Source organism: Ceratotherium simum, chromosome 3 (genome assembly GCF_057802395.1).
Source record: "Ceratotherium simum simum isolate JZ-2026a chromosome 3, ASM5780239v1, whole genome shotgun sequence".
Lineage (NCBI taxonomy): Eukaryota > Metazoa > Chordata > Mammalia > Perissodactyla > Rhinocerotidae > Ceratotherium > Ceratotherium simum.
The window spans coordinates 63816048-63960226 of record NC_141902.1 but is presented as its reverse complement, the minus strand read 5'-3'; the positions used below and the strand labels follow the sequence as shown (position 1 = coordinate 63960226).

The 144179-nt window shown below is 38.6% G+C and overlaps 1 protein-coding gene across 6 annotated transcripts; it reads left to right on the top strand.

The window, feature by feature from the left end:
• The first annotated feature begins 35323 nt into the window (after positions 1–35323).
• On the top strand, positions 35324–125483 carry UACA (uveal autoantigen with coiled-coil domains and ankyrin repeats). 6 transcript variants are annotated; one of them, XM_087428619.1, is made up of 19 exons: positions 35324–35514; positions 82871–83004; positions 87803–87891; positions 91352–91416; positions 92205–92262; positions 98747–98817; positions 98921–99027; positions 101473–101654; positions 103172–103209; positions 106454–106522; positions 107544–107675; positions 108219–108251; positions 108773–108871; positions 112265–112301; positions 113184–113236; positions 114389–117127; positions 119128–119253; positions 121311–121376; positions 123791–125483. In XM_087428619.1, exons 1-19 carry the CDS (start codon positions 35431–35433, stop codon positions 123860–123862), a joined length of 4254 nt encoding a protein of 1417 aa, XP_087284745.1. In that variant the 5' UTR covers positions 35324–35430; the 3' UTR covers positions 123863–125483. The 6 variants fall into 6 exon arrangements, with proteins under 6 accessions (XP_087284745.1, XP_087284747.1, XP_087284744.1 ...); XM_087428621.1 differs by having other exon boundaries at positions 119128–119312; positions 123791–123987; XM_087428618.1 differs by having other exon boundaries at positions 35325–35514; positions 119128–119280.
• The last annotated feature ends 18696 nt before the right edge of the window (positions 125484–144179 follow it).

The following is a 144179-nucleotide window of genomic DNA, read 5'->3' as shown; positions in this document are numbered from 1 at the left end:
TGCTTTTCAGGCCTCATTTGTGTGCTCTCTTTGGTGGTATGTGACCCGCTTGAACGTTGCCTCCTTTATGAAACTCTTCAGTCTCTCACCCTTTATGATACTCCCGTATCATAACTCTTTAATCATTTGTTACCATGCTCCCTGCTGGCTCCTCTTCCTCCAAATTCCCCTTCACTCCTGGGCCTTCTCCCAGGTCCTGACCTCAGCCCCATCCCTGACATTCCACACCAGACCTATGGCTTCCACCACCATATGTAGGTGCTGTTGGTGCCTAAGTTGATGTTTCTAGCACAGATGCTCTCCTTGGCCTTCATCCTATACATACAACTCCCTACTGGAGATCTCCACTGGGATGGTCCCGGGCACCCCAAATTGCACGTTTCTAAAACTATTCTGTGTATCTTCCTTCTATATTTCCTATCTTTGTGGGAGGCACCCACTTAGATACTGAACTGGACACCTGAGGGTCTTCCCACCCCTTGCCACTTACTAGCTGTGTCACCTTGGACAAGTTACTTATCTCTTTGTGCCTCCACTTCCTCACCTGAAATATGGACATAATGACAGTATCTACCTCGCTGGGCTGTGAGGATTAAATGAATTCATGCATATAAAGGGCATAGAATAGTACCTGGCATGGTGGAAGTGCTCAATAAATGCCAGCTATTAACAATAATGATGATGACACTAACAAATACTTAGTAGTTAACAATCATTTTTATTATCCTTGTCTCCTCCTTCTCCCTCACTGCCCGCCTGCAAGGCAGTCACAGTCCATTTTCTCTTTAACACTCTCTTTCTCTACTATCTGCCTCTTCTTCCCTATCACCTCTGCTCAGTCTTAGTCAGAGTATCCTCATGTCTTCCCTTTTCTTATCTAGGACTGGTCTCCCACCTAGACTCCTGTCTCCTTTCTCACCTTTGGGGCTACTGGAAGGCTTGGCCCATGCCTTATTCCTCTGTATATCCCCCAGCACCAACCGAGTGCATATTAGGTATTTAAAGAATCAATAAATGAAATAATAGTTGGATGGATGAACGGATAAATGGATGGATGGGTGAATAGACAAAATCAATGCATTATGTAGAAATCTTCAACGTTATAAGATGCCTTATCAATCAGGGTGGTAATGGGCAGTCAGGAACTTGGGAAAGCAAATTCTAATTAAGGTGGAATTCCTAGAAGGTGTTTCTGAACAGAAATAGTTTAGAAAGTTCAATGGCCTAATCAATTATATTAATGTGTCTGAGGAAGCATGTCTCCCAGAAGGAATGAGGTCTGCAGAGATGTTAGAAGAGGAATCACTGTCTACAAGTGGTCAGTGTGCCTCCAGTTATTCTCAAGGGAGAGAGGCACTGGACCTGAGGTCAGGGGTTTTCCCACTGCTGGAGAGAGGGCACTATTGTCAGACAGAGATATTTTATCTGGGCCTTTCCTGACTCCTGTGAGATATTCCCTCTGAACCTTCCTGCTTCCTTTCTTCTCATTCCGTCATCTTCGTAGGACTGAGCCTTTTTGATGACTATTTAGTTTGGGGAGCAGATAAGAATTGTTGTATTTTTGGAAAGTCCTCACATTTTATTTTGCTATCGGTATCTCGTGAATGTGGTTCTTGTAGGTCTGTTCCCAAGAGCCCAATCAGCTCTGGATGCACCAACAACACTGAGTTTCTGGACCTATGAAGCTGATGACCAGATCTGTGACTAAGTAAACCCACTTGTGCACTGCCCTAAGCAAGCCCTGGGTAGCCAACTGAAGTCCCAAATTGTGGGTCTCCTCCGTCACAGACCTGTGTTCTCCAGTGACATAAACAGTGTCTGGTTGAGTTCACTCAAGAAGTTCTGCCTTCACCATCACTGTTCCTGAGAAATGTTACTTAACTCATTGGAAAATCCCCTTACCAATTGGCCCACCTAACATTTAACTTTGATGCTTCTCCTTTCCTTATTCATTGATCTCTGATTGACAACACGGAACAAGAGTGGCAAGTATAAGGCATACATTTTGCCCTATTTCCTCCCATGTTCTTTGCACACATTATTGATGAATCATGGCTTTCTTTTCCATTAACTTGGCCTTCAAATTCTTCTCAACACAACCTTTCAGGAAGACATTACCAATCAATTAAAGTTGATAGACAGAATGTAACATATCTATCATTCCTGGTCTAAAGGTATCTATACATTTTGTTAAAAAGAAGTATCATAATTATTACTGTATAGCACACCAACCCAGAATTCAGTGCCTCAAAATTACAATTATATTTTCTCGTGATTTCATGGGTCAGCAACTTGGCTGATCTCAGCCGGGCAATTCTTCTACTGATTTTGTCTGGCTGCAGACATCTGGTGGCTTGATGGGGACTGGAGGGTCTAAAATGGCCTCACTCACATGACTGGTAGTTGGAGCTGGCTGTTGACTGGGCCACGTGTCTCCAGCAGGCTGGCCCAGGCTTCTTTATATGGTGTGCGTGTTCCATTGTCCTTTTCAAGTCCCCATGTGTATCACGTTTGCTAAGGTCCCACCAGCAATAGCAAATCACGTGGCCAAGCCCAGAGTCAGTGTGGAAGGCGCCACATAAGGACATGGATTCAGAGAGGTATGATTCATTGGGGGTCATTTCTGTAACAATATAACTCAGATCAGGTGCTATTTCATTGATCAGAAACTTACTGAGTGTCTACTATGAGCCAGATGTGTGCTTGGTACTGAGAAAGGAATTGGGAAGAACTTTGAAGACTGGAAAGGCTCTGACTAGGTGCAAAGAGGGAAGAATTGAAACCACTATTTGAATCACTGTGGATGTAATAAGGCATGTGTGTGTGTCTGTGTGTCTGTGCGCGCGTGTACAAGCTAGAAAAAAGAGGGGTGTTGAATTATTTAGATAATTTCGTCTATCCTCATTTCTTGTGGATTTGTGCAGCCTAGGTTGAATGAGTAACTCTATTGTTGTCCATTGTGATGTGTCCCTTAAAGGTTTTCTTCAGACTCTAAAACATTCAAAACAATCACATAAGTGTATTCTTCATGACCACAAAGAGCTACTTGAGATTTTTTTTTTTTTTTGCCTAGAAACCTGGCCAACTCTGAGACTGTGGCCCGTGCTTGCTAACTCTGATATTTCCTCCCTCCCCGCATTCCTGCCACCCACAGCTCTCCAGTCCAGAGCGAAAGTTCAAAGGCCAAATACTTATGGGCCAAACAGCCTCTCCACTGGTGATGGCAAAGAGACAACTCCACTTATGAAAACAAACAATCATCCCTTCCATTTATATAGCTCTTGAGCCTTCTTTTCTAAGCATGTTCACATCCATTCTCTCATCAGATCATCCCAAAACCCTTTGAGGTGGGCAGGGCAGGTAACAGATGGGGAAACTGAGGCCCAGAGAGGGGACATCACTTTCTCAGTGAGTGACAAGGCTGAAAGTAGAGCTCCAGCCTCCTGATTCCAGATCTTAGCTTGTCCAATAGATCACACTGCTGTGAACAGAGCCGCATGCTCTCCCTGGTTCTAGGAAGTCTGCTTTTAAAACCCTTCCGGGGTTTTCCATTCCATACCTTACTGTTCCACTAATAACCATTTAAAACTTGCTTTACTTTGCATTTGCATGGAAAGATTGAGGGGAAAACATCAAACATTTCCCCAGGCGCTGGCTTCTAAATCTTTTGTTGCCAGGAGAAGATAGTGATTCTCTTTGGAGTTCCAAATTCCGGCCCATAAATGATCCAGCCAGCACCCTCCTGGTGGAAAACAGAGGCCCAGAGCCAATGTGAGTGCCCACCCTACCTCCTCAAAAAAAATGTGATACGGGAGAAAGTTTAAAATTAACATCAAGAGAAGGCTTGGAGGATAAGCCACCACCTGAGAGGAGAATGTAATTTGAGGAAGCCCAGCGTACAGTGACAGGAGACACCTTGCCTCCATGCTGCTGGAAGATGTGGGTGAGATGTAGGCTTGCTTTTACAGCACCAGCCACCTCCTTCTCTGCACGCTCATGTTCCTTGAGAGAGTTGATTGTCTGTATCACCACTCTGGAGCATAGGAACCCATTGGAGAGCTGGGACTGGAGCAAATATCCTGATTTGCATAGAGTAGGTAAGGGAGAATGAGACGCCACTGCTTCCCCACGTACCTTTCTCATGGCAGACGTGGCAATCTTTCTGGATGAGAATGGAAGTGGCTTAGAGTCCTTTTCTGTACAACCCTTGAGGCAGCCACTGTCACTTGATCAGGCTGGCATGCTGGATGAAATCTCTGCCAACTCTATAGTCCCTTGCAACCCAAAGGCCTTGCAGAAAGAAGGCAGAGGTGGGGAATTATCCAGGTATGCATGAGGTGGACATTCCTAGCTCCTGGAGGCCCATGTTGTAGCCTTGAAATAGAAGAGTTGTGGTCAACTATAAACAAGAGTTGTTGCTATAAGAGAGGTGACTGAAGGACTTTGACATTGGCATCAGAGTGTCAAAGCTTGTCTTGGAGTTTTTCCATGACATTAACATAGGACCAGTTACTGGTAACTCGTCTGTAAGATTCAGAAAACCCAAAAGACTGTCAACAGTCACAAAGGAAATGCTCTGAACCATGGTACTAAACAAATTTATCAAATGAGTGAGGAAAACAGCAGATCAGCTAACTTAGAAAGCAACGGTAGAGCTCATCTGGTCTGGTGCCCTGGGTAACCGATGAAGAAACAGAGTAGGAAAGCAACTTCCTCAAAGCCACACAGCACATTGGCAGAGGTGGACCCCAGTCTCCTCACTCCCAGGCCAATACTCTTTCGACTTCACTGCACACTCTCCCCTTTCTTCTACACTCCCACCTGTATTCCTCTATAAATCTGTTGCCTGTCCTAGCACCTCTTCCCCATCCAGCCACCTCCCTCCTTGGAGGAAGATTATTAGTTTACATATTTAGCCACTAGGAGACTCAATTTAAATTGTACTACTAAGGTGGGGTGGGGGATGGTGAGTGGCAGGAATCTCACTCTGCTTTCTAATAAATATGACAATTTGTGTTTCTGTTCTGAGGCCTTTGGACTGTTCTCCAAATACCCTCAGGGCAGAGATGTTAAGTGAGAAGAAGACATTGTGTAATAATGGGCCAGGAAATTCCTACAGAACATCAAAAAACACGTATATCCCAATTCACCTGTGGCCAGCAGGAGAGAAAGATGGCATAGAGATGCAATTTCCAAGCATGCTAAAGGTAGGCAAATACTGACCGGTCTGATGTATGTAGCACACGTTCCAAGAGTATCCCAGACTTGCGGCTCTAGAGGATGAGTAACTCCCATAGGTGACTTTGAATTAAGAGCCCTTGCTTTTACAAGGAGCTGTATTATAATTGTGGCCCCCATTCTCACAGCTGGTGTTGCCAAATGTCAGAGGAATCTGGCGAGTCCCTTCCTCGTCTTGCACAGTGCAAACACCACTGCACCTGGAGCTGACAGTCCTGGGCTCTGGATCTGGGTTGTCCACTCCCCCGCCCCAACACCTTTTCTTGTTTTTGTAGTACTTTAGGCCAATCTCTGAGTTTCATTTTCCTAACATGAAAATCAAGAAGCTGCAAGCAATTTGACTTCTGGGAATGTACCCAGAAAAAGCAGAAAGAATTTATGCAAATATTTAGCCGCATGAATCTTCATTACAACACCGTTATTAACAGAGAAAAAGTTGGAATAACCTAAGTGTCCAGCAACAGGGGACTGGTTAAATAAACTTAGTACTTCAGGTAATAGGATAGTGTGCAGGCATTAAAATGATGTTGAGAAATGTATCTACAGCCACAGAAAATGTTAAGTAAAAGAGGTAAAAAAAAAAATCACAAAAACAGTATATACGAGATGAACCCATTTTTGTTTGAAAAAGGTAAATTTGTGTGTGTATAATATATATACAATATATTAACATAATATATTATATGATTATATTTTATATTACATTATGTATAATATGTATTATATAATAACAAATATATATATATATATATATATATTTACCTAGGAGGGTATTCTAATTATCTAATATGGTATTAACAGTGTAAAATATTATACAAATTGTAAAAAAATAAATATATTTATCTAGGAGGATATTTTAATTATCTAACGTGATGTTACTAGCAATTGTTTAAAGTAGGTGAGATTATGGGTATTTTACCATTTCTTCTTTTTACTTGTCTATGTTTTCTAATTTTTCTATAATGAGAGTGGTGCTTTTTGAAGGAAAAAGGAACTGTATTTTGACAAAAAGGGGCACTTGAGTATGATTAGTGAAATTCAGTTAAAATACTCCCTCCAGAACAGTGGCAGATGGGGAGAGAGCAGAAGGCCACGCCCTGGGATGCGAGCCCGGGAAGCCATCCCCTCCCTTCCACTTGGGCCTGTGTGCTCTGCGTAAATACCCTCTCCACCCAGCTCCTGCTCACCCTGGAGTTACTCATCCCTAGCTTTCTGGCCTTATTTTGACTCACTCTTCAGACACCATTTAGGAGGAATTTCTGTTTAACCACAGCGCCCTCAAGAAGAATCCTACTAAAACTTCACTTTAGCTACGTTCCAGCAGACAGATGACTATTAGCTGCACTGGCCTTGGAGGAAACCCCCAAATCCCCAACTGCCGGAGCAGTTGTTGCTGGTGGGCCCGATCCGCTGGTGGGCAAACTCCGTTTCACACACACACACACACACTCGCCCCTACATCCACAAAGCCCAGGCGTCAATTGTGCCCTGCTCTACTGGAATTCCAGTGTGGCCGTGTCGCTGGGGCTAGCTCCTGATGTGCCCGTCTCGACTCCGGTGGTTGAAGGAAGCCGCTGCAGGATCAGGGTCACTGGTAGATCTGGAGGCCACAGAGCAGTTTAGTATGACTGAGAGCTCTGGAGGAACTGTTCTATCTCACAGGGTGCCCTGACATTCTGGCTGCATTTGGGGTGGCCTCCCCTCTCTCCTCCTCTCCTCTGAATGCTGATTTTCCTGTTTATCTTTCCCCTCAGGCCCACCCAAGAGAAGCGCTCCCACCCCTCTCCACCTTTAGAGCCGTTTGCGTTGGCTTCAGCGGTCACTTGGCTGGCCCCTTGGGAACGCCTGGATGTGCTGTTATTTTTCCTTTTAAGTTTCAATTCCCCTGGGGCCTCTTGACCCTGGGCTGACTACACTTGGCTCAAGCCTAGACTCCACTGTATGTGACCAGAGGCAGTGTAGCAGGGTAGGGGTGGTGGGAAACGGGGGTGGGGGGCTTTTCCATATTCTTAAAGATAATATAATAACATCGTGGTTAAGACTAGGATGGAAATATGTTAGAGGAAGCAAGATTGTGAGACAGATGGAAAAAAGTGGCTCCCACTACCCCACCAACCAATGGTGAAACTCTGCTGTCCTCAACTCTGCCACTAGGCAGGCTCCCCCAGCTTAGCTCTTGACCACCCCTCTACCTGTGACAACAAAGCTCTCCCTGTGACTCTTAAGAGTCCAGGGACTTCTTTCCCGGAGATTCCCTCTGCTCCCTGCATCTCCAGTCTTGCTTGCAGTGTGTCTCTATTTAACCCCCTGACAACTCAGAGGCTAACCTCAGCCCTCCATTGGTTCTAAACAGCATCTCTGTACAATGAGCTCTGTAACTCCTGTGCAGGCCTCTTGGGCAAATGCTTGAGCCCCTCTTCCCCGCACCACATTTAGGGACTCGGCTCCCTGCCCCCACATCTCGTCACTCTATCCCCAGAACAGGCAAATTCTCCCTTTCTCGGGCACAGCAGACTCCTCCCTTCCTCTCCAGCCGGGGCACCTGTTCCCCTCCCTTTAGCTCTCATTCAACTGTGAACACCCACTGTTTGTCAGGCAAATTGCTTCTCCTCCAGCATCAGTTCAAAGGTGAAGTCTTGCCTCACCCTTCCCATCCCCCTCCCTCACCCCCCAATGGGAGGCCCCAGGGAGCAGTGATCCAGGCTTCTGCTTTACACCTGGCACTTTGAATCATAGTTAGTTCTCACTCCTCTGGCTGAACGATGAGCTTGGTAAGGTCAAGTACTGGGTCTTTGATGTCTATGTTTCCAGCTCCATTTGTGACCTATTTCCTTAACATCCATTTGAACAGATATTGAATGAAGTTGTACTGGTGACACTGGAGACAAGACTGAGTAATGCCTAACTGTGGACTGGATTGTCGATTTGTGCCTGTCCACCAAGAGAGCCAGGAAAATGCCTGCATGGGCAGAAGGGGATTCGTCTGAGATAAGTGGAGTATAGGTGTGGTAGGGCAGGGAACACCATACCATATCTCTTCTCAAAAGGGAGAAGCCCCTGTGAGCCTTCCCCAGGGGCCTGCTTGATGAGGCCCACCCCATCTTACCCCAAGCCATTCATTCAACACCGCTTATCAAGCATCGACTATGTTTCAGGTCCTAGGTTGAGGCAAAATGGGGAAACTGAGGCACAGATCAAGCAGCTTGTCCAAGGTCCCCCAGCTAGTTAGTGGAAGAGCTGGAAGACAAATGTGACTGTCACTCTGGAGGCCTCACTCTTCATCTCAGTGCCAGATGTTTGAGATGAAAGGGAAGAACTCCTAGGTGTTTCCCGGGTTTTGTCCAGACTGCCTGCAACATCAGCCCGTGGGATCAACTTCCCCACAGCTGGAGTCTGCCAGCCTTTGGAGCAGCAGAAGGAAGCGGCAGAGCACACCCCAAAGTCTCTAGTGGGGTCACTTGCCCTTTTTGCTCCTGTTCTCAATGGATTCCTGCTGGTGGAGCATGGGCTGGGCATTTGAGGGGAAACGTGAGTCTATTTCCAGTTCTCAAGACAAACAATGCGGATGGGCGGCCCCGTGGCTTAGCGGTTAAGTGCGCACGCTCCGCTGCTGGCAGCCCGGGTTCAGATCCCGGGCGCGCACCGACGCACTGCTTCTCCGGCCATGCTGAGGCTGCGTCCCACATACAGCAACTAGAAGGATGTGCAGCTATGACATACAACTATCTACTGGGGCTTTGGGGGGAAAAAGATAAATAAATAAAATCTTTAAAAAAAAAAAAAACAATGCGGCAATGGCTGGCAGAGATGTTTGGAAGTGGTGTTTCCACTCAAAAGCACAACCCAGATTTAGGTTCCTGAGACTTCCTAAGCAGCCGCCCCCTTGGATCTTTGTCCTTCCTCCTGTGTCCTTCCTGCCACCTGTGGTCTAAATTTAGTGACAAGCACAGTAGAGCACCTTCCGCCTGGGCTGCTTTGGCAGCCACTGAGCTGCTAATGATCGTGTACATGCACCATCTCATCAGGGCCACTGTGGAGGTGGGCGCTTGGGGTGGGAGCCCCACAGTAATCATCCGGGTAGAGTCTCCTGCACTGTGGGCTTTCTTAAATTTTTTCCTTTGATTATATAAATAATAAACAGTTTGGAAAATGCAGAAAAACCTAAAGATGAAAATAAACAACATTTGTATTCCCTTCACTAAGAGGTTTCATTGTTAGTATTTTCTCCAGACATGTGTCTTTATATTTGAATCATATTTTTATTCTGATAATAAAAGCTTATCAATAAAAAAATAGACAAATATGAGCAAGAAAGAATTCTAGCATCCAGAAATGCCACTGTTAAGATGTTGGTGTATTTCTTTTCGGTATTTTTCTATTCATTTGTTATTTATAGAATTGCAATCACCCCTCCAATCACTTTTGCATCTCCCTTTCTCCACTTACCATTTTGCAAAGTAAGCAATCGCCACCTTTTTATTTCAAACTCTTTAAGACCATTTATTAACACAATATTTCTTTGTTTCAATAAACGATGACTTAACCATTCTCCTATTCTGGACATTTAGGTTGCTTCCAATTTTTTGAAATTTAAATTATGCAACTTGATGGTGAACATCATTTTGCCTGAATTTTTAATGACATTTAGAATTACTTCCTTAAGATAGATTTCTGGAGGTAGGATTATAAGGTAAAAGGCTATGAATATTTTTAAGCATTGTGATCCTTCATGCCCAAATGTTTTCCAAAAGAGCTGGGTCATCTTACATGATCTCCTCCCAGCAGGGCAGGGGAGTGAATAGGCAGCATTTATGATGTTAGTGAAACCAAGTTCAAAGAAAGAAAGACAGAAATTAGATTCACTGGCAAATTTTAGCCTAAAGGGATAGGTCAGAAGGGGAGAGAGTGGTGTCACCTCTTGCAGAGAGAACAACTTTTACAAAAGGGTTATAGGGATGAGAGCCTATCCTGACATTCTCCAGATCAATTGGAGAAGTCATCTGCTTTTCCTCTGCTCACCTCCCTGGGCAACTCCCTTGTCGACTTCTCCTAGGACTGAGGACTATATCAGTGACAGCAGCCAGCTCCTCTGGAGACAGATGGTTCTTCCCACCACAGTCACCACCCAAAAGGCAGAAACATGCCAGTTGGAAGAGACCTTAAAGATTCTTTGGTCCAACCCCTCACTTTATCAGATCAAAGCCTGGAAAAATGAAGTGACATGCCCAAGAAGTGATTCACAGCTAGTTTGTTGGCAAATCTTGGACTAATACTTGTATCTCCGTCTGCCTTTGATGACAAATAAAAGCCACTGTACTTTATCAGAATCCTTGTATATGTGATTCCTTGTACACATTTCCCTTATTAAGTTTGGATAGTGTGGCTGATGTTGCATAGTTGTCTACAGTGCTTTGAAGGTGCACTTTAAAAAATCTGATAAAATAAATTTCAGAGTTTCCAGACTGATTGGTATGCATTACTAGAGTGAATTGTTCCTCATGTCTTTGCTAATTTTCTGGATGCTCTTAAAGTAAGTTAATTAACCTGAGGTCTACATCTACCTGTGCTCCAATTCACCCATGTACCTTCTGTTCTCGAAGTATCACGACCTGCCGTGGAGAGAATTGTAGAACGTAGTATGAGTCTTGTGGCCTTTCTCCTTTCGTATACATTGGGACACCTGAAATGGGTTGAACCTCAGATATGACCTTGCTGTTAAAAACTTAGTCATTATTCAAGGCTGAATTCAAATCCCATTCCTTTCAGGAAAAAAAAAAATCCTTTGACCCACCTAGGCTAAAGTGTTCACTTTCTTTTCCAAATTTCAGCTGTCTATGCCAGTGGTTTGAACAACCCTATTTGGTTATGATAATCCTTCCTTTTTAATTTCAAAAAATGTTCACATAACCTGCATGACAATAACTGTTCTTTTCTTGCCTATTGTAAAAGTTCCTGATGACCAAAGGACAGCATGAAATCCTAGCTTTTTAAGTGGCTATATATTTTGGCAATCACAATATGCATTTGAAAAATGAGCATATGCACCTTCTGAGATGTGTCTGATTTATGAAGCTCAGTACAACCCGTACACTACAAGGGATCCAATGTCCAAAATTTGGGAACTGTTGGCCTATTGCATTTATTTAAACTGAATCACAGGCCAAGAGATGTTGCTTGCATTGTCGCATTGTCACTTAACTCTTCAGTCTGGACTGTATTTGTCATTTAGGCTGAATCCTTCCTGAGGACAAGAACTTCCTCTTTCACGCCTTTGTACATCCACAATGCTAACAGACCAATCAATTAGGGATCACTAATTGAGCACTAACCATGTGCAGGACACTGAACTTCACTGTGGGAGATACAAAGTGTAAGATCCAATCCCTACCCTAGAGATCTCACAGTCTAGTTACAGAGACATGGCAAACATCTCTATAAATGGATTGATGAATTAATGAATTAAGGATCTCAGAGCAAGACTTGAGAAATAAAGTAACAATTTAATGGATTAAACGTTACAGGTTATAGGATTCGTTATGAAATGAGTTGAGCAGACACTAAATGCTCTGAGTACAGAAAAGGAGTTAGAGCGTGCCAGGGAGCAGAAAGCTCACCCCAGCTTTGAGGGTGATCCTGAAGGATGGTTAGGACTTTGCTACTTCCTTCAGCCTTGGAAGGTGCTCAGAGAATAACTGAATGAAGAATGCATCAGAAAAGCACTCTGGGTCATTTGCTCCTAGATAGGTACAAAGGGAAACCCTCATTCTTTTAAAGAATATCATTTACTCTGAAACAGGAGTCAATTTCTTTTCTTTTCTTTTTTTTTTTTGTGAGGAAGATCAGCCCTGAGCTAACATCTGCCAGTCCTCCTCTTTTTGCTAAGGAAGATTGGCCCTGGGCTAACATCCGTGCCCATCTTCCTCCACTTTATATGGGATACTGCCACAGCATGGTTTGACAAGCAGTGCGTCAGTGAGTGCCCAAGATCCGAAACCTGGGCCTCCGCAACGGAGCCTGCGCACTTAACCGCTATGCCACCAGGCCGGCCCAGGAGTCAATTTCTTGAAGGGAGCAGTGGATGAAGAGGAGAGGTGCTTTCCTATTTTCTTCCAGGAGCCCCTGAATCCCATAATCCCTTAGAATGTTATTGCTGGGGTCCAGAAATCGTTTAGGTCAACCTTTCATAGGTGAGAGTATTGAGGCTCCAATGGCAAAGTGGCTTGCCCAAGATCATACAACCGGTTAGTAGCATAGCTGGGACTTGACCTCTGGGAGCTAGACTTCAAGGCTAGTGTTCTTCCCAGTCTGTCTGGCTACCCCTAGAATCCCCTCCCTTTTATTGAACTTGTCAAAACAACTTCTCTAACATAAATTTGCCTGAGGCTAACCCTTCCCACCACCTCCTTATTCTAATCACAATGCTAGACTGGCCTTTCTTCTCTTGCCATCTAAACATGCCCTAATTAGAAATTAGAATCAACTCCTGGGCCCAGGCCAATGCTTCAAAGAGACTGTGTATTGGTACCCACTATGCCAAAACCATCCTTGTAAAAGACAAACTGTTAATTATAAAATCCAAACCATTGCTTTGTGGATTGTGGGGAATCTCATGAGTGTGGGTGGCAGATGGGGGTAGTTCTGGAGGGGCCCTCCCCACTGCCATTAGTTTTCACCCACAACAGAGAGCTGCCTCTTCTAGGATACCACACACCAATTAAGTTGGGAAGCTGCCTCCAGGGAAGCTGCCACCATTTGGTGAATATTTGGGCAGCCTGAGTGATCTGAAAAGTTAGTGGGTGGGCACTGGGATACACAGATATGCCTTCTGGCCAAGCATGCTCTAGGGCCAGGAACCTGGAGGGAAAATGCTCTCAAGAAATTACCCCTAAATCCCCGGGTCATCTGTGGGCTGAAGTCAAGCTATTGGTTTAGCCTGTTCCATTGGAAAGTAACTGGCAAATTCTTTGCTAAGAGGTCGTGGCCTCTCCTAGCTGTCCTTATCTCAGTGATAACTTTCTTCATCATCCTCAAAGACTCCTGGGCTGTCATGTTTTCTCTTTCTTGACCTTTCCCAACAGAGCCTTGCTCTCAGGGCCTTAATTCATTAATCCATTCACTCAACGTGTATCTATGGTGCGGGGTTAGTACAGTGCAGTCACTACTTAAATTGACTATTGGAGATGAGACTTCCACCTCTGATTCTACTGCTCACTAGCTGCGTGACTTGGGCAAGGCATTTACTTTTCCGGTCCTTCTAGTGCAATCCCCTCACCTGAGTGAGGGAGCTGTGTGAAATAATCCCCCTTCATTCTATCTGTATCATTAAGGGTCCAGTTAGGAGACAGAAGCCACACGGTACATGGAACAGGGGAAGTTTAATATAAGGAATTATTAACTAATAACAGAGAACTAGCTACTCAGGAGTAAAGCAGATTCTGAAGAATACTGGAATAGCAGATAGAAGGAGCAGCCAAGGGCCTACCCTAGGGCTGAGGCAGAGTACCCAAGGAAGGCACAAATTTGGAGAGTCCCCAGCCCCAAGGCTGAGATAAAGACCTTATAACTGTAACCCAATGAATGGCACAGAAATTCATCCAAGTGTTACAGGCTGGGGCCGGCAGGCAAGGAATCACGCACTGGGGCACTAGAAAACTTGTTGAGTGAGAGTGCTGCTGGTCTCACTGGGAAGCCAGCTAGGGTGCTTGTGGAACTCCACAGAAGCTGCCGGTGGGGGTACCACTGAGACTTGCTTACGGTCAGTGCCTCCCCCTTGTCCCCTGCCACAGGAAAGCCACAGGAGTTAGAAGAAAAGAAAGCATACCAGAACCAGGAAGAGAAGTCCCTTTCTCCTGCTGTCCTGCGGTATCCCTCCAGAACCCTCTACTGACAAAGCCTAACATCATGCCATCAGGTAAAGAGAAATGTTTACAGGGTCCAGCTCTAGTACCACACACTGGGCAGTGAAGGGTAGATTTGGAGATGAGAGGCAATAAATCAATAACTGGCACATTATCATTCTATAATATATGATTCTTTGATTCATTCAATTTTACATTAAAATGTATAAAATAAGTGATTCAGTTATATTGTACCTAGCCTAGATATGATCTTAGCTTATTTTGCTATGCCTTCCTCATCTCTACTCCTCAATAATTAATGAATTGCTTCAGAATGAAACCAGTCCAAGTAGGATGATCTTTGACTTTAACACTTTAAACATGCCATAATTATGTTAATATATGGTTATAAATATGTCTATATTTATATACAATTATATAATTAGTAATTAGTTATTAGTAATATCTATGCCAAGGATAGAGGTGAATCTGAACTTCCAGGGGAACTAATAAAAGATGTCAAGGCCTTCAATATCCTTCCTAATGACAGCAAGTAACTCAGAAGAGGAATAAGATCAAGACTGAAGTTAATTGCAAACCAAATATTATGTGTCAAGAATCAGGTGAGCAACAGAAAATGTGATAAAAGTTCACAGGAAGGAAAAAGACCTATAGCCTGAAATGATCAAGGAAAGATTTGTGATGGCAACAAGGTTGAGAAGAATGTTGAGCAATGGGCAAAAGTTGTACATAAAGTGCAAAGGGAATAGGCCAAGATGTGACTACAGAATGAGAAAGAGACTAACTGGTCCCTTGACCCCAAATTTGCTAGACTAAGGTTTGAACTGAGTCAGTCAGCTGCCAACAGATGTGTAATGTACATAGGACAGATGCCAGGGCGATCGGCATGCAGGACCTCTAAAGAGGTCTAAGAGTCACTGGACCCCATATGTCCTTATTTGAAGAAACATCATTATATAGACCTTCCCCATTGTTTAGATAAACCCATGGTTCTCATATCAATGGTTTGAGCATTTGCTAGTACAGAGTATTTACTACCATAATAATCAACTTCTGCTCTGCACATTGTTTAATTGAAATACTGAAATACCAAGAAAGAAGAGTGAAAAAAAGTCCTAAATATTTGTGATCAATGGTGCAAATACAGCCTTGCTTGCTGTGTCGGATGCCTTAGGTTTATTTGCTCTCTCATGAATGAAGATTGGGCAGAGGTGTGGCTCAGAAATGTTCTGAGTGTTTGGACAAGTTGTGCTCTCTGTGAGGAGGCCAGTTGGAAGGAAAGTGGCTGTTGACTTCTGTCAATGTCACTTGCACTTAATATTTACTGACATTTGGCCTCTGTGACCCTAGAGTTGCTGACTTCCCTTCTATCTCTCTTTGCTGGCCTGTGTTTCTCCACTTATCCTCTAAAAGCTGCCATTCCTCAGGCTCTGGCCTTGGCTTGGATCATTATATACACTTCCTGGGCCTTCTCATCCATTCCTGTGGCTCAGATTACCATTTACGTATGCTGACAACATCCGAGGAGTTTTTATCTGCAGCTCCAGACCAGAATGTCCTCCTTGCTGCTGGATGTGGATGAATTATAGACAACTCTAGCTCAACAGATCCCAAGCTGAACAAACTTTCTTAGCCCACAAACCTGTTGCTTCTCCTGTGTGCCCTTTTAGTAAAAGGCAACGTTATGTCACCCAGGTGTGCAAGTTAAAAACCAGGCAGTTATCCTTAACTTTCTACTCTTTCACCCACCACATCCAAATCAGTCATCATAGCCTATTGATTATCCCTCCAAAATCTCTTAAATCCATCTCCTGGTTTCCACCCCATTCTAGTCCAGGTGCCAGAACCTCTAATCTGGACTACTACAGACTCTTAACTGGTTTTTAACCATGCAAATATTTTACTTGTTAAAAAAGCTATATTAAAAAGACTCCTGTCAGACCTAGGTTGAGGGAGTGTCCATCTGAGTTGGTTTTAGTTTGCTCCTGTCAGGGGTGTAAGTGGCTTAAGAACAAATTTTAACGCCAGTTTCTTGGCTTCAAGGTGCCTAATCCATGCAATTAGTATAGATTCAAACCCTCAGATGATGTGGGGCCAGGCAAGAGGTTAAAAATCCTTAGAGGAGACTTCTTTTCCCCACCTGAATACCAAACTCTGACACATTTCCCCATGCATCTCTTTGCTGATGGGTGGATATTTTCCAGTGCATCCTTTGATGGAAGACCCAGCTTTATGATGGTTTTCCAGTTCCAGCTCCCAGCCTTTTGTTTTTTTCCAAAAGTATTTCCTAGGTAGCATACTACTTACTGTTATTTGTCATCATAGAAAAGGCTAGCAAAATTGGGAAATTTGTGATTTTGTAAAGTAAAGTGCAACCTCATCTTTTGGTAGATTTTAGAGTACTTCCATGGTCATGCTTTATCTCAGCACCAAGTATTGTAAAGATTCTACTATTTAAAGGTATTGTTTTATAAAAGTAGTCACATTGATGATATCTTGAATCACATAGATTGCAATATGTGGCCATACACTGAGATCAGACAGGAAGCAGGGGCACTTCTATCAAGCCTTCTGCACTAAAGAGAGTCTGCTATTGCCTCAGAACCCAGCACTCGCAGAGCATGACATGGGGCACTGATAAATGCAATACAAGGAAGTCACCAATATCAGTCCACATATTAAATATTACTAAGGCTTAATTTCTTATTTTTTATAGAAAAAATTAAGTATAAATAGAAATTTTAATATTTTCTTCCCTTTCCTCAAAGGATTATCTTGTGCACTCTGAGTGGAGGGGTCTCTGTAGACCACTGTTTTATAGGAGGATGTTATGAGTTGAACTGTGTCCCCCAAAAAGTTATGTTCAAATCTTTACCCCTGGTGCTTGTGAACGTGACCTTGCTGGGAAATAGGGTCATCGCAGATGTAGTTAGTTAAAGATGAGGTCAACTAGAGTAGGGTGGGCCCTTTATCCGCTATGACTGGTGTCCTTATAAGAAGAGGAGAAGACACTCAGAAAAAAGATGATGTAGAGACACACAGGGAGACGGCCATGTGACGGGGGATGCAGAGATTGGAGTGGTGCATCTATAAGCCAAGAATTGCCAGCAAGCACCAGAAGCTAGAAAAGGAAGGATTCTCCCCTACAGGTTTCAGAGTGAGCATGACCCTGCCGACACCTTAATTTTGAACTTCTAGCCTCCAGAACTGTGAGACAATACATTTCTGTTGTTTTCAGCCACGAAATTTGTGGTATTTGTTACAGCAGCCCTAGGAAACTAATGCAGAAGGGGATCCAGAGATGAACAAAGGAAATTCAAAGAGATCTCAGGAATACTAGTAGGGGAGGTGACCCAGAAACCTGGACAGGTGAGAGCTCAGGAAGGAGGGTGTGGGCAATGGTTTCAAATGCATCCCGGAAGCAGGAGGTTGTGAGCAAAGGTACAGGAATGTGCCAACTGAGGGACGGGGGCTGGGAGAGGAAACGCACCTGCTGCGAGGGGCAGAGGCATTTGGGGGAGCTAAGATGCACCTGGATGGGCTGGGTGGGGATGGGCTGGGAAGAGGCCTGAATGCCCATTCCTTCTGCCCTTTTTGTCTTCCCTCTTCTGGCATCTGAATTTCTGTGGCCACTTTCTGGTTGTTGCAACCTTCTCTACATTGCTTTCCTGAAGATTTGCTTGTGACACATGTCTGGGCTCCCAGGTGCTCCACCTATGCTCCGGTGCCCCCATTTCCTTTTCCACACACAGGACCAGTTAAATTCTGTCTGCCTCAGATGGCTGAAATTCTACCACATCCCAGTCACCACTTTAGGGCCCTGTTGATAAAGGTTTAATACGTTCCTGCATTTCTATTTAATGGCATATAAGCAGCTGTTGGAAACATCGACGCTGTCAAATAAAAAAGCAAAGTGTAAAAAAGTTTGTCTTAGGGCGCTTCCACTTTTATATAAAAAAGTTGTATGTGTATAGAGTTAGATTGTGCATAATCCTGTTAGATTAGACTTAATGGAAGACAAGGAAGATAAACTGACCCTGGTCCCAGAGAGGGAGCCCTGTTTCCCTTGAAAGAGTCAGATGTTATCTGCTGAGCCCAAAGAAGAGATTTCTCCTACACATGAAAGAACAGGTTTACTCATTTATTTATTCATTCAGTCATTCAACAAATAATTAATTAAGCACCTACTTCATGCCCTATACTAAGTACTGGGAATATAATGAAGAACAAAAGTGAACCGATTTCTGCTCTCATAGAGAATAAAGTCATTTAAGGAATTCAGGCCTTTATAATGCAGTATGATAAATGTCAAAAAGAAAAATGCATAAGGTTTGTATTTCAAATATTTGTTTATCTACGTGTCAGTCACTGGATGTAATAGGCAGAATAATGACCTCCGAAGATGTCTGCGTCTTAATCCCCAGAACGTGTGAATATGTTACCTTACATAGCAAAAGGATCCTTGCAGATTTGATTAAATTAAGGCCCTTGAGATGGAGATGTTATCCTGCAATGTGTGGGTAGGTCCAATCTAATCACACGTCTTCTTAAAATCAGAGAACCTTTCCCAGTTGATTTCAGAGCCAGAGGAAGATGTGACTATGGAAGAATAGCCAGAGAGATGCAATGATACTGGCTTTGAAGGTAGAGGAAAGGACCACGAGCCAAGGACTGTGGGCAACCTCTAGAAGCTGGATAAAGCAAAGAAATGGACACTCCACTGACACCTTGATTTTAGCCCAGTGAGACCTGTGTCAGACTTCTAACTTACAGACCTGTGTTGCTTGAAGCCACTAAATTTGTGGTAATTTTTTACAGTAGCTGTAGAAAACCAATACTCTGGGTTAGCCTATGGGCATGCAAAGATGAATAAAACAAGGTCCCTGTCCTCAAGAAACCCACAATTTATTAATAGGGGGAGAAAGACATGTGAACAATATAAAAAAGTGCTAAGATTACAGTGTGTATATGGAGCTATATATATATAATTTAATTGGAGGCATCCTGTTAATCTCTCCCATTTTAGGAAAACTTCTCTTGTTCTTATTTTCTCCACCAGCTCTGCCCCATTTCCTCACTCCCTTTGCACCAGAACTCCTTGCAGGAATTATCTATTATTGTAGTTTCCAATTCTTCTCCTCCCATTTCCTCCTAGAGCCACTGCAGTCAGGTCTTTGTACCTACTACCCCATTAACTTCCCTGTGGTTCGGTCACAAATGACCTCTACCAATGCTAAATCCAATGGTACTTTTCAGTCCTCACAGGTACAACTGATTAGCATTGACCCAGCTGACCAGGCCCTCCTCCTTGATACGCTTCCTTCATTTGGTTTCCAGGACTCTGCACTCTTGGTTTTCCTCCTCCTCCACTGGATGCCACTTCTTCATCTCCTTTGCAGGTTCCTTGTCTTCTTCCAACCTGTTAATATTGGAGTGCCCCAGAGCTCAGTCCTTGGTCCTCTTTTCTTTATCTATTTTTCCTCCTTTGGTGACCTCATAGAGTCTCTTACCAACCATACACTGACAACCCCCAAGTTCGTCTCTCCATCCCAGCCCTTTCTCCTGGACTCCAGATTCATGTCCAGTCTCCTACTTGTCATCTCCACTTAGAAATGTAATAGACATCTCATACTAACATGTCCCATACTGGATTCCTGATCTTCCCTAATCCTTACTTACAACCTGCTCCACCCATAGCCTTCCCCACCTCAGTGGATGACAACTCTATCCTTCCAAGTGCTTGGATTCGTAATTGACTCTCTCTCACATTTTACATCAATCCATCAAGAATTTTTATTGGCTCAACCTTCAAGATATATTCAGAATCTGATCACTTCTCTAGTGCTACTACCCTGGTCTGGTCACCATTGCCTCTCACCTGGATTACTGCAAAACCTTGATATTGTTTCCCATGTCCCTGAGAGAAAAGTCTTGAGCCCTTAAATATTCTACTAGACACTACATGATCTACATACTTGCACCACCTTATGTCTCTCAGGTAATCTCCATCTCTTGCCCTTTCTCATTCTGTTCCAGCCACAGTGACACTTACCATATTTCAATCTTTCTCCTTTAGGAACAATGATTAATCTTAAGGACTCTGAACAGTGCCTGGCAAATAATAGATACTCAGTAAATATTTAGTGAATGAGTGAATGAATTTTCTCAATCACAAGTTCTCATGTTGCTTAATTCTCCCTGTTTTTAATGATACTCTTTTCTACTTTACTTGTTTTTTTGAGATATTCATCTAGAATCTCAATTTTGGGCAGCATTCACTAGATTTTTGTTTAAAGTGACAAAAGAATGCAGTGTTTCTACAATACCAGGAACATTGACATAAAAAAAAAAAAATCTAGGGAGTGTGTCTGAAAGAAAACTTGATTCCACCCGAGAGTCTTCTTTCAACCCTGGACTCTAAACTATACTTGTTCTGACATGAACCAGAAATGAAACCGGAAAGACATAATTCTGAAAGTTCACGTAACAATCACCCATGACTTTATAAATATCCCACTTTGATGAGTATTCATATTCTTAAACCTGAAAGCAGAAGGTCAATGAATCCTTTGTTTAAGTTGGCATTAAGCTAAATCTCTGTGTGTGAACTGTTTTCATACAGAAAATTGTCACTTACATTATCTGATAAATCAACACCAACTTCTCAAGCAGTTACTTGAGGAAGCTATATAACTACTGCATAAGAACTTAGGCTTGTGAGGCTAGCCTGGTGGTATAGTGGTTAAGTTTGCACTCTCTGCTTTGGCAGCCCAGGGTTGTCAGGTTCAGATCTGGGGCATGGACCTATGCACTGCTCATCAAGCCATGCTGTGGTGGCGTCCCACATACAAAATAAAGGAAGATTGCCACAGATGTTAGCTCAGCAACAATCTTCCTCAAGCAAAAAGAGGAAGATTGGCAACAGATGTTAGCTCAGGGCCAATCTTCCTCACCAAAAACATAAATAAATAAAAAATAATGGAAAATAAATTAAAAAAAAAAAAAAAGAATTAGGCCTGAAATTACACAGACACGTTGAAACACGGGAAATGACCACTCTGTGAATCTCTATATCTGATTTTATCTTATTTACTTAATCTTTTCAATATTTTGGAAAAAAGAGAAAATACAAACAAGATTCAAATACTGAAACAAGATGTTTTATTACACTTATTTCTAACCCTAATATCAAAAACACATTAGAATCAGTAAAATTCATGGCTCGAGTTCTTTTTTATTTCATGCACTTGGTCCATAGGAGGAGGCCTATAATCTCAGATCAACTGAAGTTCTGAGATCTCAAAGTTATCCTTGCTAGACGTAAGGAAACATGAGCTGGGTGGTACCAGAAGGATTCATGCTAGCCTCTTCCACTTGGGATATGCTGGAGCTAACTCACATAAGTTGATTGGTAAATTTTAAAGAATTTTTTGAACTGGTTGACATCACATTGGTAGCTTGAACTCCATGGTGAGAGTATTTACACCACGGAAATTGGCAATTAGTACAAACCAGAGCTTCCTCCACCACCCCCCCCCAAAAGCCAGCTGTTAAATATTTTACCAGTACACCACTGGTTGAGTTTCTTGTTCAATAAACTTTGCTGTATTAACAGGGGTTTCTAAATCATCATTTTTCAGTTTTGGACTTTCTATCCGAAGTATTTTAACTTTCTATAGCAAATCATTTATATGTATAGGTCATTTTATTTGAGTTTGGGTTTTATAGTTTTTTTTCTCAATGGGCAGATTATCTACAAGCATGAATATCTTATTAGGTTTTGGTTTTACATTTATTTATACAACTCCATTCATAAGCATATGGTATGATTAATAATTGCTAGCTTTCTATCCAGCCTATCTCATGGACAACTTCATAGTCTCCAATATTTTTTTTTTATTGATGTTTTAATGGTTTCTAACATTGTGAAATTGTGGGTTGTACATTTTTGTTTGTCCATCACCATATATATGACTCCCTTCACCCCTTGTGCCCACCCCCCACCCCCACTGCCCCTGGTAACCACAGTCCAGTTTTCTCTGTCCATGTGTTGGTTTATATTCCACATATGAGTGAGATCATACAGTGTTTGTCTTTCTCTTTCTGGCTTATTTCACTTAACATAATACGCTCCAGGCCCATCCATGTTGTTGCAAATGGGACGATTTTGTCTTTTTTTATGGCTGAGTAGTATTCCATTGTATATATATACCACAATTTCTTAATCCAATCGTCAGTCGAGGGACACTTAGGTTGCTTCCACTTCTTGGCTATGGTGAATAATGCTGCAATGAACATAGGGGTGCATAAGCCTCTTTGGATAGTTGATTTCAGGTTCGTTGGATAGATTCCCAGTAGTGGGATGGCTGGATCATAGGGCATCTCTATTTTTAATTCTTTGAGGAATCTCCATACCGTTTTCCATAGAGGCTGCACCAATTTGCACTCCCACTAGCTGTGTATGAGGGTTCCTGTTTCTCCACATCCTCTCCACCATTTGCTGTTTTTTGTCTTGGTGATTATAGCCATTCTAACAGGCGTGAGGTGGTATCTTAGTGTTGTTTTGATTTGCATTTCCCTGATGATTAGTGATGTTGAGCATCTTTTCATCTGCCTATTGGCCATCTGTATATCTTCCTTGGAGAAGTGTCTCTTCATTTCCTCTGCCCATTTTTTGATCGGGTTGTTTGTTTTTTGTTGTTCAGTTGTGTGAGTTCTTTATATATTATGGAGATCAACCCCTTGTCAGATGTATGTTTTGCAAATATTCTCTCCCAGCTGGTTGGTTGTCTGTTCATCTTGATTCTGGTTTCATTTGTCTTATAAAAGCTCTTTAATCTGATAAAGTCCCACTTGTTTATTTTTTCTTTAGTTTCCCTAGTCTGGGTAGGCATGTCATCCGAAAAGATTCCTTTATGACCAATGTCAAATAGTGTGTTGCCTATATTTTCTTCTATGAGTTTTATAGTTTCAGGTCTCACCTTCAGGTCTTTGATCCATTTTGAGTTAATTTTTGTGAATGGCGATAGCACATGGTCCACTTTCATTCTTTTGCATGTGGCTGTCCAGTTTTCCCAATACCATTTATTGAAGAGACTTTCCTTTCTCCATTGCATGCAATGGCATGCACCTTCTTAGCACCTTTGTCGAAAATTAGCTGTCTGTATATGTGTGGTTTTATTTCTGGGCTTTCAATTCTGTTCCATTGATCTGTGTGCCTGTTTTTGTACCAGTACCATGCTGTTTTGATTACTATTGCTTTGTAGTATGTTTTGAAGTCAGGGATTGTGATGCCTCCTGCTTTGTTCTTTTTTCTTAGGATTTCTTTAGCTATTCGGGGTCCTTTGTTGCCCCATATAAATTTTAGTATTCTTTTTTCTATTTCCGTGAAGAATGTCATTGGGATTCTGATTGGGATTGCATTGAATCTGTAGATTGCTTTAGGTAATATAGACATTTTAACTATGTTTATTCTTCCAATCCACGTGCATGGGATATCTTTCCATTTCTTTATGTCATCATGGATTTCTTTCAATAATGTCTTGTAGTTCTCATTGTATAGGTCCTTCACTTCCTTGGTAAGATTTATTCCTAGTTATTTTATTCTTTTTGATGCAATTGTAAATGGTATTATCTTTTTGAGCTCTCTTTCTGTTAGTTCATTATTAGCATACAGAAATGCAACTGATTTTTGTAGATTGACTTTGTACCCTGCAACTTTGCTATAGTTGTTGATTGTTTCTAATAGTTTTCCAACAGATTCTTTAGGGTTTTCTATATATACAATCATGTCATCTGCGAATAGTGAGAGTTTCACTTCTTCGTTACCTATTTGGATTCCTTTTATTCCTTTTTTTGCCTAATTGCTCTGGCCAAAACCTCCAGTACTATGTTGAACAGGAGTGGTGAGAGTGGGCAGCCCTGCCTCGTTCCTGTTCTCAGAGGAATGGCTTTCAGTCTTTCCCCGTTGAGTATGATGTTGGCTGTGGGTTTGCCATATATGGCCTTTATTATATTGAGGTACTTTCCTTCTATTCCCATTTTATTGAGAGTTTTTATCATAAATGGATGTTGTATCTTGTCAAATGCCTTCTCTGCATCTATTGAGATGATCATGCGGTTTTTATTCTTTGTTTTGTTGATGTGATGTATCACGTTGATTGATTTGTGGATGTTGAACCATCCCTGTGTCCCTGGTATAAATCCCACTTGATCACGGTGTATGATCTTTTTAATGTATTGTTGTATTCGGTTTGCCAATATTTTGTTGAGGATTTTTGTATCAATGTTCATCAGTGATATTGGCCTGTAATTTTCTTTCTTTGTATTGTCTTTGTCTGGTTTTGGTATCAGGGTGATGTTGGCCTCGTAGAATGATTTAGAAAGTGTTCCATCTTCCTCTATTTTTTGGAATAGTTTGAGAAGGATGGGTATTAAATCTTCTTTGAATGTTTGGTAAAATTCACTGGAGAAGCCATCTGGTCCTGGACTTTTATTTTTTGGGAGGTTTTTGATTACTATTTCAATCTCTTTACTTGTTATTGGTCTATTCAGTTTCTCCATTTCTTCTTGGTTCAATTTTGGGAGGTTGTATAAGTCTAAGAATTTATCCATTTCTTCTAGATTGTCCAATTTGTTGGCATATAATTTCTCATAGTATTCTCTTATAATCCTCTGTATTTCCGTGGTATCCGTTGTAATTTCTCCTCTTTCATTTCTAATTTTATTTACTTGAGCCTTTTCTCTTTTTTTCTTAGTAAGCCTGGCTAAGGGTTTGTCGATTTTGTTTATCTTCTCGAAGAACCAACTCTTTGTTTCATTAATCCTTTCTACTGTTTTTTTGGTCTAAATTTCATTTATTTCTGCTCTGATTTTTATTATTTCTCTCCTTCTGCTGGCTTTGGGCTTTGTTTGTTCTTCTTTTTCTAGTTCTGTTAGGTGTAATTTAAGGTTGCCTATTAGGGCTTTTTCTTGTTTGTTAAGGTGGGCTTGTATCGCTATGAGTTTCCCTCTCAGGACCGCTTTTGCTGCATCCCATATGGTTTGATATGGCATGTTATCATTTTTGTTTGTTTCCAGATAGTTTTTGATTTCTCCTTTAATTTCATCAATGATCCATTGGTTGTTCAGTAGCATGTTGTTTAATCTCCACATTTTTGTCACTTTCCCAGTTTTTTTTCATGGTTCATTTCCAGTTTCATAGCCTTATGGTCTGAAAAGATGCTGTTTTGATTTCAATCTTCTTAAATTTATTGAGGTTTGCTTTGTTTCCCAACATATGGTCTATCCTAGAGAATGTTCCATGCGTGCTTGAGAAGAATGTGTAGTCAGCTGTTTTTGGATGGAGTGCTCTGTATATGTCTACTAGGTCCATCTTGTCCAGTTTTTCATTTAAGTCTACTATTTCTTTATTGACTTTTTGTCTGGATGATCTATCCATTGTTGTAAGTGGGGTGTTAAGATCCCCTACTATTATTGTGTTGTTGTTGATGTCCCCTTTTAGGTTTGTTAATATGTACATTGGTGGTTTGCTTTATGTACATTGGTGCTCCTATGTTGGGTGCATATATATTTATAAGTGATATGTCTTCTTGATGGAGTGTCCCTTTTATCATTATATATTTCCCTTCTTTGTCTTTCTTAACCTGTTTTATCTTGAAGTCTACTTTGTCTGATATGAGTATGGCAACACCTGCTTTCTTTTGTTTGCCATTAGCTTGGAGTATTGTCTTCCATCCTTTCACTCTGAGCCTGTGCTTGTCTTTAGTGCTAAGATGTGTTTCCTGAAGGCAGCATATTGTTGGGTCTTGCTTTTTAATCCATCCTGCCACTCTGTATCTTTTGATTGGAGAGTTCAATCCATTTACATTTAGGGTAATTATTGATATATGAGGGCTTAATGTTGCTGTTTTGTCACTTATTTTCTGGTTCTTTTGCATTTTCTTTGTTTCTTGTCCCATTTGTTTCGGACTGCCAATTCAGTTTGGTTGTTCTGTCTTATGACTCTTCTAGTTTTCTCTTTGTTTATCATATGTGGTTTTGTTTTGATTATTTGTTTAGTGGTTACCTTGCATAGTCTCCAATATTGATATAATTTAGCCTTTGTAAGGTTCAGCTTCATCATGTACAAAACTGGGATGATAATACTACTAAATCCTGCTCATTTAGTTGCTGGGAGTATTACCAGAAATTAACACATGTAAAGAACTTAGCACAGTGCTTGGCACACGGTACTATCTCAATACATTTTAGTTATTATATAGTAAGAGTAGTAGTAGTACTTTGTGCTGTGGGGTTCACACACACATGAAAGGGTGAGATGTGGTGCTTTGGTGAACAAATATTTTGACCAATCTCTGTGTAGCTTAGGAATGCAAATTAAACAATGTTTTCTGCTTAGAGGTTTAGATATTGAGGGTCCCTGGCTGGACTGATCCCTTTTCTGGTAGAAAGATATCACTTGAGAAATTATCTTTATACTCTCAGAATCACATTGGGGATTTCTTAGATCAGGTAGACCAAGCTGACATTGTGGAGTTGTAAGACTGAAAAGTATCGGCTATTTCATACCTTTTCATTTCTCCTCAAACTTCCAAAAACCCTGTTTCCTCATTGCCCATCTTCCTTTTAACTGATGGTCATGACTCATGAGAAAACAGAAGCAATCCAGTTGAGACCTTCTTCTTTTCTTTCCACTAAAAATGCCAACCTATATGTATCTGAACCTGTATTTTTTGCTTTCACTCCTGTTACCACAGAAGATGTGTCTAAGCTTCTGTTTAAGGGATCACATCCCTTTTCACCTTCTCAAGGATTTAACTGCTACAGGTGTCCCCCTTCTCTGTTTCATCAGTCCTTCCCCCTCTGCTGGACCATTCTACCTCCATTCTCTCTTGAACCTGCATTAGCCAGACTTTTCCCTCAAAACTGATGGAAACTATTCTATCAAAGCTATTAGTAGCATCCACGATGCCAAACCCAATGGTCACTCATCTATCTTCGTGCTTCTCCATCTTTCAGCAGTATTTGCCAGGGCTGACCTCTGAAAAACCATTGTCTCTTTGCTGCTGAGTAACCACGCTGGTTTTCCATTTGCTCTCTAGCCATTCCGTCTCAGTCTCCTTTGTGGTCACCTTCTCCTCTGCTGTTTTCTAAATGTTGCACTACCTACATCTTGGCCCTTGGCCCTCCCCTTCCACAATAGATCTTATCTGGTCCCATAGCCTTAAATTCCATTTATTTTCCCTTGATTTCCAAATCTGTGTCTCCAGCCCCACCTCTCCAATGAGTTTCACTCTTGCTACTTAGGCCATCTACTTAATATATCCCCACTTGGATGCTCAATGGGCAGCTCGAACCAGCGTGACCAAAAAAAACTCTTGACTTTCCCTTCAAAACGTAGTTCTTGTAGTCAGTCATCCCCTCTCAGTAAATGGCATCACCATACACCTAGTCGCTTAATGTCTCACTCTCTGTATCCCATCTACCAGCAAGTCAGTTCTAGATCTAGACTGTATCCCAATCCTGTTTGTGTTCTCCTGCTTTCCTTCCTGGTCACTTATGATCAATTCTCTCTCCAGACGTGGGAAGATCTTCTTAGTATCTAAAAAAGGTCACATCAACCCTTGTTTAATTAGCTTCCTCTTAGAAAACAATCCAAAATCCTTACTTTGGCCCATAAGACCCTACTTGTGTTGGCCCCAGCCTGCCTCTCTAAACACATCTTGCTCATATTCTTCTTTCACTACTCTCCAGCCACACTGGCCTTCAATATGCTCCTGCAACATGCCAAGCTGGACCTCCCCTTATGGCCTTTGCATTTGCTGTTTCCACTGCCTGGAGTGTTCTGCCTCCACATCTATACTTGGCAGGCTCCTTTCTGTCATTCAGGCCTTAGGTCAAAGTCACTTCTCCAGAAAGACCTTCCTTGCACACCCAATCCACAGTAGCCCCCTCCTCCCTTGTTCTCTAGCACATTACTCTCTTTATTTTTCTCATGTACCACTACCTGAATTTATCTTGGTCACTGATTTATTTGTTGGCTTTGTCTCCTTCCTCCCACCACTCTTGCTAGAATTAAGCCCCATAAGACCCTTTGTCTATCTTGTTCCCTTCTGTTTCCCCAGCGCTGTCTCACACATCATCTGTGACTAATGGACAATTGCTGTATGAATAAATGAACACTGTGGACACCCAACAAAGATATTTCTAAATACTACAATTGTAAAGGTAGTTGAGGACATTGTCTACTGCATTGCTCACTGTCCTATATGTAAAGCCACACCCACATGAGAAATTTATTTTAGAATGCAGCATCAGGAAAATTTTACCTCTATTGAGAATTTGCTGTGCTTTCTCTTTTTTTTAGTATTAAGGCTCTCACTGATTGTTTTCATTTTTGTTTTGCCCTGGTTGTTAAGAAGCTGAAAGCCAAATTTCAAACTCAAGGACAGCAATCATACTTATTCTAATAGTGAACAAAAATTCTCCCTTCCTCAGATTTATTTCCTACTTTTGTTATTGGAAATATGGTAGTGAAATTTGTAATGTCACCTCAATTTCTTTTTGGAGAGAAGTGTGATTTAAACAAAAGCATGTAAAGTGTTAACATTTTGACACAGGCTGGATAGTGTTGACTTGGAGGGAGCAAGGTGATCTTGGATAGGAGATTTCTGGCTATAGGTGTTTGTGTGGTAGTGAGCAACCTGTATTGTTGTTAGGTGATTTGCTGTGATTCATATTTGGGAATTCCCCAAAGTTACTTTAATTAGTGTTTATTTGTCTAATAAGAGCCCAACCCTCTGAGTGTTAGGGTTTTTAAGCTTATTTGTGCTTGTTGACTTGATGAGTGTCACTTCAGAGTTATGAGCAAAAAGGTTGATGGATCTTGAGAGTTCATTATTCTCTGAGAGCTCACTGTCTCAGTAGTGGAAGAAACATGCCTTTTAGCTTAGCCTTAAAATGTTATGCCTTGATCTTAGGCAATTCATGGACCACACCCTTCTAAGGTTCAAAGGAACTGTTCTTAATTGTTGCTTAGGTGGAGGGACGGTTTTGAAGTTTATGGAGCATAATATATACATGCTTCTCCCTAGCATGGTGAAATTAAAATGTAACTCTTTTGAAGTCCAGAATGTGCTGGTATTTTAATTTATTGGTTATTTTACGTATTTTGCTTGTGGCAACAGCATTCATGAAATAGCCTTAGGAAAAGCATCCATTGATCCATTAGTATAGAATATCTTTTGATACTTGTACTAAATCGATATAGATGATGTAAAGAATATACACATGGCTAATCCATGAGGGCGTAATAGTGGACAAATCTCTTTGAATAGTTAAAGTGTGCTTTTCAAACAGCTCTGATGGCTTACATGCAATGTGGAATAATACCATTTTATGTTAGAATTGTACCTTAATTTAAAATTTTCTCTCAAATAAGCATTGTAACTAAGTATTACTTAGAAATTTGATACAAAATTATACTTTAATTTTTAATGATAATTTAAACATTGGCGGAAATAGGGATGTTGAAGGGACACCCAAGAAAAATTTTTTCACAAACTGTTCTCTTTCAGGGAGCAAAAGTCTGAGTCTTTTGATAACCAAATCCAAACATACATACATACATAAATCCTGTATGATATCATGCAAGGAACTAATTTTTAAGAGTAACCTTTTAAAATACATATTTTACCCACACTTATATGGGTTCAAGTTTTTATATAAAAGTCAGGATTTATATAACAATGTATTAAATTTGTGAAGTTATTTTATGAAAGAATTCCAAATAGTACATTTAAAAAATATATAATATAATATATAATATAAAATATGATAATATAATATATAATATACATAATAAACTGTGTTTACATATAACTTTATTAGAACATCTATATATCCAATATATTGGCTATGACCTCCCTTTTGACATAACTTAAACCACTCTAGTGAATAGCAATTTTCATTTAAGTGACTGTAAGGTCATTGTTAAATGTGCATCATAAAGCTTGGGTCATTTACCAAATGCATTTGAACATGAGATTTTCCTTGACTTATTCTGTCTACAATGTTCTTTCATTAAGATGAGTAGCTAAGATTGGCATGGAGTAACTGGCAGCATACTAGTCACATAATTTACTAGTAATTTAATTATTCAATAAAGAGTACTTACTAATACCTTGCCAGAATTTTTAAAGGCCCCTGGAGATCCGGAAGGGAAAAATTATAAGGAGCACAAGTAAAACTATCATTTAAAATCTACATAGATAGTCTTCATTTGCCATATTTTCAATTCAAAAGCAAGGAATTTTTCTATTCAACTTATTCAACAGTGCTGAAGTCTTGAAAGTCTTTTGGCTCATTGTTTGTGCATATTCTGGTATCCTGGCTGAGATAAGAAAACTCCAAGGTCTGGGAAAGTTTACTATGGAGTCAGATGGTTACTGATCCCTGAAGCAAATTCCTTGCGTTTGTCTGGTTCCAGGATGAGTAGCCTGTTTTAAAAGAGGCAATCAAGAGTTTCTGCCTTTGAACCATGTGCACTCAGGGCCATCAATCTTCTCACTGAAGTGAAGCCAACAGTATTTCTGGAGCTTTGTGTAGTCAAGACTTGATAACAAAGGTTAATTTTCACCAAATGAAACGGGTTGGGTTTTCTTGACACTAAACCTGAATTCAAAGAAACAATGGTGGGTATCTCCAATGCTTTTAGGTATAAATTCATTTATGCCGGGGAAGCCTCATTTTGTTCCCGACCATGCCTCTCCCTGTGTTTTTGCTCTCTCTTTCAGTACTGATACTAATGGCACATTGATGTGTCATAAGTGAATGACAGTCTGTAAATGCCAAGGAGGACAGAAAGATAGGTGGAAAGCAGCCCTCTTTGGGAGATAACTGGCAGACTCACAGTCTCTATAGCAGAACCCAAAACAACCCTCAGCAAGAGAGATTAAAGAAGTTTCTGTAAGAGGGAATTGGCATCCCTAGAAGTTTTAGTGCTGAATAACTAAGAAAACTCACACAAGTGTCTATGGTCACGTGGAGCAGAAGCTAACTCCTCTGCCCACTTTTCTTCTTCACACTATCATTTTGGATGGAGTCATTGGAGAGCTTACTAGAAATGCAGATGATTTTAAAATTAGTGCCAAAGATGACCTATTTATTTTTTAAAGCTCTCTTTCGTAATGTGTTTTAGTTTTGAATGTGGCAAGAGAAGAAGGTGTGAGAACTGCCTCAGGTCTCTCATTCCTGGGGCTGCTGTATGAGTTGTGAGTGGGGGTGCCCTTCCACGTGACCCCGCAGCCACACGTGGCTCTGCCAGCTATCTGCCTTGGCATTTGAGCTGGGAGAGAATGGCTGATATCCTGGGTCCCTCCATGGAATTATCGGCTGGCTTCATTGTCTGGATTCCCTGGGGCTACCAGGAGTGGCAGGAAGCTCTGAAAATGAGGAGGGAAGTCATTGGACATGGAATTCATAATTGAAGCTTGTCTGGAAGGAGATCTTCCTGTTTGAAAAAGGATCATTTTGTGTGTAAATGTGTGCATTTAAATGTGTGCATTCAATTTTGTGCATCCACTCTTCATTCTCCTCCTTCTAAGGAATTATGTTTGTCATATTGTTGCCATTATCATCACATCATTATCAGTGAGCATCTCCCACCTGTGCTCTCTTACCTGCTGTGGGTAGTTCCCCTGGGTGTCCTCTGCCTTCCTGGTGTTCCTTCTCACCTATGTGCAATCACTGAAGCTCCACCCAACCTTGGGTACCCTCCCTTCATGCACACTTGTTTACTGTTCTTTTCTTTCCCGGAATACCACCCTCTGCGATCCTACCGTACAGTGCAGGAAGTAGCTGTTCTCCAACGGAGCTATATATGTTAACTTTTTCCCCCAGTCTAAAATACAAGTTCCTTGATAGCAGGAGCCAAGGGATAGAGGTGGTAAGGAGACTAGCTGGTAAGGAGACTAACTTCTTCTTTTTGTGTTATTTGAGATTTCTTTACCATGTGCATATATAACCTAGTAAAATAATTTTTAAAAATGCATTTCTCTTGCTTGGTTTCATATATTGTAAAATGTAAGAGGCAAAACAAAACAAAACAAAACTCATATAGATTCAGTATGGTAATAAATAAAAATCCATCTAGGCTTGATAAGTGCCTTTTGCTCTGAAGAGAAGATAAAAATAAATAATAGTGATAATAGTTAACAAAACAAAACAAAACCTGTCTGGCTGGATGCTAATAATAGTGACTTTACTTCATGTAGGGGGCTTCCAGATCAATATAAAAAACCTTACATGCATATTCAAACCAGTGCTATTTACTTAGCTGCTCTCAAATGGGAATAAAGCAGACATCAACTATCAAGTTTCTAGCCTGGAAAAATCCATAAAGGTCACTGGACACAGACACCATGGGGACATCATGCAGACAGTTCATAAAAATAACTTGCCTGACATTTTTGGAGCCTGATGCAAGTTGTACTTGTGGCTCTGTCTATTTCCTTTGCTTTATCCAGTAACAACTGAAAAGAGGCCGGTTACCAGAGCTATGAGATCTTGGATGCTTCAGGAGACACCCAGTACAATATAAGGCTGCAATTAATAACTCAACAGACAGTTACCGGGCGAGACAGTGCTACTGGAAGGCACTTAACATTTAAGATTCAACCGGGGGACTAGCTGGTAAAGGGGTGCTTATCTTCAGTCCAGATCAAAGGAGTTGATTGAGGTACAAGTGTTTGAGTAGCACCATAGTCTCAGATCATTCCCCTGTGTTCACAACAGGGGGAGTACCATCCCTATGTTACGTGAATACACAGAACAAACAATAATAATTTAGTCTAATAACCAAAAAGAATGCATCAAGGCATTCAGAAATATTTATTGAGCACCTAATACATGCTAAGCACTCTAGGGAATTCAAACATATATCAGTTATTCCCTGGTTTTAAGGAGTTTGAAGTCAAGTAGTGAAATAATGCTTGTTCAGAACGTATGTGGTAGTATCATATGAGAGGTAGAATTATTCAGACGATGCAGAGATCATTTTCAGCAAAGTGATCAGGGAAGGCTCTGTGAGAGAGTAGGGCACTTGGAACGGATGTAAGATTAAAAAAAAGTTTTGGGGCTGGCCTGGTGGCGTAGTGGTTAAGTTCACGTGCTCTGCTTCGGTGGCCTGGGGGTTGCAGGTTCAGATCCCTGGTGCAGACCTATACACCGCTTATCAAGCCATGCTGTGGCGGCTTGATAAGTATACATATACAAAGCAGACGAAGAATGGTGCAGATGTTAGTTCTGGGATAATCTTCTTCAAGCAAAAAAAAAAAAAAGTTTTATTAAGGTATAACATACATAAAAGTGTACATATCATAGCGTACAGGATCACTGAATTTTCACAAACTGAATATGCTAGTTATGTAATTAGTACCCAAATAGAGTAGTACAGTACTCCAGAAGCCCCCTTGTGCCCCCTTCCAATCATTCTTGGGGGGAGTAGGATTTTGTTAGCTGAATGTAGACAGAGAGAAAATTACTGGAGAAGGGATCAGCATGCATAACGATGTGGAAATTGAAAGGTATGACCCCTGTTTGAGGAAGGCATTGAAGAGTAATTTGCTTAGTGTCAGCTGGGGACCAGGGTTGGGTCCAGGTTGTAGGGCGTTACAAGCCAAGTAAAGGAGTTAGATTTTATTCACTATCTGCTGAGGGTTTTTGAGCAAGGGAGAAATATTTTGTAAGACTTTTTGATGATGGTTGGTAATTTACTGGTGATGGGAGAGGTGAGAATGGAGATCCGTGATTGGTGGGGAAGCTTCCATAATATCCAGGTATGAGACAATTTTGGCCCTGCAGCCGCAAGTCAGGACAGAGAGTAACTAACCATCCACAGGAAGAGCCAACAAAAACTGAATGGCTGTGGATCTGGAAGAAGGAGGAGGAGTCAAAGAAAATTTCTTTCCATAGAACTAATCAAGAAAAAATGTAATAACTTTCTCAGGTAGTTCATTGTTATTTACTTTTTTGTTAAGGTTTAACACAGTCTTTGAATGCTGTCTCTGCAAGAGAGTTCTGAAAACTTTCTTACAGTATTTAAATAAAATCTTGAATTACTCTAAGGAAATTCCAAAGAAAGCAACTGACCTTTCAGACAAAAAGAATCCTTTGTTAGTCAGAGACATGGACTGTCTGTCTTCTCAAATGGGTGCATGCTAGAATAAACATTTTGCTGGGAAAAACTGACTCCAAGGAAGACTTTTGAAAATGTCTGTTAAACGGCAAATTATTGGGTGCTGCTCACCTGCCTGTTTCTTCATCCTTTCTTATATGATTCTAATTAATCCAGATTTCTGGGTAGGATGAATTAATTAATTTCATCCCATATTTTTACCCGTAATGTATTTCCACAGGAAACAAAAAAAATTTTTTTTGAAGAAAAGTCCATATTGTTTTGACAACTTCTTGTATCATTTTGGCTATATGGGTCATTTTTAATTGATGGCACCCCTCCGCGCCCCCGCCCCCACCCCGCATTCCATCTCCTTCCTTCCAAAGCAGTGGGTTCTTCACTCAACAAATAATTACTGAGCACCTAACGTGAGCTTTGATTACTATAACGTCTTTCAAAGTCTGTTCTTAACTGTATATTCTGTATAACCAGCACCTTATTCCTTAGAGAGGCTGTTTGTTTCTGGGGGTTCTGATGCGTGCAGTAGTTTCCAGGTATTGGGATTTGTGTAGTAAAACATCAGCAGATGGAAGGAAAGTTGCTCCTGAAAGCCGGTGTGTGTGCAGGTAACCAGGAGTCCTTTCGGTGACCGGACGGAAGGAAGGGGACTTTACTTGGGAAAAAGGCACGTGGGTGGGAAGAGGAAGGGAGTCGGGGAAGACAGAGCTGGCGTAGGCTGGAACCCGCGCTCTTTCTAGACCTGAGGCTCCACCACCTGGGTAGGCGGGCGCCGGTGGCCTGCCGCGTCTCTCCACGCCGCTAGCCGCCCCGCTTCGCCGCCCCACTAGCAGAAGTTCCAAAGTTTTCCTGCGGCAGGGAGAGGAAGGGTGTTATTAAGTTTGAAAGGGAAGTCCCTCCCCCTTCCCAGATTCCGATTGGCCGGGGCCTGCCCCACCCCGCCAGGGCCGCGGGCGGATTGGCTGCGGGAGGGGAGCCGCGCCGCAGGCTCCGAGCCGTCGGCGGCCCGGGGCCCCCAGGTGGCAGGTGGGCCGGGAGCGCCTGCTCCGCCGCCCCGTTCTCCGCGCTCCCGCAGACTTGAAGGCTCGCGCGCGAGGCCGTCGCGCCGCGCCCGCCGGGAGCGACTGCCAAGACTGGGCCATGAAGAGCCTCAAGTCCCGCCTGAGGAGGCAGGACGCGCCCGGCCCCGCGTCGTCCGGCGCCGCCGCCGCGGCCGCCAGCGCGGTGAGTGCCGCGCCCGTGCGCGTCCCGGGCCCCCGCCGCTCCCCGCCCGCGAGCCGCGGAGTCCGCCTCAGCTTTCCCTCAGCCCGTCCCGCTCAGCCGGCCCCGGCGACTCCTCCTCCCTCAGGACGGGGCTCCCTGGGGACCCTCCCCGCGCCGCCCCCGGGCCTCGACGGGCCCCTTCCCCGCCCCTCACCCGCAGGTCTCCCGGCGCTTCGGGGCTAACGCGACCCCTCCTCCTGCATTCGATTTTTTTTCTGGGTTATCCCCCACGCCCGGCCCCTCCCCTCTCCCGGGGCCAGCCCGCGCCCCCTGTCCCGGCTCCGCGGGCCGAGCCGGGCGCCCCTCGAGCCCCGGGGCTGCGGGCCTCGCCGTCCAGGTGCGCAGGCCTGCGGACCCGGCGCCGCCCCGCCCGGACCCTGGACCGTCCGTGGGTCCGAGACTCGGAGCGTAGAGCGCGGCTGGGCTGGGTGCACGTCGTGTGCTGGCCGCTGTCGCCGTGTCACTGGGGAGGTTTGATTTCTGAGTGAGGCAGATGGAATCGCGCGTAGTTGTCCAGACAAAGCCCCAGATGAGTGGTGACCCTGGAGGTGGTGGTGAAGTTGGGAGGCGGTTGTCGCGTGGGCCGTGTACGTGTCACCTGTGGACAGCCCCGCGTGGTGTGGTCTGCCGCCCCGCCTCGGCGTGCGCGCCGAGAAGTACTCAGGGCCTCTCTTTCGTTGGCAGGAGAACAGAAGTCTGGAGACATAGCCTGACTGCAGATGTTGGGATTTAGATAATTTGGCAAGTTAGAAGAATGACCATCTCATCAGAATTCTATATTGTTAAAATAAACGTTATTTAAAAAGGCTTGAGTTAGAAATGTCAAGGAGATATAAGGCTCAAATTGCTCAGTTGCGCGTTTGGACTAATTGAGACGGACCTTTATAATTTTACATAGAGTTTAGCAAATTATTATACGCTTTTTGTGAGCATACTAATTAATCTGCTTTTGCCTTTGAGTTAATTCAGAATTGTGCCTTTCTCTCCACCTGACTATTTCTAGGATGATTTTACTTGGACTTAGAGGAAATTGTGGTGAAACTAGGTTCTTTAATATCCAATTAAAAAAAGGGGATAGCTTCAGGTGGCATGATATTTAGTGATTTGGGGTTGTTTAATAAAGCATGAAGTTATTTTATAAGCTCATAGAAGGAGAGATTACTTTGTTTCACATTTTTAAAAATAATAATTGGCAGAAATGTCATTTAGTGATATTAGAGGTCGCTATAGTTGAGTTAAAGATTCAACTTCTTTGTAGTGTGGATTGTTTTCAGCTTTAAAAATATACTTTTCTAGGTTTATTTGCTATGTTTTCCCCTGTGTTGTTTGGTCTGCACTAAGGATTCACTTCCCACTTGGAGGTTTATGCACCTTAATTTTATCCTGTTTTTTGTCTTCTGGAAATGCAGAGTTGTTATGGGCATCATCAGCATGACAGTTTGCATTGTATACATTTGGAACACGAGCTTAAATCTTTAACCTCATTAAACTGAGCATTCCATTATTTTTCTTAAAGGCATAAAAATAAAGAAAAATACATGATATAAAAAAATAGAACCTGTCTGCTTAGAAAAAGTGAACATCTCTCAGTTTCAATTTTATTTATTTATTTATTTCCCCCAAAGCCCCAATAGATAGTTGTACATCATATTGCACATCATTCTAGTTGCTGTATGTGGGATGTGGCCTCAGCATGGCTGGAGAAATGGTGCATCGGTGCACGCCCAAGGTTCCGAACCCTGGGCCGCCAGCAGCGGAGCGTAGGCACTTAACCGCTAAGCCACAGGCCGGCCCTCTCTCAGTTTAAGTTAGTTAATAAGTTAAACATTAGAATAAGTTTTGTAAAATATTTAAATGAAAATAAATGAGTATGATAATAAAACCAAACCAAGATAGAATAAAATAAATATACAGGAGAAATAGATTCCTTCTGCTTTTCAATCTATAAACCATATCCCTCATGTCACAGTTGGTCAGGTGTGTATGTATTGTTATGATTGAGCATCATTTTTTTCCGTTTTCCTTCAAAAATATTTAAAATTTTATTTATTTGCCTTTTTTCCTTTTGCTGAGGAAGATTGGCCCTGGGCTAACATCCGTGCCCATCTTCCTCCACTTTATGTGGGTCGCTGCCGCAGCATGGCTTGACAAGTCGTGTGTCGGTGTGCACCTGGGATCCGAACCTGTGAACCCTGGGCCGCCGAAGTGGAGCTCGTGCATTTAACCTCTGTACCACTGGGGCCGGCCCCCCCAAAAAATTTTAAATGTGTATTTCATATATATTTTTTTTCGTGTATTTATTTAAGTTTATCTAGAGACACATTAGAAATAGACTGTGGTATGTAAATGTTGTATGATATAGTATGTGAAATGTAGAATGTTAGCTTAGCATGCTAGATTATAATTACATGCAGATTATGTGCAGAAAAAAAGTCATTTAAAATATTCTCAATAGTACCATAGTTATAAATATGCCAATGACTATAGAGTTCACTAAACAGAGGCGTGTTTATACACATATAAATAAATGTAGTTTGCAGTTATAAATTGTGGGTAAAATACATTTGAAAGTCCTTTACTAGCTAAATCTGGAGATAGCTACATCTTTTAATCATAAAATAAGATAATTTTTGTTGTTACGTTTATTTTTAATTACTAAATTGGAGCTTCAGGTTTCTGAAAGGAGTAATTAAATGACAATAAATGCTATTTCAGCATAATCTAGCCAATTATATGTACAGTCAATTATATGTACAATTATAAGTACAGTGAGAATAGGCTTGTTCCATTTTCGCCTAGTTCAGATTAGGAAATTTGAGTAATTAAATTTAAGGGACTATAATTCCACAACTAGTAGTAGTACTGCAGTCCAATGTTGTAAGCAGATGTTTTGGAAGGGGGTTCCACTTTAAATGGTACCTGTGCTCAACATTTGTCGTGGAGTAAATTCTTGATTGTTAAAGTAATCTCTGACCTGGGAGGTTCTGCAGGAATTATTGTTGCTGCTCTTTCTCTAGGCTACTCTTAAAATGGGGAAATGAATTTTATAAATCAGCAACCAAATATGTCCTAAAGCATCGTATTAATGTCTCAGTACCCTGAAAAAATACTGGTATTTCTAAAAGAATTTAGAGTTACAAATATAGCAACTGAAAAAATCTTCAAAAAAATTCTTTTGGTTCCCACTGAGAACAGAAATTTGGGATATTTAGAAAGCATAAGGGATTAAATATGATTTTGATTTAGTTGTGATTTTGAGAATGAGCGTTTTGTGTTTTCCACTCAGGGATTTGGGTGTGTTTGAAAAGATGTTAATGTTATTATAATAATGATTTTGGGGTAATGTGAATAATTAAGATCACAAATTGTGACATTTAGTTTAAACTCATGATACTTAGTTGAGCACTGTTTACTCATTTTTGTTAAAGATGCCAACCTTTAACTAAAAATGCTTACCTTAATGAAAGCTTCGTTCAGACAGTTTCCTAGGGTTATCCCTGCATTGTATTTCCTGTGGTTCTTGAAGAAAGATCATAGTAAAGAAGCCTTCTTTTTATACTTTTGGATTTCAACTCAGGTCATCATGCTGATTGGAATTGCTGAATTTTATTATGATACCAAAGCAGAAGGGTGGAGTTGCTTTGGTATGTCTTTTGGTGCATAATGAGTCTAAGAACTTAAATGATGAGCGGTTGAGGATTTTAATTACTTCTTTTAGTAAGAGTAGAGTAATGATTGTGTATCTTTATTTATTGTGCATCATACACATTTTCCAAATTTAAAATCATTCAAGAATTGGACCCTGCTCAATGGTTGCCTTATTTAGTTTGGAAAACATTTATGGAACACATAGTTAGGCTCAAGAATGAATTAATAATTAGATCCTTTTGAAGAAATGGATAATTCCAAGTTGGGAGCAGAAGATGTGCAAGATGAGCCTGGAATCCTTAATTGTGCTGGAAAGCACGGAGGCTTTCTAAGATCAGGACTCGGGAGCCAACTTGAAGAGGCTACCACTTGACCAGTGATGGGACAGTTTGATCATCAGTAATAATTTGGCAGTCGACTGAAATCTTTAAATCCATGAATTCATAATAATGATTACAAAAAAGAAAAAAAAACAAACAAAAAGAAACTTGTCACTTTTGGAGAGTGCTAGGGAACTGATGGGTTTTTTTAAGATCCCGAAAATAAAGAGAAAGAGTGAAACATCATGCTTTTCCTCAGAGTAATCAAATATTTGATATGGGGAAGTTTCTCTTTCATAGAAGGTATTTTATCCCAGCTAATAGATAAAGAAGGGACAATAGAATTAGTATATCAGAATTTTGCAGCTCCTAATGAATTAATGGATCTAGAATCTAGACTCTAAACAGTGATGATCAGGGGCTAGTAATGTCTCAAAAAGAAAGACAACCAGACATAATTTATCTCCTGCTGGAAATATTCGTTACTACATATTAATAGTCTTGGCAAAAGAACCAAACCTGTCTGTGATAGGCCTTTAGATCTAAATACCATTTTATAGAAAATACAAGGGACAGAGGAATGTGGGGATGCAGTGAGAAAAATTCTCATCGTGGGAAACTGGCCTGGTTTCTGCAAACATAAATTAAAAGAAGAAAAAAATGGAGGAGAAGTCTAGCGATTAAGAGAAATTTAGGAGACACATTAACCAATCATAAAGGTAGACTTCATTTAGATGCTGATTAAATAATTGTAAAAAAATAAAAGTTTATAAGACAATTGAGGAAATGTAAACAACTGGATATGTGATGATATTATAGAAGCATTATTTAAAAAGATTTAAATGTGACAATGGTAGTAATGTGGTTATGTTTAAAAAGCTTTTTAATCTTTCAGAGAAACATTTAGGAGTATACTATTTACAAATGAAATGATGTGAAGTCTGGAATTTGCTTCAAAATAATCTGTGGGTAGCTGGGTGGGAGAAGTAAGTGGGGGGGATAGTTGAAATAGGATTGGTCATGAGTTAATAATTGTTATAGCTGGGTGGGTCATAATGCTGTTTTATTTACTTTTGTGATACTGTTGTATTTTGTATATGTTCTAAAATTTCTATAATAAGAAAGATCAAGTCATAGCCTTCAAGAATTTTAAGATTAGTTGACATTCATCACCTCACTCAGTAAATTAGGTTTTAATTGGAAAAAAAAGAATTTTAAGAGAGCTAGACATAAAATAATGATAATACAGTATGTTAAGAGCCATAACAGAGGTGTGTCATAAAATGCTGTAGGAGCACAGACGTGTGGATGTGCAGGATGGGGTCAGGGTGAAAGGTGGAAAGGTGAAGCTTAAGCCTGGGCCAGAAGGACAGTTCACATACATATGCTGCGCTGAGGGAGCGTCAGATTTGGAAACAACTTTGGTGTTATGGTGGAGATGGCGCAGATAAGGTATAGACAAGACTTTCAGAGATAGGAACGAGTTAGAGGGTAGCAGTTAGGGGGATATAGTCAAAGGAAAGTTTTTCTTTCTTTTTTGTTTTTTTAATTTGAATAAAAAATTTGAATTTCTTGACAAGTTTAAACCATCGTTAAGAGAGTTCTCTGACTGGAGTTGGTAAAGTTTCATCTTCAGAAATTATCCTATTAGTGAGTTAATAAGTTCATCCTTCTTCTTTTCCCTTTCCCACTAGAATTAGCTAATAGCCAGCAAAATTTTGTTCTCATCAGCCCTGTTTAACTTATAGTTGTATCCTTGGTGAGGAAATCTAGATCCCAGACTATTAGATTTAAACATTATAACTCATCTCTGTCATATGGAAGCCTTTACTGTCCTGTTATAGATTATGCATTTTTCTGTCCTGACACCAAAGAGATAGAAGAAAATTGTTGAAAATTTCCACCTGCATGAGCTTATTTATGCAAGAAAAGTTAAATTGATTTCTGTAGAGAATTTGCCTAAAAATGGATGGTTGAAATGCACTTCCTGGGGCCGGCCCGGTGGCATAGTGGTTAAGTGCATGTGCTCCGCTGCTGGCGGCCCAGGTTCGGATCCCAGGCGTGCACCGACGCACCGCTTCTCCCTCCGGCCATGCTGTGGCAGTGTCTCACATAAAGTGGAGGAAGGTGGGCACAGATGTTAGCCCAGGGCCAATCTTCCTCAGCAGAAAAAGAGGAGGATTGGCATGGATGTTAGCTCAGGGCTGATCTTCCTCACAAAAAAAAAAAAAAAAAAGAAATGCACTTCCTGAAATTATATATATAAATAGAATGATACGATAATAGGTACATATTGCCTTATTTTCCTAAGCCATAAAACAATTAAAAGCTTTATATGGCTTTTCTCTTCTAGGCTTAAAAATACAGCATAAAAACACAAGAATAAATTCACTTGTTTGTAGTCTGTTGGACTTTTTTTATTCTCAGGAATCCTATATCTTATTGACATTGACTAATTTATTTCCAAATGGTGTAGTCTCCAAAATGATGTGCACAAAGATAAGTGGGTATAGTTGAGTGACTAAAGCTCTAGCAAAGGATGGGATGCGATGAGCTGTAATTATATAATCGAATCAGACCTCGCAAGTGCCCTTTAGAGAGGGTAGGTGTATCACTGAACCAGGTAGGATAAATGCCGGTCTGTTGTTTTAAAAATCTTTTTTTTCCCCATTAAAGTCGTACATGTTCATTGTAGAAAAGAAAACGTAGCTGGGATAAAGAATAAAGCAAGTCACCTGTAATGCTATTTACCGTGCCATAAACCCAGGTTATGCTCTTTTTAGAGATTCCTTTTAAAAATCTCTAAAGATTGCCTCTTTGTTATTCAGTTAGCATTGAATTACCTTGATGCCACAGTAATGATATATGTATAATTTTTTGAATTGTATTTGATTCTAATAAACTTTGTACTTAAAATTATAAGTAATTTGAAATGATATGAGCAGATACAAATGTCTCATTAGGAATACTCAGTAAATGCTAGTGAATTACTTAAAAAGAAAATACTTATAAGAAATCCAAGTGCTGATAGCCAATATTCATTGAGCATATATGTCCCAAGCATTGTTCTGAGTGCTTTACATTAACTCACTTAATCCTCACAGCAACCCTAAGAAGTGGGTACTAGTATTGCCATCATTTTACAGATGAAGTTAAATAATTTACCTACCCAAGGTGCCATAGCTAAGTGGAGAGCCAGGTAGCCTGACTCTGGAACCTGTGTCCTTAACCACTGTGAATTGATATAATTTCAAATTTAAAGCTATGGGATTTGTATCGTAAGCCACATACCAAAAAAATTGGAGGGGATGTATTTAGGGAGAAGGAAGGCCTTTTATGGTAAATCTCAAAACCAATTTGTGTTCCTTCCAGCAATGTATAAAATTGTTGCATTCCCTACACCCTTCCAATAATGGATACTGTTATTTAAAACGTATTCCTCTAACTGATAGAAAAAAATTATTGCTTTAATCTGTGTTTTTGATTTCTAGGGAGTGGGAAGGTATTTCTATGCTTATTGCCACTTTCACTTCTTGTTTTAGGAATTGTCTGTTCATGTTTTTTGACCATTTTTTCTGTGAATGCCTCCTTGTTCATATTGATATTTACATCTTTATTTTTGCTCCTTGACTGATTGTAGCTTTGAGAGTAGTGTGTGTCTCACTGTAGTTGTGTTTCTGTCACGTTCTTATATTTCAGTGTTTGTTTTATGTACTTAATTTTGTGATAATTGATACATTAAGGTTCCTGATTCTTTTGTATTCATTGTAGAGTGTAACTAATTTGTCCCATTATAACTTTTGTCTTGAATTCTACATTGTTTGTCATATTATCTGTCTTATTATCCTTTTTGCCCTTGGCTTTTGTCTGTGTATGTATAGTCACACAATATGCTGTCCTATTGTCTTTGGTTTTAGATATTTAGGAAGACATATGGGTGAAGTAAGTCCTGAGAGTCCAATAGAATTAAAAGTTGTTGGCTTACTGTCTGGAGGTGTGTGTGTGTATGTATCTAAAAGTATATATATTTTTTTGGGGGGATGCTATGTTTTTAATATTGACCTTATTGATATATTGTCAAGGTTTGACATTACCTCTATAGTAAAGTTTTCCCTTGAAAGATGCACGAATATATATATATTTTTAAATCTCACTGACTTTTGGTTATTTTTTTCTTACCAAATTGTGACATTATTAAAGACAGGGAAGGGGGGAAGGACATATACATCATGTTTTCTAAACTAAAAAATTGAATATATAATTTTTCTTTTAGCTTGTTTTTGTTATTCCATGGTTTTCTCCTCTGCAAGGCACTTACCCTGTGCAGAGGCAGGGGTGCTTGGAAAATGCATCTCCAGTGGGGAAGCCTTGTGGGTGTGGCTCTAGTGAGGCCAGCACACTGATCTTTTTAGCTATGGACATGAGGAATAGCCCACAAATACCTGCTGATTGACGTGTGAGAGGTCTTTTTAATGGGAGATCTTTCTTATGACTCGTCTCTATTTTTTTTTGCCTGTTGGATTCTTTTTAAAGATGAACATTTTATTTTTAAAATAATTTATGAAATATAAACAGCATTCATGGCAATGGATAAGTAGATAAATGTGGAAAAAAGACTGTTTTCTCAGCCTTAGAAAAGGCAAATGTGGGCCAAAGAATGTCCATTCATAGCTCTCGAAACTGTGCCTAGAGCAGTGAGCAGTATGAAGGGCCAGGGTAATGTGTTCGTGTTACGGGGTCAAGCTCTGCAGTCTGGGCCACTTGGGTTTGAATCCTGCTGCTCCCAGTAACAGCTTTGTGACCTTAGGCAAGTTATTTAAATAAGATTTGTTTCCTCATTTGGAAAATGGGGTTAATAATTGTAGTTACGAACTCAATAAATGTTAGTTCTTATTGCTAACTGAAAAATCTCACCAGAGATCACTGCATTTTTGTCCTTTATAATCAGTTGAACAGCAGTCTTCCCTGATCTTTTCTTTTCCAATTAATACATGCCCTCACAGGCTTTTATATAACCTAGATCTTCAAAAGATCATCTGCTCTAGCCTTCTGCCCTGAGGGAGATAAGTGGTGTCTCTATTTTTCATTTTTTTAAAAAAATATTTCTTGAGGGCCTAGGCTTAGCACTGGGAGTGGGAAGATGAGGAAGATAAGAGTCTCAAAGTATTGTGGGGGGGGCCCTATAAACAGATTATAATATAAAATAATAACTGCTGGCAGAGAGGAATGTACAAGGTGCTGCTTCAGTCCGGGCTAAGTCAGTGAAGGTTCTTTGCAGGATGAGCTGCTGCTGCTGCTTTTTTTTTTTTTTGAGGTGAGATTCCTGTAACATAAAGTTAATCATTTTAACGTGAAGGAATCAGTGGCATTTAGTATATTCACAATGTTGTGTAACCACCGTCTCTGTCTAATTCCAAAACATTTTCATCACCTCAGAGGGAAATCCTGTATCCATTAAACAGTTGCTTCCCACCTCTCCTTCCCTTGTCCCTGGCAACTGTCGATCTGCAAGGTGAGGTTCTTAATCTGAAGCTTAAAAGAAGTGGGTGGGAGTGATCCAGGAAAGGATGAAATTGCTTTCAGAGGGAACAGCAAGAGAAAGGCCTGGAGAGGAGAAATGTCACAGAGTTGGGGGAGGGGGCACTTGGATTTTCACCTCAGCTTTGGTGGATCCTAGAATAATAGACAACGGGATTGAGTGGGAGATAGGCAGGGGGTGGGGGTTGGGGCTAAATCTTGGAATGGCTTAAAATACGCAGTGTTTTAAGAGTGGACTTTGTTCTGTGTGTCCAGAAGTGGGGAATCACATGATCAAATGTGTTTTACCTGGATTACTGTGGTAGCTCTGTTCACGATGGATTTGAGGGGGTCAAGCCTGAAGGCAAGCAGATTGATTACAAGGCTGCTGCAATAATATAGGCAAGAATCAGTGCAGGCCCGAATCATTACAATGCTGGAAGGGATGGAGAGGAGGGCACCTGAGACCCAGAGAAGTTGTGACTTGCCAAAGTCACACACAGTCAACAGACAAGTGGTCAGAGCCCCTGCTGCTAGCCCTGACCTGGTCCCACTCAGCCCCCTGGGCTTGTTGCAGTATGCAGAATGTGCAGTCCCTAACTGGAGGTAATTACATTCCAAGAGGGAGAGAGACCACTGTCTACATCTTCCTGTATGCTAACAACTTAGCGGTTTTTTTTGGTGAGGAAGATTGGCCCTGAGCTAACATCCACTGCCAGTCTTCCTCTTTTTGCTTGAGGAAAATTGTCTCTGAGCTAACATCTGTGTGAATCTTACTCTATTTTCTATGTGGGATGCTGCCACAGTGTGGCTTGATGAGCGGTGTGTAGGTCCGCGCCCAGGATTCAAACCTGTGAACCTTGGGCCACCGAAGTGGAGCATGAGAACGTAACCACTATGCAACCAGGCCAGCTCCTTAGCGTTGTTTTTTTTTTTTTTTTTTTTTTTGTGAAGAGGACTAGCCCTGAGCTAACATCCGATGCCAATCCTCCCCTTTTTTCTTGAGGGAGACTGGCCCTGGGCTAACATCCGTGCCCATCTTCCTCTACTTTATATAGGACGCCGCCACAGCATGGCTTAACAAGCGGTGTGACTGTGCCCGCTGGGGATCTGAAGCTGCAAACCCTGGGCTGCCGCAGCAGAGCGCAGGCACTTAACTGCTGCGCCACCAGGTGGCCCCTTAGCGTTGTTTTATAATTTTATTTATTTATTTTTTTTCCCCCAAAGCCCCAGTAGATAGTTGTATGTCATAGCTGCACATCCTTCTAGTTGCTGTATGTGGGACGCGGCCTCAGCATGGCTGGACAAGTGGTACATCGGTGTGCGCCCGGGATCTGAACCCAGGCCGCCAGTAGCGGAGCGTGAGCACTTAACCGCTAAGCCACGGGGCTGGCCCTTCTTAGCGTTGTTTTAAAGTGCACTTATTTATACAGGCATACCTTGTTTTATTGCGCTGTGCTTTATTGCACTTTACAGATATTGCGTTTTTTGCAAATTGAAGGTTTGTGGCAACGCTGTGTTGAGCGAGTCTGTCGGCGCCATTTTTTCCAAAAGCATTTGCTCACTTTGTGTCTCTCCATCATGTTTTGGTAATTCTCACAATATTTCGTACTTTTTCATTATTATTATGTTTGTTGTGGTGGTCTGTGATCAGTGATCTTTGATGTCACTACTGTAATTGTTTTGGAGTGCCACAAACCGCACCCAAATAAGAACTTAACAGATAAAGGTTTTGTGTGTTCTGACTGCTCCACGGACTGGCTGTTCCCATGTCTCTCTCCCTCTCCTTGGGCCTCCCAATTCCCTGAGACAAAACAGTGTTGAAATTAGAACAGTTAACCCTACAATGGCCTTGAAGTGTTCAAGTGAAAGGAAGAGTTGCACGTCTCTCACTTTAAATCAAAAGCTAGAAATGATTAAACTTAGTGAGGAAGCCGTGTCATAAGCTGAGATAGGCTGAAAGCTGGGCCTCTTACATCAGCTAGCTAAGTTGTGAATGTAAAGGAAAAGTTCCTGAAGGAAATTAACAGTACTTACTCTGGTGAACACATGAATGATAAGAAAGTGAAACAGCCTTATTGCTGATAGAAAGTTTTAGTGGTCTGGACAGAAGATCAAACCAGCTTCAACATTCCCTTAAGCCAAAGGCTAATCCAGAGCAAGGCCCTAAGCTTCTTCAGTTCTCTGAAGGCTGAGAGAGGTGAGGAAGCTGCAGAAGAAAAGTTTGAAGCTAGCAGAGGTTGGTGCATGAGGTTTAAGGAAAGAAGCTGTCTCCACAACATAAAAGGAAGGTGAAGCAGCAAGTGCTGATGTAGAAGTTGCAGCAAGTTATCCAGAAGGTCTAGCTAAGATAATTACTGAAGGTGGTGTAGGGGAGGAACACAGTTCCTCTACCCTCTGGGTCCTTCTGGCTGGCCTAAGAATTAAATTGACATGAGACAGGAGAACAGGAGAACTCAAACAAAGCTTTATAACATATATACATGGGAGAAACCCAGGAAAGCTGAGTATCTCACCAGAATGGCTGAGGTCACCACCTAAGTGCCATCTTCAGCTAAAGACAAAGGAGGATGTTGTGGATTGGGGGAGTCAGTTATGGGAGATTACCAGAAAAAGCACAGTGGGCCAGCCCCATGGCTTAGCGGTTAAGTGCACATGCTCCGCTGCTGGCGGCCCGGGTTCGGATCCTGGGTGCGCACCGACACACTGCTTCTCCGGCCATGCTGAGGCCGCGTCCCACATACAGCAACTGGAAGGATGTGCAGCTATGACATACAACTATCTACTGGGGCTTTGGGGGAAGAAAATATAATAAATAAAAAAAAAAAAAAAGAAAGAGCACAGTAAACAAGAATAAGGTTATTATGCAGATTTAAGTCCTTGCCTTCTGCATTGATAAGAGTTTCTAGAGATAAGGTCATTTCCCCGCTTCCTGGTACAAAGAGGGAGACATCTTTACAAATGGAGATTTCCCTTACAAATGTAAATGTCTCTTACAAAGGGTAACTTCTACTTGGTTTTCAGAGCTTCTCCCCTGTCTGCAGTTTCTTAAAAGTAACCAACCCAAAATAATGCTCATGCCAAAGAGACACGTCTTGAGGTGGCAAATTCTGCTCCCCTACAGTGGCTACACTAAACAACAGATTTTCAGTGTGGATGAAATAGCCTTCTATTGGAAGAAGATGCCATCTAGGACTTTCATAGCTAGAGAGGAGAAGTCAATGCCTGCCTTCAAAGGACAGGCTGACTCTCCTGTTAGGGGCGAATGCAGCTGGTGACTTGAAGTTGAAGCCACTGCTCATTTACCATTCCAAAAATCCTAGGGCCCTTAAGAATTATGCTAAATCTACTCTGCCTTTGCTCTGTAAGTGGAACAAAAAAGCCTGTATGACAGCACATCTGTTTACAACATGGTTTACTGAATATTTTAATGCTACTGTTGAAACCTACTGCTCAGAAAAAAAGATTCCTTTCAAAATATTACTGCTCATTGACAATGTACCTGTTCACCCAAGTGCGCTGATGGAGATGCAGAATGAGATTCATGTTGTTTTCATGCCTGCTAATACAACATCCATTCTGCAGCTCACGGATCAAAGAGTAATTTTGACTTTTGAGTCCTGTTGCTTAAGAAATACATTTTGTAAGGCTATAGCTGCCATAGGTAGTGATTCATCTGATGGATCTGGGCAAAGTCAATTGAAAACCTTTTGGAAAGGATTCACCATTCTAGATGCCAGGAAGAACATTTGTGATTCATGGGAAGAAAACAAAATGTTAACATTGACAGGAGTTTGGAAGAAGTTGATTCCAGTCCTTGTGGATGACTTCAGTGGTTCAAGACTTGAGTGGAGGAAGGAATTGCAGATGTGGTGGAAATAAGAAGAGAACTAGAATTAGGAGTGGAGCCTGAAGATGTGACTGAATTACTGCAATCTCATGATAAAACTTTAATGGATGAAGAGTTGCTGCTTATGGATGAGCAGAGAAAGTAGTTTCTTGAGTTGGAATCTACTCCTGGTGAAGATGCTGTGAAGATTGTTGAAATGACAACAAAGGATTTAGAAAATTATATAAACTTAGTTGATAAAGCAGCAGCAGAGTTTTAGAGGATTGAGCTCAATTTTGAAAGAAGTTCTACTGTGGGTAAAATGTTATCAAACAGCATCACATGCTATAGAGAAATCTTTTGTGAAAAGGAGTCAATCAGTGTGGCAAACTTCAATGTTGTCTTATTTTAAGAAATTGCCACCCCCACCTTCAGTGACCACTGCCCTGACCAGTCAGCAGCCACCAACATCAAGGCAGGACCCTCCACCAGCAGAAAGATTATGACTTGTTGAAGGCCCACATGATGGTTAGCATTTTTTAGCAATAAAATATATATTTTTAAATTTTATTTATTTATTTTTTCCCCCAAAGCCCCAGTAGATAGTTGTACGTCATAGTTGCACATCCTTCTAGTTGCTGTATGTGGGATGCGGCCTCAGCATGGCCGAAGAAGCAGTGCGTCAGTGCACGCCCGGGATCCGAACCCGGGTTGCCAGCAGCGGAGTGCGCGCACTTAACCGCTAAGCCACGGGGCCGGCCCAGCAATAAAGTATTTTTTAATTAAGCTGTGTAGATGGATTTTTTTAGACATAATGCTATTGCACACCGAATAGACTATAGTATAGTGTAAAGATAACTTTTTGTGTGTGTGTGAGGAAGATTGGCCCTGAGCTAACATCTGTTGCCAATCTTCCTCTTTTTGCTTGAGGAATATTGTTGCTGAGCTAACATCTGTGCCAGTCTTCCTCTGTTATGTATGTGGGACGCCACCACAGCATGGCTTGATGAGCGGTGTGTAGGTCCGTGCCCGGGACCTGAACTTGCAAACCCTGGGCCACTGAAGCAGAGCATGCGAACTTAACTACTATGCTGTGGGGTCAGCCCCCAAATGTTTTATATACACCAAGAAACTGAAAAATTCATGTGACTCAACTGTGAGATTTGCTTTATTGCTATGGTCTGGAACTGGACCTGCGATAACTCCAAGGTATGCCTATAATCAATTTGGATGAATATCTCAATGTTGTGATCATGTTGTTTGAAAAATACTTTTGAAAGTGTAACTTACTATAGTGATAATCATTATAAGCACAGATTTTTAGCAGATATCCAATTTTTCTCCAGCTTTTTATTTTTTATTTATTTATTTATTTGTGAGGAAGATCAGCCCTGAGCTAACATCTGCCAATCCTCCTCTTTTTTTGCTGAGGAAGACTGGCCCTGGGCTAACATCCGTGCTCATCTTCCTCCACTTTATATGGGACGCCGCCACAGCGTGGCTTGCCAAGCGGCGCGTTGGTGTGCGCCCGGGATCCGAACTGGCAAATCCCGGGCCACCACAGCGGAACGCGTGCACTTAACCGCTTGCGCCACTGGGCCGGCCCCTCCAGCTTTTTATTGTGAAAAAATTGAAACATAAAATTAGAAAGAATAGCGCAATGAATTGGGATCCAGCTGCTCCTACTTAGATTCAAAAGTTAACATTCTGCTGTATTTGCTCTATCTATATATGTATATGTATATAAAGATATGTATATATTATATCCATGTTTTTCACTGAACTTGTGAAAATAAGTTTCAGACATTATATTTTACCTTTAAATACTGTAGCATCCATCACTTAAGAATAAGACATCCTCTTACTTATCTACAATATAATAGTGATACTCTAAACTCTAACTTTTATTTATAGATGGGGAAACAGGCATTATATGACTTATGAGGATGAAGCAGAGTTGAAAGAAATAATGTTTTTTTGGGCCGGCCCTGTGGCTCAGCGGTTAAGTGCGTGTGCTCCGCTGCTGGGTTAAGTGCGTGGCCTGGGCCCCGGGCGCGCACCGACGCACTGCTTCTCTGGCCATGCTGAGGCTGCGTCCCACATACAGCAACTGGAAGGATGTGCAACTATGACATACAACTATCTACTGGGGCTTTGGGGGGGAAAAAAAAAAACTTAAAAAAAAAAAAAGAAATAATGTTTTCTAGTTCCTCAGACTCCTTTATCTTACATTGTACATGATAACACTGTCTCTCAAACTTAAGTAATATTAATGCCTTATCTTGGTGATTTTTGTCACATCCATGAAACACTCGTGCTAATTGTTAATATTCTTTTAAAATGACTCACTCAGAAACACTTTAAATATCAATATAGTTATTTAGAACGGAAACTGTATGAAGGACAGGAAGAAAAGGAGGTCTTAGTGGTCCTCTGAGGTGCAGAGATGATCTCTTTATGATTAGCATCTCTAGAGTAAAGGGGTGGGGCAGGTGGGAGGAGGAGGTTGGTGTGCAAGCAGGTGGCTGCAGGCAATAAGTGAGTACTTGCACTCTCCTGGTCCTGACACTAGGTTGGGCCAAGGACTAGCGCTTTGGTGCTGTCTCCTGTGGGGCCTTTTTCTTCTTTTATTTCTTACTTCATGCTCCAGGTCCCCTCCACTGCCACACCTATACCTGCAGCAGGCTGATACTGAATGATCTGGAACCTTAGAAGGAGCTGCTACTAGACTGTCACCCACATTTGTCCTTGTGCCAGTGAGGTCTAACACCTGCATAGTGGTGAACAGAACACACTTTGAGAGATGCTCAATTTCAGTATTTTGCTGCTAAGTGAATACTTTCCTGTGTGTGGATTGATTTTTTTTTTTTTAACTTTCCTTTAGAGCTAAGAATGATAATTTATTGAAGTTCTTAATTAAGTAATTATTATTCAGTCATTTAAATTGGAGAATGCACATTTTTAAAAGTCAGCACACATTCTTTAAGTATTCACTGTATGCCAGGCACTGTGTTGCCTAGGGAACATAAAAAAATTCAGAGTATATTTAAGATTCTTTAACGTTTATTTTTCTTCTGTTTCTTTTCTCTAACCTTAAAAATCACCTGGGATTATATTTAAGAACATAACAATACTATTTTTGAATAGTATATAGGTTATATAAATATTCAGAATAGCTTATATGAATGTGTAAATTAAATTATTTGTGTCCAATATTTTGACTACTAAATAAATATTCTAGTTTAGAATATTAGATACATGGCCATTTGTGTTCCTGTATTGTGTTTTTTGTTTCTTGTATTGGTTTATTTCATCAGGAATTTTATAAAAATCAATGTTTTCCTTTAACATATTTGTTCTATTATTTTACTTTTCCCTTTGTAAGAAGAGCGGAAAATGTGATGCAGTTTTAAAAACACCTTCTTTCATTTAGTGTCAATACCATTTAAATAGAGATCTTCTGTAAGCAAAAGATCAGGAATGACAAGATGTCAGAAAATCTTGGTTTGAGTCCAGGCACTGCTAAAGCTCTGTGATCTTGGGCAAATCACTTTGTCTCAATAAGTTTCAATTCTTCCTCTTGTAATATGGAGATAACACCACTTGCCTTTCTACGCTACCAGAGATTTTAGGTACTAAAAAGAATGAAAACATTTTGGAAGCTGTAGAACAGTATAAACAGAAATTTAAGCAATGGTTGTTATCTATCAATTAAACTGTTACGTTAGTTTTTATTAGATGTGCCTAAAATTGTACTGATCAGGTTCTGAAAATACAGAAAATGTTGCTCACATCTTTATGAGGTGAAGAGTAAAGTTTATTGTTTATATGTAAATGATAAGATCTTCTGAATTCTAATTTGAATTGCTTTTCATATTGATTGCATGAGTGGAGAATAGGAAGAGTACAACTTGTGTTTTTGCACAAAGGAGTTTTGAGTTGCGTAGTAATTAAAGCACAATTAGGATGGAAAAATCCTTTGTAAGGTGACAAAATACATATTTTTTCTCCATTAAATTTTCATCATAGAGTAGCACAATGAACGAGAACCCTAGATTTAGTGTTTTGCAAACTGTGGAAAACGTTACACTTGTGCATTTGATAAAGAGTTGAAGCTGTGGTTAGTATTTTATGACTGTTATGAGCTTCTCATTCCGTGGTATCATTCATAGCTATTAATGTACTCTTTCTACTGGTTAATACCAATAGAAAGAATCCTGGCTTATTTTGCTGGAAACAGGTCTTTGGAATTCTGTTGAGGGACACTCTATCTGTATATGTGCCATTGTATAATTACTTTGACAGTGAACATTCAGCAAAATTCACTTCCACTAATATTTGGCAGACTTTTTTTTTTCTGTCTTAACACTTTTATTGCCTGCCCTCATTCTTCTGTCACTCCTAGGAGCTGTTATCCAGCCCCCTTGTGGATTGCCCCACCTTGGATCTAGTGTTAGCCTATTGGCAGTTTTAGCTGAGGTTTAGAGTCTTCTGTTTTCTCTGTAGAAGGGTGAGGTTCCTGAAGGCTAACAAATATATTTATGATCTATTACACTGTACTTGCATTCAACAAATATTTATTTACATATTGTGTGCTAGGTTCTTTTCTTTTCTTTCTTCTTGTTTTTTTTGCTAGATTTGTGTGGTGGGCATGGGGACTATCTTATACCAAAGTCACTTGTTGAATCCCTCTAGGAGACACTGCCAGCCTGATCCCAGTGTTGTATCCTTAGTCCTAGTTTTCCTCAATGAACTTTGGGTGGAATAATATGTATATGAGCTAGTTTTTCATTTGGCCCATTTACCCCCTTTAATCTTTACAGGTAGAATCAAACTGGAGTTTTGTGCTGTGGAAATTGTCACTGATTTCAGAGTTCTTTGCTTCTGGTTTTCCCAAGCATTATGGTTTGGTATTAAAATGGCAATAACCTTTATTACCACTTTGATGCTTCATTCTTCCCTAAATGTTCAACCTCTCGTTGTGACTAGAAAAAGTCAACCCTCAAAATGGTGACAATTTTGCAAAAACGTGTCTTTTTTCTTTTTTTTTCCTTTTTACCTTGGAGGAACTTCAGCTCCCTTTTTGATTTAACTAATTTTGAAATTCATATAGTTTCATTTTCTTTTTGAGTTTTATAATAACTTTACATTTTATTTCTTTAAAGTGTTTACGTGTTAGCTTTTTAGCTTTTTAGGATTGGAAAGGGCCTTATCTAGTCCAGTGGCTAGATGGCCTTTAAGCTTTTCAACTACAACCCACACATAGAAATGCGTTTTTCTATTGTGTTGCAGAGGTGTGGTAGGCAGAATTCTAAAAATGGCCCACCATGATTTCCCAGCCTAACCCCGGGGACTTTGAATGTGATGAGATAATGTGCCCGTGATTATATTATGTTACATGCAAATGAGATTTTGCAGATGTAGTTTAAGGTCACTAATCACTTGATTTTGAGTTGGCCAAAAGGAAGATTATCCAGGTGGACCTGTTCTAATCACATGAGCCTTTTAAAAACAGATTTTTCTCTGGCTCACAGCAGAATTGGAAGCCAGAGAGATTTGAAGGACAAGAAGGACTTGTCATGTTTTGCTGGCTTGAGGATGGATGGGGCCATGTGCGAAGGAATGTGAGTAGCCTTAAGGAACTGAGAAAGAGGTTCTGGGCTGACAGCCACCAAGGAAACAGGGACCTCAGTGCTACAGCTGCAGGAAACTGAATTCTGCCAACAACCTGAAGGAGCCTGGGAGCAAACTCTTCCCCAGATAAGAGCCCAACCCTGCCGGCACCTTGATTTTGGCCTTGCGAGACCCTAAGCAAAGAACCCAGTCAACCCCACCTAGACTTCTGACTTACAGAACTGTGAACTAATTAATATGTGTTGCTTTTAAGCCTCTAAGTTTGTAGTAATTTTTTACACAGCAATAGAAAACTGATATGCAAGACTATTTTGCAACCATATGAAGAAATTCTGTGGAAGAGATGGATATCTTATAAGTAAAAAAATCCAAATAGAAAAATATAGGTACAACCTGGTAATAGTCATATAAAACATTCACATGGGGAAAGACCAGCAGGAGATATACAGAGATGATCATAGTTATGAATTATGAAATATTTATTTTCCATTTCTTTGTGTTCTTTTTTATAATTAAAATAGATTTATATTAGTATAATTTGTAATAAACTTATTTATGTAAACTAAGAACTTAATTTTATTTGGGAATTTATTACTGGGAACGTGCAAATTCATAGGCCTAAAAGACTTTTGCTGGCAAATGTTACATGTGAAGAACTTATGTTTTCCCTAATTTTTCTTAATTACTGAATATATCATTAAGATAACCCGTAGCAAGAACCTGTAGATAATAAACTAAAAACCCTATATTCTTTAACGTTCACCACATCACCAATTTGCTGAGGAAATAGCTTTTGCTGTCCTATGTTGATGAGGAGAATGCACAGGCCTGCACATTTTTTGAAAAGAGATTCTGTGTATAGGTGTAGGAGTGACTATTGGAAAGGTGGAGTTAAAGTTGCTTATGTATGGGCTTTAAAATAAAGATGTGAAAGGACTTGTGCCTTTTATTACTTGTTTTCAAGACGCTTTAAGTAATTTAGCCTTATTAAAGAACTTTCTTGCAAGGGGTCCTGTAAGTTAAGCTTTATTAATCAGAGCTTTTTCTATACACACATGGAGGAAATAGAACAGCAGGTTTCCTAATTGCTTAGATCTAATCGCATTCCTGCTGTTGAACAGTTTTGATAGCGTGGGAAAGGATGAGTCACAGAGGAGGAAGGAACTGCACTTAGGACCCATTATAAAGGCTTGTGGGTGTGGTAGTGTGTTTGGGTGTACTCCTAAGACAAATGAAGTGTCTCATTTAATGCAATGAGGCTATCACGTCGGGTTTTTTTGTTGGTTCTAACCTATAAGATAAACTTTCCTGTGTCTGTTCCTGACTGCTCAGCATTGAAGATACTCCCTAAAGAGGACAGTAGCTAGAGAAGGAATACTAGCTCGTTGTGAAGATGAAATCCATCCTGTAGTTATTTTTGTATGAAACTGATTTATTAAAACTAACATTCCTGGTGCCGGCCCGGTGGTGCAAGCGGTTAAGTGCATGTGCTCTGCTGCGGCGGCCCAGGGTTCGCCGGTTCGGATCCCGGGTGCACCGACGCACCACTTGTTAAGCCATGCGGTGGCGGCGTCCCATATAAAGTAGAGAAAGATGGGCACAGATGTTAGCCCAGGGCCAGTCTTCCTCAGCAAAATGAGGAGGATTGGCATTGGATGTTAGCTCAGGGCTGGTCCTCCTCACCAAAAAAAACCCCAAAAAACCTAACATTCCTAACCATATAGTATACTATTGCTTTTCAGTGTTCCTGGATGGTAACGTTGATTCGGTTATTTAGCAATAATTGGAAAAAATGACTAAAATGATAACATTTCCATTGAAAGTGTGAATATACATGCTTAAAAATTGTAAACCACTTTTTTTTGAGAAAGATTAGCCCTGAGCTAACATCTGTTGCCAATCCTCATCTTTTTTTGCTGAGGAAGATTGGCCCTGGGCTGACATCTGTGCCCATCTTCCTCTTGTCCCACCACAGCATGGCTTGATAAGCAGTGTGTAGGTGTGAGCCTGGGATCTGAACCTGTGAACCCCAGGCTGCCAAAGTGGAGCACACGAATTTAACTGCTATGCCACTGGGTCAGCCCCACTAAACCACTTTTATTTATAAAGGACAGAGTTTTGAAAATTTCCTGGAATGCCCCTCTTTTCCACCTTCACAATTTCAAAACTTTTGAGAGTTCTACTTGTATGCTTGTAGGTGACTCTTTCTGCTGGGCTCCCCTGTTCCCTGTGTGGTATCATCACTCTAGAGACTAGACAGGCCCTATGGTTTTTTGAGGGGGCACAGAAATGAAGATGAGTAGGGTGTATGTGCCGAGGCTTAGGACAGGGCAGACCTTGGGGATGTGGAAATCAGAGTACTTTTTTGGCTGCTAAGTGCAATTCATGCTGGACTGGAGATGAGATTAAAACAGCGTGCTCTTGCTTCATATTTTGGCTCATTTCCCAGTCCTGAGAGTGAGTCAGTCCCTCCTTAAATTTGGCACCCTAAGCACTTCACTCCCCTCGCCCTGGTCCCAGCCCTGCTCATTGGTGCATCACGGGGTTAGAAAGTTACCCCATTTTCTTTTCTCTGAAGGAGAAACTTTTTTTGCCTAGAGAATCCAGAATGAGAGTCTTTAAACTGGTTCTTGTATATATGACTTCATTTGGCCAACGCTATCATGTATTTGTATATGAAGTAAGTTAGAGAATATTTAATTTATAAAGATTCACAAGATTTCTTATTCTTATGTATTTGAAGTGGTTTGAATTAGATATAGCATTTTAGCAACTTTAGTATTGTGAAAATAGTTTAGATCAGTAAATATTTCATGACTATGACTGCTAGGTTTTCCAATATGTTTCCTGTTTTCTTTTTTAAGTTGTCCAGGGAATATTCTGATTTGTTGTTTTCCTCCTTTTTTTATGAATACTTTCTATTCCTGTAATTTGTTACAGAGGCTTTCTGTGGTGTGTTTCACATTTGTAATTGGTGTTAGAGTGAGAGGTGGAATTGGGAGGTAAATTGCCGTTGTCACGAAATGGGAAGAGAGGAGGATTGGACATGAACTGTAGTTTTGAGACATAATTTTATATGTGGAGATTGGGAGAGAAACAACACTACTGATTGATTGATTGGTTTTTATTTATTTATTTAAAATAAACCAATCTGGGGCTTATATATGCCCCACATGTCAAATTCTAGAGCCAATAGTATTAATTTAGTTTAACTTCGGACACCATTATCTTCTTTCATATTGGCTTCAAAAATATGGTCATATTTTTGGTTAAATTATATGTTAGCAGGAATCTAAGTATTATCAATGAAATTTTGAGTTTTTTTTTCTTTTTTTGCTCAGGAAGACCGGCTCTGAGCTAACATCTATTGCCAATCCTCCTCCTTTTTTTTTTCCCCAAAGCCCCAGTAGATAGTTGTATGTCATAGTTGCACATCCTTCTAGTTGCTGTATGTGGGATGCGGCCTCAGCATGGCCAGAGAAGCAGTGCATTGGTGCGCACCCAGGATCCGAACCCGGGCAGCCAGTAGCGGAGCACGTGCACTTAACCGCTAAGCCACAGGGCCGGCCCTTGAGTTTTTAATATGTAGACTGTTAGGAATTTGGTCTACATGTTACATATCTATAAGAAAAGTTTGCATTCTAGAATTAGTTGAATGGCCTTTTAAAGTAAAATTAGTTTATATTATCAGGAATAAGACCAAGTTGTTTTTACCTTAATTTATTCTTTTATAGCAGTGGTTCTCAATTATGGGCAATTTGGTTCCCTAGGGGACATTTGGCAATGTCTGGAGACATTTTTGATTGTCACAACTTGAGGGGGTGCTGCTAGTGGGTAGATGCCAGGGTGCTGCTAAACATCCTACAATGCACAGGACAGCCCCTCCACAGCAAAGACTTTTCTGGCCCAAAATGTCAGTAGTGTCAAGGTTGAGAAACCCTGCTTTATAGGATTCATAACAGTATAGTTTATATCATCCTTTGTATTGTTCATCTCCCTGCCTTGCATCTTAGATGAACCAGCATTTTGAAATAGTGCTCTTGTCATGATATGTGGTAGATTGGTTACAAAAATGGCCCCATTCTCTATCCTTCCCTGTATCCATAGTCTTTGCAATGACTGTTTCCTTCTTCTTGAATCTAGGTTGTCCTTGTGCCTTGCTTTGGACAATAGAATGTGTTGGAAATGATGTTCAACTAGATCTCAAAAGGTCTTTCATTCTTCTGTTCTCTCTTGTGAACAAGCCCATGCTAGCCTGGCTAGCCTGCTGGTTACCAGTTGCCCCTATTGCCCCAGTTGACAGCTAGCCAATCACCAGACATGGGAAAGAGGCCATCTAGACTAGCCGGCCCCCGACCAACTTGGCCATTTCACTGCAGGCGTGCATGGGCTTAGCTGAGATTACTTAGTCTGGCCCAGCACAGCAGAACTGCCCAGTTGACCTGTAGACTCATGAACGATAAAATATAATAGCTATTTTAAATCACTGTGTTTTGGTTTTGCTGCAGTAGAAATCTGATACATTATTTGGAGGGATGGACATATCTGCTTTTTCCTCTAAATATTAGTAATTCCAGGCAGAAAGCTTGTTAAAAAGCCTTGACATGGGATTGTATTTGTTGTCTTCATGATTTGAAAACAGGGAGGCCATTAAGATTGGAGTGAAGTGAGCAAAGGGGAGAAAGTGGAAGGAGATTATAGTGGAGATCCTTTGGGGGTCTGGATCATGTATGGGTAAGGATTTTGGATTGCATTTGGATCCCAATCTAAAGAGTCTCGCAGGCCAGTTTTTTGTTTCTTTCTTTTTGTTTTTTTACAGAACATCCCACAATTTGGGTTTAATTGCTTCCTAATTATTACTTTTAGATTAAATATTTATGGCCAGAATGCTAACTGCTAGAGGATTTTAAGCAAAGGAGTGACATAATCTGATTTATGTTTTAAAAAATATTCTGACTGTTGTGTGGAGAATAAACTGTAGGGGTGGACAAGGGTAGAAGCAGGGAGACCAATTAGTAGATTATTATAATAGTCCAGGATGCAGAAACTAGAAAAAAAAACCTGTAGTAGTTCTTCTTATTGCCATTGATTAATTAAATGAAATTTATTGTAGGCTATTTTTAAAAGCTTTCTGTTGCATTTTACGTATACTCTCACTTGAGAGATAATGGAATTTTTAAAAATTGGCCTTTTAAAATAATATACTCATGGGTCTATTTAAAAACTCATCTTTCCCCAAAAAACATTAATGGTAAGTCCAGAAGAGATGTGAGAAGAGAGTAACAATTTACAAAATGTGCCAGGCTGTGTTATATCTATATTATTGGAAATGTCTTGGCAAATTATTTTTTTTATAGGAGTGGACCTCTAAATGTGGCTTGGTTTCTTTTTAAGTACTGTGGCTGATGATGTTCTGTTTTTGTTTTTGTTTTTTTTAAATTTATTTTAAGTAAAAGGCTGTGGTTGAGGTATAAAAGATATTCTTTAAAAACAATCCAAACATCTTATATATAACAAAATAATTATATTGTATAAATACATATAAGCAAATAGATTGTGTTTTTATTTTTATTTTTATTTTTTTTCCCCCAAAGCCCCAGTGGATAGTTGTATGTCATAGTTGCACAGAGGTTGTGTTTTTAAATATAGAAAAAATACTGTGCAAATTTAAAACTGAATACAACTTTTAGAAAGAATCGAACATAAAATTTGAAATTTTGACCTCAAGAAAAACAAGTTTTTTTTCTTTAATGTACACATTTATAAGACTCTGAATGAAATATCCTGCTCTTCTTAATTTGTTCACAATATAGGAGTGGTTCCCAAATAGGGTCCTGCTATGCTTAACAGGGACAGAAAATCTTCCAAGACATTCTGCCTCATGCTCTGAGCCCAGATAGCCACCTATTCAAATTAGTCTACCAGCTCAGAACAGTAATGATTTTAAAGCACCATACCCATTCTGGATCCTAGATCTGCTCATTATTTTTATTTATCTTTTTTTTTTTTTTTGAGGAAGATCAGCCCTGAGCTGATATCCATGCCAATCCTCTTTTTGCTGAGGAAGACCAGCCCTGAGCTAACATCTATTGCCAATCCTCCTCCTTTTTTTCCCTTTTTCTCCCCAAAGCCCCAGTAGATAGTTGTATGTCATAGTTGCACATCCGTCTAGTTGCTGTCTGTGGGACACCGCCTCAGCACGGCTGGACAAGTGGTGCATTGGTGCGCGGCCGGGATCCGAACCCTAGCCGCCAGTAGCAGAGCATGTGCACTTAACCACTAAGCCACTGGGCCAGCCCGCAAGATCTGCTCATTATTAAACATTTCCCACATCCTTGAAATTCAGAACCATTGAGCTGAAACTCTTGTTACACACAATGCCAAGCCCTGCTATTAACAGTCATGAGCTCTGTGGCTATCAGCCAAGAGGTTACAAGCATAAGCATTTATTAACTACGATTAGAATAAGCACCCCAGTACAAATAACTACAGTCCTCTGTTTAGGTAATAATAAAGATATTGAACTTTAAGCCCCATAATTTCTCAAGTACAGATATTATTTGAAAGTATGTTAAATATGTCAGCATTGTATTAAAATCAATACAAAATATTTTAATTCCAATTGTAAATATAATTTTTAGAATAGTTTGCTATAAATAGGAATATGACTATAAAAACAAAATACTTAAAGCATACTAATTAATATGGAAATTACCTATTACTCCATGCCAAATTCCAATTATTCTTCATATACCGCTACTTGGTGTAAAATATGTGAAACATTCAAAATTTTGAATAGACCCCAAATTAATAACTCAAGAGTTATTAAATATTTTTTAAATGTGAAAACTAATTAAACTAATTAACCAATTTAGAAATTTGGCAGTTAACTTCCAAACCCCAAACCAAAGGTGTTTTCCATAAAAGTGTGTACCAGTGCAATATTAATATTATAATCCCCAACATTAAATTCTAAAATCAGTTCTAAGTTCTTGAAATAACAAAAATAGCGAAACAAAAACATTTGTTGTTCATTCCTTTTTAAAAATCTTTGTTTTCTCTGATTATAGGAAATTGTACATCTTTAGAAATTATCATTTAGAATATGAAAATTCTCTATATTTACATATATGTGTTATGTCAAGATATCCAAGATATATTTATAACGTGAAAAAAAAACAAGTTGGAGGACAGTCTATTAGTACAATCCTAGTTTGGTTAGTGGAGAATTTCTTTTAATTGGAAAAATATACACCAAATTCTTCACCAAACTCTTAAAATAGTTTCCTATGTTTAAGGGATAGAGAAATATGGGATTCTCAAACATATTCCTGGACCACACTTCAAGAGATGGATTTAGAAGATTTAGAGTGATGTCAATCTGCATTTTGAATAAACACATGTACCAGGTCATTTTGATGCAAATGGCTTGCCTACTACATTCCATGAAGTGTTTAAGTATTTATCATTCCTGGACTGGATGATCCCCCAAGGGCTTGATTCTATTATGTATATGAGATATATTTTAAAATTTCCTTAACATAACAAGGGAAGAAATTAATTTTTAGATTTTCTATACATCATAATGCAGCTTATGGGGAAAATATAACTGCTATTTTGGAATCATAGGATTTGCTAAAAGATATATCAAATAAAGATAAAAATCTATCAAATAAAAATTAGAATCTAAGAGATGTGTTGCAAACTTTATTGCTTTCTTTGGTTGGGGCTTTCCAGATCTCCTTTTTTTCTGGCTTGGTGTAAATGAATAGAGGAAAGGCCATTTGGGGTCAAAATTTTCTATATATTTGAGAATGCTTACTATGTAAAGAATAAGTTTAATCTCTAAAAAGTTCACACTCTTTAAGGCAATTGTAGGTATGCCTTGGTTTAAAGTAGTGCAGTATACATACTTCCCAAAGAAACCATGAAACACCTTTTAGCTGGTTGTTGTTAGCTCTAATTCATTTACCATAGATTTGCTTGAAAAGTAAAACTCTCTAGTACAGTATAAAACACTCAGTTTCAGACAGATTTTCAGTTGAATATTTGTTACAAAAAGCAAACCACACATGTTCAAATTTTTAAAAATTTAAATCAGGGGCGTTAAAGAACTATCATGTATTTAGGTTTCTGTGCTCTTAAAGATTCTTCTCTTTGAAGAGCACAGCTTTTTCTGTGAGTGTATGTGTTAACGATATTTCTTTGTATTATTTTCTATCAGACTTTATGAACACCAGCTAGCGTGAAATGCAATACAAAGCAAAATATTTATAGTTATTTTAAATTTATATGGCCACGTTTTATCTGAAGTAGTCAGCTTTAGAAAGAATTCTTTAATTTCAGTAGTTGTTAATTTCAGTTTATTCAGCCACTCAACAGATACTTCAGTGCCTACTCTAGGCAGACAAGTGGCTAGGTTGTGACGATACAGTGTACTCCCTGCTCTTGAGGACCTTGTAGACAGACACATGGGGAAGACAGTATGACAATACTAACACAGTTAAGTGTAAACCTACCGCTCTACATAATAAACTCTACGAAGGAGACATGTACCGGAATATATAATAGAGAAGGCCTGACTTGGTCTGAGAAGTCAGAGTTTCTCTGAAAAAGTTGGGCTGAGATCTGAAAAAGTGAGTTGTTATTAAGTATAGCATAGAGGAAGGGAATGCTGGGTTCCCAGGTGCCCTGTGAGTCTTAGAGGTCACGTTAAGGATTTTGATCTTGAGAGCAATAGGAAGTTATTAAAAGTGTTAACTACAGTAAGTTTACATTTTAAAAGTTAATCTATTTGAATTTGATAGCTGTATAGTAATTCTTTAGTGGTTATGCTATCCAAGCACAACTCAGCATGTTGGTGGTGGTGGTAGTGGTAGTAACAGTGATGCTTAACTGACATTTATTTTGCATTTATTCTGCCTCAGTACTTTGGAGCATACCCAAAGTATAAATGTATTAACTCTAATTCTTATAATTAATGAGGTAGTTGTTTTTACAGATGAGGAAACTGAAGCTCATAAGGATTAAGTAATTTGACCAAGGTCGTTAGCAAATAAGTGATGAAGCTGAGAACTCGGTCCAGGTTTTTCTGATGCCAAATCCCTGTTGGCTAATAGGTGTTCAGTCAAAAATTGTCCATTGTACACCTTCTGGCCAAACTGTACATTCAGACAGGTTCTTAAAGATGTTTTTAATAATGATAAATTAGTGCTCCTATGAGTTTGATTTTTCAAACCGAATTGAGTAATAATAAAAAAAAGCTTCTCTTAATTGCCAGCAGAGGGAGCTAGAAAGATGGATATTTTAATAAGCTTTGGAATTCTCCAAGTTAGGATTATTCATTCATTCATAAGCAATTCTCTTGAACTCATATTAAGAATAATTGTTTAAATGAAATATGTGTATAGTATGTTCTCATTTTGATTTAAAATTAAATTTGTCTGAAACTGTTTTATCTGTACTAGATATTACAAAGAAATCTTAGAAAGACATAGAATATAAAGTTATTGTTATCTCTTATAACAATATAAGACTTATAAACTTATAACCACTTAATGGTGGTTTGGCTAGGTTGTCTTTTCCTCCTCTTTTTTGAATACGTATTAGTTTTGTCTAATTTTTCTACCATCAATACGTATTATGTAATAAAAAATAACTCTGATTTGTAGTTTATATGAGTAGTGTAAGGGCTATTAAATGGTTTCTAAAGTGTTCAAAATGTTTGTTCTTTTAGTCTAAAATCCATCACCCATCATTTTAATGCATTATTAATTTGCTTGGGAAATCTTTTTCATATTGACAAGGTAAATTTAGACCATCACTTATCTGAATCTTCAGTAATTCTAGACTACAATAATTAAGAATTACTGTAGTCTAAATTTAAGAAAATTTATTGAGTAGAAATAAAAGATGTATTGTTTTAGATTCTTAGTTGCCACATTAATAACACTGTAGAGTATAAAAGAAAAAATTCATTATGAATAATATATATAGTAGGATTCAGACTTAGAACTGAGTTCATGGTATCAGCTTTCTCTTGCATGTAATAGACTTCGTAAATAGCATAAAATCAAATTATCACTTTTATGGAATGATTACTAAGTAATCTACACCGTTTTTTGACAGCATAGTATAGAAAAAAATCGAGTTTAGAATTAGTCTTGAATTTGAACTTTAACTCTGTCACTTGGTAGCTATTTAATGTTGGCAAGTCACTGAACTTTCTCTTTATATGGAAAATGAAGATGGTAATAAAAGTCTGTTTTGATTATAGTCGAGGACTATGTGAAGTGTGTGTGAAGTGTTTATTATTAACAATAAATGTTAATTTATCAAGTTTGCAACTTTAGTTTTATTTTTGCCACAACCTCACTTCCAACAAGTAAACTGAACTGATGTATCCTTTATAGAATCTATATTTACCCATATCCATAGCCGCTGTAGGAACGTAGATCTGTACTCATCTACAACCATAGGCGTCTCACACTATATTCAGCTACCAAAATAATAGCAATGCATCACATAATTCCTCCCCCCTTTACCTTTTGTTTCATTTGATTTCTGTATTAATCAACTTGGTGCAGAAACAAATAACCCCCAAATCTTGGTGGCTTATAACAACATTACATGTAGACTTTGGGCTGCCTGTGCTGAATGGCTGTACTCCACATATTTTCATTTTTAAGACCTAGACTGAATGGGCAGTCTCTATCTGGACTGCCATTTTTGTGGTAGTGAGAACTCAGAGGGCTGGCTGAAACTTGTGATACCTCTTAAAGCTTCTGCTCAGGTGTGGAGTGCTTCATGATTGCCAAAGCATGTCACATGGCTAGGCTCAAAGTCAGTGAAACACAAGGACAAATACTCTTCCCACAGGAGGCATAGGCAAGGTATAAATCAATGGGCAGGAATGTATAAGCTTCTTCCAAAGATGGGAGTGGTAAATGGTGAGCAGTAATATAATCTACCACAATCTGTCCTCCTGGTCACAAATATTAACTTTCTTCCCTTCTACATACAAAATATATTTATCCCTTCCTCAAGGAAAATACCTCAAGAATTGTTTTCAGTCCCATTAGTCTTAAAGTCTAGAACTTCCTTAAAATTTCTACATCATTTATATATGTAGATTTTCTTGATCCAGAGACCAGTTATCTTCTACCCTCCATCTCCCCAACATACAGCGGTGGAACATGGATAGGATTTCCACAGTAAACATTCCTGTTGAGAAAGGGGAAGAATAGAGGCACACATCAATCACTGGTCCCTAGCAATTGTGAAAATCTTGTTGGGTAAATGTAATGAGGGCTCCTTTTCTTAGCACCAGGGGATGTTCCTTGATTAGGCCCTGGTTTTGCTCCTGGTTGTAGCTCTCCAGTCCATTGTTTTCTGTGGCTCTTGGCTGAGCCGTCCATGAGGTGTTTCCTTTAATATATCAACCTTGTCCATATTTGAATAGATTATTGGAGGGTATACCTTTCTTGGCTGGGGAATAAGGTAAGAGGTGAGCAGCTTTCCTGGCCTGCTTGTTGTCTGTAGAAATTTGGGGGCCCAAAGATGATCTACAAGAGTAAAAGACCATTAACTCAGGCTAGGGTTGTTTTGGAAGTTGTCTTTTGTCTTTTTATCTATTTGATTTGAGTCAAATCTATGTGCTAATAACTGTATCCTCCGTTCTTTGAGATATGCTTTTTCCTCTAGACTTCAGTACAGTTATCTTGAGCTTATTGAGCTTCTGTGGGACCACATCCTTAGTCTTTTCCTGTGGGGAATACCCCCACCAAGCCAGTTTTGTTCCACTGCAAGGGTTTACTGGGTGAAAGGAAAACGCTTGTTTCCTTTACTCTTGACTCACTGAATACGTCTGTACTCCAAGTGTGTGGGGGGTTTTCCATACTAAGCAATTCTTCAGTTCTCTGTGGGCACTGACTGGGTGTCCTACAATTTAACTCAGTTTTGACACTAACTACCCAGAGTTAGCTCAGACGCCACAGGTTAAGGGCTCAGTTCCACAAGACTGCCCCTCTCCCACTTTGGATGCCAATCAGAAGGCCAGTCTTTTCACAAATTTTTTACATGAAACGGTTTTATTTACCACCACATTATGTGGTTTGCTGTTTTTCCAATCTCCAAAAAGCAATTTCCTTGCTGTCTTCCACCCAGCTCTAAAGCCTACATCACATGTTTTTATTAATTTTGGTGGTGGTGGTGAAGGTAGCACCACATTTCTGGTACCAATTTCTGCAATGTTCAGCTTTGTTAAGTAATTACCTTTGAATTTCAGTGGCTTCTCAAAATAACAGATTACATTTCCTCCTGACTTTATGTTGCAGTCTGTGGATCAGCTCTTTCTGCTCCAACCTGTGGCTCCCCTCCAGAACCAAGGCTGAAGGAACAGCCCTTATGTGAGATATGCTGCCAGTCTCTTCCCAGAGTACCAAACGAAGCAAGAAGGCTGGCCCAAACTCAGATTGCTGCTTAAAGTTTTTGCTTAGATGTGATGTGTATCACATCTGTTCACATTCTATTGGCCAAAACATATCACATGGGTGATCCCCAAATCAATAACCTAGGGATGTCTATTCTTTCCATATGAGACATGCACAAGTCACATGTCTACATATGGATATATATAATCATCTTGCAAGGAAGCAGGGCAGTGAATAATCTCAAATAATAATACAGTCTACTGCAACTTTCTCATATAGTTTTGGATGATGCATAAAAAATCAGATATATCCTTTTTAAAATTTATGGGTGTATTACGTTAATATACTGCATCAATCAGGGTTCTCCAGAGAAATAGAGATATATGCTATTAATTATATCTGTCTACCTATCTATGGAGACATTTATTTACTTTAAGGAATTGGCTTGCGTGATTGTGGGGGCCGACACATCTGAAATTTGTAGGGCAGGCCAGCCGGCTGACAGGCTGGACACTCAGGCAGTATTTCTTTTCTTTTTTTTTTTTTTTTGTGAGGAAGATCAGCCCTGAGCTAACATCCATGCCAATCCTCCTCTTTTTGCTGAGGCAGACCGGCTCTGAGCTAACTCTATTGCCAATCCTCCTCCTTTTTTCCCCCAAAGCCCCAGTAGATAGTTGTATGTAATAGTTGCACATCCTTCTAGTTGCTGTATGTGGGATGCCGCCTCAGCATGGCTGGACAAGCGGTGCGTCGGTGCGCGCCTGGGATCCGAACCCGGGCCGCCAGCAGCGTAGCGTGCGCACTTAACCTCTAAGCCACGGGGCCAGCCCCAGTATTTCTATTTAACGGTTATGAAGCAAAATTGCTTCTTCTCTGGGAGTCTTCAGCTTTTGCTCTTAAGGTATGCAAGTGATTGGTTGAGGCCTACCCACATTATTGAGGATAACCTCCTTTACTTCAAGTCAACTGATTTTAGACGTTAATCACGTCTACAAAATACCTTCATAGCAACATCTAGACTTACATTTGACCAAACAACTGGACACTATAGCTGAGCCAAGTTGACACATAAAATTTACCATCATATATACATAGTGCTATTTTGCAGATAGTGGAATATGAATATAGAGAGTACTAGGTTTCATGGTAAGGCAACAAACAGATGAGATTGATCACAGCTAATGAACTAGTTGTATTTTGGCTCAAGATAATTGAGTACCTAAAACAGGGGGTGGCAAACTATGGCCCACTGCCTGTTTTTGTAAATAAAGCTTTATTGGAACACAGCTGTGCTTAATCTTTATATATTGTCTATGACTATTTTCATTCTACAATGACAGAGTTGAGTAGTTACAACAGAGACCGTATGGCCTGCAAATCTTCAAGTATTTACTATCTAGCCCTTTACACAAAATGTTTGCCAGCCTTTAAAGAATATGTAGAAAAGGTACTTGTGTTTCTTGCTCTGTCATGATCCACTCCTAGTTCAGTGTTTCCATTCAAGTGTTAATGTATACTCATTCAACATTACAGTAGCAATATTTTATTGTTTAAAGCCACAAATTTTATTAGATTCATAAAAATTAATAATTCCTTAACTTTTTATTGCATAGCCATTCACAGTTTCTTTTAGATCTCATGCTGAGTTCGGTTTTTGTGGATAAAATACACATGGATACTGTTAGTTTTTAAATGAATACTTGCATATCTTTGGGAACAAAGAGAAAGTACTTTTTCTGTAGAATTTTATCAGCTTTATATTATTACAATTACAGATTTCAATGTATGTATCTATTTTCCTCTTCTAAGATGGTAAAAAGGTGTATTTCTGTGCCCGTCTCCTTTTTTTTAGATAATAGATTAAAAAAAATAAACTAATATTTGTCAATTTGATTGCTCTTGTATAATATCTGTAAAGTTGAATTAGACTACAAGATGTATTTGTTTCCCAACCAAAGAGTAAATTACAGCTTTAGTTGGAGGAGAGAGTCTGGACCCTGCATTCGGAGTCCTAGCTTTAAATTTAGTGGCTTAAAATAGCAGCTGTTTTAATTTGCTGCTGACTCCTATGGGTCAGCAATTTGGGCTGCGCTCTGCTGCGTGGTTGTTCCACTGGTTTTGTCTGGGGTTACTCACGTGGCTGCGTCATCTGGTGGCTCTTCTAGGGCTGGATGGTCTAAGATGGCCACAGTGATATGTCTGGCACTTTATGCTAGCTGGCACGGCTGGGTGGCTGGGCGCTTTCTCTCTTAAGATTTCTCACGCTCTAGGAGGCTAGCTTGTTCACTCTGGCAGCAGCGTCCCAAGAGGGGAAGCCGCAAGGTCTCTTGAGACCTAGATTCAGAAGTCCTACAAGGTCACGTCTGCTGCACTCTATTTGTCTAAATAAGTTACAAGTCCAGCCCAGATTTAAGGGATGAGGAAACAAATGCCATCCCTTGATAGGAAGCATGGCAAAGTCACATTGCAAAGGGATGGGCTTACAGGAGTGAAAGGCATTAATAGTGTCCACACAATCCGCCACTCTAAATTGCTTAGTTTCTTTATGCCCTGTTTGGAAAGTAGAAATAACAATAGGAAGAATTCTTCAAGTCATAAAGTTTAACAATTATGTATAAAAAGCACTTAGAAGTATTTCTTAAACAATTTTGAAATGAAATCCTAATTTTAAATGCTGTGTTTTTAAAAATAGACTTAAATATCATGAGAGTATGCATTCTTTCTTATTATTAATCTGGCCTCATATTTTTAATATGGGAGACAATTAGCAAGACTGGAAGGAGATCTTGTGTAAAATAGCTATGTGGGAAGAGTTACGCATTTGTGTAGAACTATTATTCATTTAATAAATAAAAAGAAAAGCAATTACTTCTAATGTGTTTACAAAAACGTACATTTTCCTATAATTCACTGTTTTTATACACATAATTTTTGTATTTCCCATATTAAAATTTTAAAATAATGGCTAGTAGTGTAAAGTTTCTTGTCAGTTTAATTTTTTGAGTTCCAGCAAACGTATTTTTGTTTAGCTAATGTTTCTTTGCAAAGCCAAGAAAAAATAGAAAGCCAAAGGAACAAAAATATCTCCTATTTTTCACTGTGGTCAAACCTCATCAGAGGCTCTTTTATTAGTGTATCTGTTTTGCTTTTTATTTTGTCAAAAATAAACACAGAGTGCTTCCTAAATCTGTCCTGTTTTGATGTATATGTATCAGATTTATCAGTATATTAGATATATATGTATCAGACATTGGCAAAAATGTTTGTTAAAACTCACCAGAGATATTCCTCTGTTCATCAGTGTGTGTAGGGTGGGCTGGGAGGCATAATAGACCCTCCTCAGCTTTTACTTTTATATTTAAAAAATTTCACTCATGATGCTTAGGCATTTAACTCTAATTTGATTACATTTTTCTATAAAATTTTCTAGGGACAAAGTTTGTATTTATTTTTCCTAAATAACCAATTGCTTAACGTTGTAAAGGAGATATTAAACAAAATCTTATCCATCCTGAGAGCTGTATTCTTGTATGATATACATTATAATTTGTTGTGTTTAAGATCTCTCTATATAAATTACTTTGAAATTTAATGCTGCTTCTAGTGGGGAAGAGTGAAATGAGTCATATTACGAAACAAGTAATACTAATTAAAATTGGAGAGACAATTTCCTGTCCATATTTTAAATAAACTCTTTTGAGTGTCTAGACAGTTCTAATAAAGGAACAAATACCTGCAATAGGGAGGGGTAGACGGTCTGGTATTTTTACAACAGACTAGAATAGAATCAAACCGGGTGGTTGGAAAATCTTTTCAAAGCGGTGCTTTCTGAGTCTTTCTGACTCCAGTTCTTTAAAGTTTTTTTCAGGTTTCAAAGCCACCTTCAGTCCTGAAGATGTTAGATTTATTATTTAAATTATTATTATTGTTACTATTATTATCTTTTTGTGTGTGTGTGTAAGGAAGACTGGCTCTGAGCTAACATCCACTGCCAGTCCTCCTCTTTTTGCTGAGGAAGATTAGCTCTGTGCTAACATCTTTGCCTGTCTTACTCTATTTTGTATATGGGATGCCACCACACATGGCTTGATGAGTGGCACATCGGTCCACACCTGGGATTCCAACCTGTGAACCCCAGGCCGCTGAAGTGGAGCGCCCAGACTTAACCACTACACCACCAGGCTGGCCCCTACTATTATTATCTCTTGTCTTTGACATTTTTATGTAGAGAAATCCAATAAAGCAGGATTAAGCCTGTTACTGTGGTGGTCAGAAAAATGATTGATAGGATATAATTTTCCCTTTCCTCTATTTGTTCCGTTGAGTCCTAACTGCATACTTTCAAATCATACAGTGGAAGTTTTGAGAGGATAAAAGAAGTGAATGGGGCATAATTAAATAAGGATAATGAGAAGTCAGAAAGGAAAGAGAGTTGTGGGTCAGGGAGAAAGAAGCTGGATGGACAGCTTTTGTTTTTCCGGGTTGTTTTAACATTCTTCTTTCCTTTTCTGTTATGTAAGCGCTCATTTGTTCTTATATAAAAGGGAAGAATAAATAACCTTTGGACTAAATGGAATGGGGGAAATATTTCTAACTATCATCAATCTAATGAACTGGAGAACAGTTCTTAATTGTGCAGCCTAATCTTCAAGGAATGTTTATGCTTCGTGAGCTTTGCTTTCTGCTGTTTGCTCAGTTTTCAGTTGTGGTAGAGCTTGTCTTGGCTAACGGGGAATGTTGATAATTTTAGGGTACTATAGAAGCCTGTTGTAGTTTATTTCATTTAGATATTTAGGGGAATTTGCCTAAATATACATGTTTAGTTTTTATTTAGGATTTTTTTTCCCCTCAGAAAAGACTTTATTTAGTTGCCTCTACGTTCTTTTTCTTGAAGAGCCTTATCTTGAGGATGTGATTCTGAAATTCTGTTTTTTGGGTGCTGTTTTTCTTTCATGGTGGATTTTTTAGTGTAGTTCGTTGCAAAGTTTGTTTAGGTTTCTAGGTCTGAGGTCGGTGTGGTAGATTACAATATCTATTATGTTAAGATAGCTGATTAATCTTATAAACATTTCAAGGCAAATTAAGATTCAGCTGGTTATTGTTCAATATAAATTCTTGGAAGTGAAAAAAAATAGTCTGTCAGGATGAATTGTTCTTTTAGACTTGATTCTAAAGTGGTCAAAAGAACCTTATGAAAAAGAGTTGCCTTAGTTCCCAAAGAAGTCCCTTTTGAAAAATGTTTATGACAAAACTGGGGAATCCCACATTTTAGATCTGTGGTGCCTGCCCTCCCCTCTACCCTCATCTTATTCTGTGATCCTTCTTGCTCATTTTGTGTCAGCTATACTGGCCTTCTTTCAAACATGCCAAGCTCCTTTCACTAGTTGTTCCCTCTGAAACATAAATTCTCACAGGCTGGCTCTTCCTTTTCGTTCAGATCCTATCATCAAATATCACCTTCTCAGAACTTTCCAGGTTACCCAACCTAACAGTCTATCCCCAGCATTCATGTCACATCTCCTTCCCTATTCTCACCTGAGTGTTTCTTGTTTTCCTTAGTTGTTTACCTTATCTTTTCCCATTAGAACATCAAATTCCGTTAGATGAGAGACTGTGATATGTTTATGGCCTTGATGGTGGTGATAGTTTCATGGGTGTATACTTATCCCCAGACTCATCGTTGTTTACATTAAATATGTACAGCTTTTTGATGTCAGTCATACCTCAATAAAGTGGTTTAAAAAAAAAAGAGACTTTGGCTGTCTTTACTGCTGTATCCCCAGCGCTGCCATGGATGACAGGTAGTAGGTGCTTCATAAAAGTTTGCATATGCAAATATGGAAGTTTTCATCCTTTTTTTGCTATAAAGGATATCTAAATATTTGATGTTTAAATTGTTTAAAGATACTTGCATTTTTATATCAAAGATTTATTTTCAGATGACTAGAGAAATGGAGATAGTGGCAAGCATTGGACAGAAAGTCATAACAGTAGGATTCTCTAATCATTCTGCAACTAACTGCAATTGCTTTATAGTGAACAAAACCCCATATTCTCCTAGTGACTCAATTTCTACTTATATAACATGAGAAACAGTGTTGACATTTCATGTGATGAGGCTGAGGAGGTAGTAGGTTTAGGGATATGTAGACTCTGTTGAGGAATTTTGTCTTTATCCTACAAGAATAGATAACTACTGAAGGATTTTAAGTGAGATGGGACAGGGTATATGGAAGGAAGTGGTCATAATGGTGGTATGATTCGATTTCCCTTTTGGAAAAATCTCTCTGGCTACAATGTGGAGAACACAAGGGAGGGGGTTGGAATGAATATGGACAGACCGTTTAGGGGATGAATGTGGTCATCCTGGTGAGGGATGGTGCTAACTTGAAGTAGGATAATGTTGATGGACATGGAGATGAGCAGGGGGTTTTGAGTAGTAATGGGGACATGAAATCACCAGGATGTGGTGATGGAGGACCAAGGAGAGGAAGATGTCAAGACTGATATCTAGGTTTCTGTCTTATACAACTAGATGGATCATGTATCATTTGCTGTGTTAGTGAAACTTGGAATAGGGTCAGATTTTAGGAGGAAGTACATGTTTTTAATTTGGGACATAAGTACTTTTTTTTTTTTTAAAGATTTTATTTATTTATTTTTTTCCCCCCAAAGCCCCAGTAGATAGTTGTATGTCATAGCTGCACATCCTTCTAGTTGCTGTATGTGGGACACGGCCTCAGCAGGGCCGGAGAAGCGGTGCGTCAGTGCGCGCCCGGGATCCGAACCCGGGCCGCCAGCAGCGGAGCGCGGGCACCCAATCGCTAAGCCACGGGGCCGGCCCTCATCAGATTCTTAAAGAGGTCCATGACACCAAAATTGTTAAGATCTGTGAATAAGGTACTTTTGTTCAGCATGACTTCTCTTGGTTTTAAACAGTTTTCTGTGAAAGTTTTGCTGTCATCCTGTATATTTCTCTTTTGGATAATGTATCAAAAATTGCCTTTAGGCTAAAACTGGTCATCAAATCATTTTATCTGTGATCTGTGAACTATCCCTTAAATATAAGTATTTCATATGGATTTGCATGTAATTTAAAATCTACTAGTTTATTTGCATCTATAAATTTCTTCTCAGGTGACCTATACTAAATACTGAATAAATGATGCAACTGTTGGACTCATTCAGGTTGAGAAAAATCTTGATTAGACCTTTTAATAGAAAGGAGATTAGAAGTTAATATAAATTTTTTTTTTTTTTTTGTGAGGAAGATCAGCCCTGAGCTAATAGCCATGCCAATCCTCCTCTTTTTGCTGAGGAAGACCGGCCCTGGTAACATCTATTGCCAATCCTCCTCCTTTTTTTCCCCAAAGCCCCAATAGATAGTTGTATGTCATAGTTGCACATCCTTCTAGTTGCTGTACGTGGGACGCGGCCTCAGCATGGCCAGACAAGCGATGCGTTGGTGCACGTCCGGATCCGAACCTGGGCTGCCAGTAGCAGAGCACGTGCACTTAACCACTAAGTCACGGAGCTGGCCCCTAAAAATATTTTAATAATGGTCTTTTCCATATGGTGGAATTATAGGTCGTCTCTATTTTCATATATAAACTTAAATGTATTACAGATTTTCTATGCTGAACGTATATTACTTTAATTTTTTTTTTTTTTTTTGTGAGGAAGATCTGCCCTGAGCTAACATCCATGCCAATCCTCCTCTTTTTTTTTGCCGAGGAAGACTGGCCCTGGGCTAACATCCATGCCCATCTTCCTCCACTTTGTATGGGATGCCGCCACAGCATGGCCTGACAAGCAGTGCGTTGGTGTGCGCCCGGGATCCGAACCTGGGCCGCCAGCAGTGGAGCGCACGCACTTAACTGTTATGCCATGGGGCCGGCCCCTACTTTTAAAATTTTTAAAAATTTCATATAATTTCTAAAGAAGTTATGAATTTGCAGTTGATATTAACATGAGGAAGTCACTGTCAGAACTTTTAAGTGATTTCCTTTATGTTGATTTAGAGTTTAAAGTGATCATCCACTTAGGTCTACCTAGTGAAATAACTGCTTTGTGTTAGAATGTTATTTTTATTCTCTAGAAACAACTGTAGTTTGACTTTTATCATAGATACTTTGGCTTGCTGCAGTCTGAGTTTAATGAATATCTCCTTTTCAAACCAATGCAGTACTCAAGTATAGAAATGTATATATTATAATATATGTAAACGTTAATGTTCCTTAAAATACTTACTGCTTCATTTTAGAATGCTTTCATTTGATATCACAGGGCTTATTTTGTAACTATATGACTGTGGACTCACCAAGACATATTGAAATGTTAATAGCTGGGCCCGCCCCGTGGCTTAGTGGTTAAGTGTGTGCGCTCCGCTACTGGCGGCATGGGTTTGGATCGTGGGTGCGCACCAATGCACCGCTTCTCCGGCCTCACTGCGTCCCACATACAGCAACTAGAAGGATGTGCAGCTGTGACATACAACTATCTACTGGGACTTTGGGGGAAAAAAATAAATAATAAAAAAAATAAATAAATGATTTCTTAAAAAAAAAAAAAAAAGTTAATAGCTTCATTTTAATCCAGAGAGGATTGTGTGGAAAGGTTGTGCTGCATTTCCTGCCACATTAATGAGTCAGTGAAAGGCCTTGGTGATAAGCATATAATGTAGTTTAAAAATTTATACATCAGCCAAATTTATTGGACCATTTATCAGAAGTGCATGAAGTATACAGAAGTTGAGAGACTAGTTTAATGTAATGAACCCTGATGAACCGGTAACTCAGCTTTAACAATTATTGACCTATGCCCAATCTTGTTTCATCTATACCCTCACCCCCTTGATTGTGTTTAGAAAATTAATTAATATTAATTATGCTAATGATATTGTGTCAGATTGCATTTATTTTGTTTTATTATTATTTTTTTAATTGTGATAAGAAAACACATACAATTTACCATCTTAACCGTTTTTAAGTGTACAGTTCAGTAGCATTAAGTATATTCTCGTTGTGCAGTTGATCACTGGAATTTTTTCATCTTGCAGATCTGAAACGCTATACCCATTAAACAACAACTCCCCATTTCCCTCTTCCCCTAGCCCCTGGTAACCACCATTCTGCTTTCTGTTTCTATGAATTTGACTACTTTAGATACCTCATATAAGTGGAATCATACAGTATTTGTCTTTTGGGGACTGTTTTATTTCACTTAGCATAGTGTCCTCAAGATTCATCCATGTTGTAGCATGTGACAGAATTTTCTTCCTTTTTATGTCTGAATAATATTCCATTGCATGTATCTACCATATTTTGTTTATCTGTTCATCCATCAATGGACATTTGGGTTGCTTCCATCTCTTGGCTATTGTGAATAATGCTGCTATGAACATGGGTGTGTAAATACCTTGTTGAGGCCTTGCTCTCAATTCTTTCAGGTATATACCCAGAAGACAGATTGCTAGAATATATGGTAGTTCTATTTTTAATTTTTTGGGGAACCGCCATCCTATTTTCCATAGTAGTTGCACCATTTTTCATTTCCACCGACAGTGCACAAGCGTTCCATTTCTCCACATCCTTGCCAACACTTTCTCTTTTCTGTTTTTTAATAGTTGCCATCTTAATGGGTGTGAAGTGATATCTCATTATGATTTTGATTTGCATTTTTCTAATGATTAATGATGTTGAACATCTTTTTATATACTTGTTGGTCATTTGTATATCATCTTTGAGAAATGTTTATTCAAGTCTGTTGCCCATTTTTTAATTGGGTTATTTATTTCTTTGTTATTGAGTTGTAGGAGTTCTTTATATATTCTACATATTAGCCCTTTATCAGATACATGATTTGCAAATATTTTTTCCATTCCATAGGTTGCCTTTTCAATCTATTGATTGTGCCCTTTGATGTACAGAAGTTTTTAAGTTTGATGTAGTCCCATTTGTCTATATTTGCTTTTGTTGCTTGTGCCTTTGGTGTCATATCTAAGAAATCATTGTCAAATCCAATGGCATGAAGCTTTTCCGCTATATTTTCTTTTAGGAGTTTTATAGTTGGATCTTAAATTTAGGTCTTTTTTTTTTTTTTTTTGATGAGGAAGATTGGCTCTGAGCTAACATCTGTGCCCATCTTCCTCTATTTTGTATATGGGAGCCACCACACATGGCTTGGCAAGCAGTGTGTTGGTCTGCGCCTGGGATTCAAACCTGCAAACCCTAGACCACTGAAGTGGAGTGTGTGAACTTAACTACTATGCCACTGAGCCGGCCCCTGCATATAGGTCTTTAATCATTCTGAGTTAATTTTTGTGTGTTGTGTAAGATAAGTGTCCAACTTCATTCTTTTGCATGTGGATATTCACTTTCCCCAGCACTATTTGTTGAAGAGACTGTCCTTTCCCCATTGAGTTATCTTAGCATCCTTGTTGAAGAGCATTTGACCATAAATGTGAGGTTTATTTCTGGGTTCTCCATTGGTCTATATATTTGTCTTTATGCCAGTACCACACTGTTTTGATTACTGTAGCTTTGTAATATGTTTTGAGATCAGGAAGTGTGAGACCTCCAGTTTTTTTTCTTTTTCAAGATTATTTGGTTATATGGATTCCCTTGAGATTCAATGTGAGTTTTAGGATGGATTTTTCTATTTCTGCAAAAAATGCCATTGGAATTTTGAAAGGGATTGTGTTGAATCTGTAGATTGCTTTGGATAGTATTGACATCTTAACAATATTTAGTCTTCCAGTCCATGAACATGGGATGTCTTCCCATTTACTTGTGTCTTCTCTAATTTCTTTCAGCAATGTTTTGTAGTTTTTGGTGTATAGGTCTTTCACCTCCTTGGTTAGGTTTATTCCTAATTATTGTATTCTTTTTGATGCTATTGTAAGTGGAATTGTTTTCTTAATTTTGTTTTTGGATTGTTCATTGTTCATGTATAGAACATAACTGATTTTTGTGTGTTGATTTTGTATCCTGCAGCTTTGCTGAATTTGTTTAATAGTTCTAACAGGTTTTTTTCTTGTGGATTTTTTAGGGTTTTCTCCATATAAGATCATGTCATCTGCAAACAGAGATAATTTTACTTCTTCCTTTCCAATTTGAATGCCTTTTATTTCCTTTTCTTGCCTAATTGCGCTGGCTAGCACTTCTAATACTATGTTGAATAAAAATGGAGAGAGCAGGCATCCTTATCTTGTTCCTGATCTTAGAGCAAAAGTTTTCAGTCTTTCACCATTGAATATGTTGTTAGCTGTGTGCTATTCATATATGACTTTTATTATGTTGACGTAGTTTCCTTCTTATTTCCAATTTGTTGAGTGTTTTTATCATGAAAGATGTTGAATCTTGTCTAATAATGCTTTTTCTACATCAATTGAGATCATGTGATTTTTATCCTTAATTCTGTTAATGTGATGTATTACATTGATCAATTTTCATGTGTTGAACCATCCTTGCATTCCAGGAATAAATCCCACTTGGTCATGGTGTAATGTGCTGTTGAATTCAGTCTGCCCTCCTGATTATTTTCATTATTTTTGAAGCAAATACCAGACATAGGCAGTAAGCTAATAAATAGGTAAACATGGGATATAATGGCAGATACTGATAAATATTATGAAGAAAAGTAAAATAGGGCAGGAGGATAAAGAGTGGTGGAGGTAGAATGGGGCTGGGGCTGTTTAAGTACAGAGGTTTTAGAAGCCATCTGAGGAACTGACATTTGAGAAGAACCTGAATGCAGGTAAGGGAAGAACCTTACAGGTACATGGGACAGCAAAGGTGAGAATTTGCTTAGAGCTCTTGGGAGATACCTGGGAAGGAATCTGTAACAACAGGAACAGGAGATTAAGTCACAGAGGCTGGGGAGGCTCAGGATATCTGCAGTATGGGAGGGCACATAAATCCTATCTCTTGAGCCTTAGTTAGCACAGACAGCTCCTTATATGCTTTTATTACTCATTACAGGTTTCCCACTTTCTTTTTATTTCCTTTGCTTTTGCTGTCCTATTTCTAGAAAGAATGTGCTTGCTTTGTTAACCAAAGGACAGGGCCTGAGTTGTATCCCAGATTTCCTCTGAAGAAGGATGAAATTGAGTGGGTGGAGTCTCTGGGTCTAGCCAAGAATCCATTGTGATGTCTAATGTGATTTGGGAAAAAACAATTATTGTTTCAAAAATAGTACATTATGGTGTATGACCTTATATATTTTATAATTAGAATATGTGCCTAATATTTTTAATTTAAATAGTAGGAAACAGATTTCTTGAAGTTCATGACAGAATTTTTAACTGGCAGCATGATCCATAGTATAGCAGTTACCTCTTTCCTATAAGCACTTGTGTTGGAATGTTTTGCATTCCCATGAAACAGTTTTCCCAAATCTGTCTTTTTGGAGGAAGTGTAAATTGCTCTCATGCTATTGTGGTAACTAGAAGATAAAAACACCCTGGAGCTGGCAGATGTTTGTTACCATCCTTGATAATATAAGGGATGTTGGTACAAGCATGTTAAATATCATAGAATGTGGAGAAGTTGTCTGCTTTGTCCCCAAATGGAGTTTTATTTACAGTCTAGCTCAGTGTTTAATATGCATCTGCCTCCTTTAGTATTTAATCAGTTTATTTGTTTTTTTTAATCCCTGAATCCAGATAATTTTATTTTCCACTGATAAAATATTTACTTGTCATATCAGGCAGGGCGCTAAACTTGGAAATTAAGAGTACTGAGTTAAATTTAAAATTTGTTGAAAAGTATTCATCATAATGCGGTCTATTTAATGTCTTGGCAGTGCCTCTGGCTCTTCTCGCTTAACATGTTAGGAGACAGACTGGCAGCAGTTGTAAACTGAAACCTGGTTGTATTCAGAACGAGACTGATAGGGGTATGAGGGAAAATGGAGAAAATTTGAAAGTGTTACTCTGTGTATGTGTGTGTTTCCTTAAATTAAAGTGTGACACATTTGCTTAAAATAGAATTTTACATTCTATTTATGAAGGCTATTATAACTTCATGATAGATGATCCTAAGACTGAAACCGGTATTAAATATTGTTTTGTAGAATAATCAAATTTATCTGTTAACAAAATTGTCATAATGTCACACAAGTTGTTTTGATATAAAAAGCTTGTTTTACAATGTTTGAGTCATTTGTCCCTAGTAGACCTGAAATTTATTACTCAGAGGAGAAGCATGCATTTACAGTATATTCTTAGCTGCTCCTGTCTGTCACTCAGCTGTCAAGCCCTATGGAATCTAAAATAAAACCTGACCAATGGGAGACAGTCTACACACTGTTGACAGGATGATTCGGACGTAGACAGTTTTTTCATGCACTGCAGCGTCTGTGTTGCAGTGCTGAGGCGGCAGGATGCAGAGTGCTGTTCAAGTTTTTCGGTGGAGTCCCTAAAAGGGACAGCTTTGAAACACAGCTTCTAAAGAATAAGAAATAGGAGGAGGTACAGTACCTGATTTGGGACTGCTCTTAATCAAGTGCTGCACAGCAAGGAAGATAATTTTCAAGCGTTATGAAGGCGGAGAAGGATCCCGAAGACGAAGAAAATATTGTTAGAGATCCAAGCTAAGTGTAGCACAGCATGAAGATCGTAGAACAGGAAGAGCTGTAAAGAGAGGGACGGAGTTACTTGTTAGGAGTTGGTCTCAGGGCTTGCTTTGTGAGCTACAGAGATTTGTAACAACGCGAAGTGGTTTGCTGTTAGCAACAAGAAGCTAAATCCTGTCTATGATGAACTGTTGGTTTTCTTGTGCTCCTAAGAACAGAGTAGGTATCCCTGTAGTCCAGTGTAACAAAAGATTCTTGATTGGGCTTTCTGAACTATATTGTTTTAAAATGTATTACTGTTTTATTAATTTTGGTTTCTTTGTCTTATTATATTCTTTCTGATTTACTTGATTAGCAGATTGGGGTTAATGATAGAAAACAAAAGTTCTTGTTTCTTTTTCTGGGTTTAAAAAGCTCATAATAGAATCTTAATAACTGAGCAGTATTTCTGTTAACTGACAGTGGAGCAAAATGGAAATCCATGCTTGGTGGAGTAGAACTGAAAATCACATGATAATTGGAGACTTTAATCACGTTTAGTTATCTTTTAAAAAGCCTTGCTTTTGGATTTTACAAGTTTTTAGTGTTTTAAACAATTCCTTTCTCTACCAGCGAGTTTACTTGGAAATAAAATTGAGATTGTTTTAACTGCAAGGATGAACTAATCAATTTAGAGCAAGTATTTGTGTGCTACACATGACTTAATCCCTTAGGTATTTGAAAACACAAAGTCTAGTAAGCCTACATCTACTACCACTCCCCAATTTAGAGTCAGCAAACTGTTTTGTTTTAAAACTGAAGAAAGGGGATGCCTAAAATGTAGTTTAGACTTTGAGCCAATAAGTAGGGCTAGTCTCTATTCATAGTTGACATTTTGAACTTTAGAAGTTAAAAGGAAGTGGGTTCACTCCAAATTTGGCTAATTTAGAGAGAGCAATTGTGAAGTCTTTGTAGGTACTTGAACCAGATTCCACGGAAATGTTACATTTCAGGAGTGACTTAAAATTTTATTTGTCTTTTTTAATTTCAATTTTCATATTTATTTTTCACTTCAAGTATTTAAGGAATACATTGCTGATTTAGCTAGAAAATTAGTGATTTTTTTGGTTGGGAGGGGATAGTAGATATAAAATAATCGTACTGATCAAACATTTAGAGGATGTGCTTCATATAAGTGATCAATTTCTTCCCCCAGAGATTTGTTATGGTGTTTGTGGGCATAGGAATTGCTTTGTAAGTTAAGTGAAAAATGTGTACATCTTATTCTAGAAATAATACTAGACTTAGCACAGACTTGAGCAATAAGTTTACTGTATAATATTCTAAAAGGCTAAAACCTTACTTGTTTAAATAATATATGTTTTAATTCTGGGTTCTACATTTCTGCTTTCTAAGAAAAGATCCAAGTTATTGGTTTCAGAATGTCTTGAATATATTTTCTCAAATCAAAGCTAAAGATAACCTGAATACAATTAAAATGTATATCATGTGATACATCCATCTATTTGAAAAATTGTCTTTGATCTTCCTTTAAGTACATGTGCAGTGAGTTTTTGTTAAAATTAAAAATCTTCTTAACAAAAGCAATATATGTTGAATGTAAAAAAGAAGACAGAAAATGAGTCACCTGTAATCCTGTTATCTCAGGGTTTTTAAATAGTTAATACTTTATAGAGTCTTTTCTATGTAGAAGTTACTCTTTATTCTAATATTTAAGCATAATGAATTGCTTTCTCTATTGAGTGTATGTAATTTGCCTTCATAAATGTATTTCCAAAAGTACCTTTTAAACAATTGGGGGGGGGTGGTCTTAAAATGTGTACAGAATTCCACTGCATCTGAGGGTCTTGGGAGATATGTAACCAGAGCCAAATCTGAAAGCATGAGTTAGAGAGTAGGAAAAGCACACTGATTTTGGAAGTCATGAGAATTTGTGGTTGAGCTTGGCCACTTAAGTCATTTAATGTCCCTGGGGCCTTAACTTTTCTCATCTGTTAAATGAGGATGATAATTTTGGTTTACTAGGGTTGTTTTAGTAATTCATGCCTGGCACAGGGTAGGTAGGTGTTCAGCAATTAGTTACCTTTCTTTGCTCTGAAGGCAAAGAAAACAGAGCAGAGAACATGAGAAATATGCTTTTTCTCAAAAGTATACTTTAAAATCTTTCTTGTATATCATGTGTTTTGGAAAGGTTCTTTTGGTGATGTTAGCACAGCAGGCAGCAGGAAATTTGGGATGCGGTTGGAAATCGAGTGATGCATTACGCAGTACTGCTTTCCCTTCTCCTTTCCTTCCTTCTTTAGAAAGTCTTACTAATATAGTATAGATATTATGCCATGTTTACTTTTTTTTCCTTTTTGTAGCATGCAGCAGATTGGAGCAAATATGATGACCGATTGATGAAAGCAGCAGAAAGGGGAGATGTAGAAAAAGTGTCCTCAATCCTTGCTAAAAAGGGAGTCAGTCCAGGCAAACTAGATGTGGAAGGCAGATCTGCGTAAGTATTACTGATGATAATTCCCTACGGGGGGTTTGGGTAGACACTTGGGATACAAATGAAATGGTTATCAACTTTTTAGTTAAAAAAATCTTTATCAAAACCCACACTATAAAATCTTTCAAACTTAACTTTCAAACATTATAGACTAATAAACGTTTTCAATTTGAAAGATTTTCAAGCTAGAGAGAGAATATTAAAATACTGCCCAGTTGTTTAGGCCCTATGGCAAACCACAGCCTGAGTTATTTCGTGAATTTTCATTTATAAGTTTTTTCGTATTCCTTATCATATTTGATCCTCGCAGTGGCCCTCTAAAAGACATAGGAAAAAGTTTACAGAGGTTAAGTAACTTGGTCTAATTTCATGATAAGTCACAGAGCTGGGATGTGAACCTGTTTTCTGACTTGGAAGAATTTTGTTAAGTTACACTGCGTTTTCCTTTCAACTCCCAATCCATTTTTATATTTGGGTTATTCATTTAAATGAGAACGTTTAGAGCGGAAAGGGAGGCAGAATAAGTAGTGTGGTTTAGGAAGACACAGGTAGCGATCCTGCCTTTTTGTTTTTGTCACTGAGGAGGACCACTGGCTTTGTTTATATGCTTATTTTTTCTCCCACCCCTCCCCAGTGTTCATCATTTCCCTTCCTGTTGGGGTGGGGAGCAGTAGGGTAAAGGGTAGATCTAGGTTCTGTCACTGCCCTCTATAAATATAACAGTTAAAATCTAATCTGGGAAACCTTCCAGAGTTAGAGGTGAAAAGTCTCATTTCCTCAAATTCCTCTCAGTCTGATACTTGCGTGAGTTTATTTAGAATATTACACAGTAACTGGGAACCAGATACTACATATAGAAATGGATATTAAGACATGAATAGTTAATGTTTGATGTGGGTCACTACCTGAGAATGCTTAGATATTTAAGTTTAGTAAAAATGGCAAAGCATGACTTAAAAATTAAGTCATTTTTGAGAGCAATAAAGTTTGAAAAGTTCCAATTTTTTTATACTGTTTCAATTTTCTCAAGTAGGCAATTTGATAGCTATAGAAACCTTGGTGATTTTGAGTCCTGTTCCTATTTTTTGCTAAATTTTAAGCTATTTATAGACCTCACAATATAAATAGGAAAAATGTAATATCTAAAAGTGACTTTGTTTTTCATGTTTCTTTTTTTCCAAACGCCAAAATGTTAAAAGATGAAGGGAACCTGTGGGATGAAACTCTTCAGTGAAACCTGTTTTCTTCAGTTCTGCCCATCCATGCTTTGAATGTTTTAACTGATTGGTTACTTGAGTACTTGTTCAGATTTTTTTTATGTAAGCTTTAGTTTTGAGTGAAATTATTTGTGTTAATGGTCAGAGTTATAAAAATCTTGTGTAATTTGATGAACTGTTAACTTTAGTTTTTAAAATATTTGAGTGGTATTAGTTGCTGTTTTTTTCAATTAAACTTTTTAGTTTCAGATAATTGTAGATTCACATGCATGCAGTTGTCAGAAATAATAGGGAGATCTCGTGTATCCTTGACCCAGTTCCTCAAGGGTAGCATCTTCTCAGACTACAGCACAATATCTCAACCGGGATATTGACGCTAATACAGTCAAGATGCAGAACATTTCTTCACAAGGATTAAGTGGTATTAGTTTTTGAGGTTTTCACTGCAGAAAGTAGAATTCTTTCTGGTATTCATAGGATAAAATATTTTCCTTTTGTTACTCACACATAAACTGTATTCTTCCTTAATTAAAGCATTTTATATTTAGTCAAGTATAGGCCATGTTGCAAATATATTTTCTCTATTATCTATAATTATAAAAACAATTTTATTTTGAATGATTTTTTGTTATTTTTAATTTTGAAATGTAAGACAAAAGTAACATGTGCTTCTTGACCTCAACCCAGTTTTGAAAATGAAATATTTGAAGCCCAGCCATAGTCACTGCAAGGATCTGTTTTCTTCATCTCTCTCCTAGGGGGCAGCCCTTTGCCACCACAAAATGAGGCAGATTCACCAGAGATCCCCACTGCCACTTGGAGAGCCATGGATTCCAATTCCTGTTTCCCCATCCCCTCAGGCTGTCAAAAGTGCTGTTTAGGGGCTGGCCCGGTGGTGTAGTCGTTAAGTTCGCACGCTCCGCTTTGCAGGCCCGGGGTTTGTGGTTTCAGATCCCAGGCGTGAGCCTACGCACTGCTTGTCAAGCCATGCTGTGGCCGGGTCCCATATATAAAAAAGTAGAGGAAGATGGGCACGGATGTTAGCCCAAGGCCAATATTCCTCAGCAAAAAGAGGAGGCTTGGCAGATGTTAGGTCAGGGCTAATCTTCCTCACCAAAAAAAAAAAAAAAAAAAAAGTGCTGTTCAGCCTCCTAGCTGTTTTCTCTGGAATCAGCAAACGGCAAAAAGGGCCTCAAATACTAAGTTCACCTCTCTGGGCCTGTGACCTTCCGTGATTTCTGGACTAGTAACTTTTCACTGTTTTGTTAGCGTCTGGGTGCCTTCAAGCATGTCTTATATTTTATGCAACTTTTCTAGTTGTCCTCAGAGGTGGGGATTGTCCAAATTACCTGGATCTCCTGTTATGGAAGCAGAAGTACATCTTGTTTAAACAAAGAAAACTTAAAGTTGACTTTTTTAATTGCAAAAGACTATTTCTATAAAGCAACTTTTCCAATTTCCTTTACAGCTTTCTGCATACATTTTAATGATTGATATATCTTCTTTCTGATGCACATCTACTATTTATAGCACCCCAGCATTAATAATGCATTGTGGATTTGTTGTGATTTCTGCTCTTTAGTGCATCATCAGTATAATGTTGATTGATTTTGAAGAAAGAAATCTTCCAAATTTTGTGGGCTAAGAAATGAAAATAAGCAAACAAAAAAATATCTTCAAGATTGTTGGGAGACTGAAAACCTTTGCTTGAAGGAAACTACCATTCCTCAAAATGTTCTAACTATGCAAGGCATAGTGTAATTCCCTACTTCATTGTTGCAGAGAGATTAATTGATACCCCAGCCTTATAGCAATTTAATTCTACTATAAGGAGAATGTATCTGACTCTTAAGAACATTATATTCCTTTTTATCAGAAACATCTCTTTCTCTCTAATTCAAATTAGACACAAACCTGCTTTGCTTAGTAGTGCTTGCTCTCTAGTTTGCATTTATATTTGTCATAATACTAATAGAGATGCATGACTGAGTGTTTTAATATCTGGAAATGAATTTGCAAGCTGTCTCCAGATTTTGTCTCTAAGCATTCAATTATTCAAATATTTGAGGGCCCATCATCTGTCTGGTACTGTTATTGTCTCTGGTGATATAATAGAAAACAAAACAGACAAAAATCCCTGCTTTCATTGAGTTTATAGTTAAGTAGGAAGAGATTGATAGACTATCAAGAAAATAAATCTTGAATTTATATATTATATTAGAAAATGTGTAGTTCTTTTTTTTTTTTTTTATAATTTTATTTATTTATTTATTTCCCCCAAAGCCCCAGTTGATAGTTGTATGTGACAGCTGCACATCTTTCTAGTTGCTGTATGTGGGACACGGCCTCAGCATGGCCAGAGAAGCGGTGCGTCGGTGTGCGCCCGGGATCCAAACCCGGGCCGCCAGCAGCGGAGCGCATGCACCTAACCGCTAAGCCACAGGGCTGGCCCGGAAAATGTGTCGTTCTATGTAGAATAATAATGGCAGAGATAGGGGAACCTGGAGTACTAAGGTTTCAGGGAATGGGAAAATGTAAAATTTTTAAATGGTCAGGCCAGGGAAGATCCTGCTGAGGGTGTGATACAGAGTGTGTCTGTATCCAGGCACCTTGCCCAGTGCTTGCGCATCCTTTATCTTCTGGCATCGTCACATGGTTATTGTAGTGCTTGTTTAGGACCTCATTTCTATTTCAGCCTGAGTTCAACATCCTTTGCCAACAAGTCCTACTGTATTTAGTTACCAATTTGTATTTGGTGGAGTATAGTCAATCTCAGTTCTTATTGCCCACAAAATATTTCTGTAAATATTTGTTGATTAATGAAGTATAGATGATCAAAGAAACAATGGGATATTTTATGGTGTATGTAGGATACTTGATGGCTTAAAGTTAGTTCCTTAAGCAGGGTTTACTTGCCTTATGAGGAAACTTGTTCAATTATGCCTGTCTTTGCTCATAGAGTCACGCAGCTCTATGAGCAAAAGGAAGAATTAGATGGTAGTCATTGGTACTTTTGGGGAAGAAGACTATGCCAGTTCTTTTATGGCTTTTAAGTGTAGCTTAGCTTGTTGTTTTGAAGGCTTTTCTATTTCAGGCTTAATTTGGTAATTCTAAAGAGAAGGGATAAATGTTTTGATCTGTCTTTGGCCTTAGTGTTCTGCTGTAACTTCATTTGTTTTGGCAGTTTCAGTATATTTGAAACTAAGCAAAATAATCTGATAGGCATTTTTTAGTGCACTTATTAAGCTCCAAACACCAGTGCCTTTGTTATTGAAATAATAAACTATAGAGTGAATGACATTATAGTATAAATTTTCTATTATTAAAGCTATTGAACATTGGAATAGTCCATTGGTTCTAAGGAGGTATTTCTAGAAAGTATTGGCCCCTTATAAATTTGGGTTAAGATGAGTTTTTCAGTGATACGGGTTAGGTTTTTTTCCTTGTATGAAATATATAGGTGTTTAATGTAGTCTTTAAAATGTATTTGTGTACGTGTGTTGAATAAAAGGTGACGTTAATGTAAATTTTAAGTTGACCTTTGGTAGTTTCCATGGCATAACAAATATTTTCTTCTTGTTTAGCCTTCATGTTGTGGCATCAAAGGGGAATCTGGAGTGTTTGAATGCCATCCTTATACATGGAGTTGACATTACAACCAGTGACACTGCCGGTATGTGTGCCTCCGTAGTCAATTACAAAACAGAAAGAGAAGACAAACATTGTCCACTGCTAATGTTCTTAATCAGACCTAAATGTGATTTACAAAGAGAGGTCCTTAATTTTCTGTTTTTAATTAGTTGAGAAAAGGTTTGCTTCTGAGGTATCGTTGTAGGGGAGAGGGCAAGTACAAGGAATTTAGGAGAAAGGATTGCTGAACTGATGAACAGTTGGAGACCTGAAGTCTAGTGCTGGTCTTGGTAGTGTTACAGGATCCTAAAATCTCAGATTTTGAAGAACATTAGGGGCCATTTAGTTTATACTTGTATACTATTCAGCATATGAATCCTCACTGTCATAAGCATTTGGAATTTGGTTGGACATTTCTTGTGATGGAGAGCCAACTGCCTCATAACAAGAGCATCATCAATAATGATCATAAAAAGAGTAGCTGACACTTAATGTAACATGTATATAGCTACTCTGCTAAGTGCTTTACATGTACCAACTCATTTTATCCTCACGTCAACCCAGTGAGGCATTTGAGGTACTGAGCTGTTAAGTAACTTGTCTAGGGTCCTTCAGTGAAGCAGTTGCCATCTGAGTCTGTGTTATTTTATTTTATTTTTTTGGTGAGGAAGATCAGCCCTGAGCTAACATCCATGCCAGTCCTCCTCTTTTTGCTGAGGAAGACCAGCCCTGAGCTAACGTCTATTGCCAATCCTCCTCCTCTTTTTTTAAATTTTTTTTCCTTTTTCTCCCCAAAGCCCCAGTAGATAGTTGTATGTCATGGTTGCACATCCTTCTAGTTGCTGTATGTGGACGCCGCCTCAGCACGGCCAGACAAGCGGTGCGTTGGTGTGCGCCCAGGATCCGAACCCGGGTTGCCAGTAGCGGAGCGTGCGCACTCAACTGCTAAGCCGTGGGGCTGGCCCCTGAGTCTGTTTTCTTAACCATTATGCCTCATGAGGAAACCTGTTCTGTGTTTGGTTAGCTATATTTATAAAAAATTATTTCTTATAGACAGTTTAAGTTTGTCTCTTATTGGGTCTTCTGCTTAAAGAGTCATACCTATGTCTGTCTTTTAAAATCTTATAGCATAAGTTTGTCTGCTCATCACAAGATAGACTTTTAAGTATCTGAATACAGCTATTGCTTTTCTTCAACGAGCATGTTAGTTTTCTATTCTTCAGGATAATCATTCTCAGTCTTCTGGGACTCGTGACAACTATTTCTCTGCAGTTTTACTTTGTTATTCAATTAAATATGAGAGTTGACCGAGAGCAGAGAATTTCCATAACAACTTTAATATTTCATTCTATAACTCCATGTATGGACAAATAAATCAATTACTGTTAACCAGCATTGTATTTACAAATGGAAGGGGAGGAGAAGGAGAGAGAGAGATCACAATTGAGTTAGTGAGGAAAATCTTTACCTAAAAGATACATCAGATTCTTAATTGAAGGCCAAACTCAATTTATCTGCCACCTTTGAACCAAAAAGAAACTATTTATTACTTATAAATATGCTTTCCATTAATGTAGAGGAATATTTATTTTTAGAAATTTTGGACTAACCATACCTCTTCAGAACTCTCAAAACTTTATTTATTTATTGTGCTGATTCCAATTCAAACTAGTGTCTTTCTTGTTTTTGTCTGTGTTCTTTCTGCTCTGGACATTTTTGCCTCGTGGTGAATCTAGTGACTTCTGCCCTCCCTCCTTCAGTGCAGATCCAGCTCAAATGCTTTCCCAGGCTCAGCAGTCATCATTTCATATGCTGCATTCTGACATACCCTGCTTAACTTTTTGTCTTTTATTTTTGCTGTTGTTTAGTCATATTTTTATTTGATTTGTTTTTGTTATGTTTTTTCTTAGAATTGCCCTTCCCTAAGGGTAAGGACCTTGTCTCATTTACTGTTATATTGTTTGTCATAATCCAGATGTAGATATTTGATAAAAATTTGTTTTAAAAAACTTTATATATTTTATCTTAAGTCCTTTATTTGCTAGCAATACAAAATACCAGATTTCAAGTTAGTGTGGTTTTGAGGTATTTGTGACCCAGGCCTTGGGAGGTATGCACCTTGAGTGTAATTGATCGAGGTATGTGTTAGATATGATGTTTCCTTGATTTTTTGCTGCCCTGTCTCAAGTGGCTGGATTTGGTATTTCCTTAGCCCTGACATTTTTATATAACCCAGTTTGTGGCAATTTGTCGAGCACCAGGGACTGTCACCACTGTGCCTCTTCCCACCATGCCACTCCATGCTCTCTCCTACTTCCCATGTGAATGTCAGTTAATATAGATACTTTTCACAATGTGAAATGTTCCTAGGAAACTTGTCTAAGAACAATAGCAAATTGGAATTTGAAATCATCACATTTGACTTATTTGTAATTAGACGATCGATGATTAGGAGTGATTGAATATGTTGTATCTGTACTCGTTTAAAAGTCTGGACTGACTGCTTTTTGTTCTAGAACCTGGTTAGTCAGCTACATAGAAGTGATCAGACCCAGGAAAACTTATTCACTTATCTAAACTCATATAAAACTGAATGATAGTTGAAATTCAATTTATTCATTCATCCAGGATGAACAGAACATAAATCACTTCTTTTCTAGCAGAAAGGTCTACTTGAGAAGTCAAATTATGTTGTAAGAAGTTTGTGAATTTAGAGAGAAATTAAGAACATTAAAGATTAGAAACTAGAATAGCCTGGTGAAGCCCTTATATTTTTCATCATCCAAGAGAGATATATGTGTAAAGAAATACAATTAGGAGAAATAGTGTTTGGAGGTAGATTGTTCTCTGCAAATTTACCTTTTTTCAATACTCAATGTTAACCTTTCAGATTATCTGGTAACATCTTCCCTGCTCCCCCTCCCAGTCGTTTCCTTTAAATTTGCCTATTTCAATACACATTATATTTGAACAAGTTGTCTGATTTTCAGAGACAAGATCTCTTAATGAACTTTGAATTTTAGTTGAAGCATAAAAATGAATTAGAGAATACTCTTTCTTTGACTTAACGTCACTTAACTTCCATTTTCGTATCTACACTGCCTTTTTGGAAATGTTATGTGAAATCTAAGTATCTTTCTCTCCCTCCTTTCCCTATTCTCTTTTTCTCTTTGTCTCCCTCCCTCCCTCCCTTCTTTCGTATGCCAGTAGTTAATTACTTGTTCTGTCTCAGGTATTGCTCTAGGTATTGGAGATACAGTGGCAAATAAGGCAAAGCTCTTGCTCTTCATGGTTGTGTGTTTAATTTTTCTTCCCACCTTCATTGTTTTGATGTGTATGTTGTCTCATTAAAATATGAAACTGGGTGAAACATCTTGGAAACTGAAAGGATGCTTACAAATTAGTATCCTGTCACTAATTTTGGAAAAATGAATCATATTTCTATGGAAAATTCACATGTGAAGAAAATAACCCTTATATATTTTAAAATATTTCTTTTATAGGAAGAAATGCTCTTCACTTGGCTGCGAAGTATGGACATGCATTGTGTCTACAAAAACTTCTACAGGTAGTAAAGTGGTTAATACTTTGGCTTTATTATTTTGACTGCAAATAGTAGATGTGTTTTTAATGTGTTTTTGGAATTTGAGATCAAAGAAAATAGTAGGCTAACTTTGACTCTTAGCTTGCATAATATTTTTTCCATCATTTGTGAAAGAATGTGAACAATAAAGAGCAGAAACTCGGAGGGAAGTGCATTGCATAACTCAGTGTATTAAAAATAAATAACAAAGACTTGACCTTCCTGTTGACATTAGCTGGAGATTGGAATTTTCTGTTGTCTAGTATATGACTTAAGATAAAGTGTTACAGCATAGGATCTATATATTTCTATATAAACATTGATAACTTAGACTATATCATATTAACACCATTAGTTAAACTTGTAACCAGGCAACCACAAAATTCTGTGAACTAGTGGGCTGAATTAAGTTTTCAGTTAGAGGGTGTATGTTTTGCCACCAAGTTTCACAGCAGAACTCATTTGTTTTTTCTGATTCAATTGTTCAAGTTTTAACTCTTGCTGAAAAAAAAACCCAAACAATAACTTAGTTTCTGTATCCCATTCCATTGTAATGTACCATATGTTTTCCTGTTTGGTGAAATACTGTTAAATTTACAGTATAATGTTATGATATTTGTTTCGTGTCAAAATATTTAGTGGCTTGTCTAGTAGTCTTTAGAGTTTCTGATAAATGGAATATTTTAAGATTAAATAACAGCTGTTATTTGAGTCTTGATATTTAATTTTAAAATAAAACTCTGCTAGATTGCTAAGTTTTTATGTTTTAACAGTACAATTGTCCCACTGAACATGTGGACCTGCAGGGCAGAACTGCACTTCATGATGCAGGTAAGCAAAGGTTTCACTTGGCCATAAACAAGGATTTGTTAAAATGGCTAAGCATTTAAATGAATTTCAAAGTTTTAACGTGCATATATTTGTATAATTCATGAAGAAATAGAATATTATGAATTTTTTGTTTACTTGAATTTGAAATTTATTAGGTTGTACAGCTTACAAAGGTTCCTTCAGCCAATATTTACAGGCCAGTTTGCTAGATACAAAAGTCCAAAGATGAATAAACCATAATTCTGTTCTCAAGGAGCTCTGAGCACCGTGTGTGTGCGCGCGTGTGTGTGCGTGCGTGCGTGTTTGGGAACTGGTAGCAGAAATGGGAAGGAAGAAGACTTTTCTCTTTCTTAAAAACTGCATTTACCTCATTAACATGTCTGAACCTCATTTTCTCCATCTGCAAAATGAAATTAATAATACTACTGCAGTACTTGGTTATAATTGAGTCATAAATAGTGCCTGGCATATAATAATTTCTTAATTAATGGTGGTGGTGGTGATTTTGATTTGGAGGTGTCAGTGCTGAATTTCATATCACTGTATTGTGCTCTATTTTTTAAAAGATTTATACTAGTAATTTCACAGATTTTATTAATCATACTTGTGTATGGGAGTTTGTCTGCATTTCTATTTAGATATCATAAAGAAAATACTTAGAAAAAAATTAGATATTTAAGTATTTTTGGAATGTAAGTTAGTCTGACCTCTGGCCTGCCTCTGAAATTCCTACAGTTTACTGAGAAGGCCAAAGGAAAGAAAAAAAAACCTGCCCTCTCTTTTCCTGTATATGGAATATCCGCAATAGATGATAGTGGTCTGTGTTAAAACTATATTATACTTCAGATTTCCTTCAAACTTTTATGCCTTAATTTTCTTTGTTTTTTTATTTTTACATTTTACGTGTTTTACCATAGTTTAATCTCTCACACAATGCATTTTTCTCTTTTATTTTTGTATAGAGTGGTATAATTTGCAAAGCAGTTTTACATACATTATCATTTGAGTCTCACAATGACCCCTGTGAGTTTCTATAGTTTTTTTATTTTTATGATAATTTTGTATTGCTACCTAAAATAAATAAAAACATAATAATTAAATAAAAAATTAAAAACATAAGCCTAGATTCATATGATATACATAGCAAGCTTGTATAGTTATGGAATTATCAAAACAAATTTACAAATGGAATTTAAAATAATAAAAAAAAAAATACAATTCGGGCCGGCCCCGTGGCTTAGCGGTTAAGTGCGCGTGCTCCGCTACTGGCGGCGCGGGTTCGGATCCTGGGCGCGCACTGAGGCACTGCTTCTCCGGCCATGCTGAGGCTGCGTCCCACATACAGCAACTAGAAGGATGTGCAACTATGACATACAACTATCTACTGGGGCTTTGGGGAGGCAAAAAAAGGAGGATTGGCAATAGATGTTAGCTCAGAGCCAGTCTTCCTCAGCAAAAAGAGGAGGATTAGCACGGATGTTAGCTCAGGGCTGATGTTCCTCACAAAAAAAAAAAAAAAAACACAATTCATTTTGGTAGTGCTAACTTATTGTACTTGATGGAATTTTAAAATGATTTTGCTGCTTGCTGAAGTAGGAATATATGTCATGTGATATTTCTATTCTCCGACCACCTTTTCCTAGTTGTTTTTTTTATTAGTCCAACCTTTTTAATAATCATTTTTAAAAAATTATTTTTTAGCTTTTTATTATGGAAAATTTCAAACCTACATAAAATTAGAGAGAATGTTCTATATTAAAACACCTTATACCCTTCACCCAGCTTAGACAGTTGTCAATATCTGACCAGTCTTGATTCATACCACCACCCCTTATTTTTCCACTCCACTGGCATATTTTTTTTTAAAACCATAACATGAAATATTTATTTCAATTATAGTCAGTTCTCATCATATTCTATTTTACAAGACGTTTAATATCTTTTTCATAATAACAACAAAAAAATTATGTGCTACTAGACCAATTAACAGACTAGAACTTTTCTGTTATTAGTGGCATGTCTGATTTTCACATTAGTTATTTATTCTCCAAAGCCAGTCAGCAGCATTCAGTAGCATCACACAATTTTACCAGAGATGTACCAAGTCTTTTATCATTTTTCTCACTTTACATGAGAAAGAGTGTATTGATCATCTTGTTTTTATAGCTTGGAATAAACTTGGAAAAATTAATTATATTAGATCTATATCATTTTAGTTCTGATTGTTTTTATCCACAGGCATATTTTATTTTATTTATTTTTATTTTTTTATTTTATTTTATTTTTTTTGGTGAGGAAGATTGGCCCTGAGCTAACATCTGTTGCCAATCTTCCTCTTTTTGCTTGAGGAAGATTCACCCTGAGCTAACATCTGTGCCAGTCTTCCTCTATTTTGTATGTGGGTCGCTGCCATAGCATGGCTGGTGAGTGATATAGGTCCATGCCCGGGATCCGAACTTGTGAACCCAGGCCGCTGAAGTGGAGCACACTGAACTTCACCACTAGGCCATGGGGCTGGCCCCTCCACTGGCATATTTTAAATCAAATACAAGACATAAAATTTTATCCATAAACAATTCAGTTTATATCTCTAAAAGATAATGATTGTATTTTGTAACCTAAATGTAATACCATCATCACACTTAATGCATTTGAAAATGTTTTCAATATCGTCTAGTCAATGTTCAATTTTCCCCAGTTGTTTTTACTTTTATTTTTTATGCCTTATTGAGGTATGATTGTTATACAAAACCTCTACATTATTAACGATATGATATTGTGCAATTTAAAATATATTGAGGGTAGATCTCATAAAGCAACCAAAAACAAAACACACATATGCACAAAAGAGCACAAGAAAATTTTTAGAGGTGACACATACGTTTAGTACCCTGATTGTGGTGATGGTATCATGGTGTATGCATATGTCCAAACTCATGAAAATATATACATTAAATATGTGTAATTTTTTGTATACTGTAAATTTTATTATCCCTGTATTTAAAACTGGTACAACTTAATCGAAATCTTAATATTTCTTCAGTAGATGTGCAGATGAAGTTAGAATGAAAACTAAGTTGATGTAATAAAAGAACTCCAATATCAGCTGCTTATAAAAAAAATTGTTGAATGGTATAGGTTGGCAGGTGACTTGAGATCATTCATGAACTGAATTCTTTCCATCTTGTTGTTCCCGTTTCCTCTGTTATTTTCCTCAGCTACAAGGTTGAGCAGGGTTGTAGTCATATCCATGTTCCGGCCAGCAGGAGGGGAAAGAGAGCATGGAGGAGCACACGCCCAAAGTCTAAGGCCCAGATTTGGAAGTGGTAGATAGCCCTCTACTCATATTGCATCGACAAGAGCAAAGTCAATTGGTTGAATTTATCTACAAGGGAGGCCCAGAAATATGATCTCTAGGTGACTAGTCATGGCCCAGCTGCTCCACTGTAGGAGAAGGGGAAAACAGATTGGTAACAAATTGCATTTTTCTGCCACAGTCCAGCCCTCTGGCCTTCCAGATATTCCTGCAGCCCCTACTTCTCACACATAGAATCTTTTACTCCCGCCCCATGAGAGAGGATACATAACCAGTCCAGTTACTGAAGCTACCTTAATGTCTGGGATTTCTGGGTGATGTGCAGTTTTCTCATTTTGGCTCTGATGTGGCTCTTCATGGTCCAGCAATCTGTAAACTCAGAAGAGATCTGCTTCTCCTGATATATAGAGATGGAACAAGAACAAGATCAGTGAAATAAAGACTTCCTTTCAGAAAAGGGAGAACCAGGAAACACACAGCAGTCCCTAATCAGTAGCAGGTATGCTGCTGAGCAAAACTTGCGAAGACTTTCTTCATACTGAGGTCTTGGAGTAAATTTCATGGTTAGCTCTTCTGGGTGCTGCCCTTTCTCTGTTTTCTGGGAGAAATCCCTTGTCCCTTGTCCTCTGTGGGCCCTAGCTCTGCCTTCTGGGAGGTTCTTCCTTGTCTGTTATTCTCCAAAGTCACAGGTAAATTGGATGTTTTTGAGAGTATGCCCTCTGTAGAGGCAGCTTAAGGGCAGGAACAATTATGAGTTTTAGCCAGCTGGGCTTTTGGGGTCTTGGGTAGTACAATTCCCTCAAAACCTTGGTAGGTTTCTGGTATGTTTGTTGCCAGCCACTTCCGTATGTCAGGAACCATCTCCAAAGTTATTTTCTGGACATAAAGTTCTTAACCCTCCGTTATTTCTAGACTCACAATTCTCTATCTCATTTTAATGCTGCTACCTCAAAGCCATCTGAAATAATAGTCTTGGATGGAAGTATAATATCCTCAATCTGACCTGTACTCCAGGACTGGATCTTTTTTTCTTTTTTCCTCATTGGGAGGTCTTTGAGAAAAGTTTTATGTCTTGCTGTTTGATATAGAGAAACAATTGGCTTCTCCACACTTGGGAGGTGCCAAATATCTAGACACTCTCTTTTCCCTTCCATCTGTGTTCATAAATTGGCTAATTCTTGCTTGACCTCATCTCTTTCTTATAATACCTTACTAAAAGCATTAAGCAGCTGCCAGTATGTGCTGAAATTTTGGCTCTTCTCTATTGCTTCACCTAGAAGGCTCCATAGTTACATGGTGTACTTTCTAAATTATCATAGATGATTGCTCTATCAGATGTTTTGCCACAGCATGAGAAAAATCACAAAGTTTCTAGCCTGAAATATGTTTACTCACCACCTAGTACCCAACCACTAAACCAGTACCATATAATTTAGGTATTTGTTATAGCAGCACCTGCCTCCTGATAGCAATTTTTGTCTTAGGGATAGGCTAGGCTGCTGTGACAAAGACACTATAAAATAACACTGGCTTTAAAAAACCCACAGAATTTATTTCTTTCATATCACAGTCCTTACATTCAGATTGGCTTGTGCCTCTGCTCCATATGGTCATTCAGGTACCCAGATTTCTTCCATTTTGCAGTTCTACCATTGCCTAGGGTGTCGTCCTCATCTTTAAGGCTGAAGCTGATAGTAGACACCTGTTTTTCTGCTAACAGGAAGGGGAAAGATCATGGAGGAATGTATAACCACTCTGTTAAGCCCTAAACTCAGAAGGTAGCACACATCACTCCTGTCAGATTCCGTTGGCATGTTCTAACTCACGTAGTCATGCCCACATGCAAGGGAGACTTGGGAACTGTGGTCTCGAGGTGAGCCACCATCCCAGCACAACTTTATTACCATGGAGAGTTTGGTGAACAGCTGGCACTCTCCATCATAGCACCTTTAATACTTATGTTACTTGTTCAATATATTATAACTCTGGAATTTATTATGCTTTACATTTTTTAATTCTTATTTTTAATTGGGCCTGAATGGCTGTTAATTTTACGATTCCTGAATTAATGTGTTCAGTTTCAGTTTATCTTTTTTTTTTTAAGATTATATATTTTATATAAAAGACTTGCTGAATTAAAGACATAAGAAATGAAAATTTACTTGATTTTCTTATTTATGTTTGGTTTTATTCTATTGAATTTAACCAAAAAAAAAAAAGCTGACTTTGTCAGTACCTTTTGTGCTAGTGATCTAGTATCAACTCATAAGGCTTTTTAAAAAACTCATGGGGAGGGCCGGCCCCGTGGCTTAGCGGCTAAGTGCGTGCTCTTCACTGCTGGCGGCCCGGGTTCGGATCCTGGGCGCGCACCAACGCACCGCTTTTCCAGCCATGCTGAGGCCACGTCCCACATACAGCAACTAGAAGGATGTGCAGCTATGACATACAACTATCTACTGGGGCTTTGGGGGAAAAATAAATAAACAAAGAAAAACCTAAAGTCTTTAAAAAACAAACAAACAAACAAACAAACAAAAAAAAACTCATGGGGAGTGTGAACACAGTCCTATTTTATGAATTTAACACTAATTTTTTTCATAATGCAAATATGAACTCTACTGTTAGAGAAGAAGCATTGTGTGATTTTTTAATATAATTTTTAGCAAAATGACCCTGCTTTGCATCATTAAGGGCAGACATTACAGTCTCTGCTTTTAAAAGGAAATATGAATTGTATAAGTCATACTTTATTTACTGTGGCTCTTCTATTAAAAAATGAGTATGATTCTTTAAAAAAAATATTGAGGTAACACTTCAAGGATCAAGTCAGTTATAGCCATGTTTAAAAATACACTATGAATAGAAAATTTAAGTTTGATTTTTGTTATCTGTGTTTACCTTTAGAAACCTTTAGAATGGCAGTATATTTCTGTCTTCTATAAGGATGACAATATTCCTTGGTCCTAATTATACAAAATTTATAAAATGATCTTGTTTAATCCATTTTCAGATAAAAAACTGATGCTTATAATGCTAAACTGAGAGTGAAGGATGTGAAGCTTGGTAGTTTAGAAATTGAAGAATGTATGCCTTCTATGGACCTAGCAAAACACCACGTGTCTTACCAACACATGTTCACCATTTATCATCTTCCTTTGTTCCTCAAAGCTATGGCTGACTGTCCTTCTAGCATACAGCTGCTTTGCGACCATGGGGCCTCGGTGAATGCCAAAGATGTAGTAAGTCAAAACATGTTTATTCTCATTTCAACTCAAGTATTCTAACTTTTGTGTTTTGGGAGATTTGTTGTCTTAATGCTGTTTCATTTTTCTTGTTGCTTAGGATGGGCGGACACCACTTGTTCTGGCTACTCAAATGTGCAGGCCAACAATATGTCAACTGCTGATAGATAGAGGGGCGGATATTAATTCCAGAGACAAACAAAACAGGTAATTAATTCTTTTATCACAGCTCCCCAGATGCCAGCTGGATGCACAGTGATTCTGAAACACTGCTGCTGTGACTTGGCCCTTCCATCCTCATGGTTCTCCCCTTCCTTGGAATTAGCACCCACTTCTTATTTTTCTTCAGAGTCTACTGAAGAAGGAAGGAGAGGGAAATAGGGGAAGATGACAGGCTAACTGCGGAATACAAGCAGTGATTAGGGCCTATGTTCAAGTCAAAGAACTGAAGAAAGAGGAATTATATCTCAGTTACTTTAAGCTTTAAAAAAGTCTTTAATGAAATGGTCTCAAATAAGATATGTGGAAGAAGAATAAAACATTACATGTACCGTCTGCTTCTTCGTTAGTGATTCTTTTGAGAGTAAAGTGGGTCTTGGCTATCCTGGAGGTTGACGTGTTTCAATATAGATTTTCTCAAGGTCTTTTCTCTCCTTACCCTGCCCGGGCTCAACGCCACCGCCTTCTCTGAAATTGAGATCATCTCTGTACCCCAAGATTCCCTTAGTTTATTTTTGCTTCTGTCTTTGCAACATCTTTGATGTTATTTTAGTCAGCGTGCACTCATACTTTGTATCTGTAATTCTCCCTTTCCCCTTCTGTAGCTCTAGTGTATCATGGTGCTTGCTATATTATAATTCTAATGTTTATGGTCACAAAATTTCTGACACCAAAGTATCTGAAATACATCCCCTTCATTAGTTTTGAAGCATTACAAAAATTTATAACAAGTTTCTGGGATTTTATAGATGATTACTAGTAAAATTGTTATTTTCTTTTGACTTAATTTTATTCTTCTAAACATATATTCTATTGTTTTTAGTTCATTGCAAATAGATAAGTATAATAAAATAATATTTAGACACCAGATTTTATAACTCTAATTGTTTTTATTGTTCAAGCATCTCAAAGGAGGAAATTCTTAAACAATTAAATCATTAACAGGATTATTAAGAAAGTGGTTTTTTTGTATTACTTTGTTTTTGCAGGTGGTGTGGTCTGGTTCCAAATATGACTAAGAAAATTTGATTTACAAATAAATTTTAGGATCAGAGAGGGATGATCTGGTTGATCCATGTATAATGCCTTATTTTTTTTTATGGATCTTATATTTTTCCAAGTACGTTTGTCTCTATTTTTTCTCACTGGGCCTTCACGAAAAAAACAGTGAGATAGGGCAATGTGTATTATACAGACTAGATAGCAGATGATGTTAAAAATAAGTTAAAATCTTAGTTTCTGACACTCTGTATTCAAGTTTCTTTTTTTTTTTCTTCCTGTCCTATCTATAGCATTTTTTTCCCTAATAAAAACTTTGTTAATGCCTATTGTATATAAAATTGTATTCTGTCAACTACTGGGGAGTATAAAAGAGAAATAAAACATACATAGCGGAGTAAAGACAAGAATCTTTCCTTATGAAATCCAGTGCATATTCACAATCGAAGACAGAGTTAGATACTGCAGGATAAGTCATTTCATTTCATTAGGTGTGGTTTTCTTCAGTGGTAAAAGTAGAGAATTGGACAAAATAATTTCTAGGGTCCTTTTAAATTTCTATGATGATTTAATTGTTTTGTTACATTATTACTATTTGCCGATATACTGTTAAATGCTTAAGTGCTGATTATTCTATCATGGCAGAATAAACAAATGGTCCATGATAATGGGATTAATTGAGGAAGGTTTATTTGAGGAGGTGAGTTTTGAAATTAAGGGTGAAGATGTGAATGTCTCCGGGTAGGAGAAGGAAGGCTCTTCTAAGGAGAGATATCAGGAACAGGAATCTGATTCTTGTTCTGGAGCAGAAGGGATTCACCTAGGGAGTTCTGCGTGGTGTGTTCATTCATGAAAGGACTTGAATAGTTTGGTAATTTACTTGTAGGACATAGAAGGACTGGAATAAAGAAGGTTAGTTTGGTAGTAGAAGTAACAAAGGTATATGAGGTGATATAAGATTTTAGCTCTGCAAACTAAGACACAAAGCAAATGTTTTTATGAATGTGATAAAGTTAAAATATAAGATAAAAATATGAAGTAAAATCTGTATCTGTAACAAGAATGACTTTTTTTTTTTTTTTTTTGGTGAGGAAGATTAGCCCTGAGCTAACGTCCATTGCCAATCCTCCTCTTTTTGCTGAGGAAGACTGGCCCTGGGCTAACATCCGTGCCCATCTTCTTCTCCTTTATATGGGACGCCACCACAGCATGGCTTGACAAGTGGTGCATCGGTGCGTGCCCGATATCCGAACCTACAAACCCGGGGCCACCGAAGCGGAGTGCGCGAACTTCACCACTACGCCACCAGGCCGGCCCCAAGAGTGACTTTTTAAAGCAGTATCTGTTCTTTAAGAAGGGGGGCCTCTGAAAGACTTCTGAAATATTTTCTTGGATCTTTCTCAAGGTCTCTTATTACTCTGTCTTTTCTTTTAGAACTGCTCTCATGCTAGGTTGCGAGTACGGTTGCAAAGATGCAGTAGACGTCTTAATTAAAAATGGTGCTGATGTAAGCTTGCTGGATGCCCTTGGCCATGATAGTTCTTACTATGCAAGAATTGGTGACAATCTGGACATTCTAACCTTATTGAAGACTGCATCGGAAAATACCAACAAAGGTACCAGCAGTTTTCTGTAGCTAGAAAAGTCCTGGTTAACGAAGAGCAGCTTTTAAAGATTTAGGTGGTAGAACTACAATTTATAAGAGGCAAAATGTTCCTTCTGATAAACAGCATTGGTTCTTCTCCCTCTATGCCATGGCTTTGTGTATTTACATTGTAGTCACTTGTTTTGAGGCAGTGTGTGTTGCATATATTGTCTGGTTTATCGAGTAAACCATACTATAGTGTGGATTCATTTAAGAACTGAGGAGAAAGAGTCAAATCAAGTGTTTTACTAATATATATATACACGTGTATATATGTATATATATATTTTATAAGGAGGGGTGAAGCTCTTTTGTACTTAGTTTTATTTTTATTTTTATTTTTTTTTTTATTATTTTTTATTTTATTTTATTTTTTTGTGAGGAAGATCAGCCCTGAGCTAACATCCGTGCTAATCCTCCTGTTTTTGCTGAGGAAGACCGGCTCTGAGCTAACATCTATTGCCAATCCTCCTCCTTTTTTTTCTTCCTCCCCAAAGCCCCAGTAGATAGTTGTATGTCATAGCTGCACATCCTTCTAGTTGCTGTATGTGGGACGCGGCCTCAGCATAGCTGGACAAGTGGTGCGTTGGTGTGCACCTGGGATCCGAACCCGGGCCGCCAGTAGCGGAGCGCGCGCACTCAACCACTAAGCCACCGGGCCAGCCCCTGTACTTACATAGTTTTAAAGAAAGAATCATTATTTAAATGTGTATATAAAATATTCAACCAATATTTATTGAATACCTGTGCCAAGTATTTTTCTATGTTTATTAAAGAGAAATTGGAAAATACAGAAAAGCACAACAAATAAAATTAGTCACTCATCCTACCACTGAGGAGCTTCAGTTAACATTTTGAGGGATATCCTTCCAGTCTTTCCCTATGCATAAAATTGAGGTCACTTGAGTGAGCTGTGGATTATTTTTTGTGTAATGTATTTTGAAGGCTTTTCCCTCAGAAATAAATATTTTTTCTACAGTATGATTTTTATTGATGCATAAAATTATATCTGTTTTAGTTTAATTTAAGCAATTTTCTGTAGGTGTCATTGAAGTTGTGTACAGTTTTTACCAGTATAAATAACAATTTAATGAATAAAAATTTTAGCATATTTTTATTATACCCTCAGGATCAATTCCTAGAAATTGAGTCATGAAGTTCCAGGGTATGCACACTTTATTGACAAATTGCCTTCCAATTTAGCAGAGTTTTAAATTTGACATTTTTTACCTGCCTCTCCCTAGCATTGAATATTTTCTACCTGGATGTTGTCATAGCAAAAAATCTTTGCCAGTTTGAAAGGCAAAAATGATATTTCACTTTTGTTTTAACTGTAAAGTAGTAGTAGAGTTCTTTTAGAGGAACCTTTAAAATGTATTTCTTTAAAATTGACTCAGTTGTATAGTTAGGGAACACGTATCCACCCAAGTTAACCTGCTGTTTCACTGTTCCTCTTTCTCCTCTCTTTCTCTCCCTTTAAATCTTCAGGGAGAGAACTTTGGAAGAAAGGACCATCTTTACAACAGGTAGGTATTAATTTTAAAAAATTGTATATATTGTGCAATTTAAGTAAAGTGCTTGCTCAGACTGGTTAATGTTTATACATAACTGTTTTGACTTTAAATGCATGCTGTTCTCTTCAGTTCATTGTGCCCTTGTAGAACTTAGGTACTAAGATCTTGAGGCTTTATCTTGATACCGTCACTCAGCTTGAGACAGTGGATCTTAATTACAATGAATGTATCCACAGGGAAATAAATAGCCTCCTGATTGCTGGCCTTGAATATCCAGCCCTTTGAAGTATAAGATACTGCACCTCGTTGAGATTCTTTTTTTTTCCCCCCCCCAAAGCCCCAGTAGATAGTTGTATGTCATAGCTGCACATCCTTCTAGTTGTTGTATGTGGGACACTGCCTCAGCATGGCCAGAGAAGCAGTGTGTCGGTGCGCGCCCGGGATCCGAACCCGGGCCGCCAGCAGCGGAGTGCGCGCACTTAACCGCTAAGCCACGGGGCCGGCCCTTGAGATTCTTAAATGATGAATTTTAGCCTGGCAGATCATAGACAGTTTGCCCCTATTCTCCCTTAATAACAGAACCAAATATTTACTGTTATGGGAAAATTCTTCCAATGCAGTAAGAAATGAAGAAAACAGAATTCAAAACTGGTTGTGTATTGTGATTTCAATACCACTGTTAGCGCTTTCTTTTTTTTGCTGTGTGTATTTAATTAATGAGGATTTTACTTAAAAAAAAAAAACACACACAATACATGAAATAATTCCTAGCTTACACTAATTTTATTATCAAATCACTGTTTAACCCTGGTTTTGTGTCCCAGTCTCAGTAAATGTCTTATCATTTTCCCCTCATCTCTTCGAGTGAAAGTAAGTGGGGTTGGTTTACGGCACTCGCACCATCTGCTCAAAAGCTAGTGTGGGCAGCTCTCCTCTTCTGCTGGCCATTCCTTTCCAAGCTTTCAGCTTTTCTCTAGTGAGAGGAACCTGAGCACTGAAGAGAAAGTCATCAGGTACCTTCTGAGCAATTCTGATCATCATTCTGCATCATTTCTCTACCTCTCACCTGATTCTAACAGCTATATTAAAGTATGTTTTCCTTTTTAATCCATCACAGTTAAGTAATAGGTTCATGCATGGGTCATGTCTGCTGTCACTTTTCTTTTCCATCTGGAGCAACTGTTTCAACCTTTTCTCCCATTCCTCAGATAACCTAAGTAGGGGTAGAGTGAAATAAAATGTACACTGTTATGTCTGTACCAGCTATCTCACACAGAATCCGAGAAAATGATTCCTGAAATATACAGATATTTAAAATAAGGAATTATTGAATATTACTATGGGAATGATATTCTGCTTAGTGCTCTAGGAGTTATCTAAACGAACACATGGAGTTAATTTTCTGCTAGGAACAGTAAACTCATTTGTTTCCATTATTTATTAAGTATATTTTAAAATATCTGCTGTAAGTGGGATTTGTTCTTGTACTAAGGGAGGTGTAATCCCTGTTATCAAGAGGACTACAGTATAGTTTAAAAAATAAGATTTACTCAGTTATTTGCTTAACAGATATCTGTAGAGCACCTACTATATGCCAGTTACTGTTCTAAGTGCTGGGGATATCATGGTAGTCAAAGTCCCTGCCCTCATGGAGCTCCCAGCCTCGTGAGAGAGATGAGCAATAAGCACATTAGTATCATAGCAGATGCTTTGAGGAAAAGTGGCACAGGATTAGGGGATGAAGAGGGAGAGGGCAGGAACCTGTTTTAGATTGTGTGGTCAGCAAAGGCCTCTCTCAGGAAGTGACATTTGAGCAGAGGTCTCAAGGACGTGAGGAGGGAGCCACGGGGCTCTGTGGGAGGAGCCTCGCAGGTGGAGGGAAGGGCAAGTACCAAGCTGCTGATGAGGGAGCATTTGAGCATGTCCATGGGCAGTAGAAGGCCAGAGCGACAGGAGTGATGTGCACATGGCAGAGCAAGAGAAGAGATGGGTGAGGTGACCAGGTGCCACATTATGAAGGACCCTCTGAAGGGAAGGCGGGGGTGAAAGTGGTATGATGAGACTGGCCAGATTCCATGTGAAGAACAGTCCTTTGGTGGAAGAAATGAGGCTAGAAATGTAGTTGAGCCAAATTGTGGGTACAGAATGTCTTCTTAATGGGACCTTGTCCCTCTCATTCTAAATGCAAACTCATTAGCATTATAGTTTAAACACTTGGTTAAACAAATTCCACAAATAATACAAAACAGAAAAAAATTTTCCTGGAGAATTAAAGCATTAGCTTTTTTTCTTTTTAAGCTCTCGGAAAGGAAGAAAGAAATAGCTTTCTAAATTATTGCGCAGATTTAAAGGGGAATTTGGGCAAAAAAAGGTTATTTGCTCTCTTGTTTAATAATTGTGTTGTGTTTTTATTAAAGCAAATCTCTAAGCTGGAGTAAAGTTTCAAAGCAGTAAGTGTACAAAAACAGAACACATACCCGACTAGGTCATTTAGAGATCTTTTATAAAGCTCTGGTCAGAGGATTGTCTGTCTCTTTCTTACCACACCCCTTGATATTTTTTTTTCATCAGTACTCAAAGAAATAAATAATTTTTGTATTTTCTTTCAACATTAATGTAACTCCCCCTCTTCTTTCTTTTAAAGACTAAATTCTTCCTTTGGGAATGGTTGATAATGCTTTATAGCACAACTTTAGTTTTGTGTCTAGTACAAATTCTTCTTTTGAAAATTTGGTGACTTTAGTTAAAATAAATCTTAACAATAAGGATTTTAAATTTTGTTATTTTTTAGTATTTTAAGATAAATTACACTTGATTTATTTAAAACCTATAATCCTTGGGCCGGCCCTGTGGCTTGGTGGTTAAGTGCGCGCGCTGCGATGCTGGTGGCCCGGGTTCGGATCCCGGGTGCGCATCGAGGCACCACTTCTCCGTTCATCCTGAGGCCGAGTCCCGGATGCAGCAACTAGAAGGATGTGCAGCTACGGCATACAGCTATCCACTGGGGCTTTGGGGGGAAAAATAAAATAAATAAAATCTTTAAAAAAAAAAAAAATAAATAAATAAAACCTATAATCCTTGAAGATGCTTTCCATTTGGAGTTCTAAGAGGAAACACTGCCACCTTGTGTTATGTACAGTAAAATTTAATGTTGGATAAGCTGAAAATCTCTAATTGGGTATATTACTTATTGAAGAAAATGTACTCTTCTATATTCTCATTCTTGCTAACCTGTGTTCTTTTACGTTTTACAAAGCGAAATTTGACACACGTGCTAGATGAAGTAAATATGAAGTCAAACCAGAGAGAGCATCAAAACATTCAGGTAAAAAGAAAAAAAAAATAATATCTTCCTTTGCAAATAATTCCAGTGTTATTTGTAGTGGGGTGGGGGGAAGAGAGGGAGCAAAAACATGGCGGAAAGGAGAGGCAGCTTGTTCTGTTTTGTGATTCAATTTTCTTGCCCAGTTCTTTCAAGAGGAATCGACTCTTGATATGAATGTTTGCGTCAGTATTATCTTACAGAAAATATTGTTTTAATATCTATTAGGAAGCAAATAATTTAACAATTTTATATAACTTTTTGTTGATTTAAATATATCTGTTTTGGGCCGTAAATCTGTATTCATTTTAGAAAATTAATTATAGTGATAAAAATGATAGTTATTAATGTAAATAAAATAAAACCCGAACTTCTTCTTAGAGTATGTTTTATTTTGATTAAGAAAAAAAATTTTGTTAACCACACAGCACTTTTTACCTTTTATATTTGTCAAAGTGTGCAAAAAATAATTATTATGTGGATTATATTGGAGGAAGATCCCATAGTTAAATGGTTTATTTTATGACTGAAATACCATTAGAATATAAATTGAATAGCTGTTTTCCATATGATAAAACAAAAGCATTTTTTTTGGGTTTTCATAGTTTACTATGTGCTGTTAAGAAAGTGAACGTTAGCCTTAAATTAGAGCCTTAAATGTTTTATCAGAGCACTGAAGTGATGATTAGTTTAACAAAAGCATTAGAATAGACTAATACACTTGAGAGATGTTAAGCAAAAGTTAAAATGGCATATTCTTCTGTTTTCTATTTTTAGATGATGCTTTTTTAGTATTAGAATCATGATGGTTTGCAGTGTTGTATATATTTGTATTCGTTAGATATCATAGGACCATAAATTTTTATATTATTTCTGGTCTATAGATTTTAAATCATTTGAATGTCATTGAAATTATTGCATCTTTGTACTTAAAGCTGTTTTATATATGTATATATCTGTATATGATAGCGAACTGCTTTTAAAAATGTCTTCCATAAGAACTGCTCTTTTAAGATTGGTGTAGCCCCTGTTATCTTTACTATTTAAGGATCTGGAGATTGAAAATGAAGATTTGAAAGAGAGGTTGAGAAAAATTCAGCAAGAACAGAGAATATTATTGGATAAAGTCAATGGTTTACAACTACAGCTGAATGAGGTAAATAATCTGCATAATACAAAAAAATCCAAACTATTTTACTCCCAGTAATCATCATCCATAACAAATTGTTAATGCTCACCTGTCACATCAGGTCATGGTGCTGGGTGCTAACGGAGATGAAATCAGGTCATTGCCCTTGAGGAAAGTTATATCTTACTGGGACCTTTACATGACACCTTTAATGTCAAGTGTAAGAACAGAGAATACTGTTGATGCGTGGTAATAACAAAGGACTGAACTAGAGTTGGGGCTATGAGATTGGAGAGGAAGGAGTAGACAAAAGATGTGAGGTGCAAGAGCAATGGAGTTGGCAATAGATGGTTTCTCAGAAGAATCAAAAGTGCTTCTGAACCTGGTTAGTGAGAAGAGGGAATGACAATTCAGACAACAGAATTGGGAGTACATAGACATTGTCTTCTCACGTCCTGTCCCCAATCTTAAAGACGTGTGCCAGTCTTTTAAAAAGATAGTTGCCAAGCTCATGCCTTTCAAAGCAAACTTTCAAGATTGAAAATACATTTCTTCTTCTTTTTAATTTAGGAAGTAATGGTTGCTGATGATCTGGAAAGTGAGGTAGGATGATAAATTTTACTTTAAAGCTGTGAAATGTAAATTGAACATGATATTGCAGAAGATGTTTATGTCCCAAATTGAGATGGAGACCAGGATTCTATTGCTGCTCAAAGGGAAAAACAAAACCTACATGTAACTGTAAAAGTATATTTTGAGTATAGTGGCATGGGTTGTCATAGGTATTTTGTTGTTATTGCCTCTGAATGTCTCATTTTATGTGAAACTTTTCATGAAAAGATATAAAATTCCAAACACTATAAAGTAAATGTCTGAAAATAATAAGATTTAAAACAAACAATAGAAATTTGAATTTTTCATAATATCATTTGTATATATTGTATATTTTATTAGTATATTTGTAGAAATTTTCAACTCTACTAACAGTTAAAAATCTACCAGGTTAGATAATTTATTAACTGCAGTCCTCAAAGTAATTCTAACTTACATTTTCTAAAACACATTTCTAATCCAGTTTCAAGCACAGGGTGATTTTGCTCTGTATTTATTTCTTTTCATTTCAGAAAGAAAAGCTGAAGTCCCTTTTGGCAGCTAAAGAAAAGCAACATGAAGAAAGCCTGAGAACTATTGAGGTTCTGAAAAATAGATTTAAATATTTTGAGGTATAGAAAGCTTAAATTATTTCATGTAACTCATAATAGGCAATAGTAAGGGGCTTGGAGTCACACTTGAATTTGAATTATCACTCTCTTCTTTATATTGTGACCTCGGGCAGTTTATTTAAAGTCTCTGAGCTTGTTGCTGCTTCTGCAGAATCGAGGTGGTCGTCCCTTTCTCCACAGAGTTGTTATAAAGGTTAAATGAGGTAATTGAAATTGACTAGCATTTAGTTCAGTTCTGATTTCTCTTCCCCAGCTTTCCTCTTTGTCCATCTTCTTACTTGTACCAGTAAATTTGGAATGATTATGATGGTGATAATAACAAAGCGTCATATTGGTGGTATTTCCGGGATTATCTCAGAAAGGATTTTGTGCATATCTGGATTAACTAGAACACTTGTTTTGTGAGAGTAGTGTGTTAATAAGGCACAGATCATATACTCATCTTTGGTTGGATCAGTTAGCTCTTAGTCTTTCCAAGGCCATGGATTTTTTTAAACTTTTTATTGAAATACAATATACATTAAAAAGTACACAGGTTAAAGTGTATAAGTTTAAGAATTTTCTCAAATTGAGCACACCCAGCTCAAGAAACAATGTCACTGTTACCCAGAGGCATCCTCATACTTGCTTCCTGTCCCTACCCACACTCACCACATCAAGAGTGACCACTCTCCTGACTTTTAATTGCAAAGGTTTGTTTGCAAGGCCATAATATATATTTTATAAATGTTGTTCATCACTAGGGGGTTACTGAAGAGGGTGGCTGTTTCAATATGACTCATTTATCTTTATTAGGGAGTACAACTCCAAAGTACTTAACAAAAGTAATTTTTTTTCTTTATAAATAAAAAAAATGTGGTCGGCTATGAAAAAGAATATAAAGACATGGATGAATTTCACAGACAATGTTGCATGAAAGAAATCAGACACAGAGTACATAATGCATGATTCCATTTTTACGAAGTTTAGAATCCTACAAAACTGATCTGTGATGATGGAGGTCAGAATAGAGGCTGTCCTTTGGGGAAGGATTACTGACTGGGATGGGGCATGAAGAAGCTTCTGAGCGTGCTGGAAATGTTCTATGTCTTGATCTGGGTTGTGATTACACAAGGTGTACATATCCAGAAGTTCATTGCACTGTACACTTAATGTGTACTTTATTGCAGGTGAGTTATGCCTTGATACATTTTAAAAAATAAAACAAAAAAAGCGTGTTTAAATTTATATGACTGAATTCTGAAGATTACTCAGAAACAGTTTTATAAGCTAAAGAATAATCTGTTATAGTGCCTTCTATCTTTTTCACATTTGAAGGGTTTTTTAAGGTTAACAGTGAAACTAGTAATAGCTAACATTTTCATAGCACTGGCCATGTGCCAGAAACCACTCTGTGTACTTTACATGCATTTAATAAACACATCAATTCTCTATGGTAGGTTTTATTATTATCTCTACTTTATAAGTGAGGAACCTGAGGCACAGAGCATTTACCCATGAAGGGTTTTATAAATACTAAGCGGCAGAGCCAGATCTTGAACCCAGGCAGTCTGGCTCCTTTGTGCTCTTAACTATAGTACTAGTTTTATGCTCAGAATAGCTTGAATGAGAAAGTATAGAGGCATATACGGGCCCTTTGAAGTACTCATCAAAGTTTGACGCCTATAATTGGGTACTCTTTATGTTATTACTTTTCTTCTAAGAGTAGACTTTCATGTCTTAAGAATAAGGTGTTTTTCTGTAACTTTAGACAGACTTAGAGGCAAGTCTGTAACTTTCCATGAGGTTATAATAAACTATAGAAAAATAACTTTATTATTATTGTTATACATAATTATTTTTATTTAAAGTAGTATATATTTATTTCAGAAAAATTAGAAAATATAATTAAACTAAAAGCAGAAAATAAGCACACCTATAATCCCAGCACTCTTAGCACCTGGCTCGTATCCTTTCAGACCTTTCTTTGTGCATAACTTGTGTTACATACATATTCAACAGGTAGGAATATTGTACATCCTGTTTTGTAACTTTTTTCACTCAATATAGTGGGGACGTTTTCCCCAGTCAGTACGTATTCTTTATGATGAATTTTTATACTAGAAATGATTTTTTACTTTCAAAAAGAAAATTATGGGGCCCACTTCATATGTGACCCAGTATTTATGAAAGCAGCCATTAAAAACTAAGAATTCATCATTTACAAATACTGTATATCCACTGTGTCGTCTCACATGCTTAAAAATCTTCATAAACTGCCAACAGAATTGCTGTGTTATGTGTAATACTTAATAGGTAGGCATTTCCTTTGTGTTTATAGGAAAAATATGGGAAAATATGGATATTTTAGAACTTGTGAGGCTAATTTTACATTATAACTCATGCATTTGTTTTCATTTGAGTGATTAAGGAAAGGTAATAAACCCAAACTAAGTTTTTTGAACTCCTTATGTGCGTAGGCCACCCCCAACCGTACATGCATGAGCCCATTGAGTAACTATTGCAAACTCTAGTATTAAATATTACATAGAACAAAGAGCTTAACTAAGTTTACAGACATTTTTCCATACCCTTGGGGCACTAAGAATTAGCAGAGGTGGCATTAATTTATTTATAGGACTGTGGACCGTTCTTATCGTAGTATCTAGATCAGAGTTTGACGCGTGGCTGTTAGTACTGATACACACAAATATACAAACATGAACTACATCTACATCTCTTTACTCTTGAAATTATAATATTTTAGTTGATATGTTAGATTCTTTGTATTTGGCTTACTTGGAAAAAAGGAGCAACCCAAATATATTTTGATTCAGAGCATCTAGATTTTCTCTATTATTCTCTTTCTCCTAACTGATGCATTGATGGATTTATTACTGTGTGTAGGTCTTTGTCGCAATTTCATTTCCTGCTCTTTGTCTCATTTTACCTTCAAAAGTAATCAGTATTCTATAAATTCTGATAAAAGGGGTTATGTGGCTATATCACAATGAAGTAGGCTTTCCGTTCCCAACAGTGGTAAAGTGAGTACTTGATGGGAATGTGGCATTTCCTTCGTTTTGAGGCAGAGAAGCAGCGGAGAGTATGCATTGAAAGGTGTTTCAGTTCATTTGGACCTCACTTTTTTTCTTATGAGCAATAAAATTTTTCCTTGATACACTCGGCTGCTTTTATTAAAATGCCTCGTGAAGTGGTTTATTCCCAACTGATCTCTCTAATTGTTGCTAGTGCTGTGTCCTTTTGTGGGTTCCAGTAGAACAATACTCAGGAGAAACAAGGAATGTTGAAAATGTGGTTTTAATGACTGTATCCTTTAGAGCTAAAATAGATATAGAATTTAACAAAATAAAGCAATATTCACCTAAAATGTTTTAATTATACTTCTGATTTCAGAGTGATCATTTAGGATCAGGAAGTCATTTCAGTAACCGTAAGTATAAAAGTATAGATTATCATTACAGTTCACCCAGTTCAAGCAAAGAATAATATTTATGCCTATTTATTCTGTCTAACTGTATATGATACTCCTGCTGCTAAACTTCATCCGGCTACTTGTGTGTTATACTCAATACATGCAACCAAGAAGAGGTTGAGATGACTACTATAGCCTCTAAAAGAATCTGGTAATCACTGAGGCTCTGATTTTCCTTAGCCACTTATATTTTTAAATTGTATATTGTATGAATTACCAAATTTGCCTTGTCGATTAGTGGACATTTATCTTGTGATATTTGGGGCTTGTTTTTTATGGAAAGAAACATAAGATTTGGAGATATCTTTGGATATAGTCTCAATGCAGGTAGACATTTTAAAATTAATTAGAAGTTCCGTAAGTAATTATTTATTACTTATTTTAAGACTATACATAATTAATCTTCACTTTTGTTTATTATTCACTCATTTTAAATAATTTCTCTAGAAAATCTATTTTTTTGCTTCCCAGTGAATATTAAATTACATTCTAGCTAATTACAACAGTAATATTTATCCTTTAAATTGCAAAAGAACACCATTTTTATTTTAACTGATGGTAAGATACATATTTTATAATAATCATGTAGCTTATTTAGTCTAACAATCTTAGATATTTCTCAAAACCAACTTAGTCTCTATTCAGAAGAATATAGATTCTTTCCTTATGTATATAGAAATACTAAGGAAAAATATGGATATTTTAGAACAAGGATAATTTTATGTTGTAACTCATGCTTCTCTTTTGTTTGAATAATAAAGGAAAGATAATAACACCAAATTAATATGTATCCTACTTTGGTATGGATATTTAAGATATCATTTATTTGGATTTACTTAGGAAAAGAAGATATGCTTCTTAAACAAGGTCAAATGTACATGCCAGACTCACAGGTAATACTATTTTTTTTATTTTAAAAAATATTTATAAAAAATATTTGTGACTTTTTAGAAAGAGGAAAATAGCATTGTATATTTATCAAGTATATTTACATTGAATAAGGTTTTCATTATCAAAGAAAAGTTGGTCTTGCGTTCTTGAGAATAAAAAGAGATAAAAGCAGATGTTGCTGTTTCTGGTGCCCTCTAGAGTATTTTTGATAACAGTGGCTTAAATAAGGGATTTGAAATAAAATTTCATTGTCTTTGATAGTAAACCTCTATTCATTAACAGCAATCTGTTAACTCTTCATATTTGCTCTTATAAAGGGGAAGACAAGGATGAGTAAATCAAAAGTCATTTGTTTTGGCTTTGAAATGTGTTTTTCCTTGCATTGAAATATATATTCTGTGTTTTGGAAATTCACCTCAAAATAAAGAAAGCTTCCAAGAGGGATTGTTGTCTGATTTTCTTACTTGTTTATCTGCTCCTCACCTTTACTTTCCAGTAGATACAAGGTTTGCATTTCTAGTACCTCCTAGGGACTGCAGACCTGGTAAATATTTGGGCTTTTCTTTTTCTTACAACAGTAAAACCTGCCTATTAAGATAGTGCGATGTACTCATAGCCCATAGCTTTTATCAATGAATTAGTACTTGTAAAGATAATTTCTATGAAATATTATTATTAATAATAATTTCTATGAAATTATTTAGATTTAAAATTGCAATCTTTGTTTTTATTTAAGGGTTCTGATGGCTTTCTTTAGAATTTGAAGTTCTAAGCACATTATGTGCCATCAAATAGAAATAGTAAATGTGTTTTGATAAAGTTGATACTCATGTGTAGGTAGGTATTATGAATGAGGAAAGAAAGAGAAAATAGTACCCAGAGGCCACAACTATTTTCCTTCTTTGTTCTGCCAGAAATACACTTAAATAAATAGACTTTCAAAATGTCAGTGCTTAAGAGTGTGTTAAGGAAATCGTACTTAGAACTGTTTTTGTTACTTCAAAAATCAGTACCGTATTTTTCCAGCATAACTAGTCTGAAAACCCTTGACTACTGATGATATGTAAACTTTCTATAAGTTTGGCAAATAAGTGTCTTCTTGAGGCTTTTTTGATTGAGATATATATATTTTTTTTTTTTTTTTTGCTTTTCAGTGTACTTCCCCAAGTATGCCAGCCCATATGCAAAGCCGATCCATGTTAAGACCACTGGAGCTATCATTACCCAATCAAACCTCATATTCCGAAAATGAAATTTTAAAGAAAGAGTTAGAAGCAATGAGAACTTTCTGCGATTCAGCAAAACAAGACCGACTCAAGCTCCAAAACGAACTGGCTCACAAGGTGGCAGAGTGCAAAGCTTTAGCCTTAGAATGTGAAAGGGTCAAGGAGGATTCAGATGAACAGATAAAGCAATTAGAAGATGCATTAAAAGATGTGCAGAAGAGAATGTATGAGTCAGAAGGTAAAGTGAAGCAAATGCAGACGCATTTTCTTGCCCTTAAAGAGCACCTCACAAGTGAAGCAGCGACAGGGAATCACAGGTTAACGGAGGAACTGAAGGATCAGCTGAAAGACATGAAAGCAAAGTATGAAGGTGCTTCAGCAGAAGTGGGAAAATTAAGAAACCAAATCAAACAAAATGAGATGTTGGTAGAAGAGTTTAAGAGGGATGAAGGCAAGCTGGTAGAGGAAAATAAGCGATTGCAGAAGGAGTTTAGTATGTGTGAAATGGAGCGAGAGAAGAAAGGAAGAAAGGTTACAGAAATGGAAGGCCAGTTAAAAGAATTGTTAGCAAAGTTGGCCCTTTCCATTCCTACAGAAAAGTTTGAAAACATGAAGAGCTTATTATCAAATGAAGTAAATGAGAAGGCAAAAAAATTAGTGGAGATGGAAAGAGAATATGAAAAATCACATGGTGAAATTAGACAGTTAAAGAGAGAACTTGAGAATTCTAAGGCCAAGCTTGCTCAGCATGTCAAACCAGAGGAACATGAACAGCTCAAGAGCAGATTAGAGCAAAAATCAGGAGAACTTGGGAAGAAGGTCACTGAATTAACATCAAAAAATCAGACGTTACAAAAGGAAATTGAAAAGGTGTATCTGGATAATAAGCTCCTTACCCAGCAAGTACATAACCTAACAATAGAAATGAAAAATCATTACGTTCCTTTAAAAGTTAGTGAAGAAATGAAAAAGTCACATGATGTAATTGTTGATGATTTGAATAAAAAGCTTTTAGATGTCACACAAAAATATACAGAAAAGAAGTTGGGAATGGAGAAATTGCTAATGGAAAATGACAGCTTAAGTAAGAATGTTAGCCGCATGGAATCTGTGTTCGTACCTCCTGAGAAACATGAAAAAGAGATAATGGCTCTGAAATCCAATATTGTTGAACTTAAAAAACAGCTCACTGAACTTAATAAAAAATGTGGGGAAGACCAAGAAAAGATATATTCACTCATGTCTGAAAATACCAACTTGAAAAAGACTGTGAGTCATCAATGTGTGCCAGTTAAGACCCACGAAGAGATTAAAACTGCATTGAGTAGCACATTAGATAAAACTAACAAAGAGTTATTAGATGTGAAGAAAAAGTTTGAAGATATAAATCGAGAATTTGTAAAAATAAAAGATGAGAATGAAATATTAAAAAGAAACCTGGAAAATACTCAGAACCAAATAAAAGCTGAGTATATCAGCCTAAAAGAGCATGAGGAAAAGATGAGCACTGTAGGTGAGAGCCTGAAAAATGTGCAGGCTAACAGTGCTGAAATACTGGCTGACTACCGAAAAGGCCAAGAAGAGATTGTGACGCTCCATGCTGAAATTGAAGCCCAGAAAAAGGAACTTGACACAATACATGAATGCATTAAGCTAAAATACGCTCCGATTGTCAGCTTTGAAGAGTGTGAGAGAAAATTTAAAGCAACAGAGAAAGAACTAAAAGAGCAGTTATCAGAGCAGACACAGAAGTATAATGTCAGGGAAGAAGAGGCCAGGAAGTACAAGCAGGAGAATGACAAGTTAAAGAAGGAGATTCTCACTCTGCAGAAGGATTTAAAGGATAAGAGTGTGCTCATTGAGAATTCACATGAAATGGAAAGAACATTAAGCAGAAAAACAGAAGAGCTGAACAAACAGTTAAAAGACCTGTCACAGAAACACACAGAAGTAAAGAACGAGAGAGAGAAGCTAATAGAAGAAAATGCCAAACAGACTTCTGAGATCCTTGCAGCACAAACTCTTTTGCAAAAACAGCATGTTCCATTGGAACAGGTTGAGGCCCTGAAAAAATCTCTTAATGGCACAATTGAGACTCTAAAGGAAGAACTGAAGAATAAGCAAAGGTGTTATGAGAAAGAGCAGCAGACTGTGACCAAACTGCAGCAGATGTTGGAGAATCAGAAGAACTCTTCTGTGCCCCTGTCAGAGCATTTGCAGATTAAGGAAGCCTTTGAGAAAGAAGTTGGAATCATAAAAGCTAGCTTGAGAGAAAAGGAAGAAGAAAGCCAAAACAAAACTGAAGAAGTCTCCAAACTCCAGTCTGAGGTTCAGAATACTAAACAAGCATTGAAAAAACTAGAGACTAGGGAGGTAGTTGATTTGTCTAAATATAAAGCAACGAAAAGTGATTTGGAGACCCAGATTTCCAACTTAAATGAAAAATTGGCCAATCTGAATAGAAAGTATGAAGAAGTATGTGAGGAGGTTTTGCATGCCAAAAAGAAGGAACTATCTGCCAAAGATGAGAAGGAATTACTACATTTCAGCATCGAGCAAGAAATCAAGGATCAGCAGGAACGATGCGATAAGTCCTTAACAACAATCACCGAGTTACAGAGAAGAATACAGGAATCGGCTAGACAAATCGAAGCTAAAGATAATAAGGTAAGCACCGAGGAGTCTGCATGGCTTTGCTCTGGAAACTCCAGAGCAGAACTGCCAGAGTAGAGTAGGGCTCTTGACCGTAGCATCCCACAAGACAGGCTTGCAAAAGCATTAACAAAGTGACCCTTAAATGCCACCTTTCCAGTTGGACTACTGGTGTGCAAAAGAATTCGGAATTTTAAAAAAGTAAGGTCACACAAACAAAAATCAAAAGCATTTTTTCTTTTCTTTCTTCAGCTGGTACAGCCAAGAATTGAGGAAAGATGGGGAGACTCAAGGTTCACTTGCCTCATAAATGAATGGTCAAAATGCAGTGGGATTTAGAGTACCTAAAGAATGATAAGGGAGAGGAGAAAAATAGCTATGTTTCTGGACTGCAAGAAACTAAGGATGCTGGGGAACACCCCAGACTTGATCATGGCACTCACCCATACAAGTAAACTGAGCCCTCCAATTCATTGTAGGTTCTGTCCCCATATCTTCCTACAGACTGGTCCCCTCACCCAGAATGTCCTACCCCTCCTCTCTACTGAATTAAATCCTATACATTCATTAATACCCACTTCATCACTTATCCTCCTTCCTAAAGCCTTCATTGTCCAGTCTAGCCTACAGTAAACTGTCTCTCTTCCAAAATGCATGTTTTGTTTTAGCTTTGCCATCCATTTAAAAAATATACATCACCGCGTCAAAATTATGTGGTTGATATTCCCAACTAGTTTTTAAGAGCAGGCTCATAACTTATCTTTCTTTCTTATCGTTCTTTCTCACGGTACAATTTACACAACAGGTGCTCAACAATATTCGAATACATAGTTGCATAAAGTGTGTACTATGAAGATGACCAGTCAGGGAGATTGAGTGCAGTTTTATCCATTCAACAAATAAATATTAAATGCCTTCTACATGCTGGGTGCTATGCTTAGTGCTGAGGATACAGAGATGAATAAAAGCAGACACAGCCCCAGTCCTCCTCCGTGGAGAATTACAAGACTAACCTTCTGATGCATCCTCTCATATTACCCAGAAGTTAGATGCTCTTAGCTTGTTTGGAAGGCGGTTATGAATAAAATAATATATGATTATAATTGTTATTAATATCTACTTGTAATTGTTGTCATTTATTGAGCATATACTACATACCAAGCATATATTTATGATTGCATTTGATTTTCTTAACTATGAAAGAATTTCCCCTTTCACTGATAAGGAAACTAAGGCTCAGAAAAATAGAGGAAATTAGCCAAGATTACACAGCTAATAAGCATCAGATCTGTCTGGCATTAAAGCCTATGCTTTTTCCACTACTCCATCCAGCCTCCCTGTTTCTTCCTCTTTATTACACAGTAGTCTATAATTATGCCTTCTTGAACAAGGCACAAAAGTTAATTCTAGACTTACATGAGCCATGCTCTTTTACCTTTCAAACTTTGTTGGAGGGAATCCCTTCTACCTTCCTATGTTTCAAACTACCTGGAAGATAGTCTATATACCTTCATAGGTACTATATATTATCTAAAAATAAGAAGACTGAGGTCACACTCAGATCTTAGGATATATATCATATTTATTCTTTTAATTTGGTAATGCTTTTGTAAGGAGTTTACTGAGAGGAATTTAGTTAAAGAAATTAAATTATATAGAGTCATTATGTTGCTTAACGACAGGCATACATTCTGAGAAATGCATCATTAGGTGATTTCGCTGTTGTGTGAACACCATAGAGTGACTTACACAAACCTAGATGGTATAGCCTGCTACACACCTAGGCCATATGGGACCACTGTCGTGTATGCGGTCCATCATTGACCGAAACGTTGTTGTGCGGCACGTGACTATATTGTACATACTGTTGATAACAATCTTGACAATATTCATTCCTCAATTTTCTGGTATATAAAGATAAATTTTGTGTCTCAAGGAATGATTTCTCTGTAAAGATGTTCATATAAGTGAATAATATATATTTTTCTCCCACAACTGTTTTCTTTTTTTGTAAGATAACCGAACTGCTGAATGATGTGGAAAGACTAAAACAGGCGCTCAGTGGCCTTTCACAACTCACCTACACGAGCGGGAGTCCCAGCAAGAGACAGAGCCAGCTGATCGACACCCTGCAGCACCAGGTGCAGTCCCTGCAGCAGCAGCTGGCTGTGAGTACGAGGACCTGCAGGGCTCTATGCCCGTACGTGCCGGCTCACGGTCATTTGTTTGTAGAGGCTTATTTAGAAATCAAGTTTGATTTGTGACTGACTCTGTTCAGATCCAAGAATGTAATAATTTTTGCTAAAAGTTACTTATACTAGTGATATGATGTCATTTATTTAGTGCTTATTATATGCCAGACACTACTTGAAACATTTTACGCACTTCATCTTTAAACTTTATCCTCAACACAATCCTACAAGGTTTTAATCCCCTCATCTAATTCTTGAGGAAACAAAGATGAAAGCACTTGATGCCTGGGGTCATACAGCTAGGATTAAATCCTGGGACTGGCTGACTCCAAATCTGGTATCTTTCCAACTGTGGCACGTTGTCTAAATTATTGGTCCACTAAACTAAAGGAGGTTTTTTATAATCTTTTATCCTTATGAATAAAGATAGGTATTCCTGTGATTTTATACCTTATATCCTTATATATTAAAAGAAAACATCTGGATATCTATATGTTCATATAGTTACCTATATCCATAGTTACCTATATAGATATATATCTCCTTTATATTTTAAAAATAAAGATAGGTATTCCTGTGATTTTATACCTTATATCCTTATATATTAAAAGAAAACATCTGGATATCTATATGTTCATATAGTTACCTATATCCATAGTTACCTATATAGATATATATCTCCTTTATATTTTAAAAATGTCTGGATTTAGAAGCTGAAGATGAGAGCTCACTTCTAAGCCCTGCCACTTAAAAGCCAGTGACATGGAACATTTCCCTTAATCCTTGGCTTCCTCATCCATAAAATAGGATGATAAGAACTGATTACTTGTTTGTTTGTTTGCTTTTTTAATTGAATGAGCTAATATACATGGAAATGCTAAGTAGAACATAGCCCAATCAAATGTAAATTGTTGCTAATATTTTCCTATTCTGTAGTAATTGGTTGTGAGTTGTTCTTGAAAAGAAGAAAGTTATTTTTTAAAGTGTTCATCTTATAACACCATTGGCCTACAGATTAATGACAAATTGCTGATTTGGATCTTATCAAAAGGATATGGTAGTCTCTTCAATAATCGAAAATATTTGTTTATTGTTTATTATGTTTGTGATGCTGTGCTAAGCACTGTTAGGGATACAGAGAGTATACAGTTCCTGTCCCCAAGGAGTTCTGGGCAGTTAGACAGGCAAAATATAGATCCATGAAAAGTAAAATAACAAGACAAAAAATATCAAATCCAGAATTAAGAAAATAGTCCCAGAGTCTAAACTGAGTATGATATGAATTCATAGTGATATGAATTCCCAGGAAGGAAAGAGTACTGGTGTGGGTAGCTAGTTTCAAAGAAGAAGGGAGCACCTAGCCTGAACTTGTAGATAGATGGTGTTTTGGTAGGTGAAAGGAAAACAGAATCTTCCAGGCAAAGGAAATAGTGTGAAGAAGGCATGGAGGTGGAATGCAAGTGGCATGCCCCAGGGGAGGTCAAAGGCTGATCAGCCTGGCTAGTAATGGGAGCTATATTTGAGGCCAAATTGTGAAGGTTGTTGAGAACCAAGCCTATGAGTTTAGATTCTCTCTTATATGTAAAGACATGTCACCCAAGGTTTTGAGTCAAGGTGATATGAGGAAAGAGCCATCTCAGTCTTGGAAGCATGATAGAGAATAACGTCTAGAGACGGAGACAAGATGGGAAGTTAGCAATAATCCAAAGCATAAGTTGATAAGTGACTGGATAATTTTGTGCCATTAGATGTGAACTAAGGCCATAATTTCTTGTTACCTAGGATAAGTGGCATTGCTTTCACTGTGAATGTTCCCACATATTCATTAGAAAAGGTTATACTATTGTTATGCTATCGTGAGTCTAAGGGGGTTTGTTATAAGAGGTAGCAGGAGCCCTTTAATAGTGCTACTGTCTCGTAGTATCAAGCAGCGTTGCCACAAGCCTCTGGGTGTTTGAAAATGTGAATGCTGATATTCTGATCTGTCTATCTTTCCACATTTCTAGGATGCCGACAGACAGCACCAAGAAGTAATTGCAATTTATCGGACACACCTTCTTAGTGCTGCACAGGTAAAGAACTATTTCTCCTTTGGAAAGGATATTGTTGTAGAGAAAATAATTTTTTATTTTCAAGTAAATTTATATGAAAGTAATTAATGTTTAAAGTAGTTGTACCCCATGTGCTTATTTAAAAATAATTGTGTTTCTTTTAGTCATGGCTTGCATATCTCCCAGAGAAATTTACAAAGCTATATGGCAACACAACATCTTAAATTTAGTGTTATCTCCATCTGCTTGTCACTTATTTTATAGACAGTTTGGCAACATATGATGGCAGCACACGTTAATGGTATCGTTAGCTGGAGATAATGTCTTGACAGCCACATGTGGCTGTCAGTTAAAAGAGGACAGTGCAAAGGACTTCGTTGTTTCTTGGTAGCTCAAGAGTATTTCTTTGAAATGTAGAGAATATTGTAAAAGTGCAAAAATGACAAGTAAGGTGTGCACAGATTTGTAATACTTTAAGAAAAAAATGGTTCTGTTAGATTATCAATAATATTTATTTATTGAGCTTTAAACTCAGTGAACCATAAGATTAAGAATTCCCATCTTTGGGAGTGTAATCAGAAAGCTCTTTTTTAAAAGAAATAAATCACACTAAGAAAAGGTTTAACATATGAAGGATACTATACTTAATGTTCTGTAGAAACCCTATGATCAGCATCTCCAAAATTCTCAGAATAGATTTTTCAGGAAGACATACCAGAAGAGACAATGTTAGAATGGCAGGTGTGATATATAGAAGAATTGTTTAGGATTTGAAGTGTCAGGCCACACTGTAAAAAAAAAAAAGATAGGTGTTGAGCGAAAGCTTCAGAGAAGGAGAGATCATTTGAAAAAAAAGAACTAGGTAAAATAATAAAAAGGAAGGAACTTTATGACACCGAATTCTTAAAATCAAAAAGCCTGCCTTTTCTATAGGAGATGAAGGGGAAACCAATGGAAAAGAATGAATGGTGTGATAAAAGAAAGTATCTTTGGCTATTTTCTTTTGAGTAGATAGAAGATAAGCTGAGATTTGAAAGTCTATTGCAATTATTAGAGAAGACTATTGATGGACAGCAGGACAGGAAGTTTAGGAGGGGCAATAGTAGAAAAGTATAGCAAATCTGTATTAGAGAGGGTAAGGAGCTCACTGGGATCTGATATTGCTGAGGGGAGCAAGAGCCTGCTCCTGCTGAAAGACCTGCAAACTAACAAGCTTGCTGACTTTGTATAAGGTATGCTTCTGAAATTTGAAATTATTTTCTATTGACTCCTAATGAAACATAACAGAAGCACTTGACGTCTGAAATAGTCTTGCCTTCTGGCATCATAAAGTTAACTAAGAAATTCAGTTTAGTCAACTATGGCTAATGTTTGGAATTTAAACATCCTGCTGTTATAGAAACAGATTTTGGAAGCAAAACTTCTTTTATTAATAGGAAGTGTTATGCTAAAACCTATTCAAGTGCTCAAGCAGAGAAAAAGGGGAAGAGGGTGTTGTAAGCCCACCATATTGACTTGCATTTAATCAACCTCTTGCCGTCTTTTTAAGTTTAAAGTGTTTCTTTCCAAATGTAAATGGCTTAATGTTCATGTAACAAGATCTCAACCTCACCAGTAAAGGGAGACATGCAAATAAACAGGGAGGTACCATTCTTCACTTAGGGGATTGGCAAATATTAAACAAGATGATAGCCTATAGCGTTGGCCAGGGCATTGTGGGAAATGGGCATTTATACCCGGTTGGTGGGAGTGTAAAATGTTATAATCTCTATAGAGGGAAATTTTGTAGTCCTTAGCAAAATTAAAAATTGACCCTGCTTTTTGACCTAGCCCTAGGAATCCGCCCATAAAGATTGAAACACTTTAAATGCCCATCATTTGGGGAATGGGTAAAGAAATTATGATATATCCATTCAGTGGGATATTATACAATAATTTAAAATAATTAGGAAAAGATTTTTATGACATTAGGTGAAAAGGCAAGTTGCAAAATAATATATATGATCCTATTCATGTAAAAGATATAAATATGGGGTTTTTTTTTCATTACTTTTCTATTTAAAAAAAAAAAAACTCTCAGCAGGAGCAAAAAAAGTTTTTCTGGTGGTTTACTTTGTTCACCTATAACTTATGCTGCCCCTGTCATCTGAGCTGTTATTTAAAAAGAGAGAAAGAGAGAAGTTTTTCCATCTATTTTCTGATAATAGAAGTTAGGAGCAACTGATGTGCACTCCTTTTAAATTAACCCTCTTTATTTTCATGAGAGAGCTCTACTGTCTTTTCCAATAAATCCTTTAGAATATCGCCAGGATGGTGAGGATTTAGCATTTGGTGAGTCACAACCATTTAGGCCCTGTTATAAAGCCTTTGTCTTTAGGATTAATGTGTAAAGGAAGATGACATAAAATACCTTCCGCTTTCTTCTTTCTTTCTAGGGTCACATGGATGAAGACGTGCAGGCAGCCTTACTCCAGATCATACAAATGCGGCAGGGGCTTGTGTGCTAGCGGTCAGCGCTGGCCAGCCAGTGTCTGCTTTCCCTGCTGGGGCTGAGCGTTCTGTGTGCACCTCCATGGCCTTTCTGGCCTTACTGTGCTAGTATAATTAAAATAAAATATATTTTGTTCCATCAGTAGGTTTTTTTAATTAGATGAGCATGTTACTGAGTTTTTCGATATCAGTCTAGATCTTATATTCTATATACATATGTTAATTTTACCATGAGGCAAACAACCGAACATTTTGCCTTGGATTGGCTGCATATTTTTAAACTGTTGAGTCCCTGATAAAACATGAGCCATCTGCCTGGGTCTATATAAAGAGGGGTTAGGCTGAAATAATTGTTTAAAGATTTCTTTTAGAGAAATTAATTTGGTTGGTGGGCACTTTTATGTGGGTCAAAAGATCTTTCAGATCTTCAGTTGAGCCACGAGACCTACTGCAGTTTCAAGGAATGCAGTGTAACTTGGCTGGCCAAGTTGCATTTTTATTGACGTAACTTAATGAGTGCCTTTGACTTCTTTGGGGTACAGGTTTTTTTCTTCTTACACTAGTAACTTTTATGCGTATTTAAATAAATTTCTTTTCATAAAGGGTTTCCAGTGCTAACTTACATTAAATTAAGGAAAGGCAAGGGTGGAATATATCAGGAATTTATAATAAAATTGCCTCATAATCTCCACAACAGTATCTTAATTTTCACTTGTGGTGACTTTTCTTGCCCTAGTATTTAGAGAACTATGACAAATGGTATACTAAATTTTTCAAAGTGTCAAAAATTTTAGACTTTTTTTTAGCAATTACTTTGACATTTGCTACTATAGTAACCAAGCACTCATTATACATGCATCCTCCAAATGTTTTGTACTTATTTATAGGAAAATTGCATTAATGAGATTAATAATGTGAAATGCAGTTTTCTTGCAAAATTAGCATTAGAAAATTGATTTTAGAAAACATCTTTAAGGTTTTAGACAAACGTGCAATATTATAGTAAACTGTAAGAATATAGATAGCAAGAAAATAATAAAATTGGACATGTTTATGGTAAATATCATAACCAACCTTTTTATTAACTACATTTTATTAAGGAAAGTTTATATGTTTTGTTATTTTCATTAACATTTTGTTTACCATTCAGATTAAAAATTACTAATTTGACTGTTAGCAAATAAACTGAACAAATGGATCATTTAAGCCAAGTTTTTTTTAAATTGCAAAATGTGCCTTAGCAATAATCTGAGCATCCTGAACCAGATTTTTGATCCCATTTTTGTATAATAACAAGGACAAAGAACCATCAAAGTAGCTTCTCCCACCAAAGAATAAGCCATCGTATTTCTTTAGTATAACAGTGAAAAGACAGAATTGGATTTATTTTTAATTCTTTAGGTAGATATACACAGTTTACATAAGTAGTATTTGGATTCTTTAATTTTTATATTTAATGTTCTTCAGCATGAATTCTGTTTCACGAGTATTAGGTCACCTGTAGAAGCTCTAGAGTAGAGAGAGTTCTTAACTGAATACTCACATCTCAGTGTTGTATTTTCCTTATTAGGGGTGGGAAGGGAACCTTATGTGTATTTTATTTTGTCTTCAACCATCAATAAAATATTTTCTGTGGAATACTGTTTTGAACATCCTTGTAAAAGCTTTACAAGGTAAACTAGTCCATTTCCTGTCTTTGGAGAATTTGGTATAGAGAACAATGGGGTCCAAAGTACAGATGATGATATCCATTTTCAGTTAGCTATATAGAGGGAGATATCAGGTAACCTCCTTGAGTTAATCCCCTTGTCTCATTCACTCACCTTTTGATATCAAAAGCAGAGATTGCATTCACAACACTGAATGCTAAAGCTTTTTAGATGGTAAACAAGTGGAACATATATAATGGGCAATGCTGATCTCTCTGCTGTTCTAGATTCAGAAAGATTATGAGGTCTGAACTTATGGCTAAGAGGAAGGAAGATCGGTTGTTGTCTAAGATGTGAGTGCTCTCTTAAAGAATCACTGAATACCTATTGGAGTACAGTCCTTTGTTGAAAGCTTTATTACTATTCCATTTTGTTAGTTTTTTTCTTATCATTCCTGCTTCATCAGAAAAGCTCATTCCTTTTGACAGAGGGTCAGTGTTATAAAGAACTGTTAAAATAAAATCAAATATTTATGCAATGAACATCTTAAATTTTAATATTACAGTGATTCTAATCACTACTTATACCTGCGCTGTTCTAAAATTCCAGATGAATTTAGCTTAAACTTTCTTATGGCTTGTTTTTTGTATAAACCTTTTCTCTTGACCCTAACCAAATGTTATACAGTTTAAATTTTTCTATTTTTCTAAATGCATTGGATCATTGCTGCTTTAAAAATCTTGCACTTTAGAACACGAGTACTTTTCCTCCAGTGTTACCAGCTTTCCTCTAAGAAGGACCTAAAAACTTTTCTCATACTCATCCTTCTTATCTACCTGAATGGTTCATGTTCTTGGTTCACTTGTTTCAAAGTAGAAAAGGGAAAAGTTTCCAATTAATCTTTGGTGTCCATGATGACTAGATACGTTAGTGTCTGCTTACACTAATGCCAAACATTAGATGACAGTGGTTACAAGCTTCTGTTGACGTCTGCTTCACCGTGGTGGAAGAAAACTGCTACTCAGTGCCTCTTTATTTTCCTCATCGCTGGATTCTGCACCCTTGTGTGATCTTTTTCCTTCTTGCAAGTCCTGTGCATCAAAGTAATAGCAGTACCTCTGGCACCAAAATAAGGATTGAAAGAGGATTGTCTGTGATGAGCATGCAAAATATGGGTCTATACATCTGGCAGAGAAACAAGAACCTGGACCTTACTCCTGGCTGCTAAATGTTGTGAGTAATTTTCAGAGAGGAAAAAATAATTATTATGAATAATTTTCAGACAGAGAAAAAAATGGCACCATAAAGTATATCATGCACAAAATACAAAATGGAAAATAGGCATTCCAGCTCTCGTTTCATTCAGTGATGTCCCCAACTAAACTGGATCTGAGACTGTTGGTGGAAGTTCTTTCCTGCGTTTTGGCCTTGGCTATTTGAAACAAGATTGTCTAGATCATCCTCTAGGTAAATATTACCCTGCTTCTTAGCATGGCTTCTGTTTCTTAGTGCATGTATGGGCCTTTGGCTCACAAGAGTCACGAATGCAGAGATTTAAAAAAAAGAAAAGATAAAGCTGCAGCAGAGATGGCAATGCAGTAACACTCCCTGGGCAGTGAGAGTGCTCGTGTTTAGCATAATTGGGCGTGTGGCATCACTTATGCATTAGAGGCATTTTCATTATTTATACCCGCATGAACAAACATCATTTGAGGAATGAATTCAACCAAAAAGGGAAGGTTACAAAAATGTCATATGGAAATGAAAGAACATGTGTGTGAACATATATATGTATTCCATTCAGTGAAATAATAGAAGAGACATCAATAAAAATAATACCCCTTATAATTGATATTTGGCATCAAATTGTTGTACTTAATGGGCCCGATTTTTATTTTACATTTTAAACAGGTTTGCAATTTTTTTTTCAAGATAGCAGTCCTGGGAATATTCTGAATTCAGGAAGGAGTTTAGAAAGGTTATTGCCTTCTTAATAATTTAGAGCTTCTATTGCTCTGCCAAGTCAGAAGATTAACATTTAATAGAAAAAAATTATATATCTATAATTCAGTCACGGCTATTAGATCAGATGGATTTTACATTAAGTGAAAAAGATGTTGAGCATTTAAGGACCATTAAACTACAGGACTCTTTTATTGGGTTTTAAGGCCTCCGAGCCCGGGTCCTGCTGCGAGGAGTATTTATTTTACATATACAGAACGCATTAAGGATGGGAAGAGGGCATACATTTTAAAAGAAAATAGGCCATAAAAAAGTGTGATTTTCCACATTGTGAACAGCTGCTATACAGACTCAGTCTTATTTTGTAATAATTAGTTTTATGCATCATTAAGTAGCTCTTACAGGCTAGAAGAAAATGGTGAAGGCCACTTTAAAATTGGTACCTGCGGGAAATCCAAGTAGCTGGGTACCCTCTGCTGTTGCTATTTCTCTTCGAGAAACCACATTTCTAATAGTTTCCAGGTTGCTCTATATTGTAAAGAATTTAAGTTTGAAAATGCCTTCTCCAGTGGTCCTTAAGGACTATAAAAAAAGAAAAAAAAAGACCTAGAGAGGAGAAGTTACTTCTAATAAGTGTCTTCTGTTTTCTAGTGATGCCCAAATTATCAAGAAAGGACTAGAATTCAACTCTTGAGAAGAATCACTCACCTATGGGGAGAAAGTCTGCAGCAGCCTTTTTATTAAGTGCTGGTAACACACTTTACATTGTGGCAATTAAAACATGACAAGCAATATCTTAATTAATATAAACTTTTCTTCCTGTTTACACCATACCTCCTGTCCCATTCCCACCTCCAGAAACTGGGAAGCGGTTTATGTAGGAGTATAAAAGCATGTAGACTCACAGAGAATGTGGGAATGTAACTTTTTTCCTACGACGTCCAAACAAATTTTGTGATTTTCTCTCTTGCTATTCTAGGCTTTTTTTTAATTGCCTCTGACTAAAGTGGCACCTTATGGGCTGCTTCAGAAATTCTCTTTAGGATTTAAAAATGAAGGCTATTCATATTCAGAGTCTTCCTGCTAAAATCTGTTAAGCCAAAATAAAAATGACTGCTACTTAAATTTTTTTTTCCTCTTTGTTATTGCTACACTGTCTCACTTAGAGGACTTGCAAGTTCCCTTTTATGCACAATTAAAAATCCTTCTTTGTACAAATGGAGAGAGATGAACTATCACAGGACTGCCAACACATGTCCTAAGGATTGAAGTGTGTACGCCTCCATCAGAGAGAGGGGAGCTGCTCTCTTGAGCTTGGAGGCTTTTGTGTGTGTGTGAATTGTTCCAGTTGGCCTTAATCCCTGAGCAATATAGCTCCTTTAAAACCATCTTTATTCATTCACACCAATTGACACTTTAAGAAATTCCCCCAGCTACTGCTCATCTGAGTCTAAATATATCTGTTAGAGTTGAATTCATTTGAGAGGATTTGCAATCTGTGATTATCCAAAATACTGTTCATTGTCAATATTTTTGGTGTGCCATAGCCAATCTTGTTATTATCACGTACATAGCCACTTAACGGCGGCAAAGCTCGAATACATCACAGCAGTTGGGATAACCTGAAGGAGGGGCTTTTCTCCAACTCCGTGCAGCTTGTGTGGTTTTGAACATCAGAAAGAATGCTTAATAAGCTCTTGCTCTCCTTCCAGACCCTTTTGGGCAATCTCGCCCTCCATGTTCTCTAAGTAGAGAGCAGTTACCAGGACAACAAGAATTTGAGGAAGATTTAATTGTGATCTGATGTCTAACCAGAATAAAGAGCTAGTGCCTTGAATTTACATTCTAGGTTCCCAAGCAAATGTCAATATGCATATTTATTATTTTTTGCCCTACCTCATTACAAAAAGGATTTTAAGGTGGCTTACAATTTTTTCCTTAATATGGGAGAGGAGAAAGGGTATGGTAAATACTAAAAGGATAGGGAAAACAAGCAGCAGCTTGAGCTCCGGAAAACATGCCATAAACCCCATAATAGCCTGCTTACTTTTCTGCAGCTGACCTCAATTTGACCCAACTTCCTAGCAGCCAATACAAGGAAGAGAACGTCATGTACCTGAGGCACAGCATCCATTAGGAAGAACACAGTTGTGCCTGGTTCTGAAGCCAGCTAGCCTTTCCACCACGGGTTAGACATGGCTACTGACAGACGGGTGGTGTGGTTCTGTGCGTGGGAACTGAACTCAGGCCAGCGAAGCAGAGCATGCCAAACTTGAACCATTAGGCCATCAGAGCTGGCTCTAACTTTTTTTTTTTTTTTGTGAGGAAGATTGGCCCTCAGCTAACATTTGTTGCCAATCTTCCTCTATTTGCTTGAGGAAGATTGTCCCTGAGCTAACATCTGTGCCAATCTTCCTTTATTTTGTATGTGGGATGCCGCCACAGCATGGCTTGATGAGCAGTGTGTAGGTCCGAGCCTGGGATCTGACCCGTGAACCCTGGGCCGCTGGAGCAGAGTGTGCGAACTTAACCACTATGCCAGCAGGCTGGCCTCCTAAGCTATTTTTTAATAACCTTTTTATTTTGGAATAATTTGTAGCCTATGAGATGACTGAATCAGAGTAATAATAGTCCATATTTTGGATCCATTTGGGTCTATGAGGAAAAATTTATATTTTTTTCTTGCCTTTTTCTTGATTGACAGCTGTTTCAAAATTCTAAAGTAGATATCTGTCTGTGATATTTTTGCCTCTCTTTTTGCATTTGTTACCTGTGTGCCTTCAATCCTCCTATGCTCTCACCATACCCTAAATCCTCCATTTGCGCACCCCCTTATCCAGGCCTGCTGTGTGCTCCTTTTCTCCTTCATCTCCCTCACCGCCATTCCAAGATAGGAAATGGTGTGGCTGTCTGAGGCAGGAATTAAAAAGCAGATGATTGGGCCAGCCCCGTGGCTTAGCAGTTAAGTGCTCGAGCTCCACTACTGGCAGCCCGGGTTCGGATCCCGGGCGCGCACCGACGCACCGCTTCTCCGGCCATGCTGAGGCCATGTCCCACATACAGCAACTAGAAGGATGTGCAACTATGACATACAACTATCTACTGGGGCTTTGGGGAAAAAAAAAAGGAGGAGGATTGGCAATAGATGTTAGCTTAGAGCCAGTCTGCCTCAGCAAAAAGAGGATTAGCGTAGAGGTTAGCTCAGGGCTGATCTTCCTTACAAAAAAAAAAAAAGCAGATGTAAGTGAATTTTTATTTTTAAAAAGCATGTTTAACCCCTGTTAATGTGTTAAGTAGCAGAGAATCTTAGGGAGAATAATAAAACTATGGGGAAAAAATCATATTTTAAAGGGAGAGGAAGATAATTTGCCACAAGCAGGGGCATCGTCCATGCCTGAGTTATGCACACCCATCTTCACAGTTCCACTGAAACTATTGCTGCTTTTCATAGATTCCTCCTTCCCTCTGTATTTTTGATGAAAATCTCTTTTTTAAAGTGTAGTATGTAGAGGACATTTATTCTCTTGACCACCAGCATGTGAACCACCTTTCTATGTTTAGGGAATTCTCTGCCTTATGAGTCTTAATGAGATTAGGAGACATCCACCCACTGTAGGGGCTGAAAATGACGAATGTTTGCCTTTCTCTGACATCCTGGGATGCAGGCACGTGACCCAGGGCAGGTCATTTTGCCAGCTGTGCCCTTGACTTTGATTGGGAGACTAAGTGACAGTGAGAGACAGACATGCACTTGTCTTTCTTTCTGATAGCAGGGACAGTTGGGTTTGCTCCAAGATCAAGGTCCTGGTACAGAGATGGAGGTCGCCCAAAGCTTAGCATCTAATGCTTGATGGGACAGCTGCTGTTTTCTCCCCAGACTGTCTTGGGAGTGTGATTTGGAAGCTTTTTCTGTCTGCTCAGGCTCAAGCCTGGTTTTCTGCCTTCTCTATAATTCAGTGAGCTACCCAGTACATTCTTAATAAATCCCCTATTTGCTTAAAACAGCCAGAATTGGTTTCTATTGCTTCCAATTAAGAACCTAGGCTGATATAAAAATTTTTTCCCCTTATTTCCAAAGCAAAGTATGTTCAATCTAGAAAATTTTAGAAAATACAGACAGGAAAAGGGAAAAAATAATTCACCCCAAACCTAGAGATAGCCATTGTTAATGCGTCGGTGTATCTTTTCCAATGCTATTGTATGCATCCATTCCAAGGAAGACAATCCTGTGGAAGAATAATGGTACAGGATTTTGGGCCACTTCCTTTGTCCAGGATATCCAATAAATAGGCTTCCTACTCTTGTTCTAAGAGCCTAGGGTTAAGAGTGCTTAATTGAATTGGACTGTTTGGGCAAGAATTGCTTTTAACTCCTGTAGCTAATTTAAGAATCCCCTGCAAAAGGGTGTTAACTCTTTGCCGTATAGGTTGAAATTTTTTCCTCTGATTTTGTATTTGTCCTTTTTTTTTTTTTTTTAAAGATTTTATTTATTTTATTTTTTCCCCCCAAAGCCCCAGTGGATAGTTGTATGTCGTAGCTGCACATCCTTCTAGTTGCTGTATGTGGGACTCGGCCTCAGGATGAACGGAGAAGTGGTGCCTCGATGCGCACCCGGGATCCGAACCCGGGCCACCAGCATCACAGCGCGCGCACTTAACCACCAAGCCACAGGGCCGGCCCTGTATTTGTCCTTTAACTTTGTTTTTTCTCTCAGAAGTTTAAAATCTGTATACAGTCAAATTTGACAGTCTTTTATGGTTTCTGGCGTTGGTGTCATATCTTAAACATTCTTTCCCAACATATGTATCTATATTTCATCTAGTAATTTTATGGTATTATTATTTATGTTAAACAAATAATCCATTTGGAATTTGTTTTATGGTGTCCTGTGAGGCACAGGTTCTGTTTAATTATTGTCCATATTGCCATCTAGTTTGTCTGATTAATTCAATTATTTTTTATCTTCAATAGTCTTTGTTTTCTCCTCTGATTTGTAACGCCATCTTGAGAACATACTAAATCCCTATAGGTATCTGGGGCTGTTTTTTGACTCTGCATTCTGTTCTGTTGGTCTATCTCTTACCTCCACTTCAAAATCTATATATTCTCTCAAGTTCCAAATATTTCTGCAATTTTGAAAAAGAAAAGATAATCTTGGATAAATAGGCGGGGATTTTGGGGAACCTGTCAGTTACAGATTACCATTATGGAAAACTCGGTTCTTTTTTTTTTGGTGAGGAAGATCAGCCCCGAGCTAACATCCATGCCAATCCTCCTCTTTTTGCTGAGGAAGACTGGCCCTGGGCTAACGTCCATGCCCATCTTCCTCTACTTTATATGGGACGCCGCCACAGCATGGCCTGACAAGCGGTACATCAGTGTGCACCTGGGATCCAAACCTGGGCCGCCAGCAGCGGAGTGCACGCACTTAACTGCTACACCACAGGGCCAGCCCGAAAACTCTGTTCTTTAATGTGGGCAAGGAATAGAATGTTCTGGTTAACACAGATTTCTGCTAAGTAAGCAACCATATTGAAGTAATTTACTTCAATTTTGAAGAAGTGAGTTTTAAGAATTCACAAGTCCTGTCAAGACCTTACAGTATCTTAGGATCATCAGCAAGACCACAAACACGAATTATCGTGTAGATGTGCTGATATGCTCATTAACAGAGCCTGAGCAGAAAACTGGATGAAACAGAGTTGTCTGTGTTTTCTTTTTAGGTGTTGGGAGTGAAGTGAGTGTTAGGGTCCTTGGAGACAGATGACAAGTCCACCATTTGCTATGTGAATTACCACATCCACACTAAACTGATGAATGGACTTTGTGAGTTACAACTGTTACGGAGTGGTAACTAAGACAATGACAAGCAACTGGTCAGTAATTCACGGAGCCATTTCCCAGAGGAAGGAAAAGTTCTTTCTATCCTACTAGGCTCCACATAGCTTTCTGGCAGCAGAGCCAAGAGGACCCCCTTGGATTTCTACAGCACATCACAGAATAACGCTGCTTGTGCTCAGGTCTTAGAAGAAGAACCTGTAAAATTTTCCCACATTGGTAGGATTGGTTGTATTGGAGGAAAACCAATGAAAACTCATGCATGGACTGAAAAATGAGGGAGCCGGGGCATTTGTACTGCGGTGCTTCCCCCACTGCCCTGATGAGAACCCTCTTCTATCCTAGCCAAAACCGGGCCAACGTCATTGACTCAGTCCTAGGCTTTCCTGCCGCCTTGCTTTGCCCATCTTATTCCTACCACTTGAAATGATCTCTCATTCCATTTTTTCCTATTATAATCCACGTAGTTCAAGGAAGAACTCAAATCCGACTTCTGTGAAGCCTTCCAGGAATTCCCTTTTGGAAGAGTTTTTCCTTTTATTCTGACCTCAAAGATGTTCATAAAACGTTTATGAGTACTTGCTATGTATCAGAAAGACGTCCTAGTTGTTGGAGAGTGTATTAGAGTCCTAGGGCTGCTGTAACAAATTACCACAAACATGGCTTAAAACAACAGACATTTATTCTCTCACAGTTCTGGAAGGCAGAAACCCCAAATCAACTTTGCTAGTTTTTAACCCCTAAACCAAATTATAAGCTACTGGGCAATAGAGGTGCCTAGAAAGTTTTGGATCTCTCCGGCAGTGGCTGCCCAGCCTAGAATCTTCCACCTGAATAAGTAAATATATGAATAAAGTAGCAAATGAAAATGATCTAGAGAAAAAGAGATAAGTGAACAAATAAATGTACTTCAAAAATATACTCACCTTCACATACTACATGAAACCCTTTATAAAACATTTTCAAAACAACAAAATTATAGCGATGGAGAACAGATTGGTGGTTACCAGGGGTTAGGGATAGTGAGGGGAGGGGAGTGGGTGTGACTATAAAGGGACGGCACAAACGAGATCTTGATCTTGCAATCTGTAATCTGTATCTTGATTGCAGTGGAGGTTACATAGTTATATGAATCTACACATGTGATAATGTGACCTAGAGCTATACATGCACATTGTACAATATCAGGTTCCTGGTTTGATACTTTACTATATTTATGTAAAGTGTAGCCACTGGAGGAAACTAAGTAAATGGTATGTAGGACCTCTCTGTAATATCTTTAAAACTTTCAGTGACTCTATTTCAAAATTTAAAGATGGTAAAAATAAATTCACCTTGTTCTTCAGAAAAATAATCAATGATTTACAGAAATATATATGACAAGGTAAAAGTAATTATATTAGGCAATTGAGGGTTAAGATAAAGGTAGGGGTCAAGTTCTCATACCATAACTAAACTTGGGCTGCAAATCAGCTCTCAGCTTCCTAAAGGCCAAAGAAAGACGTGTCTGTTAGGTTTCCTGTATTCCCCCCTGTGCTACTTCCCTAATCCAGAGGACAGCACCTTTAGGGCCTGAGTGAATCAAGGAGCTTTTTCTGTTGTTTTGTATTACAGTGAAAACATTGAGCAGTGGCCCCTGTCAATCCTTTCTCTTCTGCATTTGGATCTGGGTGTATTTGAGAGCTTGGTCTGCCCAATTCATGCCTTGCCTCTGATGGTCAGCAGGAAAAGCCAGGGCCCCTGGAGGGAAAACTAGCACAGTAGACTTTCCAAAGTGAAAGCTTGCTGAGCTCCTTCTGAAAAGGCACTCTGTAGGAGACGAGGTTGATGTCTTGGGGGGAGAAATTAACTTAAGTCAAGCGAGGGGTGTCTTCTGGAGATTAGTGGGCTCAGTTGGAAGTTGGAACTTGCCTGTCTGTGGAAAGTCTCTTTGTCTTACTGGACACTGTGTGTTTGTGTGTCTACGTGTATGTATATGTGTAATCATATTGCATGATATCTGTGGACCCTCCCAGGATATATTTAATGATGAGAATTTATAGAGTTTTGTGAAATGTACAGATGTAAGCAAGATTTGGTTCTAGCTCCTGAGTATGCTCCTGATTATTGATGTGACCTCAGATAAAGAACTCTAGTATCTAGACCTGAATGGAAAGAGAGGGATGCTTTGATTATTACAACAGTAGTTCTTAGCCCAAAAGTTTTATGGGGTTCTATTCCTGGCATGATTGTTGGTTTCTCTTAGCATTTGGACCGATCATGTTCTTACTCTTTTCTCTGAATTATGAATTTCAGCATTGCTTTTTCTGACACTAAGTTTGGTTGAGATGTACGTGTGCTTGCGCGCAGGTCCATGAACCCCTCACCACTGGTGTTATGTAGTCTATTCTTGCTTATGTGCATTTACAAAGAGGGGAAAAAATACAGGGGAGAATCAAGCCACTGATGGCTATAAGAGCTCCTCTCCTGCCTCTACCACAGTGTCTGGAAGACAAGCCATATGAAAGAAGGAGAGATTAAAGGCGGAGAGTTCAAAGAGCTCACCAAGGAAGTAGCAAATTGATGCTGGAAGCAGACTCATTCAAAAAGGATTCCATAGTTGCTCAAAGTGGCTCATCATTTCACTTCAGACCACTCTGTGCCCAGAACTCTGTTAGTGGGTGCCCTACTTCCTGAGTCACTAGTCCAAAAGTTAGAATGAGACTCTAATACTTCCCCTTTAGAAATTATTTATATAATATCAACCAAGGATTTTAGTTATAAGAACAGTTGTCTGGTTTAAGAAGAAAAGTAATTTATTGAAAAAAAATTAGGAAGCTCATAGAATCACTGGAAAGATGGAAAGACAAAGTTTGAAGGCTATGCAGCCAAACCATGTTGCAGAATTGGTTCAATGAAGATGCCACTATTATTATCACTCAGTGCCAGATCCCGGGCAGGTTTACATCCTCGCTGCACCAGTTGTGCTAGTTGTGAGAGAAGCTGGAAAGTAAGTACTGGGCATCATCAGCACACATCATACTAAGACTTATAAGGTGAGAATTTTTGAATTATAGAAATGGCCTCAAATTCGGGGAAGCCAAAAATCAAACAAACAAAATACAAATATCCACAAACTTCCCTTTGTGTCCAATGCCATAAAACCCTGTTGTAATGCTTTAAGTAAGTTCCAAAAATGCAAGTCTTGTAAAATGTGGGATATATTGCTGTGAAACAAAGTAAATAACTGAGTGAGACAGCACAGCTAGCTGGATGGCAGTTCTGAGAGTCCCACTGCATGATTCAATTAGGTCCAGGTCCCCACTGCCATATGGTGCCATTTGCGGCAGCTGTCGGTCCCAGCTGAAATATCGGGAGAATGACTCTGGATTCTGCAGCAGGATTTCAGAACAGCTGCAGTGATTCTAAAATTCTCCTACTTGGTTGGTTCCCATTTTATTGTCTTGATCTGGGGAGACTGAATGCCAGTGAAGTAGGAGAATACCTTCTATCTCTCTGCTTTACCATGCGGGGTTGCCTGCTGTTTCCCTGCTCAGCTTCATCCTCCTTCCGTATTCCTCAGTCCTGCTGCAGAAGTGGAAGATAACGAATTAAGCCTGCCGCCTTTTGAGAACAGAGGTTGGGCAGAGGACAGAGGCAATTATTAATTGTGCTATATCCAGGTTGGCTTTGTGAGGTGGTGTGTTGTTGTGGGGTTTTACTGTATCAATAATATTTCTTCCTTCCACATTTTTGCTTCAAAAACAAAATGCAACAAAACTCCCTCCGTCTTAACCCTCACATAATAAAGATGCATTCATCCATTTCTCAAAGGGAGGCAACCCCAAGTCTCATGAGAACTGTAACCAGTTCCAAGTCCACGTCCAGCGTCTCCAGGGAAGTCCTCCTCCTCTAGTTCTGTCACATGCTTTCTCATGATTCTGTGATCTGACCTAGAGACTAAACTGTAAAGTGAACTACCCCAAGAGTAGGAGATAATGACAGGAAAGACAAGGAAAATTAGTTAAAACTCACACATATATACATGGAATGGAAAAAAACATGAGTAGCTGCTTTAGACTTAGTTTTTGTGCTGGACCCAATGCCAGAATTGGTATTTGTGACTTTTCTCCTCCACAATATTTAGGATTTCCCTTGTCTTCAGCCAGAACCAGGTTCAGCCAGAACCTGGATCATTTAACCGGGAAAGGTGACCTAAACCTTCACTTCTGAGGGATATGAGCCCTTGATGACCCTTTTTCTATGGAATTGCTTATCAGTGGTATGCTGGATCTATCTTGTCCTGGCTTGTGAGAGTAGATTAGTAAATTTTCAGCAATGTTGTGGGCCATTTGTTAAAACAGCCATTATTAAAAATTAAATTATATAAACTCACAATTAAATAAATTATATTAAAAACAATGTAATAAATACCCCAGACTCATCAATGCCTGATTATTTTACTATTATCTATCCTTTTGAGATTATTTATATTTTTTATATGTATGGTAGAAATACCATATAGTGGTGTGCTACCATTCATCTTATCTCAAATGCAGTAATGACATACTGATAGCTCAAAATTGGCCATGGCAGGAGTTTTTACTCTAAGGAAATTGGCAAACACTACAATTCAGCGCCACTGGCTATAGTTTCCATTCATTGTCTTCGCTGCTTATGGCAGGGTCAAGAGACGTCCCAGGGGATCTTCTAGGTCCATCTATGCTCTTCTCTTCCCGCATCATGTAAAAGCTATGTTATAACACCACATAGCATGAGGAACAAAAATGGCCAAGTATTTGAAGCCATTGTTGCATCTCCTGATGGTAGCATTCTTCTCTCAAGACTAAAATCTTTAAACCAAAAGAGCCCTGAGTTATAGGGATGGGAAGCAAAAATTCTGTGAGTAGGTCGTTAGGTGTGATAGTGACAAGCAGCACTTCCACATCCTCCCCTTGATTCCTGGCCCCATGTACTGGTGGCTGGTTCAAGGCATGTGTTGTATCCTGTAGATCACCCTGACCTCAAAGATGTTGTCTCTCTAACGGTGCTATAACTTGATCTTCAATAGGTGATTACACCCTTCTATAAGGCCAGCTGCCTCTGGGTGATTTGGTACATGGTAAAACTAATGGAAGAAGACTGTCAGTTTTCTAATTCTGCGGTAACATGGTTGAAGCATGGTTGTCTTTGATAGCAAGGTTGTCTTTGATACCAAGTCTGTGTAGAAGATGAGTCCACAGATGGCTGTGCTGGCACAAGCATGATTGTCATGGAAAACAAATCCAGACGTATTTCAGCGAGAACAAAGCACCACCCTCTCCATACGGTGCTGGACGAGGTCTCAGGTTGGTCACTGCTCCAAGTGGAGCCTGCGGGATCAAGAATTTAGGGATCAGAGCTCTTCACTCTTTCTTTTAGTTGGTCATCGCCCTTAGAAGGAACCTCCCAGTCCACAGTCCTTGAATTTGTCAAGCTTTTCATACTGTTCTCTGACAACGGCTCCCCAGGGCCTTCAGATTGAAATCCAAGTTCCTTAGTATGGCTGTTCTTATTCAGAGCCCTGTCTGCCTCTCTAGCTTCACACCTCACCCACCCTTTTCTGTAGCATCTCACCCCCAGCAGACTAAGCTGCTCACCAATTGAACGCTTTCTTCTCCAACCCCCTGTCCTAGTGCCTCCCCCTCAACCCGCCACCTCCCATGATTTTTGCACAAGCTCGTTTTTGTCTGGCAGACACACCCTTTCACATGTCCTCTACCTTGACCCTTGAAGACTTTGCTCTCTGATCCTCTCCCCAAGGGAAGTGGAGCCTTTGTCTTAGGCACTGCTATACCACCCTTGCAGACCGTTCTATGCAACAGCCCTAGAGGAAGGAAATGTATGTTGCATGAATAACAGGCAAGTGTCTGTTGGAGTTGCTGTGGCTTATTTCAGTGCAGTGACAGCAGCAAAGTATAATGGGGCCGATGGGGGGTGGGGCCTGTGGGCTCTGCCTGCCAGGGTCAGGGAGAGCTGAGGACACTGTCCACGTTGTCCCAGCTCGTGAGACCAGATGCTGCCTCACTCTGCCAAAGCCCAGCAGCTAATGAAAAGCCTGCCTGGGGGGCCTGTTCAGGACCCACCTCAGGGAGCAACCGCATGCCTCACTTGGCCTTCGAAGGCCTTTGGGCCTGAGTGACTCCAAGGAACGGGCTGCATAACGGAGGTTCACGGGTAAACCCAGAGCTCACAGTTCCCGTAGATGGTTTGGGCATCCTCTCTCTACTCACTTCATAGGAAGTGTGGGTAACAAATCAGTGTAAGTAGCAATAAAATCTTGGAGGCATAAGGGATCCTATCTTTTCTTGAACTTTCCCCATGGTGGGCAGTGGTGCCACTCCGTTTCACTGGAGGACAACTCCTGTGACAAAGCTTTGTCTTTATTTTGACCTGAAATTTGCCTTCCCGTGACTTTCCCCTGTTGGCCCTGAGCCTGAAAACAGTACACAAAGGTGGCTGGAAACGGCATTAGCTTCTTTTTTTGACAGCCACGTTCCATTACTGATTCTTAATGAACTTATTACCAATTAAAGCCTTTAGGTCTATTTTCAGATACAATTAAATCAGGCCTCTCATAGTGTTAATATGTGGATAACTGACAACAAAGCAAGATGGGACTTTACCGTTAAACCCATTAAATGTTGTCACGTTGGTTTAGGCCTGTCCTCCTTTCCCAGTTTGTCCCAGCAATGTAAGGGTTAAGCCGGGGTGCTAGAGATGTTGCAAGTGGGCAGGAGATGGCAGGAGAGAGCCAGAAAGTACCATGCTGGCCTCAGCAGGGCTGGGACGATGTGGAGTCCTAGAAACTAGCTGGTGGGGAGAAAACAGGGAACTGGAGCAGAACTGGCCCTTGGGGTGAGGAGCAGGGAGGGAGGTGAGGTTGCATATAAACCCTGAGGGAGATGACCAGAAGAGGAGAGTTTGTAGGTACTGAGCTGAGGGGCTAAGAGAGAAGCTGAATCAGGTAGCTGGGGAATTTCCTACGTGGGAAATACAGACCCAGGGATCACCAAAGCCAGCCCCCAGGCCCAGAAACAACCTAAAAGAGCAGCAAGAGGGGAATGGGCAAACAAATCATGTAACTTACGTGAGACGGAATATTCTGCCCTGATTACAAAGGCTGTTTCCAAAGAGTTTTAATGACAGAAAAATGTTTTGAAGTTGAAACTGAAATTCACGCTGTTGATCCCAATTATGTAGTAAAAATCTGTGGTGTATGTGTATGTATACTATGCGTATGCATGAATGAATGAATATTCTGAGCATACTTTCTGTACTGAGAGAGAAAGAAATTAATCAAACAGTTAACATTGCTTATAGTTTCCAAGTCTGCCTCAGAGAGCATATGCTAATTCTATAATTAGAAATTACAGTAAATGTTATCAGAATGTCCAGTTTCCAGGAGTTAGGGCACAGTGAGCAGAGTGCAGGGATAGGATCCCTGTTTAGTGCTTGGAAATCTGAACGGACTGCTCTTAAGGCAGGTATCCATCATCCAAGCGGTCTGTGCATTCGTTGTCCATCGGCTGTTTATCAGACGCTCAACGTGGACTGGGCACTCAGGTGGCACGGATGGATACAGAGGTGAAGAAATCACTGTTGTGCTGTTAGTTGCTACTATGATGGCTACCTGTCGTGTACCAGGGCTTGGGATAAATTCCTGCACATCACCCAGTAGAGGTTAAGGAACAGACTGGAAACCCACAGAGTAAAGATCAGAAAGAAGAGAAATGAGGTCCCCGTTTTTTCAACATCCCATGGAAAGGCATGCTGGGCTCATTGTCCCATGGAGGGACATTCTTTAGACAAGTGGTCCAGGAAAGCAGTCACCTTACACGTGGGGACCTTGGAGGCCTATGGGAGTTTCAGGCAGGCACAGACCCTCTTGCTGGAGTAAAGGAGCTCCTGGTCCTGTAGGAAGCTGAGAAGAGGTGGCCCCGACAACCCAGAGCAAGCTGCTGGGGTCATTTTGACACGATGCCCCTTGTAGCCCCACAGACACTGTCCTTGTTCTCACAAAGTTCGTAGCGTCCTAGGAAGACAGACAAGTATCCAGAAAACCAGTCACTGCCATTTTAGGTGCCTCTACCATAGAGCTGCCCAGATTCTGCCATGGCTCATCATTTGAGCCTGCCAAGACTTTTAAAAAAATTTTGTCATCCCAAATTTGTTGTCCCTCACAGCTTTGTGTCATCAGTACAGTTGACAGACATGTTCTCAGTGTCTCCATCTCAATGGCCCAAGGAGCCATCCTCTCAGCAGGCCACCAGGAGGATCCTCAGGGCTGACTGTGTAAACAAACCCAATGGGTCTGTCTCTGGCTGAGTGCAGAGCTGAAAGCGAAAAGCACAACCAAGGCTGAAGTGGGTGAAGAGAAAAGGTTTATTGCTTGCACAAGCAGTGGAGAACACAGGGGATAGCTCCCAAAGTGGTGCCCCTCCCCCAAGCTTAGTGCAGTTGGGGATTTCATACACCAGAGTGCAGAGGATATGTTACCACTGTGTAACAACTGGGCCTGATCAGGGTGCATAGGCAGGCCCTTACATAACGAATTCAATGCCATTACATAACGAATTCAATGCCATTATATAACGAATTCAATGCCATTACATAACAGGCTCAACGCAACGTGCCATTGTGTAACAGATCCAAGGTAACTTTTGGACGCTTAGAGCTGGAGCAGTTTGCAGGGGTCCTGCTGCACCTGTGTAAGTTTCACTGTAGGATGGCAACATCTGCAAAAAACAAGGACATCAACTTCTGAAGAACAGCATATTTCGCTTTCTTCTTGTCTGGAAAACGTTTGACAGACTATGTTTAGTTATGGATCGATTTTCATTAATCCTTTCCTTGCTTGGTTTCTGGTCACAACCAGATCTGTGAACTCTCTGCCCCTTGGCCAGGTGTGAATCTGCCCAGAGGTGCCATCAGCTCACTTTGCCCTTCCTTAGCCCTGTGGAAACCCAGACCTCCCCCAGGCTTCTCAGCTTCCCCATACAGCCCCTGGCTGGTTTTCCCATGTAAGCCAATTGCCTCCAGGCTCTGTAACCTTCTGGTCCCTTCCCTTTCTCCATGCCCACCGCCAGTCTACCAGCTCAGGCCTTCTCTGTCTCCAGCCTGAACAACCATCACAGTCTTTTAGCAGGTCCCCTGGCATCTAGTCTCTTCCTCCTCCTACCCATCTTTCCTTCTAGAACCCACATCGCCTGTTAGGTAGACACTTGACTGGAATATCATTCAGTAATAAAAAGGAATATACTGCCAATTCATGCTTCTACACGACGAACCTCAAAACATGATGCTGAGTGAAAGAAGCTGGCGGCAAAAGACCATGTATTGTGTGATTCCATTTATATGAAATGTCTACAAATGGCGAATATATAGAGAGATAAAGCAGATTAGTGGTTGCCTGGAGCTGGGGGTAGGAATGAGGATTGACTACAAATGCACACGTGGGACACTTTGCAGTGACAGAAGTGTTCTAAAACCGGATTATGGTCATGGTTACACAACTCTGTAAATTTACTAAAAACTATTGAATTGTACACTTAAAAAAACCTGGCACAAATACAGGGCAAAGGGAAGGGTTGATGAGGGTGGACGGCATACAATGTTTTGGTGTGCTATAGAATATTCCAGTATATTCCACTGTGTTTTTTTTTTTATTTTTTTTATTTTTATTTATTTATTTATTTATTTATTTTTTAAATTTTTTGTTTATTGCAGTAACATTGGTTTATAACATTGCAAAAATTTCAGGTGTACATCATTGTACTTCTATTTCTGCATGGACTACATCATGTTCACCACCAAAATACTAATTACAACCCATCACCACACACCTGTACCGAATTATCCCTTTCACCCTCCTCCCTCCCCCCTTCCCCTCTGGTAACCACCAATCCAATCTCTGTCCCTATGTGTTTGTTTATTGTTGTTATTATCTACTACTTAATGAAGGAAATCATACAGTATTTGGCCTTCTCCCTCTGACTTATTTCACTTTGCATTATACCCTCAATGTCCATCCATGTTGTCACAAATGGCTGGATTTCGTCGTTTCTTATGGCTGAGTAGTATTCCATTGTGTATATATACCACAGCTTCTTTATCCATTCGTCCCTTGGTGGGCACTTAGGTTGCTTCCAAGTCTTGGCTATTGTGAATAACGCTGCAATGAACACAGGGGTGCATGTACCTTTGCAAATTGGTGTTTTCAAGTTCTTTGGATAAATACCCAGCAGTGGAATAGCTGGATCATATGGTAGTTCTATCCTTGATTTTTTTGAGGAATCTCCATACTGTTTTCCATAGTGGCTGCACCAGTTTGCACTCCCACCAGCAGTGTATGAGAGTTCCCTTCTCTCCACATCCTCTCCAACACATGTTGTTTCCTGTCTTGTTAATTATAGCCACTCTGACGGGCGTGAGGTGATATCTCATTGTAGTTTTGATTTGCGTTTCCCTGATAGTTAGTGATTTTGAACATCTTTTCATGTGTCTGTTGGCCATCTGTATATCTTCTTTGGAGAAATGTCTGTTCAGGTCTTTTGCCCATTTTTTAATTGGGTTGGTAGTTTTTTTGTTGTTGAGATGCATGAGCTCTTTATATATTTTGGAGATTAAGCCCTTATCAGATGTATGGTTTGCAAATATCTTCTCCCAATTGTTAGGTTGTCTTTTCGTTTTGTTGATGGTTTCCTTTGCTGTGCAGAAGCTTTTTAGTTTGATGTAGTCCCATTTGTTTATTTTTTCTATTGTTTCTCTTGCCCGGTCAGACGTGGTGTTTGAAAAGATGCTGCTAAGACCGATGTCGAAGAGCGTACTGCCTATGTTTTCTTCTAGAACTTTCACAGTTTCAGGT

Excerpts from the sequence above, each read along its gene's own strand:
- UACA (XM_087428618.1), top strand. The coding sequence starts at position 35,431 with ATGAAGAGCCTCAAGTCCCGCCTGAGGAGGCAGGACGCGCCCGGCCCC. Across the intron at positions 83,005-87,802 it reads GATGTGGAAGGCAGATCTGC|CCTTCATGTTGTGGCATCAA; the intron begins GTAAGTATTACT and ends CTTCTTGTTTAG. Across the intron at positions 108,872-112,264 it reads ATAGATTTAAATATTTTGAG|AGTGATCATTTAGGATCAGG; the intron begins GTATAGAAAGCT and ends TTCTGATTTCAG.